Source organism: Mercenaria mercenaria, chromosome 14 (assembly GCF_021730395.1).
Source record: "Mercenaria mercenaria strain notata chromosome 14, MADL_Memer_1, whole genome shotgun sequence".
NCBI lineage: Eukaryota > Metazoa > Mollusca > Bivalvia > Venerida > Veneridae > Mercenaria > Mercenaria mercenaria.
Window position 1 is genome coordinate 2,538,679 of NC_069374.1, and position 144,179 is coordinate 2,682,857.

Sequence of the window (144,179 nt, forward strand, 5' to 3'; positions counted from 1 at the left end):
TTAAGTAGTCATGATTCAGACTATGATGATATTTCACAGGCGCCAAGACCTCAGCAGTTTTATTATGATCTTGACAATGGTCTACTAGGCCTTCCTAAAGAAGACTTTGTTAACAAATTACTCCGAATGTGCTCAAATGAATTTGAAAGAGTAAATGACTACCGCATAAGATTAGCAGAAAGAGCAAGAGAATATCTTGAGTGTCCTGAAACACGTTTGATTAACCGTCGAAACTCAGCCACAGGAACAAAAGTAGAGAAATGCGTTTAAGACTGTTACGTATTAACAATGTTTATAAACGGAACAAGAACCAAGGAAATATTTGACGTCTTCTCGACTGCCTATGTAACAATAGAAGACAGTTTCTGTACCCAGCAGACACCCGGTTGTGATACAATGAACGCGGAACCACTGATGAACGCGGATATATCCGCTATTCTCTTTAATATACAATCAGATATTCTCGAAATCAAAACACGACAAGTAAAGGACTCGGCAATTATAAATGAAATACACAATGAAACCAAAAAACTGTCAACTAACGTTCATATCATCCAAACGAAAGTTAACAGTGTCCTGAGCCGGTGTCCGGACGCAACTGCCAGAGGGGCAGTTGAAAGCCTACAAGCGAATGTTTCTGCACTGAGCTCATCCGTCAGCATTATGAGCAAAAAACTGAATGATGCTATCGTGTCAGTACAACTTGAAAACAAACAAATATCTACCAACACGAACGGAAATGACTTAAGTATTCTTCAAGATGTGCACACAAAACCGGATGCATCATCGACGTTGCCGCCGCAAATTTACAACAAAGCTGAACGTACCGGCGTAAAAGAAAAAGAAAAAACGCAAAATGTGTCAAATGAAACAAGCTCTAATCCACCTATGATTGTAACAAACGTTGAACAAACCGTGATTAATGCTGATGAAAGTGCCGGTGAGCATTCCGCAGGTCGATCTCTCCATAATGGGCCCAAACGTTTGATACCCGTCTCTGATAGACCAAACCGTAATAAAGGGCAGATAATTACAAACACAAATTCACAACAAATAAATGTAAATTTTTCAGAAAGAAACAATAGTGAGAGACCGGCATGTGAAAGGTTTACCGTCGTTAGAAGGAAAAGGATTGACTCATACTTTGTCGGAAACATAGTAGTGTAGGAAATGAACCAGCATATCATGCTTATTTTGGGGGCAACTGGTCTACGTCTGTAAACAGTAACTTTTATATACCAAAATGTTTGTCAGGGTCTGCAGAATACGAAACAAAATTTCATTTCAATCAAAATGGTCGGATAATCCTGAAATTCAAGATGGCGTCCAAGATGGCCGCCAAAATATGAGGAAAGTAGTCAAATATACGTGTTGTAACTGGTTATTTATTTGTCTAATTATTGTAAATAAATTTTTTTAAATGTGTGTATATCGAACATCACTTGACAATCGTATCTATACATATAAAAAATATTCAAGGTCAAGGTCAATTTCAAGGTCAAAGGTCACCTTTATGTCAAAAATACTATTAAAAGCGTGTAATATCTGCAGTTTAATACTCTTTTTCGATTTTTCACCTTATAAAAACTTTTGATTGCAAGAAAACAATTATATCAATATTAAACATCAGTAAGGTTGTCCACTGCTGGTAGGGGGATACATATATGGTAAATTCGAAGTGGTATCCACTAACCTGCGAGGTCACGAAAGTCAACATGTACGTTAATTAGATATGTTTACTTTACGTCACAGCCACAGACAACAGTTACTACAGTGCATTTACAAATTAAACTGAAATATGTCGAGGTTGTATACCTAGAATATTTCGAAATGCTGGTCTTAAAACATGCATTTAAGATTTTAATTATTAGCTAGTAGGTTACACGCCACTAAATTTGTATTAGGGGTACATGATGATAAATTTTACACGTGACTATTTTAGTTAGCAAATTGACATAAAAAAACTAAGAACTCGTCTTATTACCATTATTCTTTTCATGTTACTCACAAAATTGTGTACATATCATTTGTTACATACTTTAATGTATACATATTTAAAACATAAGACGTAAGGCTGAACATTAGCGACAGTATTTGGTGAAAACATACAGTATTGAAAAAAGTAATTGTAACTGACATGGAAACATTTAATGATTATATTTTTAAATAAACAATTTCAAAATTTACTTTCTGTAGTGGTGCGTGGCTTATAACATGTAATAATAGCCAGCAGAATAAAGTTAAAGGCATTATTTGCGTGTATTTTCGCTTGCACAGTTACTTCATTCCGCTGTAGAAGTCATACATTGAACACATGGATATAAAATGCAACTTCAGTTCAATTGTTTTGGAAGGTGGTTTATTAAAATAACATTCTCTATGTAACCGCGCAGAATTTAATTAGGAATGCATTGTCTCGCAACTATTTCATCTCTACCAACTGTCCAATGTAGTCCAATGAGTAATGATTTACCAAATCTAAAGTCATTACCGTTACATACCGAAACATTTGGCCTACTCTAACACCACATTTGAGGCAGCCGTGAACTTGATCATAAACTTACAAACTTACAAGTTCTTATGCCAAGTAAAAACAGTCCATCATACTTTGAATACATACGAATAGTGCGGTAATTAACTTGTGAATAATTATCGGCTGCATGTCTTAAATTCACAACATTTTACTTTACGTGGGGTTTGAAAATAACTGTATATATCACCAAAGCGCAGTATCATATTGACAATTTGGTTAGCCGAATCAAATCCTAAATATATTTGGTTTTCTAATTGTTAAAGCGCTTGGCCATTTTTGGAATGGATTCTTTACAGAAATCACCTTCCATCAGTACTGTACTGTCAGTACTTTGATTTTGTTATCTACCAATATATGACGGCGCTTACACGTCGTAATTAGATTAACAGCATTTTTTAAATAAGACAACTTGCACCCGCCATAATGTACATGTTTTAGGTGATATAAAATCAGTGATTCTCCACTAAACATCCGAATTTGTGAAAATCCTGCCCCACGTGTGTATAAATTTGCTAATACAACTTAAAAATATGTTGAGCCATTTATACATGTCTCACTATCGTACAGGAAGAAAAAATCGAATTAAATATGTGTTTGACACAATTGAGTTAACTACATCTTCATAATGATCTTCGTATGGACGATTTTGCCTTGTCTGCCACTCGGATGCACATATTTGTGTTAAAATAACATCACTTTACCCGTATGTATGACAAATAATTACTTAGTGTTCCTATTTACCTATTACTTTAAAAAATTAAGTGGAAATGAATTTTCCTGGATAAAATGCTTTTGCCTAAAATGCGACTGTTAATTGTTTGTCCCTTGAACATCAGACAGATTATAAGTTATCAGACTCAGAGGAAGCCAGAGAACCACATACATGAACATGATATACTTTAATATTATGTTTTAAAATTCATAAATTGTTATATTTTACCATGCAACAATCAATATTTTTACCATGCAATTGAAAAAGCAACGATATTTTCTCATAGGCGACATTATATGTATAGTATTCTAAATCAAAATAGATACTTACTACTTCTTCCAACCGAGTATCATTAATATTACGATACAAGTTTTTTAGAAAAATTCACGCACATTAAACAGTCACACGTTTTTTATATCACTAAATGTATTTGCTTTTTAAACGTAACGATAAAAGCGGATTATCAGATTTATCTTTGTCTTTTTCACAATGGATACGCTATATAGATAGATTCTTTATCAATTTTTATTGATCAAGCCTTTGTTGGACTTTTCCACGTGCCTTAATGAAGTTGTGTGATTACTGTTCTATCACAGTATGAGAGGCAGTTTTATGATTGTTTTACTAAAACTGCCAGATTAAACTGATATGAATTTGGATAACGTGGTTGGTGTATTTTTCTAAAGCTTCTTATACAATAATGAGACAAGAGCTTTCATTATTAGGGACAAATGCCTGTGGACCGGACACGAAACAAACCATGTTAACCTTTAACGTGTGTGTATGGCCTTGACATTGGAGCTAGGAGTCTGGTACTTCTGCATGGCATGGCGTCTCATTATGTTGAACACTTATGTAAAGTCATTTCTAAAATCTCTTTAAAGATAGCAGCGTTACAGCCCGAAAAGAATTCGGACAACGGACGTGCGGAGCAGACATTGCAATTTTAATATGTCCACCTTTGTGTGTGTGTGTGTGTGGGGGGGGGGGGGGGGGGGGGGGGGTAGAAAAATAAATATTGCATTTATACAGTAATAATATGTTCTCTTTATATGTCAATATTCAATTTTGCTTGACATGATTTGCAGTAACATTAAAGAACTGAACCGATGTCACTATTGGTAACGTATCTATTATTTATTGTAACGTATGTATTCCATATCAACTTATTAAGTAATGTGTTTTACTGCAGGATACGGCAAGATATTCTTTTATATCTCTGTCTAGATTATAAAACCGTAACAGTTAAGTTTTTTTTCTGATATCAGTTACATTTTTGAATCAGAAGCAGGGCCATATTAGGGGCTGTAATTGAAATATACATAACCATTCTTTGCGTCATGTATTGTTATTTATATACAGTAAAAAGTAAACCAAGTATAATTTCTAAATTTTCATGAAAAGATGGCAAACCATTAGAAAAATAAACAATTAAACATCAAATATCTTCAACAACAAATGGTTTATAGGAGAAGTCATGAATAGATGTTAAAGTTTGTGAAATTTTCATCATTTCCTTCGCTGATGGGGTCACCAAGCATGGCATGATGTAAAAGTAACAAAACCTTGCTGATGACTTTTGGGTTTCACTAAATAATATTATTTGTGATATAGCATCTTTGCATTTATTGGCATACCACAAAGGACCATGCACTTGAATTAATTGAAGCTAAGTTTACGTTTGTACAAAAATAGACAATAGATACGTTACCGCCACTTGAAACATTACAAATGACAGCATGTGTCCGTTTTTCAATCTAAAACTACTTTTAAATACTTGAATATTTTCAAAGTGTTAGCCAGTTAATTTGTTTTCATTGTTTATGTTTTTAATATTTCATACCTTTCTAAATCAACTTTATTGTTTGATTAAATACGTTACTATGTTATGACTTTTGATTACAAATGGTGATTTGAAGACTTTACGTTTTTGTAAGCCTAAATTATGTCAGCATCTGGACATGAAATGTCAGTTGTATGACTGAATGATGCCGCTGTGATTCGTACTTATCAAAACAACAAAAACGGCACTGATCAATTTGAAAGTAGAAACTTATGCCAACGTTAATAAACAGGTGATTTAACTTGATACCCCAGTCACACGGCGCGGATAGCTACGTCTAGCCACGGATAGAAACGTAGTAATCATAGTACTTGAGTCGTACCTTAAAGTAGTAATCAATCAGTACCAATCCGTAGGGCTAAGGTACGGATCGATACGGATTACTACGTTTTTATCCGTGGCTAGACGTAACTATCCGCGAGTATGTGTGACTGGGGTATAAAAAAAAATAAGTAACGTATCTATCTAAAAAGAAATTTTGAATTCAGGATGATTTAATATCAATCTAAATACCGACTTCATCTATAAAAGCAAAGAGACTCTAGTATTCATTCCCTGTTATAAAAGCATTAAACCGCAAAATAACGTTCTTCAAAGTTCAGAGTTAATTTTGTTAGTTTTCCAACATTTTAATTTTCAAATTTTGTGGAGAATCAATGAAATGTTGATTATCAGTCCGAAAATAGCTTATTGCATTTCGAAAAATTTAACCGGTATCTATTGACGAGTAAAAACATTTGATATGTGTATTACAATTCATGTACATAAAAACATCACATACTAAATTCTGTATTGTGTTGGTAAATTTGAACTAAACTTACTAACCTATTCTCACTTTTAATGTTTTGCAGCTTTACAACATTTCAACATTTCAGAAGTGTTCAACGATGCTTTATGTACATATCTTAAGGATAATGTGACAGCCACGTCATTCATTATATTCTCGTTTTGACAAAATTTTAATGCTAGAGTTAGGTTTTTGCTGGATATACATTGTATGACATAAATATATTATACAATGGATATGCAGAATGTTTTATTATCTAAATTTAACTATAAAACAAGTAAATAAGTAAATATTGCGTTACGTGACTGTCGCATTATCCTTAATGAACTGTAGCTGATTACATAAAATTATCATGAAACTGTGAACAAGTATATATTTACCAACACATTAAATATTAGAGTTTATTGTAGTACATGTCCAAACACACTTTATAAGGTACTGAAAGGTACCTAATTAGGTCTCTGATTATACATTGTTTTTTCGTTCTGACCTTGTATACCTAGTCTTCATCTGAGCTTAGGTCCTCAAATTTAACTAAAAGCATTCAAGGCATTTCTTTCTTAACAAACGCACTTTCCGATTAGCAGTTACTATAGAGCACATCATTTGCTGTAATACAAAATGAAAACATAAACTTTATAATAAATACTAAGATGGTGTTACTCAAGAGTTTCTCACTAAACAATTGGTATAAATGTGGTTATTTTTTGCTACAGACAAGTAGTCCACCATCTAGGATATCTCCATAGAAACTAAAATCTGTACATTACTAATACATTTTTTTTTTGTAAACAGCATACTTCAGTCTACATTTTAGTGTAAATTTTCTCCAATTTAGCATGGAAGCTTTCGCATAAAAAAGAAAATACCCTGATCACAGTCGCATATTTTCCCAAAAATTAAGTTTGACCTTGAATTTGACCTTGACCTTGGAATTATAACTAATATCTTTATACATCAAAATAAAGGGCATATAGTGACAATGTACAGAAAAGAAGATTGGTACTTCTATCTTTTAATCTATGAGAGATATCAATGAAAGATATATATTAATGCCGTGTCTCAAAACTGGCGGCCATCTTGGACGCCATCTTGGATTTCTGGAGACTCCGACCATTTTGGCCAAAATGAATTGCAGATTAATATACTACAGTTCTTGACGGATATGTTCGTATGTAAAAGTCACTGTTTACTGACGTAGACTGGTTGGGTCCAACTAACCGGTCTTCGTTTCCTACACTATAGACCGTGATGTTACTGAACAAGACATTTATGATTATCTTACTGATGCCAATGTTTATGTTAGTAGTATAACAATGTATTATGGCCGCTATGGGTCTTCAGCAAGAGTGAATATTCCGTACACAGAGGAACATAAAATTCAGTCTGAGCACTTCTGGTCAGATGGAATCACTGTCCGTAAATGGCTTAGTAGAGCTGAATGGCAAATACAGTACGGACGAAACAGACGTAATGGACGTAAATATCACGGACGAAATGACAGGATGGACAAAACTGGAATACAGGAACACATAATAGGAACAATGACGACAACAAAGACGTAGCTTACAATTACGAAGACGAGGAGTACGACTATGACAGAACTGATTCGAATAGACGGAGCCGACGGGACACCTTTAACGTAACTGAGGACTGGAATGATAATGTAGAGGAGTGGTCAAATGACCAATACCGCCGTTCTTAAAATCCATTTAACCATGAAAATACACATTCCTGTTATAGCCTCTATGTTGTTATTATCTGGACTAATAATGATTAATATTTTTTGTTGGAATGTACGCGGAATTATGTCATCTGCACATTCGCTGTCCGAGTATCTTGATACTTATACAGTCGACATTGCCTTATTAACTGAACACAAATTATTTCAACATTCTTCGAATTTCATGGATTCAATCCATCCCGAATATATTCCGCTGATGACCGTTGATACGTCAATAGATCAATATTCACTAGCGCGTTGTGGAAAAGGTGGTACAGCCATATTATATAAAGAAAAATTTCGTTATAACATATCGCTATTAGAAAGCATAAAAAACGAGCGAATAGTCGGTATTGAATTTAGACTAACAAATATCGTACCTATTAACATTTTTTGCGTATACATGTCAGCAGATAATAACCTAGAGGCTTATAAAGAAACCCTCACTGATTTACAAGCCATGTATTCCTTCTATAATACGAGAGGTACAGTCATCTTAGCTGGCGATTTCAACAGTCAACTCATAGAAATCGCATCAGACCCAAGTCAGTACAACAGAAAGTCAATAGTCTTTACTGACTTTGTAAATGAGAACGGCCTTAATGATGCACTCAAACACGAACATTCAACGGGGCCACACTATACCCACATTCCCAATAAAACATTAATTGACCATATTTTTGTTGAAAAGAATTTCATGAAAAGAATACGTCATGTTACGACCCTCGATGAAAGCATAATATTCACATCGGATCACCTACCCATACTCATGACATTTGAATCCCCATTGCCGCAGTGCAGAATCGTCCCGTCAAAACAATGTATAGCGTGGAATAAGTGTACACACGACCACTTAACAGCCTATAAATCTAGTTTATCCCAAACACTGTCTGGAATTCTATGCCAGGCTGGACACTATAAACCAGACGAAATAAACGAAAAAATATTGCAGTCAATATATGCTGCGCAAACACAATTACCCAAAAGTAAGTTTAATCCGCACACAAAGCCATACTGGTCAAAGGAGGTCAAAAATGCGCACACTGAAACCAGACGCCTTAGACGGCTGTGGATTTCAGAAGGGCGGCCTCGTGGTCACCAGCACCCATCATACCACAACTATAAAACTGCAAAAACAATATTTCGGCGAATTCAAAGACAGGAATCAGAAAAATACTTAAATGAAACCCTTGGTGAAATTGACGATGTGGCAGAAACTGATTACAAGTTATTTTGGAAATTGCTAAGAAAACGAGGAAATAAACCTAGCTACCCGTGCGCTGAGTTACATGTAGAGAACGAAATATTTACTGACGTAAATGTAGTAAATGGATTTAGAAAGCACTTCCGAAATATATTTAGACGTACAAGCACTGAAAACGATACGCATGTCAGTAATATAAGATATCTATTACAGATGCATGCAAAATATGAACCCGAAGAGTTGAGTCACATTCTGCTAAATCCTATTACAGAGGAAGAGGTTCAAAATCAAATAAATTCATTGAAATTACGAAAAAGTCCCGGAATAGACGAAATCCTGAATGAACATGTCGTACGCGGAGGACCTGATCTTTGTAAAGCAATAACCGTGCTTTTTAATTGCGTGTTAACTTGCGAAACAATACCAGACCAATGGAAAACAAGTATCATCATTCCATTGTATAAGGGTAAGGGTAAAAACAAAGAGGATGCGAACAGTTACAGGCCTATATCACTGCTAACATGTTTTAACAAACTATTTGAAAAGGTTGTCCTACGACGACTGAACGCATTCCTAAGAATAAAATCCCCTTCTTTTCCTTGTCCACAGCAGCAAGGCTTCCAAAAGGACCTTAGTTGCATTATGACATCTTTTAACTTGCAGGAGACAATATTATATCAAATAGAACGCCATTCTGATGTTTACACAGCCTTCCTAGATATTCAAGGGGCATTTGATGTAGTATGGCACACGGGGTTGTTTTTCAAACTAGGAGAGATAGGTGTTACAGGAAAAACCCTGCGCCTGTTAATTAATTCCTATGAAGACCTTAACTGTGTAATTAAACTTCAAGGAATGACGTCACTTCCAGTGCCCGTTGAATGCGGGGTACGTCAGGGAGGGGTCTTGTCAACGCTTTTATATTTGGTCTACGTGGACGAGTTACTTAATCTCCTCCATAATAGTCCAGCAGGTGCATGCGTTCTATCAACTAGATCCGGGAACCCATCTTTTGCAGACGACATTTCGCTTATTGCTGTCTCCCCTTCCAGTTTGCAAACGCTTGTGGACATGACTTACCAATATGCTAAGAAATGGTATTTCAGCATAAGTACCTCCAAATCATGTACAATGACATATACTAAGAAACGTACTCATGCGCCCATTTGCATATTCTATGGTGATGTGCGTTTAAATGAGGTAAAATATACTACCCATCTAGGAATTAGACAGGATGCAAATATGAAGGTCAATATCCGAATAGAAGAACGCTGTCTAAAAGCAAAAAACTCATTTTTCGCAATGGCTAGCCTCGGGCTACATCCACATGGATTAAACCCCATAACAGCAACCAGTTTGTACAAAAAGGTTATCGTACCAATTACCATGTATGGCACTGAGTTATGGAATGGCTTGACAATAGCCGATATCGATAGAATAAACCGACTACAACATTTTATTGTCAAAAAGATTCAAGGTTTTCACGTCTCAACACGCTCGGATATGTGTGAAGCAATGCTAGGACTAAATAGACTCTCGTCCGAAGTCGAAAAAAGAAAACTTGTTTTTACACAGAATATTAACCCTTCGGTGAGACTCTGTTACTAACAGTTTATTCGTACGCAAATACATTATGCATGTGGCAGACGAGATATCGATAATAAGCGGGTTCATCCCAGATATATGCAAATTGTTAAAAAAATATCAACTACAACACATCAGTAATACCTACTTCTCCGGACAAGACATACCGACTAAACTGACATGGAAATCAAACGTTAAGGATGCTATAAGTAGATCAGAATATATACTGTGGCAGGAACGTTTAAATGAAGATCCTGAGTTTGATTATTTCAAAATACTACAGACTGACATCAAACCCGCCATAGTTTATAAAGTGTATGAAAACAATTCGCACAGACTTAAAAGAGATATAATAGCTAACATATGGACAAGACCCGTAGACTTAACAGGAGACTTAAGTGTTAACTGTGATATGCCATTCGTCGATTATTTGTCTCTTGTTATAACAGAATGTTCTATTAGTGCTGTACGACGAGAAATCTTTTTCACTGAATTAGAAACAATTTTTACAAACAATTACATTACAAGTATAAAATTGCTTAATGAAAAAATGTTTACAGTAAAATTGTTGAGAGGCATGTCTGAAAACGAGATAGAGTATTCGCATTACGGAAATATCGATTTGTTGCGACTCTCATATGATTACATTATAGACTGTTTGCTTTTAATATCAGATAATTAGAATACTGAACGAGTGTAAAAAAAGACAGTAAAAATGACAAGGAAGAGCAGTAGAACACAGAACTAGCTTCTTGATATTTATTCTCAAATGATATAGTATTATACATTAAGGCATTTCTGTTGATATGTCATCATGATTGTATATATTACCTTTGTACTTTGATATGCATGTTTGTTTAAATTAAATATGTTTGTAATATTCCTCCGAGTGGAGGAAATAAAGAATCAGAATCAGAATCAGAATATATATATACAGGAGCATTTTTGTGTTTCACATGCCATGCCTTTTTGTTTCTATTACGTGTGTTAGAGACTAATCTGGCGGGGATTACTTTTATTTACACTGTCCCATGTCTTTTGAACATGGTGGGGATAAGAGTGAGGTTGGATGCGCACCATAAACCGGTTTAAGCTCCCCTGTGGTGTTTTTGCCACTGACCGTTCCAAGGTGGTGCTCCACTGTGTTCCTTTATTTGTTCGTTTTGTCCTCGTGTGTTTGCTTTGTATGCGTGTGCGTGTGTGTTTGTAGTGTGCACGTTTGCGTGCTGTGAGTTTCGTTTTGCGGAGGCTGTTCGATATATGTCCTTGTTTTTTGTTTTTTTTTTGCTTTTTGTTATTGTTTTTTTTTTTGTTATAAAGGTGCTCAGGCAATCTGATCACCCCGGCCTTTAGCTAAATACCCGATGTTTCACGATTGGGTACTTAGGGTCCGTATTTAACAACGTTAAACAGCGTATTGTGTAAGTCTTAAACTTAGTCTCTTTCATTGGTACGTTGAAACTTTGCATGAATGAACTGTCTGCATCTTCCGAGCTCAGCAACGTATTTTTATCACCAACAAAAGTAAATGCAGACTGAATAGTTTATACGTTGAGGTGAAACGTGCCTTGTCTGCAGGAGTGGAACTAAACAAATATGCAAACTACTAATTTTCGTTAACTTTTACTATCAGCAAACAATGGCACAATAAAAGCTAAATCCTTCCCTACATTCAAGATTACAGATAACATTGGCAGTGATAAACTACAATCAAGCATTGGATATAATAGTGCAAAATAACAGCAAAATCTGTGCAAGAATATATTCATACATTATTAGCCCAAGAATAAATAATTACTAACCTCTGTATCAAATTATACAGTTCTGGTATTCAACTTTGCTTCAGAACTCGAGAAAACAGAAATACACGACTCAAAACATTAGTTCCAAATGTAAAGATACATAACGTTAATGCAGTGGTTCCTTAATGAATTTCGGCAAACTACGTAACTGCCTGTGATTCCGGCATTCTCCGGCTTTTTACAGAAAATCATGTGCGCGTTCAGCTACATTTTCCTCCGAAGAATGCCGAATGCATCAGGAGACTACATAATCATACGGAAATTGCCCAGTGGCATTACGAGGCTATTACCTTTACAATTATGTTTTTTTTAAAATACATGTATACATGAATAATAAACATGACGCAGAAACAACATTCCTTAGACAACAACCGTGAAACAAACAGAAATGCACGTGTAATGCAGATATAAAAACAGTGCACGTCAGGTTATCACAGATAAGGCACAGTTTCTGACTGATGTATATACCACAGTACAATGTAACTGTTAACATTTTCATAAAATAACGCTTTTATCACATAAACAACCCAAGCAATTCTACAGTGACTAGCGGAGTATATCAGAAAAATCTGTCAATCAAATAAATAAATAAATAACAATAAATACTGATGCTCTTTGAACTATGAGGTAAAAAGTTCTCAGAGAAAAGTAACAGTTTTAGCATCCTATAATTAATCAAATTTGCAAGTATATGCAGATCTAGTAGGTTTTTCCATCTTAATATTTCTCGGAAAATAGATACCATCTAAAGAACGGATTCTGTAGACCAGCCTTACTAAACAGACTAACAGCAAGCAATTAAAGTACCATGCATGGTTCAGTATCAACCACAGTTGGGTTCAAGTTTTTATAAAAATGAGTAACATTGTATGTCTAACGAGCGTATTGCTTTATCATTGACTATCTCCCTTATTTCTCTAAAAGTCTTGCATGGACGTCTTTTAGTAACTTGACGATGATTCCGTCTCTAAAACAATTTTATTTGACAACTGACACTCTCCACGCTGGTTATACGCAAGAATTACAAATTCGTATTCAGTGCTGGGCGCCAGTCCAAACACTCGGTGTTCCTCGCGTCCGTACATAGACACGCACTTCCATACCCGATTCTGTGATGGTTGACGATACAACAGGAAGTGAGAAATCTTTTGCTCTGTAGCGACATCTACCGGACTCGATGAAAATATCTGAATGGACGACGTAAAACGCTTGCAAAGTCTCTCTGTAATTGCCGGAGCTGAAAATTCAATTGCATTCAATGATAAAATCATTTCTTAGCTTTTACATGTATTACAAAAACAATTATTCGAAATGTCGAAAAAGTTAAAATATGAATGGTAATATGACATGATATTCCCGTGTATTTACTCAAAATATTGGTTCCGACAATTCTGACAAAACAAGTTTTTACCTGGTATAACGTTTTCACCGTCGGCTAAGGTAGTGCATTGTACGACCTCCGAACTACCAGACTTCCCAGCGGTATTACTAGCGGTAAGACAGAAATAATAGGTTGCAGATCGGCAAAGGTTTTCTAGCAGAAGCACCAAGACACCAGAGGCATTGGCTGAGATCTTCGTTGATGAACTGTCTTCTACTGAATTCTTCACAATTACTGTCTCCTGTAAAATATTTCAGAAAAAAAAATCATTTACAATACTACTGTGAACTCTTCTGAATGCTAAGCAATGGATTGCCGATGCAATAAAACAGAATTCACCTTTCCTTTCTTCTTTCAATTTTTATACCTAACATAGAGAAGAAATACGTTACCTCTAATTCAACATTCTTTTGTTCCTCTGAGCAGAAATGGACTTCATACTGATCTACCACTTCGTGGACATTTGTTGGCGGGCATAATGCAAGAATCACCGCGTTCTCACTCCGTGAGCACCGCGTCACATCGACAATAGGCGTGGAGGGTGCTGAAACGAGATAGTCGTTTTTACTTATATACTACAATTTTTATCTGCTTTGTTAGAAATTTTTCACAGACGTCATTACAGTAACTAAACAGTTTTAGGTATATTGGAAAGAAAAACAGAAACATACGGTGTACGCTGCAGAGTTCTGGAAATGTTACACATTTGAGCCGCGCCATGAGAAAACCAACATAGTGGCTTTGCGACCAGCATGGATCCAGACCAGCCTGCGCATGTGCACAGTCTGGTCAGGATCCATGCTGTTCGCTTTAGAAGCCTATTACAATTAGAGAAACTGTTAGCGAACAGCATGGATCCTGACCAGACTGTGCACATGCACAGACTGCTCTGGATCCATGCTGGTCGCATAGCCACTATGTTGGTTTTCTTATGGCACGGCTCATTTGTGTTAAGTCAAAATCACTTTTTGTACGAATGAAAGGCTTTATGTGATGATAATGTAGAAACGTTCAACTCTATACCCATGTACACATTCTTGACTTAATGCGAGTTCAAAATTGTTAATTTTGAAAGAAAATGCAAAAGCCATTTAAGTATATTTCTAAATTCTATGCAGATGGGTATGGACCAATCGGTGTCATTTTACATTTGGTCGTTCACGCTTGTGAAGTACGACACTGGACTTACGACTCAGATAGTGAATTTCATTAAGGAGCACTTTTTCTCTTCGGCAGTCAACGACCTTGTAATTAAGACTATCTGTGTCCAATGGCAACATCTTACTTGCGCTTTCACAGTCTAATGTGGCCTTCTGAATACTGAAAATTAGAAATCAGGATGTGTAAATTCATTTAAAATCAGTAAAAATTATATATCTCGTAAAAAGAATACATAAAGTGATATGAAAAAATTAGTGTCTATAATTCCAGGTATTTTCTTTCAAAGGTTGATACTGTCGATTTGTGCGATGTTTTAGTAACATACTATTACCCTACAAGGGAACATACGCAATATGTTTTACAGATCATTTGGACACAGTTACGTAGCATCTACCCGATGTTTTAATTACGGGAGGTTACTCCTGAGGCTATTTAACTTTTTGTGTAATCATGCCCCTTCCTTTGTCAAGAGCTAAATTTAAAAAAATCAAGTCAGTAGCACGACAGCGTAGTAATAAGTAGAAGCCGTGTCTTCAGACAATTATTACTTACGAAGGTCATAAGGTAAGTAGAAGGTCATAAGGTAAGTAGTGTTAATAAGTGAATGTCGCTTCCGCGTCCATTGTATCAGATACATATTATGCACGCTAGGCACGTCTGTACGGTGCCCCTAAAGTGACATGTTACGCACTTTTTTTCCACTTAGGTAATGTGAGACTTTTTTTATTTCGTTTAAAACGAAATTAAACGAAAAGATTTCGTTTAAACGAAATAAAAACGAAAAGATTTCGTTTAAACGAAATAAAAAAAGTCTCACCTTACCTAAGTGGAAAAAAGTGCGTAACATGTCACTTTAGGGGCACCGTACGTCTGCCAGTCTGGCAGCGGCAGAAATTTTACCCCGGTCTTGAATGGTTAGTTGGTCAAAAATTACTTACCGTTCATTCAGAGTGCTCGCAATCTGAAAAGGAAGGAAACGTTATATAATGAATGGTTATTTCAGACATGTTAATGAATACAAAAAAAATGTAAATGAAGTTAAAAAAAAATCCACATCGCCGAATTTTAATCAAATTATGTGTATCCCCTGTTTTCAAATTATTTCTCTGAAGTTAAATTCAGAACGGCCGTAGCAGCCTTTAGAAATTGTGTCATTGTATAAGAATATTGAAAGTTATGCATTTACAGTGTCAGAGTAAAATAAGCATTCACTTACTTCTAAAAACGGCGCTTTCTCCGAGCTAATAACATCCTTAACATAACCTTGTAGACCCTGAGAGGCGCCGAGAACTTTCTCTAGTCTCTTTATACTGTCCTCAATACTGTTCGTGTGGATTCTCTCCTCATATTCCAGGTCTGCCAGAAAATAACTTCTTTTATTCTCTATTTCCGCTAGCAGCATATCACACTGTATATTGATCTCGTCCCGCCTCCGCGATAGCACGTGCTGAAAGTATACAGTACCTAAATCATTCCAGGTCTGAATCAAATATAACAGGATTATTATAATAGGACTATAATCTGCAATGTGTTCAGCTCTCGTGGAGTTTGCCAGGTGTGAATCCCACAAGGCACTTGTACCTAGTGTGATCCGGCCTGGCAAAATCTACGAGAGCCGAATGCAACGTAGCAGATCATGTACTGCTTTAGTGACCATTTTATTATACACATACAAAGTATCCATATTTCTAGTGTTATATCAACCGAAACTGTCTACCATTTTGACAGATAAAGACTGAAAACATGTTTGAAACAGTGCTCTTTTGGGCGCATTGCACGTCGAGACGCCATCATGACGTCATTTCTCATTTCAGCATTCACGTCACAACTAAGAGAAGCAGCCATGTTCTTGAATATTTTCCCGTATTGAATACAGAGTTTTGTATCCGTTAGTAAAATATACGCTGTATTTCAGACAGAAAATCCACAGGTACGAAATAAAATAAATCCATAGAAGACCTGATATCTTTATCAATGCAACTTTTACTTGTTTGTTTTAGACCTACTTTATTGTGAATTTGCTCATTCTTTTTAACCAATGTACAAATAATGCTTATTTTGACTCTGTTGTGTGATCAGCATGTAATTCGCAGAAGCAACAGTATACTGGTATACTAGTACAGAAGTTAATGTAAAGGTTCTAAAAAGTCACGGGTCAATGGGTTATTATTGTATATTTAAAAAAAAATCAATTTAAACATGTTCTTCCTAAATACTAAATATGGAAAACAACTAAAAATGTTATTAAGAAATAATTTGTCAGGCAGTCGAGATACTGTGCCACTATCTAAGTAAATGCTTGCCTACCTGGACGTCTTTGAGTCCATCCTTGAGGTCTTTCAGACTTGTAACTACCTTTGACTGGCTACTGGATAATTTTTCAGTATTATCTTCAATGGAATTCTGGAAAGGCAACAAAAGTATAAGTGCTAGTCCGGATAGAATATAAAACACCCGTAAACCATACTTCAGGCTTAAAACCATCAGTATCTGAAGGTTTTAGGGGACTTTTTAACCCTTACATTGCTAAATTTCTATAATGAACTTGTCCGTCTTTCAATTTGCACAACACCATTAACTGTTGAAAGGGGTGCTTACCAGAAATATACTAACTGAATGGCGAACAGTGCAGACCATGATCAGACTGCAACGGATGTATAGGCTGACCATGATCTACACTGGTCTCGAAGGCAGAACCAATCGTGTCCAGAATGGTAAGGGTTAAAGGTAGGGAAGTTATTGATTCATCTTCAACTTCTTTTTCAAATAACGTTTATTACCAGAAGGCATACTCTTTTAGATGGGCGTTATAAGCACAATAAGCACAGCACGGTGTATGGCTAGACAAAGAACTAAAAATACATCTTAAAAAAAACATTTTTATAGCTCTTTGGGCTAGACAAGCACAGATTTAGGCCCTAAATTCAACTGTCTATCTGTCTATAAGTACTGCAGCGCCCTGTTTTCGAGTATTACGTACAGGTGCACGTCTTCGTGAGAAATTTAAAAGAAGAAATGTGCATGAGGGTAAAAGTAATACTTATATATTCATCAAGTGTTTAAATCAAAGATGACAGTGTTTTTGAAAAGAAGAGTATTCAATTGAAAGAAATTTAGAACATCATTTTTTCACGTTAAGAACGTTTGGTCACACACTGTCTGAATTGTTCCAGTGTAGAGACCTGCACCACATCGGTCGAAAGAATGTTCCATAGAACTATAGAAGCTGGGAAGAAAGAGAACTTTTAATAGTTACAATGTGTAAGAATCTGCTTGTAAGACAAGGGGTGCATGTGTCTAAAAAAGCGGACAGGGTTATGACATAAGAGGGCATTGGCACTGCAAACAGTCCATTTACTATTTTGTAAAACATGAGTAGCCTGGTACCAGATGTTCCGTCTTCTGTCCTATGAGACAATACTACCGAAAACTGAGCTGGAATTGATGCAAAAAAATTTCAATTTCAATCTATCGTATTCAGTTTAACAAATCTCTTTTCCGTTTGATTGATATTGTCTTCCACTTAGGCCCTATGTATGTATTTAGAATATGTAAATGAATAAGTATAAACTAAAGTACCTTGAAGTCTCTATAGGCGTGTTCGATTGGTAGAACCGAGTGACTATTGTGTACCAATCTGTCATCTGAACCGGAACAAAATGGCTGCGTACATAATGTACAGTAGCAGTCTATTACGTCTCTGTATGAAGAACTAGATGAAGCACCAGCAGGTCTGCTTTTTGCAGATTTTGAAGATTCTTTATTGGATGAATGTTGTCTAGGCTCCGTGAACTCATGGTTAGTAAATGGATCTTTGTTTGGATGGTTTTGTCGCAAGCATGTTGCACAAAAATTACTGTCACATGTAGTGCAATACTTTTTCGCTCGTTTTCTCGTTGCAGCACTTTTACAATTTTGGCACTTAATTTCTGACTCAGTTTTAAAGGATTCCGTTAAAGACGATAGTGTTGTAACACTGCTATTTAATAAAGACAAGGATTTAGCTAAATTTTCATTCGTGTCAGAATGACTTGCCTGAGCACTAGTTGTTGTCTGCTTCAAAATAGTTTTCGTTGAAGACGAACTTGCGTCTTTTTTCTGTTCACTTTTATACCGTTCTATAATATTTTCTAGGGCTATAACTCTTGGTAGACTTGAAATGCCTCCACTAACATAACAATTATCCCGGCAAACCGGACAGCGTATAAAGTTGAAGTCAAACAGCTGTTCTGCGCATGGCGAACGACACAACACGTGTGAGCATGGAAGAATGATAGGATATGTGTAAAGTTCCAGACAAATGGGACACTGAAGATCGTTGTCGACATCAACATCCATTGTTACAGATGTATTCAGATTAGAACTTGATATTTTCCGATGTTTCTGTGATGGTCGAGTGTTTCCAGACGTATGTATTCTTTGATCCTGAAACAGATAACAGTACTATAATTGATTTCATATAATTTCATATTATTCAGTTGTGTACTGAAATGTAGGCCTAATTGTGAGTTTAAATTAACAAATATCTGTGTTTTGAACAAAAAGTGGGATCTATTGTAATTTAATTTTCGCAGATAGCCCACACCGTACTATATTCGAACGCGGAAGAATATGAATTATACATAACCGATTTTTTAAAATCATAATCTTCCCTTTAGAATACAAAATATATATACAAAAAACTAAGAGCGATCATACAGATATACACCAACAATATTAAAATGTGAAATAAATGTATATTTCTTACAGAATTATTTGATTATTTTCCAACGTAAACATTGTGACGTCATAACTTTCTGAATGACGTTGAGTAAAGAACATGATGATGCGCGGGTAAATAAGATAAAATTTGGCTAAAACAAAATAAAGTGGTAAGTAATTCATTAACGTTCAGTTTAGAACCAATAATGTTTATCATCTAAACTGTTAAATAAGTATTCATCGTTATATATGCGCGAGTTCTTTCGCGGAGTATTTTTGCATGCTGCAGACATTTGTCAAATCTTCCGAAATTAAAAAAACACTTTCTGTAGTTCATTATTGCAATAGAAAGACATTATGAAGTGATTCCGTACGTTTTGGGAACATGTTATCTCCAGAAATAACTTTTCAAACAATAAAATATGTAACAAAAAACACTCATGAAATCTGATAAAAAAAATAAAGAAATCTAGCTGTAGGCCTACTTTGTAACATGCACATCAAAACACCTATCTAAAAATATTGATTTACAATGTTTGGGCATCTAATTTCAATTGCTATCCGAATTAATTATTTTTAAATTATCACGTTTATCTGGAGGCATGTCCCTTTAAAGTCGCAGTTCAGCAATGAAACCTCTTCAAACATTTCTCATATACCGAGTGCTGCAAAAAGTTTACTCAAGACTTTAAGTCTATGTCAATATTATTTTTACTTTCGTCAATTATTTGTCACTTCATTAATTCGAGACGAGAACGAAAAAAATACAGCTCTATCATGGTCTTATTCCACAAAATAAATATTGACTTTCTAAACCATTTGATGTTTCACGCACAATCTGTTCAGTGTATTCAAATACACCAAATATGTCATGAAGAAAAGTAAACTGTGATTATCGACTGTAATTGTTTTCTTAATTGGTTGAACTTAAACAAATATGTCCAGAAGTATTTTCACCTTAGCGTGGAGTACGCCTTTATCATAATAATAGCTGCGCTGAAAATTTACGGAACAAACATTAGCTTCAAAATGAAAATTCTTGCAAAGTTTCTTTGAAATCGATGCATATTAGACAGTGCAAGAGAAAACTGAAAATTTAGATTTTCAGGCTTTAAACGTTGATGGATATGTGCCGCGGTGTGTTTCATAGAACCGTATCCTTAACTAGGTTTCATTTTCAATGCTAGACATGTCTTTGTCCACCAACATAACAGTTGTATTCAAACGTTGGATAGATTTTACAGACTTTCTGTGTAACATAAACTCCTTCTTGTAAAGAAATGAGCATGCATTTATTGTTAGTCAGATAAAAAAGAACAATTTTTAATTGATATTTTGCACAAATATTTCAAAATCATTGTACGTTGTTTAAGAAATATCTACATTTTTACAGCAGTATTAATTGCTGAGTGTAAAAACTTTAATGGTGTTCACCAACTAAATGGAGCAAAACTTATGGCACTGACCTCATTCCATAATAAAATCCTTAATACATATGGTGAGGACACGCAAGTTAAAGAAAAAAAATGCAAGTTAATAATCTGAAATATGTTGTTATGAAATCTGGTTATGGTATTATAGTTGTAGCTAAAGACGTGGGTACACTAATTTATTACCTTCTACAGTCACTTTAATTACTTTGTTGCATGATAAAATATATAATTTAAGTATATTTATTGATACTTAAATCCATTTCATACTTTGTTTTTATCTGATTTTAATAAATGTAATTCAAATGCAAACAATCTTCTAGACTGACAAAAATTTATATTGCATAATATATCTTTGGATTGCTTCATTTTCAAGATTTCTTTATCCATTCCCTTTTAATTTCTAATTTATATGCACCTATTTAACTCCTGTATCAGCGGTAATGTTTTACAAAATTCATTTTAATAGCATTGTTTATCCGTTATTTAATCGGAAGTTTTATAGAGACAAATCCGCAGAAGCACATTTGCGCATTAATATTGAACGATTTCACGTGCTATCACTTTGATGTGAGCCGCTCTGAGGACATTTCCACTTTAATTGTCTTTTTCAAATGTTACAATGATCAGAACAGAACATTCTCTATGAGAAACTCTGTATATCTTAAAATTAATTAAAGACATATTCACAGAAAATAGTTCCCATTAATTCAATTCCGCAGCAATCCCTTGTTCAGATCAGGTTGTGTTCGTCAATTAATCAACACATCAAAGAACAGCAACGTTTTCATTTTAATTTTGTTGCCCAGTTATCACACCTATATATAGAAATTTTCATTTGTTTCATAAAGAATGCACTTTCGTATTCCAGCAACGTTTTTAAGCAAATTTTATCACATCCAAACTTACCGTATTAATCAAGCCTGCATATTCTAATTAAAATTCACCAGAAGTGTCATGAATAAAGACATCACGTATCGTATATCAATGCCATATGCTTTTCACCGTGAACAGTCTCATTTTTATTTACTATAAATCTTTAAATAAAGAAATAGAAATTACAATCTCGCACGATTTCTATATATTTTATGCTAATCAGTTCAAGTATATTTACACTTGATCAAAATTTATCTTCAGTTCAATGGCGGGCTCCATGACTCTGTGCCGAATTTATTTATTTATTCACCGATTTATTCAAAACCCTTAAGATTAATAAAATGAACATAAAACCTTATCATGCTTATCTTAAGTGCAAGAAAAGAGTTTTACAACCACAGCGTAATAAATTCTAAACACCGGTCAGAACAGGTCCACATCAACGTACCTATACTCGAGTCAAGGTTCTGGGTTCTGTAATAAGAATAAAGTCCGACCAACTTTACTTTAAGACAGTTTCAAGCTGACAAATTTTATAAAAGTATGTTTAGTTTGCATATTCATTAAAGAAGACCATGATATCCCGATATCTCTCACCTAATTCTAATGGATACATAGGTTTCTTTGTAGAAGATCTCTACACAATGCTATATGCCAAAATTTAACATATAAGCTTTGAGGTTTTGGAGAAGAAGATTTTTTAAGTGTTTCCTAAAATATAAGTGTATGTTAACCAAGTGACCCCATTGGTTGGGTCAAGTTTGACCACACGGGCATCAATCGTACGAACTTGGCAGAAGACCACTAGACGATATTGTATACCAAATGTCTAAGCCCAAGGTCTTGAAGCTTCAGACAAGACGATTTTTAAAGCTTTTCTTATATAAGTCTATTTAAAACAACTGATCCCTGGGCGTGGCCAATTTTGATCCCAGGGGCATGATTTGGAAAAAAGATTGTGAGAGAACCGCTACACAATGCTACATACCAAATATCTAAGTTCTTGGCCTTGCAGATTTGGATTTGTTTTTAAATTTTATCTTTGGTTGTTATGGCAGCCAAAATTCTGCATGGAATGGAACTCTTTAAACAACTTTGGTAGAGCTATAAACCATGTACGTCTTGTGCATTTAATTGAAGATATGAATTCTATACAGCTGTTAGACTTTAGTGTCAATGTATATATGACAGATATAAGTATTAGAATTTTATATAGTATTTGTATGTCTCTCTGTGTCTACATAGTAAAGAGCCCACTTTAAAGTAAAATAGCTTTTGCTTGTTATATAGCATAATTTGGTAAAACTTTAAATTAAAAAGCCCCTCTCGTCCACAGGAAACGCGTATATTTACATCATTAATAACTTGTATATGGTAGATCCATTTGTTAAATAAACATCTGTTTTAAAAATTTACGTATATACTCCCTTTGTTTTTTGTCAAGCGAAGAAGATATAATAAAGGAAGAATTAGAATTGTAAAAAATATAAAGAACGCATGTAGGGTCGAATGTGTGATAGTGTTTATATACTAGTAAGCTATCGGAAGTAACCGGTTTGAAATCCGCCCAGGTCACGACAGAGACTCATCAAGTAAAGTTACTTTCAAAAGAATCAAGCTTTCTTCACAATCAAGTTACCATAAATTTATTATATTTAAAGATGTAGGCGGAAACTATATTACTACCACTGCATTTCAGTTTTAAAGCGGGAGTCGTGATTGAACATTAAAATGTTAAGTCATTGAACAGACTGTAATTCCACTGTACTTTCTACTTGAACCCATTAACGATGGCTTTTAAACCGAATGTTTAATGTGCATACGTTAATCTCCGCTGATAAGTGGTAATCCGGGCAAATCTCAAAAGTGGTTTAATGTTGATGAATGTAAATACTTAAAGACGCTTTAAATAAATGTACTTATATATACGCATGGTGCCTATACGAAGATGTGCCCAAGTTTATGCACCGTCTTTATTAGATTTCTCCACAAGTTTGTAAGGCTGTTAAACTGTTTGAAGACTTAACCTTTATCATGCTGGGCACGACTGATTCTGCATTTGCGACCAGTGTAGATCATGATCAGTCTGCACATCCGTGCAGTCTGATCAATATTTGCACAGTTCGCCATTCAGTCGGAATCTTTTTAGTAAGCACCCCTTTTAACAGTTAATGGTGATGTCCAAATTGAAAGATGGACAAGTTCACTATAGAACTTTAGCAGGGTAATGCTTAAGCATTTCTGCATATTTCAACGTCTACAAGGTATAAATTTGTATTTGTGATAAAGGAAAATAAATAAATCACCCAAACCTGTTACTATTCCCAAATACATTCATAAGCAAGTTTTATTCCAAAGATAACTGAAAAATGTACAGGCAGCAAATTCTATTTCCGCACATGCAAATTGCATTCTCTCCCGTCTCCCCAATTCAAAAATGTACAATGAAATTTTATATCTATCTAAATCAAATTTTAGTCGTTTTCCCTTTTTATTTGTAGATGTAAATTTCACTTTCACTGTCCGTAATCCGTTTTCTAAAACGTTTTATTCAAAGTTTGACAAGATTTTAAAGCTATCTCTATTCAAGACTACAGATGAGGGTATAATTTGCCTACTGTCAAGCTGTAGACATTTTAATGGAAAGCAATGGTTCTTATTTGAACAGTTATGATCAATTTGAGATTAATTATACGAAAATGTAAAAGACGTCAAGTGGTGACATCACCCCCATAACAGGTAAACTCAGGACAGTACTTTCTTCAGTTACATCTAATGATTTTCATACAAATTAAAAGATACAAAATTAGAATGAATGACAATACTTTTGTCACCAATAACCAGCTTTTAAGATTTTTTTTTATCAGCTGTCGAATTATTTTCGCTAATATTCATAACCAATGTGACAGTCACCTTAGTCTGGAAGAATTATAGTGAAAATATCAAGTAGACTAAATAATATATTCTAACATGACTCGATAAAGCTAGAATCACACTTTAAATCTCCAATGCAATTAATAAACCTCATTAGAACTGGAATAAAACCGTAATAGCTCGTATTTGGCTTGACCACAGTGATTGTCTTCCGGACTGTTACGATCTTTTAAGAACAGTTACGGGCTTATTACGGGCTTATTACGGTTTACTTGCGGATTTATTATCCGTGGCAAAATTTTGAGCATGTATCCCCCGGATGTCCTCGGTTTCTAAACGGATACCCCGGATGACTTAAAATGAGTTCTACGGATGTGTTACGGATGCTATCCAGAACTCATCAGCAAGCCCATCCGGGGCAGTGCTATTCTAGTTTAAAACTGTTATTTCTTCATAGCGTCAAACGTCCTAGCAGCGGGCTAGAAGGGTAACCCTCTATCTAGGATGTACATAATAGTCCTGATAACGTGTTAGAATTGAAATAATAGATCTCAGACAAATATTTACTCTTGAATAAAATCGTTGTTATTCGTTGAGATGCCTATTAGTATATCACTCGGGCTGCACCCTCGTGACATAACCCCTTCACATCTAACTTCAAACAATGATTTCATTCAAAGACAAATCACTGTTTGGGATATATAATATCTCAAGTAATGTATAATATGTTGTTGTTGTTGTTGTTGCTGCTGCTGCTACAGATTTCTTTTGTTAAGTTGAAACCTTTCCAAACCACTTAAGTTTGCCATTCGTGATGAAATACTCCAAGCAATGCTTTTATTCAACGACAAAAGTACTGTTTGTGATATTTTATGTCTTGACTATGATATCTAACATGCTATTACAAATAAATCGAATAAACTGGCATAGAAATTAATTATCCCTTTTTCCCTCTGAAAGTAATTATGGATTTTTATTTCTAATCATACTATCTTTAGATGTTTGTCATATCAAAAAGCGTTCACGATCTATTTTATCTATTAAAATATCTCTGCATTTAATATCTAAAGTACAAAATTGTCAAGATTAGATTATAGATTATTTTGATTACTCCAATAACACAAAGAATAGATAAAGACAGTGTTTAGTGTGACTTAAAATGATATTTTATACCAGATAAATCAATATCAGTGCGCTTTACTGCTTTTTGTTTAGGGAAATGATATACAGAAAACAAACTATAAGGTGAATATAAACTGTAAATCTTGCATTTAAAAATAATGAAAGAAAAATCTGTGCACTTCATTCAACTTCGAAGATTATTACCTACTGGCGCGCGCGCGCAGGCACACAAGAAGATTCAGAGATTCGAAAAGCCAAGTCTAAAGTTTAACATACAAAACTTTTATCTCCAGAAAGAGATGTCAACAACGTGGCAAAGATGACCGTTCTTCCCAAGCGCAACCAGGAGTAAAAAATCTGTCCAGTGGATAAAAGTGACCCAATTTAAAAATTATCACAACTCCCCAGCCGGGTGCATTTGCAACCACGGGTGTTCATCCATGAAGATTTGAAAATTTGGAATTTCTGGGCCATGTGAAAGAATAGACAAACGGGAGTAGAAGGGCACAACTATAATGCAACTATATCCAATTCTTTTTGAGGGGACAGTCACACGACACGTATTTACAAATAAGTAAACTTTAACTGCTGTTTGTAATAAATAATTCCGTTGATGACAATATCTCGTGATATCTGATACAGTAAATCAATCATATCGCTATAAAATCCATGTTCTAATTATCTTATTGTTCGTCATAAATGTGACGTGTGCCCCGTAATGTAAGATGAAGTAGGTGGAAATCATACATATTGTATCCATATAATTATTCGATTTTAATAATTTTTTCATGAAAGAGTAGTAAATACCACATTTTTCCATTTCTTTCAACTAGATCTATACCGAGTCATTGCGTATGCAGTATAATGGTTCATATGTGCCAGTCTTCATTCGTCATTTTGACTCTCGCCGATAGGCGTCTTGAAAAAATGGCACGATGAAAAGTTATTTCAAACGAATCTCCTGTATTTCGCTGTGGGCTTTCTTTTCGGACTTAGTATTCTTGTCCTTCCATCCACCCTCTAAAAGTTGTCGTGCGATACCAGGACAAGTACATCCTCACGCAGCGCGTTTTTAGTGTGTCGGACTGTGACACTTTCAAAAACTAAACGACTACGACGCTACGCCCCTTTCAGGACAAAAAAAAGAACATGAAAAACTATCAAAAGGCACGTGTGACAGAAGTATATCAAAACTGATATTCCCGTGCTTTTCAGTCTATTTTCATAAATGAATTACCTTTTCGCCACATTCTGATTTCATGTAATAAACAAGTGCCCTCCATGAAGTAAAAGGCTTATCGGGTAGACGTGCCATACTGTAAATCCAAATGTAACTTGATGCAAACTTCGTTTAAAAATCCAACTTCATTTTTTTGTATTAACAAGTGTCCTGTTATCCTTTACCGTCCATGACGTCACATAAAACTCTTAATTAAGCCATCAAAGTAACATCATAAAGGATTTATTTTCCAAGAAAACAGGAAATGATGGGCTCTAGAATCAATGTGGACGCAAGCCTCATTACCTGCTGCAATGATTTAAGATGCTAACCAAGTAAATTATGTAGTTAATAGCCGAGAGATCTTATTCTAATATTGATATTGCACGTGAAACATTAATTAACAAGACAATGGTTTTAGCGTGTTAGTGTGAACAGATGGGCAGATATCGACGGAGAAAAAGTAGGCAAAAATCTATATTCTGTAAGTTAAAGTTATTGCTGCACGTTATGAAAGGCAACAGAGAGAGAAAGAGATGCGGGGCGTAAAGGGATCAATTTTTGGACTTCGAATATATAGCTGAATTTTTTTTTATTGAGATGAAGAGTTCAAATCCCGTCGTCATGACAGCGACTTCCGGCTTCGCTTCTACGTGACAGAGGATTATAACGCGTTCTAAAGACTTCAATGAAACAATTCAAACAAAATCGATGAAATACAATATTATATCGTTTAATAAATCATGCTTTTTGACAATTTTATTCATAATATTACCAGTATCAGAAAATGAAAACGCCATTCTCCTGAGGGAGAAATCGATTTAATTAATACTTTATCAAAAGAGGAATATTTATTTTTTCTTTTAACAAAAATGTGTATATACATTTTACTTTATCTAAATATACCATCTTTATACCAACTTAGACAAAGAAATGTATTCTTTATCCATTTGATCTAAATCTGATAATTAGACAGACATCTATTCAAATTAAACGGCCTAATTACGATTCAATGTGTTCAGCATGAAATATGCAGACCTTGAGTCAGCTTTCAAGGTAAACAACAACAACAACACAAATAATAATAATGATAAACAATAATAATAATTATTATTATTTAAGTTATTTATGCTCAAATTAACTTCATTATATTTTGTCAACAATATCAGTGGAGAAATGTATGTAATAGTTTCGGTTCGAACTATACAACATGAAATGGCAGGAACAATGCAAACTTAATCAAATCGGAGTACAAACGACTAATTAGGGATCTGTTCGAAGCTAGACTATTCATGCAGGGGTTCGATTCCAGTACTTCTGCTCAACGAAAGTTAGAAAGTGTTTTGCATTACTCTAGAGCTTTGTTTAGAAAGTACCGCACCAAAAGTTGGAAAGTGTTTTGCATTACTCTAGAGCTTTGTTTAGAAAGTACCGCACCAGTGAATTATAAACAAGTTAAATTTACATCGGATTTGGTTAGCATTTGACATGAAAACAGTTACATTTAATAGTATTTATATCTCCCTTTAATATTTCTCGCTTACTGAGTGTTTGAAGTTGGTGTGTAGCTCATATGTCGTAATAAATTCTATGTACTCGGTAAAAGAAACTTAATATCTTTGAAACATAGATCTCTAAGCATTTCAATTGAGTGAGAACTTCATCTTATTAATAATAGAATGGTAAATTTATAAACAGTTGATAAGTTTTCCCACACTTTGAATATTTTAAAATCTGCTATGCAATGAAAATCAATGTTAATATTCCTACGACTGTCGCAGTCGATTTTCTCTTTCAATCTTGTTGATCAAATATTAATATGTATACAGGAATTAGAATACAGAGAGCGATATATTGAAATCTTTTATAGGTATATATTGATGAATAAACATTCTGAACGAAAATATTTCAATGCAAGACCTTTGAACTTAATAGACGAAAGCAACCTTTAGGCATCTGTGTTTGATATGAGAATAAGATAACGTTGATAATGTTTTCAAGTTTGATGGTAACGTAATTTTCCTGTCGGTGGTTTGGTTCTGTCAGATCATACACGAAGAATATTATTTCGTACATCTTAACGCAATTGTGATCAGCTTGAAAATCATAAGCAAGTTTATAGATGCAATTTATAATATATTATATATCGCACTAAGTCCGAACCTGCCCTCTTTACCCAGCGTCCCCTCAACCGGACCCTCCTAGCAACTGGCAAGAGCCTTGGAAAGAAGGGAATGTGCTTTTCAGAAGAGTAAGTTTATTTGACTTACTTCTGCATTTGTCGCCTCAGCGGAGAACTGTGTAACAGTATTTAGATACCGGAGCAAATATAATTTAATTCGAGTTATGGCCAATGATACCACCTTAATCCCTGCTGCAGACGTTGCCCCATTCGCATACTTTTTAACATGCCTCCCAAACAAGTAGATGCATCCTGCTTTTGAAGCCAGAAACACTCAGAAACCAAATAAAATATCACGAGCAATTACCTGGAAACCCATAGACCCGTGCATTCTGTCTCCGGATAGCCGCATGTCCGGCAGGTCATTCTTGCTCCAAAATGCTAGATGGCTCATTTTTCTGAAGGGAAAAGAAAACGTCATTATATTTCGAGAAACATGATAAAATCTGAGAATATTCCATAGCATGATTACGTTAGTATTTTATACATTTCGTTTTTATTTAACTAACCGGTTGTGCTTCCTGTCAACGACCTATGAAATAATTCTTTCTTTTGAATGTGTATAATTTAAACCTTGGTTGTCATAGTATATTTTTCATATAGATTTTATTCAAAGAAAACATGTATTAAATGCAGCAGCTGCTGCTGAAGATATGTTTGAACGTCGTGACGTAATTTTCCCGCTTTATCTCGCGTAAAGCTGGACCATTTTACTTTTTTTCTTATTATACAATATTAATGTTCAAGCCGTAAAGGTGTCGTAACGTATTCCCGGGAGATGCGTCCGTCGCGTGACTACCGTGAATAACGTTATTTGACAGGAGCAAAAAAGGAGACTGAAAAGAAATCTTACCTTGTGCAACAAACTTCATCCTAATTTATGGAGCGTTAATTAAAGTGTCCAATATCTGATATCTTATACAGATCTTTATATAGAAAATATTAACGAAACAATAAAATGATCATCTACATGTATCTATCCTTATTTTGTGTTAGTTCGCACTGAGACATTTTTAATCGGCTTATTTTCAACAAATATGAATACATGTAGACGACAAAAACCTATGATCATGGATTAGTTTTAATTCTTTCGGCATCTAATCCTATTTTAATACAAGTCTATAAAGATTGAGCTGACAGCATAGTTTAATACATTAGTAAAACTGTAAACATCAGAGTTATTTCTAAATAAAAAACACAAATATACCTTCTAAAGCAGAACTATTTCTGTAGACTTCAGTCTTAGCATATCCATTCATTCCTCCAAAGTGCCAATGTGGTTAATAATAAAACTAACTGACCGAAATATATATATTCTAAACATTAGCTTAATGCATATCCACTTTTAAACATGTAACAAATAGCTGTTAAAATTTTACCTTTACACAACAGTCTAATGAAACATGAAAAGTCATTATACATTCCAGTACTTGAAAATCACTCAATGATCAATTTCACTTTTTATCTCCAAACCTGTTTAGCGCCATTCAGCCCATTCAACCAATGTATCAAATCGTTTTGTACATATTTAGATTTGTTTAGAAGTTAAACTAAAACAAATGCTAACCTGTCAGATAATTCCGATGTTCATGCCCTGAGATTATAGATTATGAATACACACAATCGGCTACAACAATACCCAGGCGAAGATTGATTACTCTGATTAATCGGGTGAAAATAAAAGAAAAAAGCCTTTTCCAAAATATTGATTTAAATATACAATAATTTTGAAACGTTAAAATGGAATTTATGAATAAATGAACTACCCTTTATTTAGTACTCAAATAAATAGTGTATGAAAGAAACTGTGGTTTTTAAAAATATTTATTGATAATAAATTTTGTATTGTATTCATGCTCTTAATATAGGCATCTACCGAAAAGGCCACTGTGTTATATCAAAGAATTTGACAAATGCATTTGTATTATATTTAAAGTAAGACGCATCGAAGTTCGATAAATCATTCAAATAAATGGGGGAAAAAACCTTCACGTTAGCAAAGCAAACATTCTGAAGGGCCAGGATCTTTTATATAACATGGCGACATAAAATGTATATAGTCTGTAATCAATGTCTTATTTTGACACTCATCTCTACCAAAGTAGTGGTGGATGATAGTCGTCTAGGGGCCTGTTTCTAGTCATTCTTCGGCCGGTTGCTACTCGTCCCGGGACCTGCCCTAGTCGTCATGTGGTTTGTTTGTAATAAACCTAGCTACCTGTTTCTAATCGCCCGGCCCTGTTCCTAGTATTCCCTGGATCTTTTTAGCCGTACCGGGGCCTTTCTCTAGTCGTCCCGGGGCCTGTTTCTGGCCGTCCAAGGGACTGTTTCTAGTCGACCAGTGGCCTATTTCTATTCGTAATTGGGACTGTTTCTAGCGTTCAGAGGCCTATTTCTAGTCGTAATTGGGACTGTTTCTAGTCGTCCATGGGTCTATTTCTAGTCGTTCAGAGGCATATTTCTAGACAACTTAGGCCCAGTTAATAGACGTCCAGGGACATGTTTCACAAAAGTTCTTGAGTTTAATCCTATATAATGTACTAATTATGAACTTTTATGGTATTCGATCCACAAATAGATAAATTTCGATGCCTGGGGTCCCTATGTTGTTGTTTTTGTTGCTGTTGTTTTCTTTGGTATCATTTGAAAGAAACAGGAATAAGCAAATTAGATGACCATAATAATATGCACAAATCACTACAGTTATGTTTTTGACTGCGAAATGATAAATACTGTAATAACAAGATATTTGTTGAGAAGTACCTTTGAAAACAATAAAGTAAGAAGATATGAGATAAAAATGCTATAAAAAAATTTTACCCGAAATTCTGTTATGAGATAACATTAAACGGAGTCCATGTTCGCCCAAGTACAGGACAGCTCTTGTATATTCATTATGTACTGTTTGTTTGTATGCAATCTTATTTATAGTCTCTACATGTATAACCGATACAAGAGACTCCTCCAGAATTAGTGGGTGCATAGTGCAAGATACAGAAGACACTCCAATTATAAAAGCGTCCCTGGTTCTTTAGCGTGCCAGGTGTAAAGCACCTATACACGGGTTTCAAATCCCAATGGAGGAACGGGACTCGAACTCACGATCCTTGTTTTGTAGTCTGGCAGTGTAACCACTTGTGTCCACTCGACTTAATTTACACTCACCGCAGCAGTTTTTAAATGTTGTGATGCGGGCATGAAAAGATTCTTACGCAACCAAGCAAAATCATAGCAGACTGGAATAGATTTGGTTAGACTGTATTTTTTTTTTAATGTGCTAGTGCAAATATACCTGTTTCTGACTTCCAGCGTGGTACGTGGTCATTTTGTTAGAACTGAAGAATTACGCATTGGTTGTTGTTGTTCTGTAACGCATTTTCCTAAAAAAAATATTTTGTTATTACATGGCATGTCCATAATTTACATTTTGGTACAGAGTTGGGTTATACACCACAATTACTTTTACACTGTTTATTTGACCGAAAATAATCTTATTGCTCACTTTTTTTTATTCTATTGAGCACTGACAAAAGACAATGTACGTTATGATAATGAAGATTTATCCCCTTTTCTCATATTCTCGTGTGTGTGTGTGTGTGTGTGTGTGTTTTTGGTTTTTATTTTTTTTTTTTGCCTTCAAGTTTTCAAATGCTATTAGTCCTTTTATTGCACCATGGTAATTTAGATGTTTTAAATTGTACAAGTTGCTTGTGCTTAAATCCACGAGAATACGAGAACCTCTTGGTCCATTTCTGAGGTTGAGGATGGTATCAAATGCTGTAACAAAATAAGTACATGGGATAATTTCTGTAACATCTTAGGGCTCCATCTGAGAGCCAATTTAATTTTGCTGCAAAATTACAAAGAAATGGTTGATCTGTAATGAGAATAGGAGAAAACAGCATATGTCGTCTATACAAAGAGGGATTACCTCCAAGAGACACCGCTGAGATATATCGCTTAGTTACATCCCTTTCTATAGAATATAAAATGCACTAAGCGAGGTAACAAAAAAAAAAAAAAAAAAAGAATATGCCAAGATTCCTTCGAAGTTATCTCCCTATAACCTGCAATTTTACACAAAGGTCAGACGCATTGATGGAGACGTCCATAAGACGCTTTCCTACGGAGGTGAAGGTCCCGGATTCGATTCTTGGCTACTCCCACCGCGGTGTGTCCTTTGCCACGGCTGCCTCAGTTGACCAAGATGTAAATGGTTGCCAGCAATTTGCAGGAAGCGATGTCTAATTGTACAGAGTTTCTGTTTATTGTTTCTCAAATCGTAAATAAAATTTACTTTCACCTTCACCATTCGATAATAAAGAAATATCCGTTGGAATAATCTGTATAAAATATAATATAATTTGTAGAACAACAGCAGAACTATTCTTAAAATAATAATTATAATGACAAAAATGATAATAACACAGGGATAAAAACGCGCGCGCGTGTGTGTTCGGGTTTAACGTCTTTTTCAACATTTTTTCAGACATATAAACGACGGTGTCTACTTGTAGCAGTGAGCACAATGCCCAAATTTATAGTGTTGCCTCACTGGAATATCACGCCGTAGACACGTGGCATGATACCCCACCCAGTCACATTATACTGACACCGGGCTGACCAGTCCTAGCACCATCCTCTTAATGCTGAGCGCCAAGTGAGGAAGCTACTAGTACTATTTTTTACGTCTTTGGTATGACGCGGCCGGGGATCGAACCCACGACCTCCCGCATTCGAAGCGGGCGCTCTACCACTAGGCATTATAAGTGCAATGACAATGAGTGACTATCGAAGCCCTTTATCTGTTTTACTTCTGCACACTTTTCAGTTCTGAAACCACTTGACATTTAAAGTTCCATTGGACTTCAAATTTTGTGTTAGATAGAGAATAACAGGCTAGCTACTGTCTTTTGATATAAATGTTATCAGGTCGAGGCTGATATGAGCTGGAAGGGGTGAGGGAACCTGATGAATTGATATCAAAAGACGGTAGCCTGTTATTCTATTTATCATGAAACTCATACAAACTGCCTAGAAAAAAACGTATGTCTTCATCTCTTTTTTTCGTAAAAATGTCTTCTGAAGCAAAAAATTAAATTCATATTTTGCGGATTTGAAAATTCATCCGCCCCTGAAACATCTGAACGAAACAATACGGAAGACATATTGAATAGATCTACAACTCCGACAATGTTTTTGACGTTCTGATATTCTTAAGAAATCTTTTAAGTAACAGGAGAAAATTTGTCATTTCTTAAACGGGAGATTTGTGGACTTTTCACCTTTTTTAGTAGGTTGAATTACAGTGCATTACATGGTAAGATATGTCGGCGCGCGCGCTCTGCGTTGCAGGAGCGTAGCCAAAAAAATCGGGTGACTATGAGTGAGATATATTCCCTATTCACTCAAAATAAACAAATATCCTCTATATATCCGACAAAAAAGAAGCTACGTACTATTTCAACTTCATTTCACACTTCAGTGACACGCTCTGTAAGCCCCGCCTACTATTAGGTTCAGTGACCTCATTCGGAAATGAGGACGGCCTTTCACCCGGAAGTGATGCTGGTTTGTATATTGGTGCAAAACAAAGAAAAGATGCTGAGTGCCTTTGACATTTCTTGCGATTTTAAGTGCTAGAAAAATAAAGCAAGAGTCATAATGTATTTAGGTCGAGCAAAGAAAGCTATCGATCAGTTAGATCAAAAGGAATTTCAAGAAAAGGAAGCTAAACATGCAGAACGCGAATCGTCGAAAAGTGAGAGTATTGAGATGAGAGACGAATTTGCTCCGGAGGAGTTACCGGATGGTGCTTGTTTTCGGTTAAAAAGTGTGAATGTTGGCACAGAAGATGGGGCAACTGCAACACGGCAGGCAGAGGTATAATATTTATAAACACGTTTTATGAAAAATACTTTATTTATCTACCTGTTTATGTATCTGTTACTGTCACACATCTTTCAAGAGTTATGAACAAGAATGTGAACATGAACCATTCATGATTATAGGGTGTCCAAAGGAAAGTAATATGGAATAAGGCACTGCCTCAATCGGGTATCGTTACAGTCCATCAGCTTGCCCAGAAATATATGTTTGTATCAATTTAAAGGTAGATTTTTGAATAAAAAAAAACAATTCTGCCCATATTTGTACTGATGAGTGATGTGCAAGACGTTGCTGTTTGAAGTTATGTGGAAGCTTATCCTTCCAAAGAGTCCGAAGTCAGACGCTCTGTGCATTAGACAAGCTTACTGTCTCTGACTGACGCTCTGTGCATTAGACAAGCTTACTGTCGCTGTGTGGCTGCTTTTTAATTTCTGACTTGCAGTTTGACCGTCACAATATAAAACAAACTGTATATGTCTGATTAGTTCGACTACTCTGTGCATGTGCCAGAAGGACACATTTTTTTTTTCTACAGTATACCTCATTTGGTATATATCCCATGTTACCAGAGAGGGATGATTCCCTATTAAAATGCTACTGGGAACTTTTTTTAGAGAGATAGTTAAAGTATAAAATAAAAGCTGATACTTGTTAAGGTAAAATAAAGTATAAGTAAGAGAAAATTGAAAAAGATAAACTTTGCTGTCAGACCTGATATTTCTAGTTCAAGTGACGTCTGAGACAGCCAGCAATTCACATGTATATATATAGTTTTTCATACTGTACATAGATATTGCAGCATACATGCACTGTTCAAAGACACTTGGATATCAGCTTCATTCTGCTCCTCTGTCAACATGGACAATCAGTATCTTTAATACGTTTTATACAAACAGTGAACTGAGCAAAGATGTCAATTATGAAATAAGTTTTCTTAAAAAATTTAACACATTTTAAAAGGTTACAATTTATTATCAGTGTCTTAAAAGTGAATACAGAGCTCTTACATCAAATATGTGAACACTGATTCATGATCTAAGGAATATGGGAGTTAAAATGAGCAGGGACTCTTCCCATATCATTAGTGGTTGTTATAACAGATTCATTGTAAAAAACAGCAGGTACTATTTTCATTTATTAGTTTCAAATCCAGCAACTGAAAATTCATATTTGTAGCATATATGTCAAATTCTGAATCTATTGTACAACAAAAAGCCTTGAACACAACCTCAAAAGTTCAGTGGCAGAGTACCTGATTTAAGCATGTTCACTAAGGGAAGTCTGGGTATGATTCCATGAGTGGTATCATACCAATTTTGACATGAAATATTGAATTGTTGTCACTCTTGCTAGTCATTCATGAGGTAAAATAAGCCCAGATATTTATTGGGATACTCAGTTAGTGGCACAGGAGCTTTTTACCTCATGTTGTCATTTGATTTTATGCAACATTAAATATTAAGAGAGAAAAAAGTACAGTATGTAAATGTATATGGTCTAATTTTATATGACAGAGTATACTGTATATTTATTTAACTTACATAAATTCCAAAGATCATTCAGTCATTGCTAATTTACACTTTAAAAAAAAAGTGTGCAAGTATATTTCAAGTAGAGATTTGTTAATTGTTTTAAAGTCCAATATAAATTTTCACAAAACTTTCAAACTTAATTATCTAATTTATCAGCCATTTCAAAAAAAAAAAATGTAATTTAGAAATATTTTTAGGTAATTATCCAGGAGACTTTACTTATAATTATTATAATATGGGTATCTGTGTCACTGTAAGTGGTTATAGTCCCGCTGAAATTTTACATGTCCCAAACCAATTCATTTTAAATGGACCATTTAATATGCACAGCCACATTTATGATGTATGCTATTTTTTCAGGTCAGTGGTGAAAATACTTGAATCATTTAATTAATACATCTTATAGAACCAGTTTCTTATTTTAAGAGCTTTTATACGTTTTGGTTTAACATCACACCTACACAATTATTTAGGAAGACCAGATCTGCTCCTACCCACATTACTTCAGGTATGGGCAAGGCACTGAAATAGAACCATCAACCTTTTGTAAGCCAGCTGAATGGCTTCGTCACATGAAAGAATTCTATATCTTGAGTGAGGTTAAATAAAATATACAGCTGCAAAAAGCCATGTTAAGCCAGTATGCACTGGGCAGTCCTAGTTTTGCAGACTCTTGCTTTATGCAACAGAGCTAGAAACAAAGGTTTTAAGTGATATGTAGATTTTGTTATTGTATATGCCATACATATATATTTGATGTAAGATAGAGCTAACATGGCGAATAATATTTGGGGAAAATTGTCAAGATAATGCCATGCATTAATTCTTAAAGTACAAATTTGATTGTAATGTGCTGTAGTGTCAGAAGTACTGAGAAGTACTGAGCAAATAAAATGAAATTTGAAATTTTTTAAAACTTTTATTGTAAATTTTTTATTTTTGTTAGTCAAAAAAAAAAACTCTGAAGAAATGGGTAGCAGGTTTGTTAATTTCCATCTGTGCTCTTTGCATAAAGCTTCCATAAGATGCAGGAGAGATAAATAAACAAAGATCAGTTACAATAGTGATTGAATTTGAAAATATAACGAAAAGTGAAGCCAAGTTAGAAGACAGGAATTTTCTTTAAACTTTCTGAAATTGTTAACATCTTTATAATAAAGTGTAGGTTGTCAGATGTGAGCTTGAGGGTTAACTAAGTGTGAAACATTCATTTCCTTCAAATATTTTTTTGATTCATAACATGGTGAATAGGTCATCTGTGAAAACTAGTGGTAGTTTATACCTAAAGGTATTTGTAACAAAATGTTATCATATTTGTGTCTCAGTGATACAGCTAGACTAGCTACTAGTCTGATAATAAGTTTTTTTTATATACTAATGTATTTCCTTGTCAGATATCTTTCATTTATAGATAGCTCCCAGTTTATAGACTGCTCCCTTTTGAATATCTGGCTGTATTATCATTATTGGCGTAAACCACAACAGAATTGACTGACTTTACAGTCATGAAGACAATAGTGTTTTTGCTGAGGTAACTACTATGAATCAACATGATGTACATGTGCAAATTAACCTTTACCCTGCTAAATTTCTGGAAATTCAGTTTGGGCAGTACCAAATTTTGTCATTTGAAGGGGCTGAAAATTTACAGACTGAATAGCGAACAGTGCAGACTATGATCAGACTGCACAGAACATTTTGGACTGCACTGGTTGAAAATGCCAGAATCATGTGCCGCCAGCAGACTAAAGGTTAATGTAGTTATTTCTTTGTTTGCTTTAACCTTTAGCCTGCTGGCGGCGAGTTATTCTGCCATTGCGACCAGTGCAGCACTGTACGCTATTTAGTCAGTAAATTTTCAGTGAACACCCCTTCAAATAATAAATGGTACTGCACAAACTGAACGATGGACCAGTCCGTTTTAGGAAATTAGCTGGCTAAAGGTTAAGAAACCTACCTCCAGGTAATTGTCAGAATGTTAACATGACACAAGTTGATACATTTGCTGTATGTTTCATTTTGCAACTAGAATCCAACTTCTTCTTGTCCATTACGTCCCAGTGACTGTCCGAACTCTACTTTCTAAGTACCCTTGGGTATGTTACTGTTATTAATTGAGAATTATCTTTGCTTCACAAATGATTTTTTTTTAAGTAATGTATCACTCAAAACTCAATAATTGATCTTTGTTACACCTACTGATGACAGAAGTATTTCCTCAATTTTCTCTTGAGGCAAACCCTTGGAAACTTCAATAACATCCTTGACAGAAAATTGTCTGAAGATGTAAAAATTTAACTAAGTAATTAATTGTTTCCTTAATTGGTTTCTTACTTGAATTACTGATTATAATAGATGATGAAAATTACTGACTTCCAGTATTGTGGTTTGTAGGCAGATTTTTTTTTTTATTAATCATATCCTGTCAAATAACTGTCAGTTCATCTGTTTACAAATTATTTAGAACACTAATTAGGTTTTTTGTTTCAAATCCTGATTTGAGACGCACCATGAGAAAACCAACATGGTGCATTTACGACCAGCATGGATCCAGACCAGTCTGCGCTTCCGCAGGATCCATGCTGTTGGCTAACGTTTTCTCTTATTACAGTAGGCTTTGAAAGCGAACAGCATGGATCCTGACCAGACTGCACCGATGCGCAGGCTGGTCTGGATCCATGCTGGTCGCAAATGCACTATGTTGGTTTTCTCATGGTGCGGCTCATTTTCCCTGTTAAAAAGTGTGAATGTTTGTTTTGTCTGTATTGAGATGTTACTGTAATTTTGTTCATAGCCTTCAGCTAAATGACAGACATTGAAATTATTTAACAAAGTTTGTATGTGAATTTCGTGCCACAAGGTGTTGCTGACACGGTGTCATCCATTAATGTTACAACGTTTTTACAGAACATCATGTCATAGTAGATTATTATTATAAGTTAAAGAAGGCATATTAAATTAGACGGTATGCGGTGTTGTTCTCTTTATATTACTAGTCCACTTAAACACCAACTGCAGGAAATTTTATAGATTTAAGGGAAAGAAAGCCTGCATGCCCTGTTAGGTCATACAACAGGCAGAGCAAAAGACTGTTTAACAAGATGTTTCAGGTTTGATTCCCACGGCTTTAAGGCAGATGAGAACAATAATTATCTGGAGCCATTTTAACCCCGCCCTGATCCCCGCCCTGGTTGTTGTAGGGGTAAATGTTACATTTGTATTTGCAGACAACAGGTCAGTTAATATACTGGTACAGAGTGCAGCAAGCCCGTTAAAACTGAACTGAAATCTTGTCAAAATATGATGTTAACTTAAATCCATATCTGAGAGATGAAGGAACACAAAGAAATTATGAATATGAAAAAATTAAAACATAAATTTAACCTTTAGCCTCAACTCAGCTGGCGGTAAGTGATTCTGCCTTTATGACTAGTGCTGTCACCAACATCAGCCTATCAGTTTGCTATTCACTGACTGAGGATATCTTCAGTGAACACTCCTTTGAATAACAAGTGGTACCCACTGCCGGAATTGAATGTTTAAAAATTTAGTAGAGTAAATTTATGTTAAATACCGTTTCAGGTGCAAATTTTGTCTGTTATACTGTGAAATCATTGATATTCAATGGGGACTATCTCCTGGATTTTGCAATTGCATCAATACTCGAAATATTAATCCTGAGGAATAGACAAAACTTTTATTGGTTGTATCTTTAAAATTAAGATATAAATTGAATGTATGTCCTCATAAAGTAATTCTCCTTTAACAAAACCATTGAAATGTAATGCCTTTGAAATTAAAATTAATGGTTTTACAGTATTTTAAAAGTGTTTAAATTACAGTTTTTTATAATCATAAACAAAGATATTAAAAAAGATACAAGATTGTTAGATACATTTATGTGTGACTTAATATTCATTGATTAAACTATGACTTGTTTGGTTTCTGACTGAAGAAGGTTTAATTTTTTTTGTAGAACATCAGAAATACTATTTGTTATGTTAAGTGATACAGAACATTTTCTTTTCTTTGATGATATGGAATGAATTGACTATAAAAGCAACATATTTGATCTAATTATGAGAAATCCAATCTGTTGGCCTGAGGGGACCCTTAAGAGTGTTGGAAAAGTCAACAACATTGTAACAACAAAGGAAAAACTTGTGATCAACATCTAAGATTTGTAGATAAGTGTAATCTTATTATGGAAACCCTAAGGGGCTTCATTCTCTTGTCACTATACATTTACATATCACTTGGACTAATTTCAAATTAAATCCATCTGAAAATAATAAACTGTCCTTTTTATCTAGCCGGAATGTTTTTGCCAAAACAAAGCGTAAAGCTAGAAGTGCTTATTTTGATAAAGAAAAATGTAAATTATCTAATATGGGTCGACATTCGCCAAGAAAATTTTGGAGTTATATTAAAAAATTCAAAAGTAAAAGAAAGAATGTAAATACTGATGTCGACATTGAAGATTTTAAGAATCATTTTGCTAACATGTCTACATCTGCAGATAATCAGTTTGTTGCAGATACGTTCACTGAGTCTCGGGATGAAACACTATATATCGACCAGTTGGATCTGCCTTTTACAGTTGATGAAATTTGTAAAACTATTTCTTCTTTAAAGAAACACAAAAGCTGTGATTTAGATAACAATGTGGCAGATTTTTTTATTGATGCAAAGCAATTTATAAGTCCTTACTTATGTACAATTTTTAATAAAATATACGATACAGGTATATATCCGGAGGCATGGACTAAAGGTGCCATTGTTCCCATTTACAAAAAAGGAGATACGCATAATCCTGCTAATTATAGAGGAATTACTCTAGTTAATGTTATGTCGAAAATATTTTCATTACTGTTAAGAAATAGGGTAAATAAATGGTGTGAATCAGAAAATGTATTTAGCGACGCTCAGTTTGGTTTCCGGGATGGTTGTTCTACATCTGATGCCATCTTCTTACTACATTCTACTATTCAAAAAGTATTAGCTAATAAGTCTAAATTATGGTGTATATTTATTGACTACGAAAAAGCTTTTGATACTGTGATTAGAGACGCATTATGGGTGAAATTAGTAAGATCGGGAATTAGCTGTAAAATGATAACTATGATTAAAGCGGTTTATAGTAATGTTAAATCTTGTGTAAAAATAGGTGCAGATATGTCTATGTCACAATTTTTTGACGTAACTCTTGGTGTAAAACAGGGAGAACCGTTATCTCCCTTGTTATTTATCCTTTTCATCAATGATATTGTAAAACATATTAATTTTGACACATTAAATGAGAATGACCTCCGGCTACTTTCTATGTATGTAATCCTTTATGCTGACGATATTGTTCTATTTACTACTGATCCTTCTAGTTTACAAGAACAGTTAGATAATTTGTATCAATATTCTGTTAAATGGGGACTTAAAATAAATATCAGTAAGACTAAACTTTGTGTATTCGAGAAACGAAAGCAGGTAAACAATATTGATATATGTATAAACGGTGAAAAAATTGAACAAGTTGATAGCTTTACATATTTGGGAGTAAAATTTACATATACTGGTAACATGGCTAGTACCGTAACAGCATTGTCAGACCAAGCTTTAAAAGCGTATCATAATCTTTTGGCGTTGTTCGATAGAGTTCCTTTAGATATTAAAACAAAATTGTACCTATTTGACTGTATGGTTGTACCAATTATATTATACGGAGCAGAAGTTTGGGGGGCATACAATTATAAGGAAGTAGATAAATTACATATTAGATTCTGTAAGCAAATATTAGGAGTACGAAAACAAACACCAAACGAAGCAGTTTACGGTGAACTTGGCAGATTTCCATTGTCGGTTTTAGCTAAGGAAAGAGCAATTAAATTCTGGTTAAAAGTAAAAAAGAATGCTGGTACAACTATTAACACTATGTACACTGAACAATGTAACAACACGGATAGAAAAAGTTGGGGATATTGTATGAACTCTTTGTTAGAAAATTTAGGATATTCATACCTTTTAACTGATTTTGATGAAAATATTAATTACTTTAATAGTCTAAAAAGACGTCTACGAGATCAGTACATACAAAACTGGCATGTATCTGTAAGTAGTAAGCCAAAACTTGACTATTATGTGAAATACAAAACTGAATTTTGTTATGAAACTTATCTAGATGTTTTAAAAAATGATACATTACGTAAACAATTTACATGCTTTAGGTTAAGTTCTCATACACTTGAAATTGAATCTGGTAGATATAATAATATCAGTAGAGAAAATCGATTATGTAAATGTTGCAATCAAAATAATATCGAATCAGAGTATCATTTTCTCATGTGCTGTACATTGTATTCCAACTTGCGTCGTATGTATCTTGGGCCAGTGCCCTGGCCAAATATGCAAAAGTTTGTTAATTTAATGTCTACACATAAGAAAGGTCTTTTGTTGAGAGTTTCTAAATATCTGAAAGAAGCTTTTGTTAAGCGTTCTGATACCCTAAGAGATTTGACTGTTTCTTAATATGCATTTGTATATATTTTGAGTTGTCGCATTTATGATTTATGATTGTGTTATATATGTTATATATGTCTTGGCCATATTCACTTTGCTATTTGTTAGATGGCCAAAGGCAAATGTATTTGCCGATTTGCCAATAAACTGAAACTATATCATTTTATTGTTTGAGGTCAGTCCCTTCTGTCCTCCTGTAATTTGTTGCTAAATCACTTTTGCCCATCCTCAGTGTTAAGAGGATCATGTCATTAAGTTGGGACAGTTTCCTTTGTTTTCTTTACAAAATTGTCTCAATCTCTTGTAGATGCTTTGTCGATGGAATTTTTATGCAGAATTTTCAGATTTTGTCTGTTTGTTTCTGATATGTCCATATTTTTCAGACCTATTATTGTATGCTTATGTAGATAAGGTTTGATCTTGAGTGAAAGTTTTACTGATGGATACAGTGTTACAATAATAAACATCATAATTCAAATTTATTTCAAACTCTGTCTCAGAAAACTGTGTTGTGCCAAATAGAAGTATTATATTTATGCAATTTCTATTTGTAATTTAAGACTTTTTTTGCCATTGTGTCTTGTCCTCTGTAAAAGCGGACTACCATTTTATTTTTTGTTCTTTAAGCAATAGTTTTTTTGCAGCTTTTCAAGAGGAAGAGGAGTCAGTTTTATAATAGAAAGTTTGAACAAGAAGAAGAGATCTTAAAAGAAAAAAGTTGTCTAAAGTCATTCTGTAAAAAGTAGGTCTATTCCACTTAATGATTTTACAGATATTACTTTTGACAAAGGTTATTATTTTCATAAGAGATGTGTTATATTGACCACTTTCTCAATAAGCTAAGAGGCTTACTATCTGGACCTTGTCCCTGATGCCTATCTCTTATATACCTCATTATGGCAGATTACCAACCGATTGTCCACTAATTATGTTTGATTGACATCTGACTGCCTTGTTTGATTGCCAATTAACTTCTTTGTTTGTGGTAATTGATCAGATTGATTGTATTGAGGATTCTCACTTGTTTGGCAGGAGATTGCAACCACAGTGTCAAACATAAAGGACATTGATTGGTGAAGAACGCTTTGCTCGCTCAGCCAAAATTAACAAGAAGGCAAGAAAGTGAGTTCAGACCCTTAGAGTCTACCATGCATAATGATTTTCCAGAAATCACAATATTTCTCATGCTGCTTTAGTATATGTGGGGAAGTTGTCAGTTACTTGTGGATCCGGGAACAAATCAGTACAAGTGCTGATAGACATACATGAGGGGAAGTTGTCAGTTACTTGTGGATCCGGGAACAGATCAATACAAGTGCTGATAGACGTACATGAGGGGAAGTTGTCAGTTACTTATGGATCCGTGAACAAATCAGTACAAGTGCTAATAGACATACATGAGGGGAAGTTGTCAGTTACTTGTGGATTTGGGAACAAATCAGTACAAATGCTGATAGACGTACATGAGGGGAAGTTGTCAGTTACTTGTGGATCCCGGAACAAATCAATACAAGTGCTGATAGACGTACATGTGGGGAAGGTGTCAGTTACTTGTGGATCCTGGAACAAATCAATACAAGTGCTGATAGACATACATGAGGGGAAGTTTTCAGTTACTTGTGGATCCGGGAACAAATCAGTACACATGCTGATAGACGTACATGAGGGGAAGTTTTCAGTTTCTTGTGGATCCGGGAACAAATCAGTACAAGTGCTGATAGACGTACACGAGGGGAAGTTGTCAGTTACTTGTGGATCCGGGAACAAATCAGTATAAGTGCTGATAGACGTACATTATTATTATTATTATTATTATTATTATACCAGATTCATATAGCGCCCTTTTCATGATCAATTTCACGTTCAAAGGCGCTTTACATGTGGGGAAGTTGTCAGTTACTTGTGGATCCTGGAACAAATCAGTACAAGTGCTGATAGACGTACATGAGGGGAAGTTGTCAGTTACTTGTGGGTCCTGGAACAAATCAATACAAGTGCTGATAGACGTACATGTGGGGAAGTTGTCAGTTACTTGTGGATCCTGGAACAAATCAGTACAAGTGCTGATAGATGTTTATGTGGGGAAGTTTTCAGCAGGATTTGTATCCTGAGAAACAAGTTAGAACTGGTTCTGAAAGTTGTCAATTGCATGTCAATCTGGGAACAAGTCAGAACTAGTACTGAAAGATGTACATGTTAGAATGTTGGCAGTTGCTTGTGGATCCAGGATTAGTTCTGTACTAGTAGTAAAAGTTGTAGATGTGGGGAAGTTGTCAGTTGCTTGTGGATCTAGGAACAGATCTTTACTTGTACTGAAAGATGTAAATATGAGGAAGTTGTCAGTTGCTTGTGGATCTAGGAACAGATCTTTACTTGTACTGAAAGATGTAAATATGAGGAAGTTGTCAGTTGCTTGTGGATCTAGGAACAGATCTTTACTTGTACTGAAAGATGTAAATATGAGGAAGTTGTCAGTTGCTTGTGGATCTAGGAACAGATCTTTACTTGTACTGAAAGATATAAATATGGGGAAGTTGTCTGTTGATCCAAGATCTTCAGCTTCATTTTCATTGTCAGTGATTGGGATATACTCATGTATAGTATAATACAATGTCAGCAGAAGTTCGTAAATGAAAATGAAGACAATAGAGAAATATAAGTACTTAATTTAGTGTTTATGCTCACTGTTCTCACATAGCAGCATTCAGCTTTCAGTACCAATCAATTAGGCATTAAGTACTGTAGTCAAAGAGATGTGGGAATGAAGTGTTCTCACCTGTGGTGAGTCAACCCAGAGTTTCCCACCTGGCACACTTAAAGGTGTATACCTTAGAGATCAGTCAGTAGTTGGCCTTTGTTTCTGAATGTTTTAATGCATGGAGCTTTGGGCTTATTTGTTTTTACATTGATGTATGATCATAGGGAAGCAGATATGGTTATAAAAATGTTTTATTTATGACCCTTGGCACCGAATATTGTTTTAGGCATCAGTAAATAATGGCATATTAAATTTTTTTAAATTTTAGTGCTCTGAGACTGTTGGTCCATTTAGCACTGGATTGGGAGAGCAGAGATCTTTAACCCCCATTATGAGGTCACAATTTAGATCCCTGGTTATTTATTAAGGTTTAAGGTCTTTGTCTAGAACTTTTTCCAGAATTCAGGGGCACTTCTATGGGTGTACTTGATGGTTGCATAACTGATGTACTAAATCCATGTAACAAACTAACAAAAAACAGGGGTTTCATTAAGGGCTAGGGGCATTTGGATTTCCCCTACTGGAGTGGCCTGAAGTCCTAAATTTTCCTTTTGCAAGTAAAGTTCTAAATGGGAGGAACCCCCACTATCAGATACCCACACTCTCTGGGAGGAACACCCACTCTGATACCCACACTCTCTGGGAGGAACCCCCACTCCAATACCCACACTCTCTACTTTGCATCTTGCAGCTACCGCTTCAATATTTAATCATGTAACTCTGGCAAAATGGGAGCATGACAGCAACTATAAATTATTAAGTGTACACCTTTAAAGATGTTGTTACATGCTGTCTGAGAGAAATTGACACAAATTGCATACATTTATAAGTGTTCCTTCTGGTTTATAGTGTATAAACTGTCTGGAAGTATTATAGGAACATCTTTATCTACAACAGAATTGTTACATTGCCAAGCTGGCTTATCTGTCAATTGCTGAAGCAGATATATAATTAAACAATGAAATATGACATGGGAAAAAATAATGTTTTGTTGTTCAGATCATTCACCGCTTTGTTCTTTTTTTTTTTCTCTCTTTATTTTGACCAGTTGTTTTAACATCTTTAGTACAATGCATGAGTGTCATACATGTATTAGGTCTGATAGGCTATAGCCTTCTTATTTAACTCGGTACATAGAGGTCAGGAATTCCAGTCAGAAGGTCCGGGGATGGGGGCGGGGTAGGGAAAGGATGGAGTTGAATCTCAGACACAGTTTGAGGTCATTTGTTCTCTACGTCTGATTATTGATTAATTTTAGGAAGAAACTTCGTACTTACAGAAAAACAAACGTCTTGGAAATTACTTTAGAAATGAGATAACCTGTCATAACCTCTGTTATTTATGATAACTTTGAAAAATATACTGATCTACTGAAATTATTGTATAGGACCATTCTGAAAATCACCACCCTAAATAAAGAATTAAATTAAGTGCCATCATGTTTTATTGTAAACCAAGTACATTGCAGTCATGTTTTATCTTAAACCAAGTACACTGCAGTCATGTTCTATCTTAAATCAAGTGCACTGTCATCATGTTTTATCTTAAACCAAGTTCATTGCCATCATGTTTTATCTTAAACCAAGTACACTGCCATGTTTTATGTTAAACCATGTGGTTCTGGGACGATCTGTGTATGAAAAGAATTGGAACCACTGCCTTACCCTTGCATGATCGTCAGGGCTCCGGAAATTTTGATAACTCAATCGGTCCGAAACAAAAATCCTGACATCGGCGCTACCCCACCCACCGCATTCCCAATATTACATATTTTGTAAAACGTGATAGGGTAAAGAAATAAGCATGTCATGCATTAAAACTGAGTTACCAGTCACCGCGCGTTACCATACAATGAAGACAGTTATTCAGTGTTATGTGTGATCGTTACTTTGTTTAAATTTCGATGTTTTTCCGAGATAATACGAGGCATTGACACCGTGTGCGTAACTTGTCTAAAAGCCAACGCACATGATTTCGATACCGTATACACGGCAGATACTTTGTGATGTTTCCTCATGGCAGATACTTCGTGATGTTTCCTCATTCTTTGACGGAATTCTATAAAATACAATGTGTCAAAGTGAGTTACACGACACATTTTCTCTGCTAAACAGCCTCAGTATTTAAAGAATACTCTGCCGCGGACCGAATATGTACGTTATTTGAATGCTGAGATCGAATTTCCCGCATGTATAGTACCAAAACGTCATGCGGGTTGGCCACGGATATTTCATTTCACTTACGTTGTACTTCAGTAAGCAACTACATTTTATAAAGTTGTATGTTCTCTTCTGATGTTAACAAAATTTCATTTTGAAACGTTTTTTAAAAGACCGATTTGATAAACAGTGCCACTCCGGTTTTCTTTATCATTTGTGGTTGCCCGTCCATTTTTTTCTTTTTTGTACAGTCGGGTTGCAAAGACGATTTTCTGCATTTGTTTCAACTGGAGCCCCAACAAATGAATCATGTAAATTTTTCAAATCAAGTAATTATAAAAATTTTTATCGGTTTTCCGTGTGATGTCTCATTAAATCAAAGACCTATAATGTACAATTATTATTATAGCTCTTTGATTAAATGCAGCGACCATTTGTTTGTTACCGTGATCAAACATAGCCTTTTGAAATAAACCATCCGTCGGATTCTAAATAAAAGAAGTGGATCCCCGTCGAAATGATTTGGATCCAGTCAGAAACGTAAGGAAACCAGTCAAAAATGTTTAATACACCGCAGTCGGCTGTCTGCAAACATTAAAGGATGTGCCGCGCGAACACTGATAGCGTCACGTGCTAATTACGAACCGATTGACACGTTTATTGATTATCTGAAGGTGCGACCAACGATTTCCTACTTGACAGGTGATCGTGTATTGAGATATCAGACAGAAATTTATACTTTCCTCCATTTTTACGGGACCGATTTTTTCCGTTTTTTCACTTCACGAATCGGTCTGAAAAGTCAAAAATCGGTTCAAAACCGAGAAACCGGCAAATTTCCGAAGCCCTGATGATCGTACGAGGCGACTAATAGGGTCTTAACACTTGGTTTTGCTGTAACTCTGTGATTCCAGCAGGTGTGCAAATTTTGATTCCATACCTCATGTTTTTATTTTGATGTAAATGAGATGTGAAACCAAAATTTGTAGTCCTGTTTGGCGCCATATAACCTATACTGTGTTGGTGCACCGTAAAACCCAAATAAATAAATAAATGTTAAACCAAGTGCATTGTCATCATATTTTATCTTAAATAAAGGACAGTGCAGTCGTGCTTGATCTTAAACCAAGTACACTGCAGTCATGTTTATCATAAACCAAGTACACTGCAGTCATGTTTTATTTCAAACCAAGTACACTGCAGTCATGTTTTATTTTAAACCAAACACACTGCCATCATGTTTTATCTTAAACCAAGTTCATTGCCATCATGTTTTATCTTAAACCAAGTACACTGCCATCATGTTTTATCTTAAATCAAGTACACTGCAGTCATGTTCTATCTTAAACCAAGTACACTGCAGTCATGTTTTATCTTAAACAAAGTACACTGCAGTCATGTTTAATTTTAAACCAAACACACTGCCATCATGTTTTATTTTAAACCAAGTACACTGTCATCATGTTTTATCTTAAACCGAGTACACTGCAGTCATGTTCGATTTTAAACCAAGTACACTGTCATCATGCTTTATCTTAAACCGAGTACACTGCCATCATGTTTCTCTTAAACCAAGTACACTGTCATCATGTTTTATCTTAAATCAAGTACACTGTCATCTTGTTTTATCTGAAACCAAGTACATTGTCATCTTGTTTTATCTTAAACCGAGTACACTGTCATCATGTTTTATCTGAAACCAAGTACACTGTCATCTTGTTTTATCTGGAACCAAGTACACTGGCATCATGTTTTATCTGAAACCAGGTACACTGTCATCTTGTTTTATCTTAAACCAAGTACACTGCTATCTTGTGTTATCTGAAACCGAGTACACTGTCATCTTGTTTTATCTTAAACCAAGTACACTGTCATCTTGTTTTATCTTAAACTGAGTACACTGTCATCATGTTTTATCTGAAACCAAGTACACTGTCATCTTTTATCTTAAACCGAGTACACTGTCATCTTGTTTTATCTGAAACCGAGTACACTGTCATCATGTTTTATCTGAAACCAAGTACACTGTCATCATGTTTTATCTGAAACCAAGTACACTGTCATCTTGTTTTATCTTAAACCAAGTACACTGTCATCATGTTTTACCTTAAACCGAGTACACTGTCATCACGTTTTATCTTAAACCGAGTACACTGTCATCATGTTTTTACCTTAAACCGAGTACACTGTCATCACTTTTTATCTTAAACCAAGTACACTGTCATCATGTTTTATCTTAAGCCGAGTACACTGTCATCATGTTTTATCTTAAACTGAGTACACTGTCATCATGTTTTTATCTTAAACCGAGTACACTGTCATCATGTTTTTATCATAAACCGAGTACACTGTCATCATGTTTTATCTGAAACCGAGTACACTGTCATCTTGTTTTATCTTGAACCGAGTACACTGCCATCATGTTTCTCTTAAACCAAGTACACTGTCATCATGTTTTATCTTAAATCAAGTACACTGTCATCACGTTTTATCTGAAACCAAGTACAGTGACTGCCATATGTTTTTATCCTAAAATGGAGATGAATTTGTAGATTTTCTGCAAGAGTTAATTTCACGGATTGAGCCAACCACAAGCTGCATGGAAATTAGTCCCCCACAAATATGAACGATTAAACAGTATATTAAATGGTCTTGTTTTCCTTTGAAATGATAGGACAGTGAGTATTGTCATGTTTTATCTTAGATCAAATTCACTGTCTTTAATCAATTAAGTGTACTGTCACTCACAAATGTCTGAAATCAAGGAAACTTTCATCAAGTATTTTGCAACTGACAGGTGGCCCAGAACTTCAGGTGAAAGAGTTTGAAAGTATTGACTAGAACTTGAAAACAGGCTTATTGTAAATCACAGTAAAATCATTGGCAAATCATTAACCTTTTTACTCTACACATTGCTTCATTGTTGCAGAAAAATTGTACTTCCTGATAGTGGGTGTGTACAATAGAATATAGAGAAAAAAAACATACTAGAGTTCAGTTCATAACCAGCCTACTGTGTAGGCTTTATTTGACTTTGTTTTGTTTTATATTCATAGTCTATGACTATACCTTCTCATACAACACCAGTACTGTTTTTTCCCGTAATTTGAACTTTAGCCAAGCTTTCATTATGGCACAAGCTAAAACAAATTAGGATCAACTAAACTGACAACTTGGTGGACAGCAGTTACACCTTTAATTTTAACTTTTCAGTATTTTTTTTCCCATTTCACTGTATTCTCTTTTCTTTATTTCTTATTTCAGTTGATAGTGTCCCTTTTGTCATTTCAGTATATTGGGTCATTTTCTGTGAGTGGTGAGGACCAGACAGCAAGAACAGAATTTGTACAGAGACAGTTGGAAAGTATGCATGTAAGTAGAGAATAAGAACCATTGAAAGTGTTAGCAGTAAATGTATACAGTAAACCTCGCTTATAAGGAACAGCTTGGGACCTCTAAAATTTGTTCTTTATAACCGAGGTTCCTTATATCCGTATAGCGAACAAGTTCCTTGTAACCGAGGTTTGTATAACGAACACAATTTGTATGTCGAACACTATTTGACTGACGTTTGAAAAGGGCTACGTGTTCACACTCCGGTCCTACCATAAATCTGTATGTGAGAAAAATGCGAGTCTAGTACCGGTCCTTTTCTGGAGAGATGGTAAGGTAAACTGCATGCATGTATGTGACCGTAAAAGTGTTTAAACACGGCCTTTAAACCTAAACTAAGCCAAAATGTACGTCGGATAGAATGACCGTAGTTTTCGTTTATTTTTTTGTCAGTTATTTCGATCTTCTTTTTCAGAGAGCGCTACATTATGACTATAAGATATGTTGCACTTACGCCCCTTACCTTGCTCTACTGCATGTTATGTGAAAAGGCATCAACAGTAATATAAAATAAATGTTCAATTTTCTATTTTGCAGACACAAGATAACAGCGTCTTACATACGGATTAAAGTGCAAATTATACCTATAATATTGCTATTGTCTATTTTAGTACCTGCTTTAATTTTAACGATTGGAAATTAGGTAAACTGAACTGTTTGCCATTGTTAATCACGCGTAATTAGCACATTTATTAGGATATTTCCATCGTCACAAAACTAGACTAATAATGACCAATATTATAATCCCAAGTCTGCTATTGTGTAGTATTTGAGAAATGTTAATGACGATATTATATATTTTCTTTTCATTTTAGCCTTGAATTAACAAACTAAAGATCATAGACATGAAATCATTTGTTTTTATTCAAGTGCATGAAAACGCGGGAAAGTGCCGAGATTACTCATCAGCGATTCTCAAGTTTATTTCCGATTTTCAATATTTTTTATTCTTTATGTCCATTCGCTATAACCGAGGGGTTTTCCACTGAATTTCATACTTTGGGACCGGAAAAGTGTTCCTTATAACCGAGTGTTCCTTATAACCGAGTTCCCTATAACCGAGGATTTTTACATTGAATAAAGAAGGAATTAGATCGGGGAATTGAAAACTGTTCCTTATAACCGAGTGTTCCTTATATCCGAGTTCCTTATAAGTGAGGTTTACTGTACTGTTATTGCACAGGTCAGTTTGGCAGGTCCACGTGAATCAGTTGGTGTAAACTGTTATTGAAACTTTAATTTTGTAGCCAGTCAATGTGAACTCCCATGCAAATTTTCAGTGTAACCTGAGTCCATTTAAGTGGCCAATGTAATCAATCCACTTAAATTGTCACTGCAACCAGCATGATATAATGTGCAAAGTATCATGGCAACCATCCCATGTTAATTCCAATATAACCAGTCCATGTAAGATTTCAGTGTTAAAAGTCAATTAAAACTTGTCATTTCATTAAACCAGCCTATGAAAAATATGTCAGTCTATCCAGCCTGATTCCAATCTACCATTTCTAGTAAACTGACATTTTTACCATCTAAATAATTTACCTAAGAAGATTCTAATTAAGCTTACACATATTCCAGTCCTTAATCTATGTAAATAAGCTATTCTAGTCAGATTTTGAACATTAGATAATGCTGCTACCAGAAAAGCCAAACTCTGCATGTGCTCTTACTGTTTCATGTACCAGTAATTGGTGCAGCAGTTTTTGAGAAAAACAACAACTGAGAAATCGATGTAAAACGTTGCTCTGGTAATAGCTGGTGGTTTCATGATCTGCTTTGCTGATTGACTATCTGTCAAAAGTATGGTCATAGCTCATCCTGCCAGACATTATATTACCATATACATGCAACCCTGACATAATTCTACATGATAAAAAATCTGGTTTACATAATGCACCAGTAACAGGACATAAATTCTCCAGATGAAAAAACATGTTAGATCGAAGTAGTATGGTTGTTTAGGACATTGGAAGACAAAAATGCTTGAGGTGGAGCTGTTGTAATCATACCATCTGGCCAATGACATTTTTACCCAGAATAAGTATGGCCACAAGATTTCAGTTGAACTTTGGTTTGATATATGGAAAGATAACTGTAATAACAACAGAGTTATGGCCCTTGAATTAGTCATAATTGTCATATATTCCACATTGTTGGCATATTTCTTGAGTGATGTCCATCAAATCTAATCTAACATAAAATGTATAAACATTAATTTTGTAAGCCACAAGACACCAAGAGTTCGATAATTGGTATCAGAGTTTTTTTATGACCCCGAAGGGAGGCATATAGTTTTTGAACCGTCTGTCGGTCTGTCGGTCTGTCAGTCTGTCCGCAATTTTTGTGTCCGGTCGATATCTTTGTCATCGATGGATGGATTTTCAAATAACTTGGCATGAATGTGTACCACAGTAAGACGACGTGTCGCGCGCAAGACCCAGGTCCGTAGCTCAAAGGTCAAGGTCACACTTAGACATTAAAGGATAGTGCATTGATGGGCATGTCGGGTCCATATCTTTGTCATCGATAGATGGATTTTCAAATAACTTGGCATGAATGTGTACCACAGTAAGACAACGTGTCGCGCGCAAGACCCAGGTCCGTAGCTCAAAGGTCAAGGTCACACTTAGACGTTAAAGGTCATTTTTCATGATAGTGCATTGATGGGCATGTCCGGTCCATATCTTTGTCATTCGTGCATGGATTTTAGAATAACTATGCATGAATGTGTGACACAGTAAGACGACGTGTCGCGCGTAAGACCCAGCTCAAAGGTCAAAGGTCCTAAACTCGGCCATAACTATTCATTCAAAGTGCCATCGGGGGCATGTGTCATCCTATGGAGACAGCTCTTGTGTTACCCACAAATTGTTGAGAGGTCTTAGCCTCTTTGTATTGTGAAAATTGAGGGTGATTCTTTTCAGAATTGTGAGATTGGCATTGTTTCTCCTATAATTGTGAAATAAATAGTATGTTATTGACTTGCTTTGTGAAAAACTATTTTACACTTCAGATTCAAATATTATTTTTCATGGAAGTTTGGATCCATGAACAATCTTTTATGTTTTGATGCTATTTTTGAATTTTAAAGATTATTTTATCTTTGAAATAATGTTTTTATGCCCCGACTTTGGTGGGGGGGGGGCATATAGATTTGGCCTTGTCCGTCGGTCTGTCCGTCAGTAGACACAATCTTGTGTGCACCATCTCTCCTTATTCCCTTGACACAATTTAATGACACTTCACAAAAGTGATCAGTAACAACAGTAGTTGTGCATGGGGCATGTTAGGTTCTTTCAAAAAAAGATTGCAGAGTTATGGGACTTTGTTTTTTGTTACTAAACTATATACATAGACACAATCTTGTGTACACCATCTCTCCTCATCCCCTTGACACAATTTAATGAAACTTCACACAAGTGATCAGTAACAACAGTAGTTGTGCATGGGGCATGTTAGGTTCTTTCATATGAAAAATTTGCAGAGTTACGGGACTTTGTTTTTTGTTACGATACTATATATATATATATAGACACAATCTTGTGCACACCATCTCTCCTCAACCCCTAGACACAATTTAATGAAACTTCACATAAGTGATCAGTAACAACAGTAGTTGTGCATGGGGCATGTTAAGTTCTTTCAACAAGAAAAATTGCAGAGTTATGGGACTTTGTTTCTTGTTAACATACTATATGTACATACAGTCTGCATATGCAATCTTGTGCGCGCCTAATCTTCCGAACCCTTGTACACAATTTAATGAAACTTCACACAAGTGATCAGTACCAACCCTTGTTGTGCATGGGGCATGTTACGTTCTTTTAGATAAATATTTTGCATAGTTATGGGACTTTGGTTTTTGGTACTATACCGTATACATACAATCCACATAATTATGCAATCTTGTGTGTGTCAAATTGCAATGTACTTTGTCAGTGCATGCGTGGGGGAGGGGGGTGGGGGGGTTATATTCATTACCTTTAGTGATAGCTCTAGTTTCAGATGTGATGAGTACCTCAGTGGAACCACAGACCTTATATAAGCCAGCTTAATGGCTTTCTCACATGACAATCTGAGCAAGGCTCAAACCCAAAGGGATGAGGGACATGTGATTTTTAGTTTGTGATTTTAACCGCTTGAATTGAACAAATTTTAACAAGATAAAGTCTGTGATACAGTCTGTGATAGGCAGATAGAATAGATTCAGCAACAAGATTTTCTTGCGCAAGTTTCCTGTTAATTTACAAAGATATTTCATTAAAAGATTAAGGAGAACATGCTTTCCAAATATGGCAAGTCTGCATCATCTATCTCCAGAACACCGTCATAAAAGGAGTTGCATGATACGAAATATGGACTGGTCTGATAGAATCTTTGAGGGAATGAAAGTTTGTCTAAAATGGTTAATAAGTCTCATTGCTCTGATACAATGATAGCATTACTTTTGCCTAAATGGTACAGGGGTCTAGCTAGGTCCAATTTTTTGGGAGAAGTCACTTCTCCCTCAAGCAGATTTAGGGAGAAGTGGGGAGACTTTAGGGAGAAGTGGGAAGACTTTTCCTACCGCAATGATGTTGAGTGATTCGAAAGGTGGCTGTAATTTTCTTGTTTCTTGATAAAAAGTATTGATGTGACCATTCATTTTCTTAGTTAGATCATTTCCCATACAGTGGTTATTGTTTCGTTAAAAAATTCTGAAAAAAGATCGTTTTCAAAATTCAAGCCGATCCTGTAAATGTAACCCGCCAAATTTTGGTTATATCTTGTATGAAGTGTTTATTATTAACACCGAGTCATTCACCGAGGGATGTCAGAATCTCACTCGAATGAAACTGAAAGTAAACTGTAATCTAGAAATACATAATATTATTCAAATAAATTCATCGATGGAAGTCAATTTAAACATTGTTAATACATTACATGTCGTTCTTTTATCATAGATAACAAATAATTGTGTACCAAATTCCAATTAATCGCATGGTTAATCAGTAGTTTCTTAAAAAAAAAAACACTTTGCTTTTTGCACTCCAACATGTTGACAAAATTAAAAACAAAGTGTCAAAGACGTAAACGCAACGCTAGTTAGCTGAACACAATCAACGAGGTGTATCGGATAATTTGATTCGCTTTCACACTTCTCGGGAAAATCTCGCAAGTGCCTGAAGTAGGAGGAGCTTAAATTATGCTACCGGCTGTGTTTGTGTATTCGGCACTCGTTATGACAACGTGCAAATTGTCAACAGTCCGGGTAGCACTAATTAGCGAGTGCAGAATTCAAAGAAAATCGGGCGACTTGCATTTCGCTTTGAGGTTAGATTTGAGCGAAGTTTGAAGTTCTAGAGCGCCTATTTCGCTCAAGTTGCCCACTCGCGAGAGCCCTGTGGTAACCAAGGTTAAATGTATACTTGTGTTGTCTCTTTTATATTCTCATAAATATAGACAGAGCATTAACTGCCTGTTAATTAATTTTTTGTACATATTGTCTGGACACATAAACAACATCAAGTGCACATATAAACATTGTCCGGTGTAATGAAGTATTTCGACCCCCATAGAATAATGACCCCCCGGTCATTATTCTATAGAAAAAGTGACCCCACGGTCATAGTATTATGACTTCCAGATCATAGTACTATGACTCCCCCACGTGAAGTAAACTGAACCTCACGAAGAATATTGACTCCCATAAAAAAAACGAACCCCGGTCATTTGGTCAAATTTAGTCATAACTCATGTATCTAAGGCCTAATTGCTGCATCTTATGCCCCCACTCGGGGGAGGGGGGCATATAGATTTGCCCTTGTCCGTCCGTCCTTCCGTTTGACCATTAGCCCCAGATACCATCACTTGACACAGAAATCAGAGCATTCCGCAACGGAAAAAGGGATTCTATTTCTAGACGCTGTATCTTGATGTATACATTGTTTTCAGGAAAATAACAATTCACAATATGTTCACAAAACACACCAGGGTCAATAATCCCTGCAAACTTTGGTATGAAGTAATTTTTCAGAAGAAAACTGCACAAGAAACTGCTAGCATAGAACTTAGTATTAATAGAAGTTGCAATACTTAGCAGTGGCAGTAATGTACGGTAGCAACAACAATAGAAAGTAGTAGTAGTAGTAGTGGCAGTGGTAGTAGCAGTTGCAGTAGCAGCAGCAGCAGCAGCAGCAGCAGCAGCAGCAGCAGCAGAAGAATAAGTGACAGCAAAAGCAGCAGCAGGAGAAGAAGAGGTAGATGTACAAGACGTATTAGTGGAAGCAGGTATAGTAGTATCAGTAGTAGCAGTTGTAGTAGTAGTAGTAGTAGTAGTAGTAGAAGAAGAAGTACATGTAGTAATAGCAATAGAAGTAGCTACACCAGTAGTAGTAGTGCAATCAAAATGTTAACTATTGGCAATGGAGGGTATTAGAGTTGTAGATCTAGTAAAATTGTCCGTTAGGTTTGGTGGGGATCACTTTTTAATAGATATTATCGTCGAAAGTCTTTTTAGGAGCCGGTGTTTTACACGGAAAGAGTAACTTTTTTAAATAGAATAATGTCCGAGAATCGATATTGTATGAGAGTTCGAATGTAGTAATTTCGGCAGTGAGTATTTTACATGGAAGGAGTCACTTTTTCTATAGAATAATAACCGGGGTCGTTATTCTATGAGATTTGAAGGGAGTCATCTTTAGGGAGTCAGTATTTTACTTGGAGGGGTCAGTTTTTCTATAGAATAATGACCGGGGGGTCGTTATTCTATAGAGTTTTCAAAGGGAGTCAGTTTTTTATAAGGGGAGTCAATATTTTACAGGAGGGGAGTCTATTTTCTATAGAATAATGACCGGGGGGTCGTTATTCTATGGGGGTCGAAATATTTCATTACACCAGCATACAAACAAAGTATGAGCAGGGGCTTGGCCCAATATACATAAGGTCAAGATCACCAAGGTGTTATATACTTTGGTTATTTTTAAGGTTAAAGTTTTTCGGCAACCTTTGTTTTTCTGTCATAACTTTGTTACTATTGCTTATATCTTACTGTAGGTTCACATAAACATTGTCCAGCATACAAACAAAGTATGTGCAGGGGCTGGGTCCATTATACCAAGGTCAAGGTCACTAACGTGTTATACTTAAGTTATTTTTTTTTAGGTTAAAGTTTTTCGTCAACCTTTGTTATTCTGTCATTATTTTCATGTTAAATTTTTTCGAAAGCTTCTTTTATAGACATATCTGGTACTTTAAAAGATAATGATTTGAAATTAAAATTATTTCTTTATAATCATCTGCATGTGTAGTTACTACCCTAACTCTAATTGTATTTTTGACAGAATTATGCCCCTTTGATACTTAAAGTTTTTCAGGATATAACTTTAGTACAATATAAGATAAAGACTTGAAACTTAAAATGTGTCTTTATCATCATCATCTGCATGTGCAGTAACAATCACCGTGACTGATTTGTATTTTTGACCAAATTATGCCCCTTTCATACTCAATTTCTTTTGACAAACTTCGTTTTCTGGACATAACTTTGGCACTGTATAAGATAATGACTTGAAACTCAAAATATATCTTTACCATCATCATCTGCATATGTTGTAACAATCCAAATAACTTTAATTTGTGTTCTTGACAGAATTATGCCCCTTGGTGTATCTTCCTTTTAAAGTAGAGGTCTCTCATTCAGACATATATTCATTTTACTGTCAAAGCGCCGAATAGTGGAATGCGCTGTCTTACGGATAGCTCTTGTCAGCTTGATTATTCAATGAATAGGTGGAGCTGTAGACTGGCATCAGTCATTAGAGTCATTACCTGTAAAGCACTTGGCCATAAAATCCTCTCTGATACCACTTTCTCATAAAATTTACAATATCTCTAGCCTCTGTCTAGATAAGCCACAGTAAAAGGGAGCTACAGAAAATTTGATATATATTTAAAAAAATAAATAAATAAATAAAATGGGAAATGTTAAATCTGAACAGACTGTGTAAGTCTAGTGGAGCTGATGCACTTACCAATGTATTGGTGGCTTTTTCGGTATCCCTGTTTGGTTAACTTTTGTTTGTTAATTGACACTATCAGAGCTCTTTTATAGAGTTCATTATCCAGTTCATGCTTTAGTGTATGCGCCACGACATACATAGAGTGCAAAAATGAATCAATTTTAGAAGAAAACAAGAATCTGCTTCTAAGAAACTAGGATGGAAAGCCATAAAAGTGTATAATTGATGTCAAATTTATCTTCATTTATTTTACACATTATTTAATGGCAGGATAAAAGGAGTTTCATGCTAGCTTCTGAAAGTAATTAAGAAAATGGTTATTTTTGGCCTTCTAGCTAATCTGACAAATAGAAGATTCTGTTCTTCTCTATATAAGGAAATATTTGAATTCGGTTCAGTTATAATATTTCTTTCATGTGATTGACTGCCATCCAGCATGAACATAGGATGGCAGACCATAGCTTTGATCTGGGCTTCTATTCTACATTATTAAATTTGTGTAAATGGATGTGTCTGACTGTTTATGTCAGACAAGCAGTATAGTAATCCCTGGAGGTGCAAGTTCTTGGGCACAACCGCTAGGTCTATTTAGGCCTTTGATTACCAGTTCAGTCAGTTTTTATGTCTCCCCCCCTCCCCACCACTTGGGGAGATATATTGTTTTTGCCCTGTCCTTCCGTCCGTCACACTTCATTTCCAATCAATAAGTGGAGAACCATTTGAGCTAGAACCTTCAGACTTCATAGGGTGGCAGGGCTTATGGAGTAGATAACCCCTTTTGTTTTTGGAGTCACTCCATCAAAGGTCAAGGTCACAGGGGCTGGACATAGAAAACTCTTCCAAATTGATAACTTGAGAACCACTTGACCCAGAATGTTGAAACTTATGGACATGCAGTAAGTAGATGACTCGTACTGATTATGGGGTATGATTGGCCATGCCAAGTAGATGACCCCTATTGCAGCCAACCATCAGTGTCCCTTTGACTTTCGCTCCTGTCCTATTTTGACTTAAATTGCCTATACAACTATGCATTGGGGGAGACATGCGCTTTTCTACAAAAGCATCTTCTAGTTATAACATTGAAATATAGACCATATTGGCCCAAAACATTTTAGAATCACTTTAGACACATTCAGTACAGAATCAGAATTTTACGATCACTTTGAGTGCCACATGAAAATAGTTGAGCCACTTTTGTGAAACTATAGTAGATTGCTCAAGTGGCACCTTGAGATATTTTTAAGAAAATGATAAGCTCAATTTTACAGTAATATGTTCTACTGAGTGGATTTTTCACTACAAAGGGTATTAAGTTCTTTTTTGTTCTTATGTCATTAACTTCAACTCTTAATCCTTCCTAGTTGTTACCTTTGAGGTCCAATAACCCATTTTTCAAGTACAGCAAACTGTTTTCAAGGCACACGTTCTGCTTATAGGTACAACAACCTATTTTTCCAATTTCATCTATTACATGAACTTTAAAGGGGCCTCTGTGCACTGGGCATGACTGTGGACTTTGAATCATAATCAGTAACTTCATTACCATATTAGACATAGACCTCTGAGGCAGAAATTGAGCTAATATTTTTCATTTTGTATTATCATCATCATGTAAGCTCATCATGAGCAGCAGTAAATGTAATTTAAATGGATGTTTATAAGCTCTAGATGCATATGTATAAACAGTTGTTTATATGTTCTAGATGCATCTGTATAAACAGTTGTTTATATGTTCTAGATGCATCTGTATAAACAGTTGTTTATAAGCTCTAGAGGCATCTGTATAAACAGTTGTTTATAAGCTCTAGATGCATCTGTATAAACAGTTGTTTATATGCTCTAGATGCATCTGTATAAACAGTTGTTTATAAGCTCTAGAGGCATCTGACTTGCATAAACAGTTGTTTATAAGCTCTAGATGCAATTGTATAAACAGTTGTTTATATGCTCTAGAGGCATCTGTATAAACAGTTGTTTATATGCTCAGGATGCATCTGTATAAACAGTTGTTTATATGCTCTAGAGGCATCTGTATAAACAGTTGTTTATATGCTCTAGATGCATCTGTATAAACAGTTGTTTATATGCTCTAGATGCATCTGTATAAACAGTTGTTTATAAGCTCTAGAGGCATCTGACTTGCATAAACAGTTGTTTATACGCTCTAGAGGCATCTGCATAACAGTTGTTTATACGCTCTAGAGCAGGGCTTCGGAAATTTGCCGGTTTGTCGGTTTTGGACCGATTTTTGACTTTTCAGACCGATTTGTGAAGTGAAAAAATGAAAAAAATCGGTCCTGTAAAAATGCAGAAAAGTTATAAATTTCGGTCTGAAATCTCAATACACGATCACCTGCCAAGCAGGAAATTGTTGGTCGCACCCGCAGATAATCAATAAACGTGTCAAACGGTCTGATTGTCTTGATTGTCACTTTAATAATAGCAGGCTGTCTAGCGTCCCTAAAATTCCTACTTTTTCCTACTTTTTTTCAATTTGGCTAAAATTCCTATTTTTTTTAAAAAATCAAAGGAAATTCCTAAAAAGGCCCTATTTTTCACAAAAATTCCTAATTTTTTAACTTTTTTGCAATGATCAAAAAGAGAAAATATTTTAAATGTTGTTTAAAAGTTCTTCTAATTCAGAAAAAAACAGTTTAGCACAGTTCAAAGCAGTTTACCAGTGGTAAACGTCTTTTCTGTAAATAAAGCACTATTTGTGAGTTACTTTTATGTCAGTCACATAAAGGTAAGCACATAACATGGTCTTTAAAGTCCATATTTTAATTTGAAAATTTCTAGAATTACCCCTAAAATTTCCTTAAAATTGTACCAAATTCCTAAGTTTAGCCCTATTTTTTTGTACAAATTGCCCTAAAATTAGCCCTAATTTTTTGTCAGGGTATGCTAGACAGCCTGTAATAGGTCCGTAATTAGCACGTGACGCAATCAGTGCTCGTGTGGCACATCCTTTAATGTTTGCAGACAGCCTCGACTGCAATGTATTACGGATGGTTTATTTCAAAAGGCTATGTTTGATCTCGGGTAAAAAAACAAATGGTCACTGCATTTAATGAGACATTACACGGGAAACCGATATAAATAATTTTTATAATTAATTGATTTGTAAAAATTACATGATACATTTGTTGGGGCTCCAGTTGAAACAAGTGCAGAAAATTGTCTTTGCAACCCGACTGTACACAATAAAAAATAAATAAAAAAATATGATAAAGAAAACCGGAGTGCCGCTGTTTATCAAATCGGTCTTTTAAAAAACGTTTCAGAATGAAATTTTGTTTATATAAGAAGAGAACATATAACTTAATAAAATGTAGTTGCTTATTGAAGTACACCGCCAGTGAAATGATATATCCGTGGCCAACCCGCGTGACCTTCAGCGTTCACATAACGTACACATTCGGTCCGTGGTAGAGTATTCTTAAAAACCTGAGGATGTATAGTAGAGAATATGTGTCGTGTAATTCGCTTTGTATTTTATAAAATTCCGTCAAAAAATGCGTGAACATCACAAATTATCTGCCGTGTATACGGTACCGAGTCACGTGCGTTGGCTTTTAGACTAGTTAGGTACACGGTGTATGCCTCGGTAATTTTATCCTTGCAAGTATTTTCTCGTAAAAACATCAAAATTTAAACAAAGTAATGATCACACATAGCACTGAATAACTGTCTTCATTGTATGGTAACTCGCGTTGACCGGTAACTCAGTTTTAATGCATGACATGCTTACTTCTTTACTCTATCACGTTTTAAAAATATGGTATATTGGTAATGCGGTGGGTGGGGTAGCGCCTGTGTCAGGATTTGAGTTTCGGACCGTTTGAGTTCTCAAAATTTCTGGAGCCCTGCTCTAGAGGTATCTGTATAAACAGTTGTTTATAAGCTCTAGAGGCATCTGACTTGCATAAACAGTTGTTTATATGCTCTAGAGGCATCTGCATAAACAGTTGTTTATATGCTCTAGAGCCATCTGCATAAACAGTTGTTTATAAGCTCTAGAGTCATCTGCATTAACAGTTGTTTATAAGCTCTAGAGTCATCTGCATTAACAGTTGTTTATAAGCTCTAGAGGCATTTGTATCAGTTTTGATTATCATTATTGTCATCATTAAAATCATTATTAACATCTTTTTGGTGAAGATATATCTGTCCTCAACAGCAGTGATGGCTTTAATGATTTTCAGCAGCAGAAGTAGAAGCAGCAGCAGTGGAGTCAACCTTATTACCTTTCCATGCAGGGCCTGGAGGCAGCTGAGGTGTTAAGGTTGTTGATTTTGAACCAGATGGTTCTCATTGCTGTATGAGACCTCACTTGATGTGTAGAACTGTTTCCATGTGAGGAAGCCATCCACATGGCTTATGGTAGGTCAATGGTTCTGCCCAGCTGCTCTCCTGCCAGAAATAAAGCCCCGAGGGAAATAAAGCCTGGAGGGAAAGAAATAAAGCCTGGAGGGAAAGAAATAAAGCCGGGAGGAAAGAAATAAAGCTGGGAGGGAAAGAAATAAAGCCTGGAGGGAAAGAAATAAAGCCTGGAGGGAAAGAAATAAAGCCTGGAGGGAAAGAAATAAAGCCGGGAGGAAAGAAATAAAGCCTGGAGGGAAAGAAATAAAGCCGGGAGGGAAAGAAATAAAGCCTGGAGGGAAAGAAATAAAGCCTGGAGGGAAAGAAATAAAGCCGGGAGGAAAGAAATAAAGCCTGGAGGGAAAGAAATAAAGCCTGGAGGGAAAGAAATAAAGCCGGGAGGAAAGAAATAAAGCTGGGAGGGAAAAAAATAAAGCCGGGAGGGATATCAGGGTCTTCCCTCTAAAATCTGGAATTTTAGCCACCATAAGACTGCATATTATGTTGTATGTGTATAAGAAATAAATAACAAAAATGCCATAGTATTATTAACACATTTATTTGCGGAAATGCAATGATTAAAGAAGTTTTATATCAGTATTAACATGGTTTTGTATTTATTTTATACAGGCTGTGGAGAAAAGCAAGAAAGTGTTACTGGTGATGTCTCTGACTGGTGTAAAAGTATGCAGCAGTAATGGTGAAGTGAGTTTTTATGGTCTTATTTGAGAGAATAGCATCGATTTTGTTACTTAAGAACATTGCAGGATTGGCAAATATTGTCTATAAAACTGCATTTGTTTTAATTTAGGTCTGAACATTTGGCAACACAAGAAATGACGAAATATTATAAATGAATATATTTTATTGTGTCTGCTCAGCAATTGCACAGTAAAGTATAAGCAATAATGAAGAACAGGATATGTTTAAATGGCAAAAAGTTTCGCAGATTCTGATTTTATGTAACCTCTAAAGTGCAACAGCCCTGTTAAGACTGGACAGTTAAGCTCATAAGTTGCAGTGATTTGCCCATAGAGATAATTTCATTGATTGATCAATAGAGGTTATTTTGCTCATTGTTTGCAGTAATTTGCTCTGTAGAGGTTATCTTGCTCATTGTTTACAGTGATTTGCTCTGTAGAGGTTATCTTGCTCATTGTTTACAGTGATTTGCCCTGTAGAGGTTATCTTGCTCATTGTTTGCTGTTTTTTGCTGTGTAAAGGTTATAAATCTTGCTCATTGATTACAGTGATTTGCTCTGTAGAGGTTATCTTGCTCATTGTTTACAGTGATTTGCCCTGTAGAGGTTATCTTGCTCATTGTTTGCAGTAATTTGCTCTGTAAAGGTTATCTTGCTCATTGTTTACAGTGATTTGCCCTGTAAAGGTTATCTTGCTCATTGTTTACAGTGATTTGCCCTGTAGAGGTTATCTTGCTCATTGTTTACAGTGATTTGCCCTGTAGAGGTTATCTTGCTCATTGTTTACAGTGATTTGCCCTGTAGAGGTTATCTTGCTCATTGTTTACAGTGATTTGCCCTGTAGAGGTTATCTTGCTCATTGTTTACAGTGATTTGCCCTGTAAAGGTTATCTTGCTCATTGTTTACAGTGATTTGCCCTGTAGAGGTTATCTTGCTCATTGTTTACAGTGATTTGCCCTGTAGAGGTTATCTTGCTCATTGTTTACAGTGATTTGCTCTGTAAAGGTTATAAATCTTGCTCATTGTTTACAGTGATTTGCCCTGTAAAGGTTATCTTGCTCATTGTTTACAGTGATTTGCCCTGTAGAGGTTATCTTGCTCATTGTTTACAGTGATTTGCCCTGTAGAGGTTATCTTGCTCATTGTTTACAGTGATTTGCCCTGTAGAGGTTATCTTGCTCATTGTTTACAGTGATTTGCCCTGTAAAGGTTATCTTGCTCATTGTTTACAGTGATTTGCCCTGTAGAGGTTATCTTGCTCATTGTTTACAGTGATTTGCCCTGTAGAGGTTATCTTGCTCATTGTTTACAGTGATTTGCCCTGTAGAGGTTATCTTGCTCATTGTTTACAGTGATTTGCCCTGTAGAGGTTATCTTGCTCATTGTTTACAGTGATTTGCCCTGTAGAGGTTATCTTGCTCATTGTTTACAGTGATTTGCCCTGTAGAGGTTATCTTGCTCATTGTTTGCTGTTATTTGCTCTGCAGAGGTTATTTTGCTCATTGTTTACAGTGATTTGTTCTGTAGAGGTTATTTTGCTCGTTGTTTACAGTGATTTGCCCTGTAGAGGTTATCTTGCTGATTGTTATGCCCCCCTTCAAAGAAGGAGGGATATATTGTTTTGCAGATGTTGGTCGGTCGGAATGTAGACCAAGCCATTTCCGGATGATAACTCAAGAACGTTCAGCCTAGGATCATGAAAGTTGATAGGAAGGTTGGTCATCACCAGCTGATGACCCCTATTGATTCTGAGATCTGAATGTCAGTGGTCAAGGTCACATTGACCCTGAACAGTTAAACAGTTTCCAGATGATAACTCAAGAACGCTTGGGCCTAGGATCGTGAAAGTTGATAGGGAGGTTGGTCATGACCAGGAGATGACCGCTATTGATTTTGAAGTCAGTCTGTCAAATATCAAGGTCACAGTGACCTGGAACAGTTAAACAATTTCCGGATGATAACTCAAGATTGCTTGGGCCTAGGATCGTGAAAGTTGGTAGGGAGGTTGGTCATCACAAGCAGATGACCCCTATTGATTTTTAGATCAGTAGGTCAAAGGTCAAGGTCACAGTAACCAGGAACAGTATAATGGTTTTTGGGCAATAACTCAAGAATGCTTTGGCCTAGGATCAGGAAAATTGATAGGGAGATTGGTCATGACCAGCAGAATATCACTACTGATTTTGAGGTCATTAGGTCAAAATTCAAGGTCACATTGGCCAGGAACAGTTAAACAGTTTCTGGACAATAACTTGAGAACGCTTGGGCCAATGGTCATGAAAGATGATACAGAGGTTCATCATGACCAGCAGATGACCCCTATTGATTTTGAGGTCAGTAGGTCAAAGGTCATGGTTACAGTGACTGGGAACATTTAAACCATTTGGAGACAATTTCTTGAGTGCAGACAGTTTCTTGAGAACGCTTGGGCCTAGGATCATGAAACTTGATAGGGGGGTTGGTCATGACCAGTAGATGACCCCTATAGATTTTGAAGTCAGTAGGCCAAAGGTCAAGGCCTCATTGACCCGGAACAGTTAAACCCTTTTCGGACGATACCTTGAGAACGCGTGGGCCTAGGATCACGAAACTTAAAAGGGAGGTTGATTTTGAGGTCAGTAGGTCAGAAGCCAAGGTCACATTGAACAAGAACAGTAGAACTTTTGTTTAAAGTGAGCAAATAATTTCTGTTCCTTGTGCAGTAACTGAATGCCTCAAGGGGCGCTTTTCGTGTTCGACAAGCTCTTGTTTACAGTGATTTGCCCTGTAGAGGTTATTTTGCTCATTGTTTACAGTGATTTGTTCTGTAGAGGTCATCTTGCTGATTGTTTACACTGATTTGCACTGTAGAGGTTATCTTTTCCCCCTTCTCAAGTGGTTGTAAACATCTGCTACTTTTCTCGTAGCAAATAAAGTTCTAAATGGGAGGACCTCTAGACCCATGTACTATGTAACTTCCACATGCTTGTTTAATTATTAATAAAATCCCTGAAAGTAAAAAGGAAAGAATTCATCTAGTGTTTCTCAGCATGTTCAAAGAAAAGTGGAACTCTGCATTAAATTAGCATGTACAGCCAACTGCCAGTATGTTATAGAAAATCTGTTGACAAGTGCATTAATGTTCAGTAAGTTTAATATATATAATGTTATATTCTGTTTTGCAGTCGGTGTATATGGCACATGCGCTCAAGAGAATTTCCTATGCTGCCTGTGATCCGGAGCATCGTCAGTTTGCCTTTCTTGCACGAGAACCTAAAGGTCATATTAACATACAGTTTTGCCATGCCTTCATCACCAAAACTCCTGAAGAGGTAACTGTGGAAAAAAAGAAAGATAATAATTCTCTTGCCCTATGTCATTTGATTGAATTCAGTATTGTTCACCAAAGTGGCTAAATTGTGCAAGGGGGTGGGGGTAGGGAATCTAGTATTTTGTGGATCATAATGTTTTAAGACTAAGATTAAATAAATGAGTACTTTATCTATTTGTAGGGGTTTAATCTCTGCATACACAAGAAGAAATAATATAAAGGGAGTTAAGAATTAAAAGTATATGGACAAGTATACACAAGTTGTCTCCCTTTTGTAGTATATATAGACAAACAGATACATGTCTATATCTGTTTGTTAATCTGTCATACTTTTATATGACAATGAAATGGGACATTTGATTACTTGTGAGGGGCAGATGGGCATAATACATAAGCCAAACTTGCCAAGCTGTACCATTTTGATTGCCTGAAAGATTTTAAAGCTATGGCTATTGAATTACTAAAAATTATGAAATGACAGTGTCCACTGTTACTCAGTGTTCACCAATTCAGAATATTTAAGGGCATATTAATTTGGCCAAGATCAATAACCAGGTGGATTGTCGTTGTTGCTCTTGAGTTATGGCCCTTGAATAAGTCAAATTCGAGGAGATGGACAACTGACCTGCTCAACAAGTAGACAAGTCAGAAGTAATTTGCTTTGACATGCATTAATTGTGACAGTTTGCCACTCTTGTTATAACATACCAGTAATAATAAGAAATGAAAGTAGAAAATAAATTTATCAAATATTGCCATTCATGGCTTATCGCATATTGATCTCATATGCCATAAAGGCACTTTATAGCCTTTTATATTCCTGCCATTCAAATATTTTCCAATAATAAGCATGGTTCCAAATGGCTCTTCAAAGTGATCAATCGCAAATATTGATATTTACTGTTTATCTGCAACTTTTGACATGCGTGTCAACCTTTAGATGATAACCCTAGTTAAATATCTCTAACACATGTCCTTGTGGAATGTAAAATATTTATACTATCAGTAGCTTTTGACTTGTTATAACTTATCCTTAAAAAAATAGGATTTTTAAATTGCTTCATATATATGTTATATGAGGTTTTAATATGTGTCATAATTTTTAGAGTTTGAATGTTTTATTAACCATTTATCTGAGGATAAGTCAGTGCAAAAAGAGTGATTTAGAATTAAGAGGTGGGTGGTATCTGTTATGACTTTTATCTTGTTTTTATACATACTGTATTAGCTTGTTTGAGAAGGAAGGTTGAGGATTATGTTAAATATCAGAGTACAAAATCAGGGATCTCGGTGGCCGTGTGGTTAAGGTTACTGACTTCAAATTACTTACCCCTCATAGATGTGGTTTGAAACCCCGCTCGGGGCATAGAATTCTTCATGTGAGGAAGTCATTTACCTGGCTTACAGAAGGTCACTGGTTCTACCTGACACTCCACCTTGAAAACCTTTAAAAAATCACCATATGACCTACAGTGCAACCTCTGTAGAGCAACACCCTTTGGGAGATACAAATATTGACTGTTATGTAGTGGTTGTTGCTCTGGAGAGGTAAATTTGATAGTTTATTTTAGCTTAGGGAAATTTTGATGACATTGTTATAGAGAGGTTTTTGCATAAGAGAGGGCCGCTCTGTAGAGGTTGTACTGTACTTGTGTTTTTGCGACTCTATAAAGTTAAAATCATTTTTGTCATCTTTCATTAGTCAATTTTAGATTAAAACTGCTGCCATTTAGTTGTGAAGCTTACACCCCAGGGCTTGACTATAACTCTGTAGAACTCTCCCAACTTAACTATATTTTTACTTGCCTATATAAACCCAGTTTTTGGTTGTGATGATATGCTGAGATACTGCAGTAGTACATGATTTTTCAAAGTTTTGCTTGAGATCTTTCATGTATTTCTCTTGCCCTATGGGCAACTGACTATGATTTTTTGCCTGCCCACACTCCACTTTTGCCATGGCAGTCCATAAGGTTGAGTCCTGTACCTTATTCTCTTTACTGTCTTTTTTTTCATAGGAAGTAACATTTAAACTATTTAAAAATTTTACTTGCCAACATTAGCAGGAAAGTTTAACATAAGATGGCACTAGTAGAGAATATTTTGAGCATTCGGTTTATATAAAAATTTTCAAATTAAAAAAAAAAACAACAACAAAAAAAAAACGTTCATTTAAAAAAAAAGCGTTCTTGCATTGTAAATTGGAAACTTTTATGATCTGGAGAGATTCAGGCAATTTTGATGTAAAAATGCTGTATGATGTTTTAAAATGTGTTAAAGTCATTATCTTACTGGGGTGGGGTCATACTCTGATAAGTAGTGTGATTTTTGTTGAGTTTTATAGTGTGGAACATAACTTTAATCCAAGAACAGAAATATCAACTTGAGTAGTAAGGAGCAGAGGTATAACTTTAAAAGTGGAACAGAAATTGTGTAACTTAAATTATGGAATAGATATATAACTTGAATTGCATGTAACAGAAATATCAACTTGAATCATTGAACAGAAATGTAACTTGTATCATGGAACAGAAATATAACTTGTATCATTGAACAGAAATGTAACTTGTATCATGTTACAGAAATATATTTTTTATCATGGAACAGAAATATATACTTGTATCATTGAACAGAAACATTCAGTTGAATCATGGAACAGAAATATAACTTGTATGGTGGAACTTAAATGTTTACTTGAATTTTGGAACAGAAATATCAGCTTGAATCATATGGAACAGAAATATATCACAGGTATGGTGGAACAGAAATATAACTTAAATTTTGAGACAGAAATATAAGTTGAATTGTTGGAAAGAAATATAAACAGAAATATCAACATGAATATCATCATGACATGGAAAAGAAATAACAACTTGAATAGCTTGAAATAGAAATATCATCTTGAATCACATGGAACAGAAAAATATCAGTTTGAACTAAAAGAACAACTTGAATTGAATTCTTAACCCTTACCTGCTAAATTTCTGTAATGAACTTGTCCATCTTTCAATTTGTACAGTACCATTAACTGTTAAAAGGGGTGCATACAAAAAGATATTGACTGAATGGTGAACAGTGCAGGTCATGATCAGACTGCATGGATGTGCAGGCTGATCATGATCTGCACTGGTCGCAAAGGCAGAACCAATCGTGTCCAGCATTTTAAAGGTTAATGGATTGTGAGTACTTCATGTGATACAAAAATTTTGCTACTGTGCAGGGGTCTAGCTAGGTCCAATTTTTTGGGAGAAGTCACTTCTCCCTCAAGCTGATTTAAGGAGAAGTGGGGAGACTTTAAGGAGAAGTGGGAAGACTTTTCCTACCGCAATGATGTTCAGTGATTCGAAAGGTGGCTGTAACTTTCTTGTTTCTTGATAAAAATATTGATGTGACCATTCATTTTCTTAGTTAGATCATTTCCCATACAGTGGTTATTGTTTTGTTAAAAAATTCTGAAAAAAAATATCGTTTTCAAAATTTAAGCCGATCCTGTAAATGTAACCCACCGAATTTTGGTTAAATCTTGTATGAAGTGTTTATTATTAACACTGAGGAATGTCAGAATCTCACTCGAATGAAACTGAAAGTAAACTGTGTAATCTAGAAATACATATTCAAATAAATTCATCTATGGAAGTCAATTTAAACATAGTTAATACATTACATGTCGTTCTTTTATCATAGATAACAAATAATTGTGTACCAAATTCCAATTAATCGCATGGTTAATCAGCAGTTTCTTTTAAAAAAACTTTGCTTTTTGCACTCAAACATGTTGACAATTAAACACGAAGTGACAAAGACGTAACCGCGGCGCTAATTGGCTAAACACAATCGACTCTGGTGTATCGGACAATTTGATTCGCTTTCACACTTCTTGGGAAAATCTCGCAAGTACCTGAAGAAGGCGGAGCTTAAATTATGCTTTCGGCGTGTGTCTCTGTGTATTCAACACTCATTTAACACCGTGCGAATTGTCAACAGTCCGGGTGGCGGTAATTAGCGAATGCGGATATCAAAGAAAATCGGGCGACTTGCATTTCGCTTTGAGGTTAGTTTTGAGCGAAGTTTGAAGTTCCAAAGCGCCTATTTCGCTCAAGTCGCCCACTCGCGAGAGCCCTGCTGTGAGGTTGAACAAGAGGTGAGTCCATATAAATATCAAAGGAAGAAATTTTAAAAATTAGAATTGTTTGAAACCTTTTATTGTAGGATTGGGATCATTTCGCTCAGGAAACCGGTTTCATCCTAAGCTCGCATTTGAATAAAACTGTTGACCACTCCAGAAGATTTAACCCTTACCATGCTGGACACAGTTGGTTTTGCCTTTGCGACCAGTGTAGATCATGATCAGCCTGCACATCCAGTCTGATCATGATCTGTACTGTTCGCTATTCAGCCAGTATCTTTTTGGTTAGCACCCATTTTAACAGGTTAATGGTACTGTCCAAATTGGAAGATTGGACAGGTTAATTTTAGAAATTTAGCAGGGTAAGGTTTAATATTCAAATAAATGTACTGTGTTTTACATATTAGATAAAACAAAAATCTTCCGTTTTCTTCCTTCTTTGTAAATGAAATATTTGAACCTGTGGTTTCTTTAACATTTTTTTTTCATTTGCAAAATAAATATACTGGCTCAATTTGTTTATAATTGTGTTGCAAGCATTTTAAGTAGCATTTAACATAGAGTGTGTTTTATTATTCAGTATGTATAAAATTGTTCTCTAGGTCTGACCTATATGTCATGCCGCAAACATTACTCCGGTTTGCTTAAAGGATAAAACATTTTGTTGATGCTATCTACACTCATTTGAATGTATTTGGATGTATAAAACATTTAAGATGAAATACGAAGTTTTTAATGTGATGTAAACGGACAGGAACACATTGTTATGCAAGAGGTGGATACACATTAGTTGATTGTGCATGTTAACAGGGAATATTATACATTACTGGATTTGGAAAAAAGGAAGAATTTTTCTTATGATAATTTGATAATTTCTGATCAGATTGTTAGTAAAAACTCTCATTATAGAGTAGTATAAGGCATAAAAATTCTCCACAAAGGCTGTCTTAATTTATTTATTTGTCTTATAGTAATTTGATAATTTCTGTATAATTATATTGTTAGTATAAACTCACATAATATGTGAATGAAAGAATACTTCAGCACAAAATTTGCCTCATAGAGGCTGTCTTAATTTATTTATCAAAGAAAATTTTTAAATTTCATAAAAATGGCTGCTGTCTAGATATATAAGTTGATAAAATTATGACATGTATTTATGTGACACTTTTGTTATCTGAGTTATATGTAATGATCAAATTTACATGTCTAGGTTTATCCTCACCCTGGCTGAAAGGTAGCCATGTGTATAGGTGGGTGGTCTGGTATCCGTCATCCAACATCCATTGACATCATTTTTAATCTACAGCTAAATTCCTACTACATGTTTTATTTACATAGCCTTTTTACTGTGTCACTGTGACAGTATAGAATGGTACTATTAAAATGTTTTAATTACCGCATGACTAACACAGTAAAGACTGGTATTTTATATTTAACTGCATAAATACCACAGTAGAGAACTGCACATTTACTAAGTATTTTTCTATGTGACTAACACAGTAGAAAATGGTACTATATAGCTAAAACAATAGAGAATGGTACTATATAACTAACACAGTAGAGAATGGTACTATATAGCTAACACAGTAGATAATAGTACTTTACAGCTAACACAGTAGAGAATGGTACTATATAGCTAACACAGTAGAGAATGGTACTATACAACTAACACAGTAGAGAATAGTACTATATAGCTAACACAGTAGAAAATGGTACTGTATAGCTAACACAGGGGCCTCCGTGGCCGAGTGGTTAAGGTCGCTGACTTCAAATCACTTGTCCCTCATTGATGTGGGTTCGAGTCTCACTCAGGCGTTGAATTCTTCATGTGAGGAAGCCATCCAGCTGGCTTACGGAAGGTCGGTGGTTCTACCCAGGTGCCCGCTAGTGATGAAATAATGCACGGAGGGGCACCTGGGGTCTTCCTCCACCATTAAAGCTGGAAAGTCGCCATGTGACCTATCATGTGTCGGTGCGATGTTAAATCCAACAAAAAAAATTAAAAGATATATATATATATATAGCTAACACAGTAGAGAATGGTATTATATAGCTAACACAGTAGAGAATGGTACTATATAACTAACACAGTAGAGAATGGTACTAGCTATATAGCTAACACAGTAGAGAATGGTTCTATACAACTTACACAATAGAGAATGGTACAATATAGCTAACACTGTAGAGAATGGTACTATATAGCTAACACAGTAGAGAATGGTACTATATAGCTAACACAGTTGAGAATGGTACTGTACAACTAACACAGTAGAGAATGGTACTATATAGCTAACACAGTAGAGAATGGTACTATACAACTAACACAGTAGAGAATGGTACTATATAGCTAACATAGTAGAGAATGGTACTACACAACTAACACAGTAGAGAATGGTACTATACAGCTAACACAGTAGAGAATGGTACTATATAGCTAACACAGTAGAGAATGGTACTATACAACTAACACAGTAGAGAATGGTACTATACAACTAACACAGTAGAGAATGGTACTATATAACTAACACAATAGAGAATGGTACTATATAACTAACACAGTAGAGAATGGTACTATACAACTAACACAGTAGAGAATGGTACTATACAACTAACACAATAGAAAATGGTACTATATAACTAACACAATAGAGAATGGTACTATATAACTAACACAATAGAGAATGGTACTATATAACTAACACAATAGAGAATGGTACTATATAAATAACATAGTAGAGAATTTTAGAGACAGCATAAGTGTTTCAAATAAAAATATAACTTTGCAGAACTCACTAATTCACTTTTAATACTTCCTAATTGAAGTCTGTGGCTGAATGATTAAGTTAGCTGCATGCATGACTTTTAGTCAGTTGCACCTTGCCACTGGAATCAAAACCTCGCTGGTGATGTGGAATTATTTCATATGAAGCCTGCAGCTGGCTTACTAGACAAGCTTACTGTCGCTGAGTGGCTGCTTTTTAATTTCTGACTTTTGCAGCCACCGCGACATTACAGTTTGACCGTCACAATATAAAACAAACTGTATACGTAGGATTAGTTCGACTACTGGCTTACTGAAGGTCAGTGGTTCTACCCAGGTGTCCGCACATATCTGAAATACTGAATAGACAGTCACCTGGGGTCTTCCTCCATCATCAAAAGCTAGAAAGTTGCCACAAATATGACCTACAGTTGAGACTGTGTGGTATAAACCCTACAAAAATGTTGGTAACTGGCTTGATGTTCTATCCAAGGGTATTCCTATGCCTGAAAACAATACCAAAAAGATCTGACTCCACCATTCAGAATATTTTAGCAGCCATGATACCTTATATTTGTTTGTGTTGCTAAAATAGAACCCAACCCAAAGAAAATAAATAGATAATAAATTTTAAATTGATTGATGCATTCTACCATAATAAGACATCTGTTTTGTTGCAATTGAAAAATGTTGCCTTAAATGCAATAAGTAACATTCAGTAAGTTCAGGGATGGAACACTGGCTGAATTATTAAAGTTTGTTAGTCCCGTCAGGTGATGCATAATTGATTTGTAATTAAGAAAACTATGATTTGTTGCTTCAGAAACAATTTCTTTCCACCATCAGTCTGTAATTATAATCTGAATAATATATGAATAGTGTCCAGTCCTTACATAGAATGGATCACTTGTTTCAATCTTGACATTTTTTTCCTGAAGCTTATAATTTGTTAGAATAGTTTTTGATTAATAGGTATTGCCACATATATATGTTTCTGAAAAGGAAAATATAGATTGTACAAAAATTGCAACCGGTATGCCTGTTTGCATTTTGGAGATGTGCTCTTTAAGTTTCTGGCTTGGAAGTTAAAAGTGATGTGACTAAGTTATCTTCCATACAGATGCAAATAATAGTTCTGGTTAAGAGCACCAAGCATCGTTTCCTTTGATGCTAAATTTCTTTGATTACAGCACTGATATATTTAAAGCTTTGTTAAGATAAGAATATGTGTTTGAACATCCTTTGATGTAAGGAAAAGTCGAAGAATTTCTATATTGACATTTAAGCAGTGTGTCAAAAAGCGCAGATTTACAAAGATGGAATTCACATTTACATGAAATGTCACTTTACCATGCACAAGCTGAAAGTTTGAAGTGGAAATTGAAGGATTTTGTGAACCAGTGCTTATTAAAATATCATGATTCTGAAAAAGAGATTTATTTCAAATTTGGTGACATCTGCAAAAGAAATGCAGTTTTTCTATCCAGTGAGGCTAGTGTTAAAAAGCGAAGAACTTTGGTTAAATACAATGGTATTGCTGGTGCAGTGAAAGAAAATTTTTGTGGCTTGATAAAGGATGTTGGGAAAAGCTTTAAAGAACTTGTAGATATTGTTGCAGTTCAGTTTCAAGAGAAAATACAATCTTTGGTGACAAAAGTAACAAAAGGACAAGTGAATAACATGATTGAGCAATTGATACCACTGAAACTTACAGAGTGTGAGAAAATTATAATAAGCACAGTTAATTCAATACAAGAAAAGTTGGTTGTGTTCTCTAGGGGAGTTGACAAGGAACTTGCAAGAGTTTTACAAATGTTTCAAAAAGACAAAGAATATGTAGAAGAGTCAGTTGCATTGAAGATAGAAGATATGGACAAAGAGCTAAAGTTTTCAGTGAAGGATTTAAAGATGGATCTTCAACTAAAAATACAAGATTCAAAGAAAAATATCCTTTGCCAGTTGATGGATGCTTGAATATATTTAGGCTTGTCACAGCTGCAGGGTGTGTGAGACTTGGTTACACAAGGTAATAAAGAGATCAAGCTAGGAAGAAGGAATCTTGGAAGCTGCAGTGGTCACATTCTGTTGATCCTGGATGAGGGGAGACTTAGGCGAAGACATTTTGCCCTCCATCTGCGATTCAAGTCCGGAAGTTGTTAAAGAAAATTTGGGAGGGGGAGTGGCGGGGAGGGGGGTGGTGATGATTGTTATGAACTGGTAAGGAATCCAGAAACACTGGTGGTGCATTAGAAACATTGCAGAAGTAGATTTTCAATTCAGTTATATTAATATGGACTATTAAAGAAAATTGTTTTAGTGTAAAGGTTGCTGTCTTAATTAATATTTCTTTGTCATAAAATTGACCTTTTTGTAATACCTTTAGTACACTATTTTTTTAACAACAAAGTATTTGTTCACTAGTTGATATTATAAAAAAAAGCATTGGGAAATGAAATATTTTTTATTTTAGCCTTAAATATCTGTACCGAATAGCAAAACCTTAAGTTTTCACATTTATTTTCATAGTTTACTGTGATATGACTAAAAGTTCATAACCAGAGGCAGTCATAATATCGTGTAAATTTGAATATCATTTTTGGTATTTATTGAATATGCTTGTATCGTATTTATTCAGACAGGGTAAATATATGTATTTCGGGAGTGTTTTATTTTATTTGTTTGAGTAGCAAATCTTAAGGAATCTTAACGGATTTTGAAGGGATATTAGTTTAAAGGTGAGAATTCTTTTGATATATGACACTGTTGTGTGTAAACAAGGGTTTTCTGATTTATTTTAACTTCTCGAAAAATTTAATCAAATTTGCTGTGAAGGAATAGTTGTATGACTCTGTTTGTTTTCAGAGTTTCTTTGAGGTTATTTTGAGTGCTAATTGCATTCCAGAGTCTTAACTTTATCTAATATGTTTGTGTTACCATTAGCATAAATGAGACAAATGATATTTAAGTGACATGTATCATTCCTCAGTGAAGTTTCTTCATTGTATACAGGTTTTAGTAAATGGCAGTGTTTGAGGTTGTGTGTTTGAGCACTTGTTTGGAGGTAGGGGCAGGAGGTTAACTGAAATACTGTTGAAAAATGGCGTTAAACACAAAACAAAACAAACAAAAAATTGACAGTTAGTACTACAAATCATCTATGGTTATTTTTGTTGATTTTATTTATGTCTAAACTACCAATCCACGCAATTAAAGTCCTGACAGACAAAAAGTTTCTATTATGTTTCGATATGAAATTTGGCAGGCTTTATAATGTCCCCTAAAAATAGCTGTTTTTATCAAAACCACAAAATATAATTCTAATGACATTACATGATTTGACAGTTGATGGGTATAATCCTCATATTAGGTGGTATCTGTGGTATGATAATTGAGCCGCACCATGAGAAAACCAACATAGTGCATTTGCGACCAGCATGGATCTAGACCAGCCTGCACATTGGCACAGTTTGGTCAGGATCCCTGCTGCTTTCAAAGTCTATTGCAATTAGAGAAACTGTTAGTGAACAGCATGGATCCTGACCAGTCTGCACATCCGCGCAGGCTGGTCTGGATTCATGCTGGTTGCAAATGCACTATGTTGGTTTTCTCATGGTGCAACTCATATGTTTCCTGTAATTTGTAAATGTTGCCTAATTGCTCACAAAATTGATCAAAGAGATGAGATTTAGTTTTGTATAATCTTTAATTCTACCATTATTAATTGTGCAAGAGGCATCTTCAAAGAGACAGCCACAATGTGGGGTGAAAAGTGTACAAAGTAGAGATTACCTTTAATTGTAGAAATGATAGATTTCAGCTCAGATTAAACATGATTCATGATGGTTTAGTGAAAAAAGTAGAAATTGGAGATACCCAATTAATGATTTTAAATACAACCAAAGCTGTTTTGGCTGGCTCAATGGACTCAAATTAAAGTTATGGCACAAAAGAACTTTTGTATCACTCAGTTAGTGGGTCTTATCTATATTTAGCATCATGTCTGCAGTTAAATTTGTGAAAATGATTGTTAGATAATCATAATCTGTTATGTGAATATTGCATACCATGTTATAGTCAGGCTACCAACTAGATAATCTGATTGATTGATTCGGATTTTTTTCCCACTTTTACTAACTCAGCAAAATTCCCTCTCAGCTCAGATTATCTCTTTCAAGGAGAAAAGGGACATAATGGTATAAAATTGAAAAGCTTAAGGAGTTATCTCCCATGTATGAAGTTACACAAGTGCCCTAAAATAATGCTCTGCTGGGAAATAGGGTGGTCTCAATCTGTCCTACCTCTGTCCTTCAAATTTTGATGACCATAACTTGTCAGCTTCCTCAGCCTGTCTTATTTTTATAACCACAACTTGTCAGCTCCTTAAGTCTTTCAATTTTAATGACCATAACTTGTCAGCTACCCCAGTCCATCTGATTTTGATGACCTTAACTTAATAGCTACCTCAGTCTGTTAAATTTTATGACCATAACTTGTCAGCCACCTGTCTATTTAGCTTTGAAAAGGATGGTATTCCCTTGCACCCATTTAAAGATTTAGTAGTGGTGTTATTTGAAAGAAAAATGTTTAATTTGAATTGTTTAAAATGGTACCAAAGCTGACAGGAATAAAACCCATGACAAAATTACTTGAGAAACTAGATTATGATTTGCCTTGGCCTAACAATTACACAAACATGCAAGGACAAATGGACTATTTGCAATAGTGTTTTATATGTTTGATAAAATAGTAGCCTGACTGAACTAAATGTCTATGTATCTAGTTACCCTACCCACCACAGATATTTATGTGATTTAAATGACATTTTGATATTGTTCTGGCATAAAGCACACTGAAAATAACTGTTTAATTATTGTACAGTAATCTTCACCCTATACATAATTATTAATTTCATCAATGTCTTAGGATTTGTTTATTTATTTAGTTTTTTTGTTTTTTTTTTAGCTCACCTGTCACAAAGTGACAAGGTGAGCTTTTGTGATCGCGCGGTGTCCGTCGTCCGTCCGTCCGTCTGTGCGTCCGTAAACTTTTGCTTGTGACCACTCTAGAGGTCACATTTTTCATGGGATCTTTATGAAAGTTGGTCAGAATGTTCATCTTGATGATATCTAGGTCAAGTTCAAAACTGGGTCACGTGCCTTCAAAAACTAGGTCAGTAGGTCTAAAAATAGAAAAACCTTGTGACCTCTCTAGAGGCCATATATTTGACAAGATCTTCATGAAAATTGGTCAGAACGTTCACCTTGATGATATCTAGGTCAAGTTCGAAACTGGGTCACGTGCCATCAAAAACTAGGTCAGTAGGTCTAAAAATAGAAAAACCTTGTGACCTCTCTAGAGGCCATATATTTCACAAGATCTTCATGAAAATTGGTCAGAATATTCACCTTGATGATATCTAGGTCAAGTTCGAAACTGGGTCACGTGCCATCAAAAACTAGGTCAGTAGGTCTAAAAATAGAAAAACCTTGTGACCTCTCTAGAGGCTATATATTTCACAAGATCTTCATGAAAATTGGTCAGAACGTTCACCTTGATGATATCTAGGTCAAGTTCGAAACTGGGTCACGTGTTGTCAAAAACTAGGTCAGTAGGTCAAATAATAGAAAAACCTTGTGACCTCTCTAAAGGCCATATTTTACATGGGATCTGTATGAAAGTTGGTCTGAATGTTCATCTTGATGATATCTAGGTCAAGTTCAAAACTGGGTCATGTGCGGTCAAAAACTAGGTCAGTAGGTCTAAAAATAGAAAAACCCTGTGACATCACTAGAGGCCATATATTTCATGAGATCTTCATGAAAATTGGTCAGAATGTTCATCTTGATGATATCTAGGTCAAATTCAAAAGTGGGTCACGTGCCTACAAAAACTAGGTCAGTAGGTCAAATAATAGAAAAACCTTGTGACCTCTCTAGAGGCCATATTTTTCATGGGATCTGTATGAAAGTTGGTCTGAATGTTCATCTTGATGATATCTAGGTCAAGTTCAAAAGTGGGTCACGTGCCATCAAAAACTAGGTCAGTAGGTCAAATAATAGAAAAACCTTGTGACCTCTCTAAAGACCATATTTTTCATGGGATCTGTATGAAAATTGGTCTGAATGTTCATCTTGACGATATCTAGGTCAAGTTCGAAACAGGGTCATGTGCGGTCAAAAACTAGGTCAGTAGGTCTAAAAATAGAAAAACCTTGTGACCTCTCTAGAGGCCATACTTGTGAATGGATCTCCATAAAAATTGGTCAGAATGTTCACCTTGGTGATATCTAGGTCAAGTTTGAAACTGGGTCATGTGCCATCAAAAACTAGGTCAGTAGGTCAAATAATAAAAAAACCTTGTGACCTCTCTAGAGGCCATACTTTTCATGGGATCTGTATGAAAGTTGGTCTGAATGTTCATCTTGATGATATCTAGGTTAAATTTGAAACTGGGTCAACTGTGGTCAAAAACTAGGTCAGTAGGTCTAAAATTATTAAAATCTTTTGACCTCTCTAGAGGCCATATTTTTCAATGGCTCTTCATGAAAATTGATCTGAATGTTCACCTTGATGATATCTAGGTCATTTTCGAAACTGGGTCACGTGCGGTCAAAAACTAGGCCAGTAGGTATAAAAATAGAAAAACCTTGTGACCTCTCTAGAGGCCATATTTTTCATGAGATCTTCATGAAAATTAATGAGAATGTTCACCTTGATGATATCTAGGTCAAGTTCAAAAGAGGGTCACGTACCTTCGAAAATTAGGTCAATAGGTCAAATAATAGAAAAACCTTGTGACCTCTCTAGAGACCATATTTTTCAATGGATCTTCATGAAAATTGGTCAGAATTTTTATCTTGATAATATCTAGGTCAAGTTCAAAACCGGGTCACATGAGCTCAAAAACTAGGTCACTATGTCAAATAATAGAAAAAACGACGTCATACTCAAAACTGGGTCATGTGGGAAGAGGTGAGCGATTCAGGACCATCATGGTCCTCTTGTAATAAAAATGTTTTCGGGGAGGGATGTGGGCTGGGGGGTTTTCTGTTATTAAAAGCTGCAACAAAGTTTAAATTAATGAGATCTTTAGAAAAAAAGGAGATTTTTTTTTGTTAATTGAACTGGTTAAAACGATGGTAATAATTGGCTAAAATTCAAATGTAGTTATAAATGCTCTCCATTTCTGCACTGATTGTCTATCAGTCTACATTTAATTGGAATGACCTTGTTCCTTGTTAGACACAGGTTTAACTTTGTAATGAATTTTCACATACTTAATGGCCCTTTGAGTTTTAGCTCGACTTTTCAAAGAAAAAGTAGAGCTATTGCACCTGCCCCAACACCGGCATCGCCATCAGTGTTGCTGTTGCCATTGGTTAAAGTTTTTGATAAAGTCAAATATCTCTGTTACTATCTAAGCTTTTGACCAATGAAACTTTAATAAGTTATTTACTATCAAAGTCTACACCAGGAAAAACAACCCCCATAACTCTGATTTGAAGTTTGACTGAGTTATTCCTCTTTTAAACTTAGAATATTTTGGTTAAAGTTTTATAAAGTTCTTACTGGCAAAGCTCTAATTCAAAGCCAAGCACTGAGAAAGTTGAGCGTGCTGTCTTATGGACAGCTCTTGTTTTACATGAAATCTGCATGGCACTATTCATAATAATTCTCTGTTATTTAGTGAAAGTAAGTGGCCTTGGCAAGATTAAATTTCAAGTTATTGAATAAAGGGAGACAATCTTATTTGAAAGCTAGCCATATCCTGTAAGAGTTCTCTGCCATTACTTAAATCAAGGTTGAAAATGTAAAAGGTTGCAAATAATAATGAAAAGTGAAAATATGTGAAAAATTCTTGATAAAGCAAAAAAATGCTAGGTTTCGTCATGTTCATATATATCCTGTAGGAATGACATGTTATGTATCTAATATTAAATGTCTTTATGTGATTTAATGGGACAGCATGTCACACCATGCTCTTTCAAGTAATTAATTTTACTGTGAAATGTTGTACTAATTAAGTATGTTTACAATGCATGTACATCAGACTGTATAAGGATATATAATCGCTTGCTTAGAAATGTTTTGGACTTTAAATTTGTTGAATTACATGTAAGTTTAGCGCTGTTTATGAATTTTTGTAACACTGAGACAGAAAAATGAAAAATAACAATTGAAGAAAAAAGATGTATTGAGATGCTGACTATGTTAGAACATAGTCTATACATGGATGGTTTTACAAGAGTGAAAAGTGTAGAAGAAAACGTTAGTGAAGTACTTAAATATACAGTTTTCAAGACTCAGGCAAAATGAAAGTTTGGCAACCCAAAACGTACACTTATTTTGCTTTATTTTTTAGTATCATAGATCTAGACCAAGATTTTTTTGCAAAGGGTGTGATCATTATAATGAACAATAAGTACAAGATACTTGACCCTGTGTCAGCTTGTGTACTTTATATATAAGTAGTGCTATTGTTAGGCTGCCATACTGTCATTGAGTCAATGAGTGCCTACTTCCTGTACAACAGAGACAGATGTTATCTGGCGGTCAGTAAAAACCTCTTCACATTATTGTAGGTTTGAAACCTCAGTCGGGTTTTAGAGATCTTTCATTTGAGGAAGCCATCCAGCTAGCTTGCACCACCAAAAGCTGGAAAAAATCATCTATGACCTAAAACTGTGTCAGTGTGACTTTACAACCTACAACAACTAAATTTAGATGAATAATTTTAATACGTGATATACAAATTAAAGAAAATCTACTTATGAATACATTGTACACAAACTACATTGTGTTTTTTTGCAGTTTGTTTGTTTCAGAAATTGTGTTGGGAAAACCAGATTTAATAATTTCTAACTTTAAAAAAAAATTGCATTGAATTATATACAATTTATTATTTCTTACAGAAACCAGAGAGATGCTTTGGTTTCTTAATTCTCATGCAATAAGGAGTTAAATAAAATTAATTATATTCATAGTTAATTATAGGCATACAGACTAACACAGTTCACCGTACTAATGAAACATCATCTCTAATTGTAGGCTGAGGAGCTGAACACTATAATTGGGAATGCCTTCAAGATGGCATACGCTCAGCAAAAGACACGACAACCTACATTTAATGAACTGATTGAAAAACAGCTTGTCGAACAAAAGGCGAAATTTGCCGAATATCAGGAACAGGCTAATCGTGCGTTACAACAGAGACTTAATGAAATAGCCACGCCCACTGCGTTACAGAGAATGGAGCTGCGGAGACAGTCCAGCTCCGATGATTTGTTAGAATCTAACTGCAGTACCCCACCTGCTTCAGAGAAAGATGCAACAAAGAATAAAATATGGGTAGGTTTTGTGAAATTTAGTGTTTGAAACTAATTATTCTGTTTGTTTTAACTTGCCAAACTTTCATATGGGTAGTTGTCAGTGTAGATGCTGTAGGATGTTGATATTCTGTCTTGTGATCTCAAACAAAAGTTTCTGTTAGACAGTGATCACTACATGCAATATTTTAATGAGATGCATATGTAGAACTGACAGGAGAAAAGACTGGAAGATAAAAGGATATCATTTTTAAACAAACAAATAAATATTTTTATTTGATATCATCCAAATGGTAACAGTGCTTGTCCTAGTTGTTACTGTACGAAAATGTGAACGTTTTTGCCTTTATTATAAGAATTTCCAAGTGTACTTGATTTACAGAATATTGTCTGCCTCCCTGGAGAAATGGGGGGTACATTGTTTTGCACATGCGGTTTCTTTTGGTGAAGTGGTCAGACTTCATGGATAATTTTCTGTGGTCATGAAGTCTATGGTCAATAGAGGACTCCTTTTGTTTTTGAGGAAGTCAAAGGTCGAGGTCACAATGACCTTGAGACTGAATACAGTTTCCAGTCAAGTATTTGAGACTGATCAGGCTTACAGAGTTCTGCCAGACTTTAAGCATAATTGTCTAGGCTAGTACATGATTGCTATTGTTTTAGGGGTCATTAGGTCAGAGGTCAAAGTCACGAGTGACCTTGAGGCTAAAAATAGTTTAGGATATATAATTTGACAATGCTTTGCATCTATGGCAGCCTCATATTGCACATGGTTGTTATGACCGTGATTGTAAGCTCACCTGAGCACAAAGTGCTCAAGGTGAGCTTTTGTGATTGCCCTGTGTCCGTCACCGTCAACAGTTTGACTGTTAACACTCTAGAGGTCACAATTTTGGCCCAATCTTAATGAAACTTGGTCAGAATGTTACCCTCAATTAAATCTTGGACGAGTTTGATACTGGGTCATCTTGGGTCAAAAACTAGGTCACCAGGTCAAATCAAAAGAAGAGCTTCTAACACTTTAGAGGCCACATTTATGACTGTATTTTCATGAAACTTAGTCAGAATGTTAATCTTGATGATCTTTAGGTCAAGTTAAAATTTGGGTCATGTGGGGTCAAAAACTAGGTCACCGGGTCAAATCAAAGGAAAAGCTTGTTAACACTCTAGAGGCCACATTTATGACCTTATCTTAATGAAACTTTGTCAGAATGTTAATCTTGATGATCTTTAGGTAAAATTCAAATCTTAGTCAGGTGGGGTCAAAAACTAGGTCATCAGGTCAAGTCAGAGGAAAAGCTTGTTAACACACTAGAGGCCACATTTATGAACTTATACTTATATGAAAACTTATGTACTATCAGAATGTTAATCCTCTTTGATAGATCTTTAGTCAAGTAAATATGGTCAGGTGGGGTCAAAAACTAGGTCACCAGGTCAAATCAAAGGAAAAGCTTGTTAACACACTAGAGGCCACATTTATGATATATCTTAATGAAACTTAGTCAGAATGTTAATCTTGATGATCTTTAGGTCAAGTTCAAATCTGGGCCATGTGGGGTCAAAAACTAGGTCAACAGGTCAAATCAAAGGAAAAGTTAGTTAACACTCCATAAGCCCCTTTATGACCTTCAGAATGTTAATCTTGATGATCTTTAGGTCAAGTTGAAATATGGGTCAGGTGGGGTCAAAAACTAGGTCACCAGGTCAAATCAAAGGAAAAGCTTGTTAACACTCTAGAGGCCACAATTATTACTGTATCTTCATGAAACTTGGTCAGAATGTTAACATTGATGATCTTTAGGTCAGGTTCAAATCTGGGTCAGGTGGGGTCGGAAACTAGGTCATCAGGTCAAGTCAAAGGAAAAGCTAGTGAACACTAGAGACGACATTTATGACCATATCTTTATGAAACTTGGTCAGAATGTTAAACTTAATGATCTTAAAGTTAAGTTGAAATATGGGTCAGGTGGGTTCAAAAACTAGGTCACCAGTTCAAATCAAAAGTGAAGCTTGTTAACAATCTTGAAGCAACATTTATGACCGTATCTTCATGAAACTTGGTCAGAATGTTAATGTTGATGATCTTTAGATCAAGTTCGAAACAGGGTCAGGTGGGTTTAAAAACTAGGTCACAAGGTCAGATAAAAAAAAAGCTTGTTAACATTCTAGAGGCCACATTTATGAGTGTATCTTCATGAAACTTAGTCAGAATGTTAATCTTGGTGATCTTTAGGTCAGTAGGTCAGGTGAGTGATACAGGGCCTTCATGGCCTTCTTGTTTTTGATAATTGGATGAAAAGGTCAAGGTGATAGCAGACTTTAGACTAAAACTTACACACACCCTTACCTACTACAAGCCATCATGGAGGAGAGGCATTTTTGCTTTACGAGCAACCCGTTAATGTTATATTTGAACAATTCCCTAAAGCCCATGAAAACAATAATCAGTTTTTCTTTGGTAAATGAAATACTGGTACAGAACAGTTCAATTTTTGCTTCTTTTGTTTCCATTACTTTTGTTAACAATGTGAAAGAACTCAGGTATGTGATTTTTTTTCAGATAAAATTGCAGGAACTTTTGTGTTTATGGCCAAACGTAGCGACAAACGTAATTTTTTTCTTGTGAATCTGCCGCTTCGTATTTCCTTGTTTGTTTCACTGTACCCACAATGCAGTATTGTTATTCCTCACTGTTACTTAAATATTCAGCTATTCGTAAGGAGCAGTCACTAGATTTTTTTTTTTTGCACAAAATTCAGTGGTTTTATTTAAGGTGGATTGAAATGTTATTTGCTCAAAATCTTTAAAATTTTGTATTTTATTTATTATATCTAAAAAAAATATAAACCTATGTATTTTTTTGGAAAGGAAATTTAAAGGTTTATATACTTCCTTAATATAATAAAAAATGCACAAACATTTAATGACTTCAGTGCATAAAATTTCATAAAGCGTGAAACACAACCTTAAATTGGCTATGTTTGTGGGGACCATTAGGGTAGTGGAGTCGTAATTAAAATCGGAAAGTTGTAAACGTATTCTCCATAATATACAGTTGAAATTCGGTATCGCAAATTCCAAGGGATTAAGTATGTCACTTTAAGGTAACCAGAATTTAACTTAAAATGATATTTTGTACACATGTTTTATGACGGGACTTGAAAATGTTTTCCAGATAGCCAGAATTTCGAGATAAGCGAGTTTCAGATATCGATTTTCAACTGTTTACATGTAATTTCAGCATTCTCAGGATTTAATGGAAAATCATGTTTGTGCTGTATTTATATCTGAAGAAAGCTGATCTGTAGCATTCATGAAGGGATGTCTCTCAAATTTGTTTAAATGAACACCAAACTTGGTCAAAAGCAAGGTCAAAAGGTCAAAGTTCTCTTTTGATCTGCGAAATAGGCCCAAATATGGGCGTCTTAGGCCCATTTGGGCCTCTGCTTTTTATAGAACAAGGACAACATGTATTTCTTTGTATATCAAAACAGTCATGATGTATTAGTCACTTGCACTGATAGCTCTGGTTTATGTTGTGTTAGGTTGCCCACTGTGGTTTCTCTGTCTGTCTTTTTGTGTTGTTCATTCCCAGTGTTACCACTGTAATTGTGAAAACTTGTTTGTGTTGTTCTTTCCCTATTTGTCTCTGTGTGAACAGGTTGTTTGTATTATTCCTTCCCCCTTTTCCTCCGTCTGTATAAACAAATAGGTTTTCCCATCTTGCCTCCATCTGTATAAATGAACAGGTTGTTTGTATTATTCATTCCCATCTTGCCTCCGTCTGTATAAATGAACAGGTTGTTTGTATTATTCATTCCCATCTTGCCTCCATCTGTATAATTGAACAGGTTGTTTGTATTATTCATTCCCATCTTGCCTCCGTCTGTATAATTGAACAGGTTGTTTGTATTATTCATTCCCATCTTGCCTCCATCTGTATAAATGAACAGGTTGTTTGTATTATTCATTCCCCTCTTGCCTCCGTCTGTATAAATGAACAGGTTGTTTGTATTATTCATTCCCCTCTTGCCTCCGTCTGTATAAATGAACAGTTGTTTGTATTATTCATTTCCCTCTTGCCTCCGTCTGTATAAATGAACAGGTTGTTTGTATTATTCATTTCCCTCTTGCCTCCGTCTGTATAGATGAACAGGTTGTTTGTATTATTCATTTCCCTCTTGCCTCCGTCTGTATAAATGAACAGGCTCCGTCTGTATAATTGAACAGGTTGTTTGTATTATTCATTCCCATCTTGCCTCCATCTGTATAAATGAACAGGTTGTTTGTATTATTTATTCCCCTCTTGCCTCCGTCTGTATAAATAAACAGGTTGTTTGTATCATTCATTCCCCCTCTTGCCTCCGTCTGTATAAATGAACAGGTTGTTTGTATTATTCATTTCCCTCTTGCCTCCGTCTGTATAAATGAACAGGTTGTTTGTATTATTCATTCCCGTCTTGCCTCCATCTGTATAAATGAACAGGTTCCGTCTGTATAAATGAACAGGTTGTTTGTATTATTTATTCCCCTCTTGCCTCCGTCTGTATAAATGAACAGGTTGTTTGTATCATTCATTCCCCCTCTTGCCTCCGACTGTATAAATGAACAGGTTGTTTGTATTATTCATTCCCCTCTTGTATAAACGTGCCATTTCTCACAGGAGACACATAACTGCAATGACCATAGTTAGTGTTCTGTGGACACACTACTGTTTCATTACTGTGAGATGTATCCATGGAGACACACTTCTGAGAAAAAAAATAATGCTCACAGTGCCTTTATTTTTCTCAAATATATTGTGTCACAAATGTCTTGGCAAACTTACCAATACTAAATAAAAAACAAAACTTAGTGCTTTCAAAGAAAAGTGAGAATAATTATAAACAAAAATAAATTGGTCAATCAGAACTCTAGCATTCTTTAATAGAACAATCAGACAAGTTTCATTTTCATTTATTTTCCACTTATCTATAAGCATGAAAATTTGAAGGGCCTCCATATAATAATTATTATGTAGTTCTCTGAACTTGATTTTTAGAAAATTTTTGCTTATTTCAGTACTCACTGGGTAGATATCCAAGAAAGGTACATGACACCGCTTATCTTTTATCATTTTCTCTTTATTTTATATATATTTTTATGTAATAAATTATGCGTAAAACAAGAAATTTTGCAGTGAATAATCAGTTTTGTATTGTCATTTTGTAAAGAATATTTAGTATGATATGACAGTAATACCGTGTTTCTCCCAAATGAGTATGACATTGTTCAGAGTAGTACAAAGTCCATGCTGGTTTAAATTTCACATGTAAATGAATTTTGGTTTCTGTTTCAGCATTATTTAAATGAATACAAACATAAATCTGTTTCAAACACTTTGTACTTACCATTGAACTTTTGTCTTAATAATTAAGTAATTTGGATCACTGAAATTGATTTTTTTGAAAAGGTATTTAAGCGCTTGAAAATATATGGACGGACTCTATCTACTGATAGATTAATGTGCTTAAAATAAGTGTACTCATTAGGTGAAATATGGTTTACTTTTTAGCGCACCTGTAGGCACAATGTGTTGAAGGTGAGCTGTTGTGATTTCCCTCTGTCCCGACAGTCCGTCATCATTTGTTGTTAACAATTTTACTATGAACACTCTAGAAGTTACAGTTTTGGTTCATTATCATAACGAAACTTGGTCAGAATGTTAACCTGAATAAAGTTGTTGGCAAGTTTTATACTAGGTCATAATTATGATGTCAAAAGGCAGGTCACTAGTCTTCTAGAGACAACATTTTGTTCCTTACATTCAAAACTAGGCCAGGTGAGTGATACAGGACTTTCATAGTCCTCTTGTATTGAAATACTGTTTTGGCATGACCTTTACAGGGTGACCATAAATATAAAGTAGAAATTGTTAGAAGCAGGGTTTCAGAAATCCCATGTCCGGAGCCCGAGGGCTACCAGAAAATTCTGCCGGGCTACTAAATTTTTTCAGAGCGTGCCTGCCGGGCTACCTTTAAACTTCGTATCGAGTAGCCCGGAAATCAATAATTTAGTCTTCAAATATAATTTTGATAGTTGTCTATAATCCCCTTTTTTATCAAGAGATACACGCCCAAGGCTTTAATTATTATCACCTACTGTCATAATCGGCAAACAATTAATCGTTAAATCGTACCCGCAGGCAAATGTTTACAAAAACATGTGCACGAGTGATTTTAGACTGATCCAATAACACCAAAGCCGCTGATCGGTATTGTTTAAAACAATATGCAAACCAGTCTTAAAATTACGTCATTTTTGCCACCTGCCAAAGTCTACTTTCGGTTTCGCTGACCTCAATATTTATCGAGCGATCAGAAAGAACAGATGTTTGATTTTGAGGCAGTTTAGTGCCTACACTGATCGTTTATGCTTTTCGATTTAAATACTTGCTTAACATGCAAAAAAATCGACCATGATTTAGCAAAATATCAGAAAGTATACAGAATTTTGGACAAACATAAATTCGGATAAGTGAATACACAGTGCCAAGAATCTGATAGAGGTTATATAAGCGGTTCTAGTCCGTTTATTAAACCAGACAGATATTTGAAATCGGACAGAATTATTATGTCAACTTTAAAAAATTTTGAGATAAATTACAATTCATACAGCTCTAAGGAATTTGCAAGTTTATAGAAATTCACAGATTTGCGTTCTCTTTTTTATATTGCCATGTTGCAATAACTATCAGGAGTACTCCTGATAATATTTCTCAGTTTAAATACATGCACCGGTTTTATCTTTGAAAGGAGAAAAAGGAGTAATGATAATTGCTATTTAAGAGAACAAAATTTATAACAATGTGCATATAGCTAAAATTATGAAACCTCTAATAATTTAATCAGTCCATCCACTGTAGTATAGAAGCACATAGTAAATAAACTGAAATGGCCATTGCCAAATAAACTTAAATGTCCGGGCTACCAGTTTAAAATTTTGGTAGCCCAATGGGCTACCAATAAATTTGCAGATTTCTGAAACCCTGTTAGAAGTAATGCAAACATTACAAAAAGTGAAAGAGTTTGTAAAGAATTCTTGTCCATGTTGTTACAAGTCTTACAATGTCCAGTCCTCCACTGCTGTTAAGGAAACTTTGAACACAGTCTGTGGCATTTAGTGAGTTATGTCGCATGCTCCAATCATGAAATTAAGTAAAACAGATTTCTAACTATTGCAAGTCCATATCTATGTTTTTTCGATAACAAAGAAAGCATTTGATTATTTGGAACTCAGTTTTACTGCAATATATAAACAGGACCATTGCTACATGAAAAAAATCCTACATTGAAAAATTTCAGTAAACCTGCTTCAAATTATTATCTTGGTTGGTTTTATGGCCACTCTGTGCGTGTTTTCAGCTGAATGGCACCCAGGGCTTGGGTATTTCTATTTTATTGTGATATTTAATTTCCTTAGAAAACAGCTTTTATCCTTTATTTTTGATAGAAAATGATATTACTCTCTTCTTTGCAGTAACGGCAAGGGTTTTGTAGCCATTTTGCTATTTGCATTTTGTTTTGAATTTGTAGGAAGGGAGCTAACTCCTACAGGCTTAATTAATATCCAAACATTACTTTTGCTGTTACTTTGCAGTTTTATTTACATGCTGTACTTTAATAATTGTAATAAGGCTATTTCACATATATACTGAACTGAAAGGGAGTCCAGAGATGTGGTTTATTTGCCTCCACAGAGTGGTGGGGGCATAGATTTGGTCTTGTCTGTGCATGTGTCCGTCCTAAAAATTGTTTGTGATGCACCTAGCTCAAAAAGTATTTGATATAAATTGATGAAACCTTGCATGAGTCTTTATCATGATATGAACTTGTGCACCTTTTATTAATCATCTGGCTTTGCCCCTTATTTCCAAAGTTATGGCCCCTGAAATAGTGTAAAATGCACATTTTCACCTAATGATGTGCTTAGCTCAAAAAGTATTTGACGTAACTTTATGAAACCTTGCATGAGTCTTTATCATGATGTGACCTTGTACACTTGGCATTCTTCTTGAGATTTTAGCACTAATTACAGAGTTACAGCCCTTGAAATAGCCAAAATAGTAGATTGTTTTGTTTGTGAAGCTCATAATATATTATCTCAAAAAGTTTTGGTCTAGAATAATGAATCCTTTATTTAAAATGTTTGTTGAGGCTATAACCCCTTAAGACTGCAAACATTTGAATTATTGCCCCTAATTTGTGACAAATGTACAAGTGGGGGCACACCCTGTGTCCCACAGACACATTCTAGTTCTTTGTTGGGCTTGATGTAGATCCATTAAACCTCTTGGCAAAAAAAAGCTATGGAAAAACATGAACTTGGTCACTATTTCAGACCAAAACTCGGTCATCTAACTACGTACTACAAGTATGTAAATTCTTGCCTGTTTTGACTGTTTTGTTTTTCTTGTCGGTTTGGTTGCTGTTTTGGTTCAGTGTAATGTATGTGAGATAACCTTTTCACAGCAAGCCAGAAGGCATTCTGGCTGTGATTTGACTTGAGACATAAAATAGGCTTCCATTTCTGTAACTAGTGGAGAAGTTATCAATTGCAAGTGGAAAATTTGATGTTCATTACCAGTAGAAATTAAGGAACAAGATAAATGTTTGATAGCTGTTACACATCTGTTTTAAAGGGAATAAAAGTAAACTTTAAGAAAAAAAAAAGTGATGAATGAGTTATATCCATTTTAATATTTTTATGTATAAATGTCTCCAGCTGAGCACTGTAATATGACAGTTATCATAAACGATTGAAACTGCTGTGTCACATGCATACAGTTAGCTGTGAGTTTGATAGGTTATATAACATGTATGTAGTTACAAAATACGTTTTATATACTGGTACTGGTATAGACTAGTTCATCAAAGATTTCTTTTTGAAAAAGACATGTCTGTATATGTATGTTCTTATATAAAACACAAAAAAGATGTACATGTAATAAAAACTGCCTGATTTCTGGCCTTGTAAGTAATTTGTTATGTTTTTCCCTTTCTTTTTTCCAGGCAAAACATGCGATTGAAAAGGTTACTCATCGATCCCAGGCATTAGACGGTCCTGCGCGAAGTAATTCACCAACATTTTCATCCTCCCGTCCATCAAGTTCCAGTCAACAACAAGTTACTGGTAAATCTGATCCAAATTTTTCAGCTACGAAAAGGAATTCTACTCCAGTTCAGCTTTCTCCGTCAAAATCTTCAAACTTTAATTCAAATGTGAATTCGCCGAAGAGAAATTCCTCACCCTATTTGTCTACTCTACATAATTTCCAGGTAGTGACTATACGTGAATCTCTAGAAAATAATGTGAACAATTCTAACCGATTTAAAGGATCCCCAGTGACGGCTCTGAAGGATGAAATAGATAGAAGATTTCTGAGTAATGGCGGCGGCGGAACCCTAGATTCGGGTCTCGGCTGGGGGATTGGAGACGACATGGATAGTTTACAGAGATTGAAACTGGACCACCATTATGATAATGAAGATCAGGTTTGAATTTTTTTCCTCAATATTTTGCAGCTATTAGGCCACACCAAATTGATAAGTTGTTCATCGGATTTTTTTCTGAAAAAATTGAGGCGGCGAGCGAAAAAATAATTTAAATATTTGTTTAGGTTTTTGAGAAAATCAGGAGCGAGCGAAGAGCGAAGAAATATATTTATCTTCATTTGGCTCTCGGCTGACTAATAAAAACCTTAAAATAGAATGCATAGCCCTTTTAAATTAAAAAGTAACTCCCCAGGGATTGAGAAAATCTGACCTGCAGACGCCTAACAAAGCGAACTGGTGAAAAAAATGTATTAACAGTGTCATACAGTACACTGTAATCAAATAATGCATGCTTTTGAAAATGCTGTTAGAAAATATGTAATAAACAACAATGCATAACCTTACACCATACTTATCGCATACATATGTGACTTGAATAATGTAGCATTCTTAGCTGATTTTACAAAGTTTTTGATACATCAAATATTAAGTTTTGTATAATGACCAATAGCTCTGTACTTTCAAAGCTTCTGACTATCATGCCCCTTTTACTGGCAAAGCTCTAATTCAGAAAAGTCGAGAATGATATCTTCTTGTAGCCTACAGCATATTAAATTTGTTGAAACAAAGTCTCAATTAAAGTCTGAAATGGAGATTAACGTGCATTAGCATTAACATTAGTCAACTAAATGATTGGAAAATTTGAAAATCGAAACGGTTTTGAAAACAACTCATAATGTAAATTCCTTACCCCACCAACTTTCGTATGCAAATCATTTGCCAAATGCTGATCATTTGGACAGGAAAAACAGAAAACAGATAAGTGACATGCATCAATAAGTATTTACCCTTACCAAAATAATGTAGATTGATGTTATCAAATAAATTAGTAAGCTTTTCTTCATCCAGTTTTCAATGAAACAAATCGATTTTTTAGCATGTAATTTGGTAAACATTTGAAGAAAATGGCGTAATTGCATAAAGGGGAAACAACTTTAATGCAACTAAATATAAGTGTTGTGATTTATTATAGACGATGTGTGCGTAGTATGTATTTATTTTGATTAAAATCCATTTGAGAACAATCTAGGACTGGAATTATAAGCATTTATACACTTTTACGTCCGTAAAAAGTAGCGCACCAAAAAATTTTGGATTGATTTTTTTCAATGGGGTGAGAGCAAGCCAAAAACAAAAAAAAATATTTTTTTTTTGTGTTTCTGAAAATATACGAGCGGCAAATCCGATGAACAACTTTTTAATTTGGTGAGGCCTTATGTATTAATATTGATTTTGAAATATACATATTCGCTATGTATTTTGTATGGAAAGAAATGCGTTTAGTTTTGTATAAACAACATTGATGTATTAATATCAGTGATGGTGGTTCCATTATTTAGGTAGACTCCACATTTTGGCAAGCTCAATCTCAGTATCGGTGTGGAATATTAATAATGTGAGCCGTGCCATGAGAAAACCAACATAGTGGGTATGCGACCAGCATGGATTCAGACCAGCCTGCTCATCCGCGCAGTCTGGTCAGGATCCATGCTGTTCGCTAATGGTTTCTCTAATTGCAATAGACAATGAAAGTGAACAGCATGGATCCTGACCAGACTGCGCGGATGCGCAGGCTGGTCTGGATCCATGCTGGTCACAAAGCCACTATGTTGGTTTTCTCATGGCACGGCTCATGTGGCTTTAAGTATACTGTATATACTGCTTAATTCCAGTGCCAAGAATTTCTTATGACATTGTCTATTTCTGTGTTCCTGTATATTCCTAGAAGGTTTATTTTCTTGCTTTGTTGTTAATGGCAGAAATAGAATAATCTCACACTGAACCAAAAACAGCATAATGGATTCCTTTATTTATCTTGAGAATACATCATTCTCCGCAGTGACAACTTAGAAGAACAATAATATTGTTCTATAGAAAACAACATAGACAAATCTACTTATATCCTCATCTATTTATCAAAAGATATATATCTTTATAACATGTCATGTGTGCAGCCTAGTGAAAACGCAAATTGGATCTTTGTGTCTTGAAATTGCTATTGATTGTAGAAGTTGTTCACAGTATATATGACAGGAGTTGTTTTCCAGCACTAATGAGCTACATAGAAAATAATGTAGACACCATACTGATTGCAGACAGGTTCTAATCAAGCAACTAACATAATGGTCCGTTCCCCACCCGCTTTTAAAGAACACATATTTGATGACAGATTCTAATCTAGGTGATAAAAAGTAGTTCCCCTTTCCACTTTCAAAGACGACAGGTATTTTAGCTGTGGTTCTAATCCAGCAGTAAATGATAAAAGTTTAGCTATAGTTCTAATTAAGCTTTATGCAATAAAATAGGTCCCCTTCCACTTTCAAAGAAGGCATAATTTTTGCAGTAGTTCTAATCAAACAATAGGTGATATTAAAAAGAAAATTTTTTGGTTTACAGTAGTCAAACTATTGGTTGAATGCCTGTGGTCAGTAGCTGACCCTATTATGTTTGGGTATGATGGGTGAAAAGCTCAAGTCAAAGAAGTTAGTTAACACAGTACCGTTCGGTAATAACCAAAAAATTTCTGTTACAGTTGCAAGCTCCACCCACACCATCTAAAATGCAGAACCGTCCTTTACCGGCAATACCGGCATCCACAGATTTCAATGATCACAGAGCCAGTCCAAAACTTCGTAACTGGACCAGTCTAGATGATGATGTCATACCAAACCACACACGCTCCACGATGCAGTCACGTTTGCGAGACAGCCCTAAACGTAGACCTCAAAGGCCACAGAGCGAAGTCATTCTTGATTCAAAATTGTCTGTTTTCTCAGGGGGAAGCATTGATCAGCCCGGTGTTTATATCTACGGCTTTAAGTCACAAACTCAGAATGAGTTATCGAAAAATTGCAATGTGCATAATTCTAATCAATTATCAAGTGTAAATATTTCACCACAATTCAGCAATAGATCTATGCAAAATCAACACAGCAGGGACGCTAATACACAGCAGAGATACTCACCCAAGGTGAACAACTCTAATCATCAGTATTCTCCCAAGGGGAATAACTTTACTCAGACTGGTTATGATAATATGAACAGTTTACCAAATGGAAAAGCGTCACCACCGATACATTACCAGAATGGAAGTCCTTCCCACAATGCTGTAGATAGTGTGAATGAGACTTCCTCAAGTACAAAAAAGGAAAAAGGTAGTGGGTAAGTATTTAGGGTGTTATAACATGGGATTTCAATCTTGATTTAAACGAAAAATTATATTTAGTAAATTAAGTAACGTAGAAAGACACAAGATTTAAGTATTCATCTAGTTTATATTTGCCAATATATTGACTCTTTTTTCATTTTTCCTGGAATGCTTTCACTAGGGATACTTTGTAATTACCACCTATTAGAAACTTAAGGTTTTTGTCAAGAAAATTTATTATTTGCTGTCTTGATGCCAGTTGATCTAATGTATGTTTAAAGTTATCATAATTTAATATATAATAGTTTAACTTGTGTACCAGCAATATTGGTGCATCCTGTCTGGATGAGAAGGTAATGCTTTGGTTTACTATACTGGAAGAGGCTAATGTTATGGACAGATTTGTTTCTGCTGATTCTTTGGAACAGTCACCCTTTTTGTCAAAGTTGAATTTTTGCTGGCTAGCATAAGCTAAGGTGTTTGGATCTGTCATGCAATAGGTAATGTAATGCCCATAGGGGAACTGAGGCTCAGTCAAAACGTCTACGTCCCCGCAAGGGGTTCGACGGTTACGGAAGATAGTGGTGACCCATGCATTATATAATGACCATAGGGTAAACCGGGACTCAGCCATGGTGACCCTTGCATTACATAATGAGCATAGGGGAACTGGGGCTCAGTCTTAGTGGTGACCCATGCATTATATAATGACCATAGGGGAACCGGGACTCAGCCATGGTGACCCATGCATTACATTATGACCATAGGGGAACCGAGGCTCAGTCATAGTGGTGACCCTTGCATTACATTATGACCATAGGGGAACCGAGGCTCAGTCATAGTGGTGACCCATGCATTATATGATGACCATAGGGGAACCGAGGCTCAGTCATAGTGGTGACCCTTGCATTACATTATGACCATAGGGGAACCGAGGCTCAGTCATAGTGGTGACCCATGCATTATATAATGACCATAGGGGAACTGGGGCTCAGTCTTAGTGGTGACCCATGCATTATATAATGACCATAGGGGAACCGAGGCTCAGTCATAGTGGTGACCCATGCATTATATAATGACCATAGGGGAACCGAGGCTCAGTCATAGTGGTGACCCATGCATTATATAATGACCATAGGGGAACCGAGGCTCAGTCTTAGTGGTGACCCATGCATTATATAATGACCATAGGGGAACCGGGACTCGGCCATGGTGACCCTTGCATTACATAATGACCATAGGGGAACCGAGGCTCAGTCATATTGGTGACCCTTGCATTTCATTATGACCATAGGGGAACCGAGGCTCAGTCATAGTGGTGACCCATGCATTATATGATGACCATAGGGGAACCGAGGTTCAGTCATAGTGGTGACCCATGCATTATATAATGACCATAGGGGAACCGGGACTCAGCCATGGTGACCCTTGCATTACATTATGACCATAGGGGAACCGAGGCTCAGTCATAGTGGTGACCCATGCATTATATAATGACCATAGGGGATCTGGGGCTCAGTCTTAGTGGTGACCCATGCATTATATAATGACCATAATTCCAGTAGTGGAACCTGGGCCATGCCAGCAACTCTTTTATAAATAACACCCATAGGGGAACCAGAGTCCTGCTTTTGCTTGAAAAATAAGACTTAGCCATATAACTGTGTAACAAAAAGAACATTAACAAAACTGCTTAAAGATGCTAAAGAACGTAACATGTTTTTCTGTTAAAGAAAAATGAAAGGTTTTTTTTATCAAGAGTCCATAAGCTGATTTGCAGTTTTATTCCATTAAATCTATAAAATTATCTAGAATTTTGACAAAGCAGGAGTTCTAGAATGTTTTTGGAGAAAAAAAAACATAGGTGACATTCACATTGTTGCAGAATTAAAGATTAGGAAAAAAGAAGGCATGGCAATGTTTGTTAAATTAGCTTGTTCTATTTGTCAAACTGTTTGAGACCTTTATTTGCATTTGTTTGTGAGGGTTTATAGCAACACTGATGCATCTTCTTCTGTATCCGATTGCACATACACCACTCTTGCAGTCAACTTGCACTTAAAAGATGCTGAACACAGGTGTGACTTTTTGCCGTGTATCGACAGCATACACAAAGAGAACGAAAATAACTTGATACCTATCGATATCGTAATCAAAGTTTCACATTTATGGTGATAGCCATCTTTTTTGTCTAACATTACACCATTTCGCTTTTGCTCAAGACATTTTTAAATTGTTAATCATGGGTCTCAGCTGGTATTAGATTACAAGGAGATTTTTAAGGGCTTGTTTTTTTTTCTTAAAGTTTTAAGGTAGCAGAATACCTTATATAAGAGGTCTCAAAACTGAAATATTTGAGAGTTGGCGATGTTAATACCTGTATGTCACCGTCACCAAGTACATAGTAAATCTCTACACATGTCAGTACACACTTTCCTACACATAATAGGCATCAGCAAATTGTATGATAAATTGAAGTGAGTTGCTGTCAGTTCAGAATTTGTGAGAATTTAGTGTTTATTGGTTTATGTTATAATTTTGATGAAAATTTTCTTAAATGTTATACCGCAGCCTTAAAGCAAGTCTGCAATTTTCAGTGATGTATGTCATAGAAGCTCTGTATGACAAAATTAGTACTGTGTTTCGGAACAATTTATTACCTTGTCACACAGTTTTTCTCAATTTATACACAGTGAGACTGCAATAAAGACATTATAATTGCCTAGGAGATATTCACATGAGAAATACTTCATTATCTGCTTACTGTATTATTAGAGCAAGTTTCAGTTGATTTTTAGCTCCACTGTTCGAAGTATATGAAAAACCAACTTCAGAATCTGTGCCCACACCATGATTAATGTTTTGATGCACTTTCTTTGTATCTCTGTTATTACTTGATGGATTTGCTTCAAACTTCAAGTAGTTATTCCTCATCCACATCACATGACACAAAGATCATAACTCCGACACTTATATTTTATGACTTATGCCCATTTAGCAGGTTGAAGTTCATAGTGATAATTGTTGAGAATTAACACTCTTTGACAATTGGCATTTTTCGTTTTTCTTGAAATTTGAAAGTGTTTAGAGTAACTTTATTATTTTTTTTGTTGGACTCAACATCACACGGACAAAATGATATTAAGTCATATGGCACCTTACATCTTTTCATGGTAGAACTAGACCAGGTGCTCCTCCGAGCATTATTTCATCATGGGTGAGCAACTGCTAGAACCACCAACCCTCAGCAAGCCAGCTGGATGGCTTTCTCATAATGAAAGATTATTCTGCATCCAATGTGATGTTTTGTTTCAAACCCACAGCATTTCAAGGGTGCAGAGCGAAACTAGTCTTAAGTGTTTATAGAAATAGAAGCAGATAGACTAGTTTCGCTCTGAGCCCTCGATTGGAGTACCTATAGACCTGGAATAAAACTATCAACATGCTTAACTTTGAAGTGAAATGAACCACTGAAAGAGGCAAACAGCACAGCACCATACAGGAGTTACAGAGTGAGCCGTCACATTTATATTTCATTGAGAGAGTTTTAAAAAGCTGTTCATTGATTCTCACACATATTCAACCACAGAGCAGATTTGCCTGTTGTATTTACAAATAACAGTCTGGTATGAAGCTTAATTAAGTATTCAGACTCACTTCATAAGAGCCCACAACATGATTAAGAGCCAAATTTTTTACCTCCTACTTTTTTATTTAAATTTTGTTATTCGACGACAATTAATTGAGAAAGAATTGTTCCGAATTATTTAGGCTCCTGATGATTAGGAAATTTAATACGGAAGAGAATCGCTCCTAGCCGCCCCGAGGTTTGATTTGCTAATCCGATATGTGGAAATGTTAGCTTCCTTTTGAAAGGTCATATAAGGCTGTAACGAATGAATAAGTTGTGTACAAGGTCTCGGGTTGACACAAAATGATTTTTATTTCGTTAATTGGAAAATCCCATTCTTCTCCTCGGTATCTCATTTGACACATCTTCTGTCTGAATGATAGTTCTTTATACAGCAAATATTTTTTGAGATGTCATTTCTGTCTATGTGTTAAATTTGAAATTGAAAGTTTTAAGTTACATTTAAATGTCAGTTTGGTAATTATTTACAAGATAAAAATCTAAACCTCCCCATTAACCTATGATTTGAAAACATTTATAATATATTTTGGAATAGACCTTATCAAGCATCTTTATAAAGAGCAGTTTATTGCAAAAAGTATTTTTGTTTTCAATTTTTTGCGCACTTATTAGCATAAGTTTTTCTGTTTCATATTTTCATTAATGTAAATGATACAGTGGAAAAACAATGAAATAACAAAATAGTATAACTATTAATCATACATACCAATTTACATAATAAAAGAAAATCTGATTTCACTCCCCTTTTTTTTAAAGCAATTTAGTTAATTATTTATGTTTTTGTTTTCCTGAGTTACAAATTAATGGTGACTAATAACGTACAGATTTTAACTGATTAAAACTGAGCATTGTACGAGTTTATTGAAATTGCTTTTCTACTTTTTGTGTTTTTTTTTCACTATGATTGTGGTAATTTTGACTGTGGTAATCGAGGGGTTGTGAGGCACTGTGTTGTATGTACATAATATCTTGTTTCTGTTCCTGAACGTATAATGCTGGTAAGAACGGGATTTGAGCATTGTTAGCACAATTCTTTCTTCAGTAATAGTTCAATGTCATTAAAGCAGTCGGTATCAGTTGCATTAATTTGTTTGCAATATCAGAAATATCAAATTTGATGAAACTGACTGCAAGTAAAATGTTATGATCTCAGTTTGAGAACAGTGACAGAAATATTTAAGGAAGTTAGAAAAAAATGTACAGAGTTTAAATCAGGTTGTGTTGATAACAAGTTTTTCACATATTTCATTTTGTGCAGCACAATTTAAATGGTATTGTTGAAAGAGTCTTTAACAGACAAGTGTTCCTTTATATTGAGTAGCTGTCATTAGGTAGCATGTTGGCTCTCTGCAGCAGCTGTCAGTGTGCACAGAAAATAATTTGAAAAAAATCTCTTTTAAGTTAATTCAGCTCTCTTCAAATGAAGAAAAAAATGTATTTAGTACTGACAGCTTGCATGCATGTCTGCAGTGGCATGTGATGTTCTCATTATGTTGTCAGAAGTTTTTCCCCATCATCCTTTTTCTAAAGAGGGATCATGGTTTAAAAAAGGCACTACAGAGATAAATAACAATTGCAAGAGCCCCTCTGAATTTGGTAACATCATATCCTGTTATATGCATAAATTTGTTCCTTTTTGCTAATAAAATTTCGGAATGAGTAATTCTTTATTTGGAAGGGATAAATTTTATTTTTCCCAAAAATGCAAATTTGAAAAGTGTATATAAATAAGTGTCAAAAGTCATGATATGAATGTATGACCAGTAGAAGTGTAATTATATTAACATAAACAAATGATTTCAGACTGACTGAATGAGTGCGAGAGTTGTAATTAGTAATTATAATAATTATATGCGTAGACAACAAAAGTGTGTGAAATTACTTAAATTTTCACTGTTCTGACAATGCATTTCGTTGCCTCAGCTCTGAACTGTTGTATATTGTTACAGTATTTATTACCAGTTAAAGCAGTTTGATAATACATCCATGTCATGTTACGATAAAAGTGTCGTCAAAACTGCTTGTAAAGATAAGCGTGAAGGCATGTTGATGGTACCTGAGTCATCCGTTGTTTAGTTGATAATTTGGTCATTTGTTTCTCTGTGTTATCTGGTCTGATGAAATTTGTTCAAACTTTAAGGTAGGTATCTTTTTGATGAATGTTTAGATCTTCTAAAGTCCAGTTTTTAAGTCAATTGAATGTTGTCATGAAGCAAGAATTCCAAGCAGGTGTTTCAGAGGGTTCCGAAGGTTTTTCGGATAAGGTTTTAAGTTTTTAAAATGGTTTGAAATTGGAATTATGTGAAATTCTTTAATATAATAATTAATATGGGCAAAAACAGGTAATATACCTTAATTTTATTTCTAGTATTTTAGTTTACAGTTTCAAAATAAGTTTTCAGTGGTGAAAATGGTACCGTTTCATCATTACTAAATATTTAAGAAATAATATATCTCATCCAGTGATTTGTCGTTGAATAAATCATTGTTTGGAGTTCAGATGTGAAGGAATTATATCACGAGGGCGTAGCCCGAGTGATATAATTATAAGCATCTTTATGACAAACAATGATTTATTCAAGAGCAAATCACTAAATGAGATATATTATTTCGATTCTAACACGTTACCAAGGATGTTAAAGTACATTCTTGACGGCATTTATTAAATATTTGCCCGTTTTCAATTGGTTTCTTTTCCAGCGCGCCGCTAAATGCCGTTTAATGCTATGACATAATATTGTGAGGTCAGAACAGTGAATTGTCGTATAATAATTCACTGTTTACAGTCTTACTTGTTTAATAGGAAAATGTATCGGATCGTGTTAGAATACAAAGTCATGTTGTTGTTTTTTTCAGCCAATAATTATAATATTACTATTAGAGTGAAAATATATCTGGTATTTTTTTTTACTAACAGTGGCTATGCAATATCATATATATTTTTTTATGTTTCCTGGTATAAAACTACAGAATGGGTAGTGTAATTAGTTAAAATTTTAAAGAAAATGAAATATGAAGAAAAGTTATTTGTTTTGTGTGTAAGATCAAAGTATCTTTTACTTTTGTACACCCATAAAAATACTATATCAAGTGTTCATTAATTCTATAAAACAAACAGATACTGAGATAGTCTGCTATTGCCCAATAACAAAACACAGTTTAAGAATGAGAGGATTCCATTTTATACATAAAAAAAAATCCGTGAAAGGAATTTCTTTAAAGCATAGTTGAATTTCTGTTTTTAGTATAATAATTTTATTTAATATGACTCCATTCAAGGTATGCTTTGTAGACTAACCTTCCTTCTTAACCATTTTCTTTAAGTAGCAAGTTATCAAAAAATAGTTAAATATTTTGACAATGATCAAAACATAAAGGATAAAAGAGTATGATTTATGATTGTGTTAAATGAGTTTTTTTAAAACTGAGATATTTATGAAATGTTGAGCAATACAATGTGTCTTTATGTATAGCCGGTTTCTGAGGTTTCTTTATAAGCCACTGCTAGACTGTGTTTTTAATGTTATCAGATCAACTGGTTAGATAAATATTTGATTTATCAAGTTGAATATCAAAGGCAACTAGAAGATATCTTTTATTTGATCAAAAGCCAACTATCACATATTTATCTGTTATCTAATTGATCATGTGCAAATATATTGATAGTTTTAATATAATACAAACCAGGCTTTGTGAGTTTAGGCCTGTTTTAAATGTGATTTTAAAATAGTGGCAGTCAGTATTGATGAAATATTGGTACTGTCAAGGTTGTTGCAACTTGCAACTGCTGCTGAAATCATGCAAGCAATGTGCTTTGTTCTAGATATAGCAGCCTGTAACTACAGTTATTTATTTATTTGGGTTTTACGGCACACTAACACAGTAAAGGAGATATGGCGCCAAACAGGACTACAAATTTTGGTTCCTCATCTCATTTACATTGAAATAAAAACAAGAGGTATGAAATCAAAAAGAGTTACCACAAAACCAAGTGTTAAGACCCTATTAGTCGCCTGTTACGATCATGCAAGGGTAAGGCAGTGGTTCTAATTCTTTTCATACACAGATCGTCCCAAAACCACTACAGACATGGCAAGAAATTGGTCTGATCAGTATGTGTTGCTTCTTATATGTCAGATGTTACTGTATATAAGACATAGCAGTCTCAAATTTAATTTGCACATTGCTTCATGTTCAGCTGTTTTTTTGTCACTTACCAGTAATCTGTACAGCCAAGGTCAAGACTGCTTTCATGTTTAAATTATCTGTTACGTCATAATTGCTTCATGTTTAGCTGCAGACTCAAAGAAATTTGTTCTGTCAAGATCGTTCAGCTGTTGTTATTCAAGAAATCTGTTCTGTCCAGATTGCTTCCTGATTTGTTGGAAGGACACCAGTAATCTGCAGTCAGTATTGTAATGATTCATGTAATCTTTCCTATCAAGTTTGTTGTGTTCAGCTGTAGGCATTAAATCATAATTATGTTTTGTCAAGGTTGCTTCATGTTCAGCTGTAGGCATTCAAATTTATATGTTCTGTCAAGATTGATTCGTGTTTAGTTGTATACATTTAAATCATAATTATGCTTTGTTATGGTTGCTTCAGGTTCAGCTGTAGGCATTCAAATTATATGTTCTGTCAAAGTGGCTTTATGTACAGCTGTAGGCATTCAAATTATATGTTCTGTCAAGGTTGCTTCATTGTTCAGCTGTAGGTATTCAAATTATATGTTCTGTCAAGGTTGTTTCATTGTTCAGCTGTATAGACATTCAAATTATATGTTCTGTCAAGGTGGCTTCATTGTTTAGCTGTAGGCATTCAAATTGTATGTTCTTATATGTTCTGTCAAGGTGGCTTCATTGTTCAGCTGTAGGCATTCAAATTGTATGTTCTTTTATGTTCTGTCAAGGTGGCTTCATTGTTCAGCTGTAGGCATTCAAATTGTATGTTCTTATATGTTCTGTCAAGGTGGCTTCATTGTTCAGCTGTAGCATTCAATTTATTTCTTTATGTTCTGTCAAGGTGGCTTCATTGTTCAGCTGTAGGCATTCAAATATGTTATGTTGAGTCATGTTCACTTAGATTATATGTTTATCTGTCAAGGTGGCTTCATTGTTCAGCTGTAGGCATTCAATTATATGTTCTTTTATGTTCTGTCAAGGTGGCTTCATTGTTCAGCTGTAGCATTTAAATGTATATGTTCTTATATGTTCTGTCAAGGTGGCTTCATTGTTCAGCTGTAGGCATCAATTATATGTTCATTTTCTGTTCTCAAGTGCTTCATTGTTATGTAGCATTCAAATAAGTCTTTAGTTTCTGCTGAAGGTTAATTTTTAATGTTCGCCGTCTTAGAGTATACTGTTAAGTTCTGTTCTGGTTTAGAGGTTGCTTAAAATCAGCTGTCTAGCCATGTGTGCCTTTTTCAAGGTTTCTACACTTTCTGCCACAGAGAGTACTCAAGGTTATTTGATGGTATTGGGAAGACTACTGAGAGATTCTGCTTTCACTGGGATGCAAATCTGCAACCTTTATGATAAGGCCCATGCCCGGTATCCAACTCAGCTGTATAAATGAGCCGCGTCATGAGAAACCCAACATAGTGGCTTTGCGACCAGCATGGATCCAGACCAGCCTGCGCATCCGCGCAGTCTGGTCAGGATCCATGCTGTTCGCTTTCAAAGCCTATTACAATTAGAGAAACCATTAGTGAACAGCATGGATCCTGACCAGACTGCAGGCTGGTCTGGATCCATGCTGGTCACAAAGCCACTATGTTGGTTTTCTCATGGCACGGCTCAGAGGCTGTAAGACTCAGTGATAATATTACACTAATGAAGATTAAGTAAACAATCACACAACAAAATTGATGAATGAAGTAAAAATTAATGAACTGCACAATAGCATACATAATTAGTCTGACCACCTATTTGACTGAAGACAGCTGACAAGAGAGACATTCCTGACTGTATAATGAGGACTTAATGAGTCACTACCACACTGGTATGTAACACAAATAATTCTTTAATATTAAGATACCATCAAACCAGTATAAAGATCTTAAATAGTGTATTGTGTATTGTCTGAGACAAAATCTGAAGAAATCACACAAAAAAAATCAAAATCTGTTGGTTAAACACCATTTGACCTAAGTAATTTCAAACAGTCCGAAGCAAAAAGTCTTAAATCTGCTTAAAAGCTTCTGCCAGTTACCTTCTTTAAGGTCTTTCAATATGCTATTATCTACTTCAATGCCTTAAAATCTATCTATTAAGTATAGCTTATTTGTGTTTAAATTATATAAGAAATATATTTAAATTTTGTAATTTTCTTTGTTCAGTGTTGAAACAAGGGATGAAAGTTTAGAAGTATGGGGCCTTTAGGAATGATGGATTAAAATTCCATAGTGTAGACAGTGCCTACATCTATTTGAAGCCTATTTTGAGCTACCAGACAGTCAGATTGTAGATTAGTCTACAAGAACAGAAATTTTTTGCTTACTGAGTGTGATCAGTGAAAGCTCAATACCTAAAGCTCTAAACACAGAATTATTTGCTGCCGTTATTTTCCTGATCAAGAGGAATGTTCTGCTGTCTTTAAATTGATTCTTCACCATTATTTTAAGTGGAGAAGTTTTGTCAGTTTCTTTAACTATCAGCCATAATCTATATCTGAAATATTTTAGAAATGCTTTTTAACTTTTTAGGTAGCCTGATATTTTAATGTTTTGTGCAAATAGAAAAGTTAAACAAAATTGAGCCGTGCCATGAGAAAACCAACATAGTGGGTTTGCGACCAGCATGGATCCAGACCAGCCTGCGCATCCGCGCAGTCTGGCCAGGATCCATGCTGTTCGCTGACGGTTTCTCTAATTACAATAGGCTTTGAAAGCGAACAGCATGGATCCTGACCAGACTGCGTGGATGTGCAGGCTGGTCTGGATCCATGCTGGTCACAAACCCACTATGTTGGTTTTCTCATGGCATGGCTCAAATAAATCTTTGATTAATTCCTTGTGGCCTGTAGGCTCATAACATTGTCCATACTGTTTTAATGACAAATCTGTTACATTGGTGCAATGACAAAGGAAAATAGATGCATTCATTATGATCATCTGTTGAATCCTCTTTGAGAACATACGTTTCACCTGGGATTCAAACTGCCGACCTTTTACATATTATACTTGAAAGTATTGTCCTCTACCTATTCATAGCTTACCTATCAAAAGACGTCTTATATATACTTATATTATAGTCACCATCAGTAATCAGTATGGGCGACTCCTCCAGAGCTTCACAGGTTCCTTAATATGCCAGCTAGTGTAAGTTTTTATGTGCCTTCTCGGAATTCCCCCTAGGTGTTAAACGTCAACAGTTTTTTTTATCTCACCATTTATTTCTTGTTACAACAAATGTATTTTTATATCACATATAATTAATAATTTGTATTTTTATGTTTTACCTGTGAGAGGTCTGTAAAACCTCTCTTTTATCATGATGCCCCCAAGACCTTTTCATTAAAAAGTAGCTTTGAAGGAATTTATCACTTTCTTATCTTACTTTGTACATTTTTATCTACAAGTGTTTTCAATTTAATTTTATGTTACCTGTCAATTTAATGACCTTTTATCAATTTTATATGGACTTTGTTTGATTTTACTGCACAAAAGTTGTGAAAATTTAGGTTAAAAGTAGAAAAAAAAAACACCCCAAAAATACTTCAGGAAATAGTAAGTTTAAGAATGAAGTTGATTTCTATGAAAAGGTGAGTCAAAATTTTTGTTTTAATTATTTGCATTTCTTTTCATAATGAAAATTTTGTCTTTTTGTTTAACATGTGTCACTTCATAAAATATTATTTTGATGTTCATTTTCTATTTTGTGAGTGGTGAATTAAAAAAGAGTCACACCAGAATGAGGTGATGTTTTAATGTCACTTGGTATTATATTATGTAAAATAGATCCAAGATCAATGAACAACCTTTTCAGTTTAAAATCTTTATGAAAGGGTTGTAAAATATGATAAAAGCAGCTATCATAAATTAAGATGTTTTTTTGAAGTTTTTTTTTTTTTTTTTTTTTCAAAAAAATAATCATGAAAAAATTTCCCGGAAATTTGAAATTAGGATTTATAACTCATTGAAGTTACTAAAAGATTCATGCATTTTGACGAAGTTGCAAAACTTCTTCTCTGGCAGAAAGAAAAAAAATTGACACATTCTTCAAATACTTTAAATATTCTTTTAAGTGAATTTTTCTCAAAAAAAATCCCCAATGGTTTAATTTTTCGTTGGACATGACACCATTAACCTTGTCATGTTTGACCATTGATGGTGGCGCTTTTATCTTGGTGCGTGACAAATTAGCTCCCCAACCCCTGACATGATCCAATTATAAAATCTGAATATGTGTCACATACTCTACAAGGAGCGGTCAATACTGGTCAGCCTTCAGAAATGACCACTACAGGGATAATGTGACATATCAATTAAATCTATATAACCACTTTAAAAAAGCCCCTTCTTGTGTTTTGAAAAGGATTTTTCCACAAAATTCCCAATATATTTAACTTGAGATTAGTATATTTTTATATGGTAATGATCGAGTTGGGGGTCTGTCGTCCCTTCAGCTTTTTAACCAGTCTCTTAACATACTTTACCCAATTATTAGACTACTTTTGTGGTTTAGTGGTCTCTTTAATGGGAACAGGTTGATTCAATTTTGACATGAAAATAGGAGTTTAGTTTTTATAGTTGCAATTATTTCAGTATAAAAGTTGGTATTTTTTTTTATGGATGTTGAAATTTCTCCAACATTTTACATAGCTGATTTAAATAATTCTGATAAGAAGCTGGTGCAATGGATGATAAGCATTTTGTTTAGGAAACTTTGCATTTGAGTTGCATGCAGGTAAAAGTTGGACAGGTGTGTGAAATTTAATAATCGAAATATGTAAACGAAATGAAGTTTAGGACAGAAAAAGCTATGACAAACTGACTTGTTTAAGTGACTCAAATTTAGTTACATATTCATGTCAGCAATTAATCTTTTTTAATTGCCTCATTATAAATGAAAGACATAGATTGGAAATATATCATCCATCAGTTTGAAAATAACTTTAGTCGCTGTGAAGACGTCACTTTTTGTTTCTTTTTGATTGGAAATAATATTAACGAAGCTCTATTGCAGTGTTGTTTACCGCGATGGTTAGATAGTTATAGTGTAATACACACCTGGACTATGTATTGATCGCAATTTTCAATAAAATACATTTTACGGGCAGACGTCACTGACACAGGTACACGTAATTTGTTCGATACCAGTGTGACACGGGGAGTGGGCTGCATCATTTGACGGATTGGAAAAATAAATTTCGTCCCCTTTTATATTTTATGAGATATTGATCAAGGAACTATTTTATGTGCTGCGGATTTTAATAAAATAGCTAGAGCATCCTGTGATAGTGTTTTTGTACAGAAGACAGACCTGTGTGCGCATTCAAGTTTCGGGACAAAAATAGATATTTAATGATGCTAATGCAGTTGTCAGACTGTCATGGATTATTGAATTGCATCTTTTAAGCTGAAAATAAGATAAAGTGCAATTTTTGATGAATTGCTGTTGAGGTTGAAGTAAACAATGACTTACAATTATTCTTTTCCGAACTGGGAGAATTTATTAGGAATTATTGAACAAAGCAAGATTTGCGAGATCTGTTTGTACAAGGCAATTTGTTTTTGTCATTGATATGTCTAATTCTTTCTTGATTCATCAGTGACCCCTTGAAATACAGCAGCACCAGGAAAGTCTGTATTTTGAGTGTTTGTTCAGTACGGAATTCAAACTTGTGTGAGTTACATCAGTGTGTTATTGTTTTGGATGAGTTCCTGTAACAGATTTCATTAAATAATTGAAATCATTTTACATTGAATGATAGAAAAAAAAATTATACAAACTGAAAATTTGTTGTTACATGGACATGGTTTGATACAGTTGGAAAAAGACAACATTTTTGTCATATTTTCAGTATAGATTTTTGAAGAAAATGTGAAAGCGTTTGAAAAGGTCACAGCAGTTTTAACACATTTGTTCTATCAGTAATAAAGAGCTCAGCGGGAATTTCAGAAAAGTTGTCATACAGCAAACAATAGGAGTTATGATAGTGCTAGATAAAATCCATGTTGTCTTTGACAGTAATTACATAACCTAATCTCTTAACAAAATTGGATTAGCGGTGTTGACACTTGTTACAATAGAAAGTGAGAAACTATCATTAGGGATAGGGAAGGAGGAATATAACTATGTTATAAATAGGTGTTTTTGTCTAAAATCAACAATTTCATGTGAAAAAAAAGTTGTCTCTACATAATTGAATTGGTATTACATTACATTTGAAGGAAATAGGAATTTTATATCTGGATTTCGAAAATAGAGAGGACGTACCGATGTGAAAACAACAGAAATTTTTTTTTTTTCTATATTATGAATACTGGTTTAACATGAAAACTGGAATAATGCCGAAAAATTATTATTATGATATGAGTATATTTAAACAGTGGATAGACAGAAAAATGCGACGTAAAAGAGTTGGACAGTTTGTTAGGTAAGATCATTCTGAATATCCATTTATTTGTTAGCTGGCTTTATGATAATTCCACCAAATTGGAATCAAAACTGAGCCAGTGCCATTTTTTTACCCTTTTCAGAATCAGCTATTGCTTCCACTTGACATTGCTAAATTTTAATCTGAATATCTGGCCCGGCGAAAATGCATAAATGGGGTATGGCTGGCCAACTTGTGGGAAAATATTACCTTTTTTTTCACCATAACAAACCGAATTTGGTATACTGGTATCAGTATAATGTTCATAAAAATTACATTTTGTAGGAATATAACATCAGTATATTATCAGTTTATTTTTGGAAAGCCAGTATATTTTAGGATAACATACAAAGATAAAACCTCCTGATTTTGACTATAAAATTATCTTTCTTTAAAATTGAAGTTTGGTTCATAATGTTATGAACTTTAGAACATGAGTTTTTGTTTTAAAACTTAGTAAACTATGATCTTAAAGATGTCAATTCAAGAAAAAAAGTCGGAATTAAACCAGATTCACCTCCCGGCAATAAACATTTCAATGCGATATTGACCAACATGCCATGGAGGAATAGGTATTAATGGTTGATAATTAAAAACAGGAATATTTATAATTAATTGAGGCAGTTAATCCACGGTACCCCGTTACAAAAATTAGTAAACACAACTAATTTTTATGTGTTTTTATAACATAATCTGTCAGTAAGTTTCAAGACCTTCTTAAGAAATATAGCAATAATTTAATTCTGATATGGAAACAATTTCCACCTTTCATTTTTGTTGTGCGGTATGGAGGTCAGTGCCATTAAATCAACAGTTGTCATATTTAAATTTTGCTTCTGTAACTGCACAATATACTTGTGATAAAAATAGGACTTTAGAAAAAAAACTCTTCATGTTTTAACCCTTATCATGCAAAATTTCTTTAATGAACTAGTCCTTCTTTCGATTTGGACAGTATCATTAGCTGTTAAAAGAGGAGCTGAATAGGGAACAGTGCAGATCTTGATCAGACTGCACAGATGTGCAGGCTGATCAAGATCTACACTGGTCACAAAGGGGCATGCGAATCAATCTCAAAGGCAGAATCAATCGTGTCCAGCATGATCAGGGTTAAAAAAAGTTACGCATACTGAGAATAGATCTTGTGGGAACGTCAGTTTTCCCATACCCTGTATACCTCTATATGTAAGAATGAGTCAGAGAAGAAAATGAAATACCGTGTCTACCCGAATGAAATTGCAAGTGAATGGCGGGTCTCTATTACATATTCTGTTTGGCTAATGGACCTTGAAATGAAGGTATTTTTTCATTATTGATTTTAATCTTTGATAGAATTGCCTGCTGATCAAAATACCTTACATATTTTCGAAGCGGGAGCGCCAGAATTGAAACTAATCCTAATGTTATATATTTTTAAGGATAAAGTTGTAATCAACAGAAAAGGGATGAGTAAATAAATTATATGGGAAGTCTTCCGATGAAAATATGTTATAAATATGCAAATTAGAAATAAATTAAATTACTGCGTATTTGTTACCTATAATGTGTGATCCTCTTGATTTGAATTTCAAATTCAATGAATAGTGATTATAAATATATAAAAAGAATTTATCACTGCAATGTCATACCCCAAGCCATGATTATGTGGGTGTCAGAACATTTGTTTTAATACATAAAATGTAAAGTATCTTTTTCTTGGAAGTCAGTATTGATTACTGGCTTGAAATCTGTATTTAAATTTTTTAATGTTTTTGTTTTACACAATGACTAGCAAGCAATGAAGTACATAAACATTTGTAACGTTTTCCCATACACTGGTAACTATAAATGGCTTTTCCCATTAAATTTTGTAGTTTCTTTGTCAGGAAAGAAGAAATGTGACTACCTTTAAGTATGAAATAGTAGTGCTATATTGATTAAACAATAAATCACCATCAGTTATGTTGATTGTGAGTGCAGATAAACACAGTGACACAATATCACACCAAGCCTGGTGATAAATTACCATTAAAGTGTCAGTTTGCATGGTAACAGATACATTATAAGGATATTATTGTGATAATTTAATGCTACTGCTTTAATTTGATATATCCATTTTTATCACTATATCTCTTACTGTGGCTTTCATTTCTTGTACAGCCTAACCTCTGGTTAATTACAATCCTTGTTAATGACATGTACCTCTGATTAACAACCTCTCTTGTTAATGACATGTACCTCTGATTAACAACCTCTCTTGTTAATGACATGTACCACTGGTTAATGACCCTCTTGTTAATAATATGTACCTCTGGTTAATGACATCCCTTGTTAATGATATGTACCTCTGGTTAATGACCCCCCACCTCCCTTGTTAATGACATGTACCTGTGGTTAATGACACCCCTTGCTAATGACATGTACCTCTGGTTAATGACATATACCTCTGGTGTTGCTGATGCCCCTTGTTAATGAAATGTACCTCTGGTTAATGACCCCCCTTGTTTATGACATGTACCTCTAGTTAATGACACCATTGTAATGACATGTACAGCTGGTTAATGACACCCCTTGGTAATGACATCATGTACCTCTAGTTGATGATGCCCCTTGTTAATGACATGTACCTCTGGTTAATGCCCCTTGTTAATGAAATGTACCTCTGGTTAATGACCCCCCTTGTTAATGACATGTACCTCTAGTTAATGACACCATTGTAATGACATGTACAGCTGGTTAATGACACCCCTTGTTAATGACATGTACCTCTGGTTAATGATGCCCCTTGTTAATGACATGTACCTCTGCTCCTTGTTAATGACATGTACCTCTGGTTAATGACACCCCTTGTTAATGACATGTACCTCTGGTTAATGACACCCCTTGTTAATGACATGTACCTCTGTTAAAGAAACCTCTTGTTAATGAAATGCACATTTGATAAAGACATAACTTGACAATGACACTTTTGGTTAATAACACTCCTATTAATGATATGTTTCGCTTGTTAATGACAAATATATTGTACCTTTGGTTAATGACACCTCTATTAATGATGCCTACAGTATATTACAGTCTGAGGGGCCTCTATGGCTGCATGAGTGTGGCTATAACAACCTGAGGCGCCACTGTGGCTGAGTGTGGCTATAACAACCTGAGGGGCCTCTGTGGCTGAGTGTGGCTGTAACAACCTGAGGTGCCTCTGTGACTGAGTGTGGCTATAACAACCTGAGGTGCCTCTGTGGCTGAATGTGACTCTAAACCAAACAAATAACCACCTACATAAGAATGACCTCTACTTTTTAATTATGATTACATTGAAAGAAAATTATGATAGTCATATCAAGGTGTTTTTCAGAAGATTATTAGTTGAAAATGGTTATGTTTTCTAGACATTGCAAAGACTTTTCTTTGACTGTAGAGGCAGTGATATTGAAATCTTTCACAGGAGGAAAGTGAGATATTCTGTTGATTCTGATTAAGTTTACTGAATAGGTTTCACTGCCTACTGAAAGGTTTCTCTGACAGAGCCTGGAGATGTTCAAGTGTTATCAAGTTGCAACTGTAATGCAATATAGCAGAAGAAATTGTCTAAAAATTGGCAGTTAATTTGATAACATTTGGTTTTAGAAGATACTTAGGTGTCCCATAGCAGACTATGAGAGACCTCTGCAGCTATATAGTAGAAATAAATTGCCCATAAAAGCATAATTTACTTGATAGCAGCTGGTATTGGCTGGCAGTCTCCTAGATTCTCAGGTGTCCTAAAGCAGAAGGCATAAAATCAGTGATGCAATGTTGTAGAAATAATTGTGCAAGAAAGCTCTGTAAATTAGGCAGCAGCTGTATGAGTGGAGACTAATTGATTTTAAATTACCTTATATGGGAGACAAATGATGTATTAAAAATAGAATATTACCCTCCAAGAACCAGAATTATTATCTTGTCTTGCTGTGTGTTGATAATGCTGCTTAATTTTATAAGTGAATTGTAGTTTCTCTCTATGCCATTGCAGCAGCAGTTCAAAGACTTCTTTATGGATATACAAGAACTGAAACGTACCAACACAATAGAAACAAATTCTCTAGGTCTAACCTGGAATAATTGCAAACACTGTTGCCAAATTGGAGTGTTCACACTACCACTATCTTTAATTAACTTTGGCAATACTCTAGATCTAAGTCCCTTCAAGGCAGTAACACCTTAAGTCTGGTCCGTTGCCTCATCATGCAGTAAACTATAATGTCTGTTTGCAATAAAAAAGATCCCACAAGCCTTTGACAAAAGCCATCTTGCCTCAAATTCTCCTAATCCAATAAAAAACCAGTCAGCTAAATAAAACATCTCACTGTCTGGACATTACAATTTGGAAAGCTTCTTTTTATTGATATAAACTTTTCTCCGTATTTGTATTAATTCAATAACCCCTGACTGGAGTGTTTGCCGTCCATTGAGTAAAGGGGAATGTGAATTTCATGGCCATTTCATCACTTACTTGACCTTTTAAATTTCAAATTCCACACATTTTTCGGTAGCGGTAACACGGTTTGAATTTCTTCATGAGTTTACAATGTTTTGGTTTTGTGTGTTAATTGACCTGTTATACAAGTTGTTTATTTAACATTAAGATTAAAATGAAATTAAGATTTTTGTTTTAACATTTTTGTAAATTGGCCTAAATCAGCTTAAAATCTTGCATTAGGCCAGAATTTTTTTTTTTTAAATTTCTGTGATGAAATGCACAAGCATTGATGACTTGATCATAAGTACTGACTCCAATAGCCCTTCTCCTGTTTCCTATATTTTGGAATGCCTGTCATGTATTTCTAGAAGAATTAACATTTTCTTATTGAATACATGCCTTCTTCCTGATAAAAATGAGCCCATAACCCTTCTTCCTCAAAGAAATCTTTAACCAATGTCTTGATATATCTTTTTATATACCGGTAGGTTCATGAAGTAGAATTTCTAAAATTTCTTCTTAAGTATAGATGGTGCTGCATCGCTCAAATAGAGGTTATTTTAGGCACTAGACTAACTGATATTAAGGAATTTTCTTAATATACTTTACCATATGATAATTGTCTGGCTCTGCTTACTCATTTGTTAAAGTATTTGTATATTCCAGATATATAATGAAATATTTTCAATTTTTTTCGTATCAAACAAAAACCTATTGCTTTCCAGATTGTTTGTTGATAAATACTTGATTACAAATATTACAATATATTAGTGTTTATTCTGGAACATATTCAAGATTTTACACCAGCTATAAAATAAAATTACAATGGCACCTTATTAATTTGTTCCTGAAATTCCCTTTCCAATTTCCTTTCTTTTTCAAAAATAGCACTTTGGGTCTATTAATTTAGTATATATGACTAAAAAAACACACACTATGCTTGATGGTAATATAGGAACACTGACCATTCTGTATATGGAGAGCACACTTTATTTTGAACAGGATTTTAAGTAATGTTTTTTTTAAGGTGTGTTGGCAATTCTAAGCAGTGCTAAAGAACAGTTTATGAATAACATAATAGTGCTCTTTTATACATGACATTGTGGAATTTGATGAAAAAGGTGTCAGAACAAGTTAAATAATCCAAATGCGGTTCACTCATTTAATATATGTGCTATCGATGCTGTTCAGACTTTGCTGTAGTTTAATAGAAGCAAAGAGGTATAAAAATAAATAGATCGGCAACTTGAAAGGCATATAGAGCAAATGTTGCCAACATCCCGTGATAACTGAATAAGATCTCGTTACCGGAAGGAACGCTTTCTCCGCGCGCCATTTTGTAATCGAAAGCAATAATTATTCATTGGTAAATTAATTATTGCCGTATGACCACGCTTCTTTTGATGACAAGAAACGTGTACGTTGTGTCTTAAGACTATAACACATTAAACTTATGTTGTTGTAACTGCTAACATGTATTTTAATTGTAGTTTTAAAGGTACAAATTGTAACGCCATGCTCGCCGATGTTTGTTTTTACTAAGATAACGCCAATTCACGCTCTGACATGAGATCACGCGAGATTACAGCCAGTTGCCATTCTGTGTATTTTATACTTCTTTGATAGAAGTTATTACATGCAAAAATTGCAATGTTTGCATTTATAGATCTTAGTTTGTTATCTCTCTTCAGGTTGGAGTCACTGATGGGGTTAGATAGAAGCCATATTGAGGATGAGACGCTGAGACATTCGTGTTGGTACCAAGCTGGAATACCAAGGTATGAGCCTTTGAGCTCTTTCTTTTCTTGGATTTGATTTTAAGTTGTTTCTTTTAGACTATTTTTAGTGACAATTCTGACAAGTTATTGTAACCAAGGCAACATGCTTAACAACAGTTTTCTTGGCTTTCTACCCCTTGAGACAGCGGCAGTCAAAATATGCCTCTAGTGGGATTTTAACCAAGTCTAATACTGTTCCCTTGCCCCACAATACCATTGTTGAGATGGAGGTTTTGGTATCGAGAGAATTTTTTCTGCACACAAGGGAAATGCTTTTATTTGAGTATAGAGAATTTTTAAAGCCAAACATAGAAACTAGATGTCCAGTTTTGTACCAAATGAATTGATAATAACTTATAATGAAATACAGTTGAGTTTATATATAATTTTGACTGAACCACATAATTAGTTTTTACTGTATCAAAAGGCAGAGGAGTATTGCGAAAGGTGCTAAGCTACATCAGCAATTTCATCAATTTCATCGAACTGCTTAATGTTCAGCTTGTTACTTCAATTACCTTTTGAGTGCCCACTTTGAGGGGAGAGGTTATGGGTTCAAGCCCTGGCTGCATCATAGCTCCCTTGCTTAGTGCACTACATTAATAGGGTAACCAACTGCTCTTCTGTCATACCCTCATTGCCATGGATACCATCATGAATGAGGTGTCAAGAGTTGTAGAACTTGTTTCACAGTAGACTTAAAATAAATTATGGAACATTAAAAAAAAGATTTGTTAGTTCTTGTGTATATGTTACAAGCTTGTAAAATGATATGAAAACTTTATGTTTTCAGGGATGTGGCATTAGAAATATTACAACAAGAAGACATTGGGTCTTTCATAGTTAGAGACAGTTCTACTCATCCAGGATGCTACGCCCTGTCTGTCCGTGTGCCAAAGTTCGAAAATCCAACCGGAATCTCACATTATCTGATACTTAAAACAGCACGCGGAGTGAAATTAAAGGTAAATTTTTTGGTTGCTAACAGTCCTTTTAAAATATGAATGTTAAATGACCAGAAGAAAGTATAATACAATTTTTATGGTTCTTCTGGAGTGTATTTTGATACCTCACTGCGTAGGCATAAATTTTATCCAGTTTGGCCATTTTCTTATTGTGGTACTTCTCCAAAGCACAGTTTTTTTCCACAAAAGTTCATTTTTTTCAGCAGTTTGCGATATACATAGGTTGAATTTTACAATCATATATAACATATTGGTCTTAAGACTGATAATTTATTATATTCATTTCAGGGCCTTTAAGATTTTATTTATTTATTCCAGGGCCTAGATAAGGAATGGTCAAGTCTACTTTCTCTAGTCACACATCATACGGTAATGCCAGAAATGTTGCCATGCACGCTACGTCTGCCACGTGATACAAACAATCCAGCATTCAAGGCGACTGATAAAGACGAAAAAGAAGAAGATCCAGATTATCAGAGACTAGCAGATTTTTCTTCAATGATGGAGGCTTTAAAACAGTGAAATAGATCATGGTCACTAAAGGCCTGCATCTGAAAGCTTTAAAAGAGTGAAATTATGATCTAAGTCAATGAAAGCTTGAAAAACAAGTGAAAAAAAGCTGTGAAATATTGATCTAGGTTACTGAAGGCTTGAGCAGTTAAATTGTAATTTAAGTCAATGAAGACTAAAAATGGTGATGTTTCCAGTAGTAGTGAATTCAGGGCGGGTGATCACGTGACTTTTGTTTATGATCACATTGTGTCCACCGTAATGGCTGCCCCCATGTACTTGAAGGTTTTTTGTATTTTTCTGCAATTTGTCATCATATTTGATTTTATTTTACCTATCATGTTCCAGTCAACAACTTTCCGGTTCCAACGATGTATCATGTTGCTATGTGAGTGTTGCCGTTTTTCCATTTACCCTGCAGAGATTTTCGAAGCGGTGATTTTTCTCTTGAAAAAGTGTGGTCACATTGAGTCCCAAATTCCATAAAACACATTTTATGCATTTTAACAGGTTCTTTATTGGTGGAAATCGACTGAAAATGCACCTCAATCATGTATTTTGCTTCACATGCGACTTCTGAATGTTTATGCGTGTTTTCTACAACGTTCCAGGGATTCATGTCTGAATGGTTACATTACGTCATGGTCACATTGTGTCCAATAAATTTAGTAAATTGTGTATATAGCAATTAATTCCAATCTTCTATATGATAATGAGTCTTTTTAACTGCTTTAGTGTTGCAATTCAATAAAGGTATTATAAAAGTACTAAATAGGTAGTCCAGCAGGCAGTATATATACTTTCGGGCTTGTCACATAATGGCTAAAAGAAAAAATAATCATTTTTTCCGAGATAAAGTGTCATTTTCATTTTTTCTGTAAGCTAGTTCCTGTTTTTACATCATTTTGGACCTTTAATTGACATTTTGTACCATTTTCGAGAAGACTTTTTGTATTTATAGAAAAGTAAATGAACCTTTTTACACTTCTCGTAAGAGTTAAAATTGCCTAATTTTGTGTCGTTCAACAATCTTGCCTTAATTTATTCTGCATTGTATTTAGAATCTTTTGGCATCACTTTCAAACTGTTTTCATGCAAGTCTACCAAAATTCATCATCATTGGCACACAATTTTCATTGTCTGTGTATTCAAATATATATTGTCGCCAAAGCATTAATCAGATACGTTACCATCATCTGATCCATTAATATGAAATGAAACAAATTTGAAAATCTTATCTTTATTAATAATGTGTGCCCATTACATACAACATTTATAATACTATTTTAAATTTTGATAATCGGTATGTTACATAACAAAATCCACGTACATTGTTGAATGATTTATGCATGATTTCACAATCAGCAATCAACTTTTTTATTTTCCCTTACAGAACAGAAGAATTGCTGATAAGCATTTCACTAACATGAAATATTTTATCTTTACTTATATGGAATTGAAAAGGAAGAACAATTCAGGTGGTGAAACCAGATACTAACTAGTACGTGATGAACAGATACGTTATTCAGAATGTCACATTATTCTGCGTTTTAGAAATACATAAGTGATGGAATTAATATCATATAATCACTGTAGGGATGTAATGAATGTTTAAGAAACAATTGTACAACTCAAACAAATTGTCACTATCCGAGTCTGACCTTTGTGAGACCTCTGTAAAAGATAGTGTAATCATAGCTGCCGATCAGCCTATACCAACTGAGAGATCTTAGACATCATGTATGGCTGTAAATACACAAATTGACACCATTTATAATGTTCTTAAAAAATCAGATACGTTAACTTTGGATTTTATATAGAAATCTGTAATAAAAAAATTGTATAAAATCGTTGAGGCAATTAATTCTTTTATCAAGCAGTCATGGATGGTTTCATTTTTCATTATTAACATTTTTATGCAGTAAGTATATCTGTTTTAAATAGTGTCAGATACGTTACTAAATACCTCATGTATCAATGCGTGCATTCGTAGTGCATAAATATCACGTCTTGAACTGTGATATTGATAATACTTTATAACGATGTTTAAGCTGCTACTTGTGATTAAGATCTAGAATTTACGTTACTACATTAAATGCCAGGCTGTCAAAGTTATTTGACCTGTTGTAGGCTTCAATTCCTTTAATCTGAGAGCTTAGTTAACATAAGCTTAGCTTGTAGAAATGAAAACGTAAGACATGCATACACGGTTTTGTCAAAGAGATCTGAATATGTCAAAATGTTTATTTCATTTATAGTGGATACTCAAAACAATGTCCTATATTAAAAAGAGCTTAATAGTAACGTATCTGGTTTTGGAATTCTCAGTATCATTAAATAAATACTCTTTAAAATGTATTTTCAACTAGCATAGTGCGCCCATGTAGATTTTTACCTCATACAGGCTTTCTATTTTCAATACTACACATATAAAATTTAATTTTTCACCAAAGTGAAGGACTATAAAAGTGATGTGTGTTGTAAGATTTTGACCAATAATACATTTACTAGTATATGTATCAAATTCTAAAATTGCATGTACAACTAAGAGTTGTTGTTTTCGTATACACTCCGCATTTCTGGCATTTATTGCGTCTATTCAGTGAATATCTGATGTTAATTCCACCACTTTTGTATCCCTAAAGCACAGAACACATTCCGAATTTAAAATATCGTTAAAGTATCAGTTCCTCACGTATCTCGTTTCAATATCTAAATTCTACTTCCTCTTATATTTCTTCATGTAGGTGAAATGTTTATCAGCAATTCTTATTTTCTGTAAGGGAAAATAACAAAGTCAATTGCTGATTGTGAAATCATGCATCAATCATTCAATAATGTATGTGGATTTTGTTATTGATTTCTAGTAACATACTGTTTATCAAAATTTCATATTATAAATGTTGTATGTAATGGGTGCACATTATTAATAAAGATAAGGTTTTTCACATTTTTTTTTCACTTCATAGTAATTTAACAGATGAAGGTAACGTATTGGCGACAATACTAGTATATATTTGAATGCACAGACAATTAAAAAATTGTGCCAATGATGATGAATTTTGGTAGATTTGCATGAAAACAGTTTGAAAAGGATGCCAAAAGATTCTAAATACAATGCAGAATAAATTTAGTCAAGACTGCTGAGCGACACAAAATTGGGCAATGTTAACTCTTAGAGGAATAAGTGTAAAAAAGGTTCATTTACTTTTCCATAAATACAAAAAGTCTTCTCTGGTACAAAATGTTAATTAAAGGTCCAAAATGATGTAAAAACAGGAACTAGCTTACAGAAAAAAAAATCACATTTTATCTAAAAAAACAAGATTATTTTTTCTTTAGCCATCATGTGACACCTGTTTAGTACTTTTATGTATACCTTTATTGAATTGCAACACTAAAACACTTAAAAAGACTCATTATCATATAGAAGATTGGAATTAATTGCTATGTACACCATTTACTAAATTTATTGGACACAATGTGACCATGACGTAATGTAACCATTCAGACATGAATGCCTGGAACGTTGTAGAAAACACTCGTAAACATTCAGAAGTCGCATGTGAAGCAAAATACATGATTGAGGTGCATTTTCAGTCGATTTCTACCAACAACGAACCTGTAAAGATGCATAAAATGTGTTTTATGGAATTTGGGACTCAATGTGACCACACTTTTTCAAGAGAAAAATCACCGCTTCGAAAATCTCTGCAGGGTAAATGGAAAAACGGCAACACTCACATAGCAAAATAATACATCATTGGAACCGGAAAGTTGTTGGCTGGAACATGATCGGCGAAATATGTTCAAATATGATGACAAATTGCAGAAAAATACAAAAAACCTTCTCGTACATGGGGGCAGCCATTAAAGTGGACACAATGTGATCATAAACAAAAATCACGTGATCACCCTCCCTGGAATTATTTATTTCAAGTCATTAAAAGGCTTACATTTTCAAGCGTTAAAATACCTGGGAATGGAAATGCCCAAAGACCTCGAAAGTTGAAACAGTGAAAAAAAATCTTGGCCACTAATGAAGCTGTAATACTTTGAAGAAAAAAAAGAGACTTTCAGTATGAAATTATTATAAACATCATGCTGTGGAAATTCTGCAAAACGAAGCAAAAAAGAAGAAGACCAATTTTACTAAAGTGTTACTGTTGGAAATGCTGCATTCAACAGAAGCATATAGACCAATTTTACGCAAGTGTTCAATGTAAAAACATATACAGAAGCAGTATAATTCTGATGTTTGCTACTGGAGTCTTGAAATTCTAAAATAAATGTCAAGTTAAAATGATGTAACTTAACCTAGATTTATCGAGAAAATTCAAACACCACAAAAACCTTTCAAAAGACAATAAAACAAAATCTACGTTACTTAACGCATGCATAGATTTTCCCGATAGCAGAAATCTGACACAACTTGCAAATATTTCATGAAGATGGGAGACAGAGTCAGATTTGGAGACGGACATGAAATATTTAAGGTTTAGATAATTGGATTAGGTGTTTACATTTCTGTTGTAAGGTTGTTAAACTGTTGTGAACAAACTAGTACTGTCAAGGAAAAGACAGACATATAAATAAAGTCTTGGTCCAGACACCATAAATGAAGATTCATTCTGTTGAAGTGTGAACCTATTTTCTTAAATTTCTTTATTTGATACAGGTGCCTCCTTTGCAAATTGATATTGCTGTCAAACTAGATGGAGTCTTAAAACTTGTAAGAGGTTTAAGACTGGTGTCCAAAAAATGTCACAAATTGACTTTACATGTACAAATAGTTAACTCTAAAAATGGAAGAAAATTGGCAATGTATTTTTCAGAAGCAAATGGAGGCCCAGAGAAAAACTTTTCAGAGTTGTTCCCGAGTTAGATAAAGGAATTGTAAGATTATAAACTCTGGACTGAATACTCGGACGATTTCTTCAATTTTAAGGATTTACTCCAACAAATTTTTTAAGTAATCACTTGTACCATTTATCATAAACATTTATAACATTTGATATTTCATCGTAACATTTTTGATGTTTCATCATAACGTTTGATGTTTCATCATGAAATTTGATGTTTCATCGTAACATTTGATGTTTCATCATAACATTTGATGTTTCATCACAACATTTGATGTTTCCTGAGCTTTAAGCTGATTTATTTGAAATGAGAACTTAGATATATTTGTATATGTAATAGCTGTAAAATGTTTGTAGTTGCAATTTTTCTATGTCTTTCATGTGTACAATATTACCGGGACGATGTAAGCCTGGGACTGTTTGGCCTTACAGTAAAACACAGTGAAGGAGAATCTTAGAAGCCTTTTGATCAAGGTTATAGTTGGTTTCTAAATTTACAAGTGCTCTTTGAATTCTACAGTTTTCTTGAATTCTGATATTCTTGAAGAGAGATGTGCCATGGGAATTTTTCAGGAAATTAATGCGACTGTCAACACCTGAAGACTGGGCCGGGAATTTGATTGTGATAAAATTGCTTTTTCTTGAACAAAAGGCACGTGATAGATGCATCAGGGACACATTTTGCTTGAAATTGTGATGTTGAAAAAAAACTACACAAAAACTGTGGTCTGCATGTATAGCCAGAAACTAAAGTATAGTCCGTTTCACAGGCTTGCATGAATGTTACGGCCTGTTTCAACAGTTGTGACGTGTGATGTTAAGGAAATATGTTGTATTTTACAGATATATGTGCTACTTGAATTGTTGAAGGACTATGATAAGATTAGATATTGTTATTTAAAATCTGAAGATGGTTTGCTTTTGTTGTATTAATACACTGCATGAGTGTACAAAATGAAGAAGTTGGTTAAAGATAGACAACTCTTTGATTTGAGATCACTTTGCTTAAGAGTTATCTGATTTTGTTACTGTGATACATAGGGTAAAAACACATGGCCATGATGTTCTCCATTTAAGATACCTACATTTTTAGCAATTTTTGGATTTTGAAAAGTGACTATTCAGATATTCCAAAAAGCAGGCATATCTCCTAATCCAAATACAGAGAAGAAAAACAAACTGCCACATCAAGCAGAAATAAGGAAATTCTGAGACAAATTTGGCTTTTTTTTTCATGTATCGAGAAAATTTTAATTTGCTTCTTGAAAAATTAAGTTTTTTTTGTAGGTTCTTGATCCTCAGTGGAGAACATCAGCATGCATTGTTGTTGGTGTATAAGATCTCTCTAATGCCATGCATGCTCGTGCCAACAAAAACAATGCTTAAAAAATATAATTATTGAATAATATTCAGTTTTAGCTGAATTTGTGAATTTGATTTTGTTCTGTACATTGCATTTTAAGTATTTAAAGCTTTGTAAGTACATCCATATCAAAGATAACAGTTTGAGGAATGAGTTATCATTGCTATTATGTAATAACTTTCATGAGCTGCTGTGTAGCATGGCTGTGGAAGTACGGCCATGAGCTGTTGTGTAGCATGGCTGTGGAAGTACGGCCATGAGCTGTTGTGTAGCATGGCTGTGGAAGTACGGCCATGAGCTGTTGTGTAGCATGGCTGTGGAAGTACGGCCATGAGCTGTTGTGTAGCATGGCTGTGGAAGTACGGCCATGAGCTGTTGTGTAGCATGGCTGTGGAAGTACGGCCATGAGCTGTAGTGTAGTATGTGAGGCTACACTTTAAATATCTAGTCATTTTTCGCTTACTGATAGCCTGTGTTGTATTTCATTTCATGTTTTATTTATTTGGGAGAAGTAAAGATGGAGGGGTAGGTTAACTTTAAAAAGCAATAGGGGCAAATTTATTTGTTGGCAATAGAAAGAAGTGAAGTAAAAGGCATTTATGGGGGTAGGGTTGGTAACAGGGGTGTAGGGGAATAAAGTTGTAGGCAGAAAGGTGGAGACAACTCTAAAGCAATTTTGAGGGTGTGGGGAGAGGAGAGAAATTAAGTAGAATAAAACATGGAGGGGGATAAGTTGTTACATTTTAAAAAAGCAAAATGAAGCAGGGTATCAGTACTGTTGTTGAAATGCTGTTTGTTGGAAATATGTTAGTAATGCAGTATGTGAAAAAAAAACTGCTCTTCTTCTTCACACAAACACTTTATGAATTCCATTTTACCATTCATCTTGTTGTATGCTTTAGTGTTGATGGCAAATGAATGCTCATCTTTTAGGGCCAGACATATGTATATTACTAATTTTTCAGTTTAAGTTGCTATTTTTTCCATGTTTAAAGAGGAATGTGATCCACCTTCGATTTGGCCAAATAAATTTTACTGCCTTAGTAAAGGATTTAATGTTTGGTGCATGGGCTAGACAAGTCTAGTTTTGAAAATTCTATATTTAAGAGACTGGTGTGGAGAAGGGATTATGTACAAAAAAGTTCCGCAGGTATGAGATCTATAATCAAACATGGACAGGGAAACTAGTAATGCATATTGTTGGCCTTTAATTTTATTGACAGAAAATGTGTATGGTATATTTGTTTTGTTTGATAGAAGTGCCAATTAAGTTTTAATTGAGAAAAAAAATGGTGTGTACTGTGCTGTAAATTTCGAAATCCGCATTTGAAATATTGCATGGACAGTGATACGCATTTCATCACTTTAGATGAGAACCATACAATAAAGTTTTTCAAAATTTTAGTTTTTATAAAATGGGCAAGAAAGTCTTTTATCTGTTTTGTAAGTTGTAATTTAAAGTTAAAACAATGCAAGTACTCTGATTGACAGCTTTTTTCAGCATTGTTCAATATTTTTGATTTTTTTCTTTTTAGAATATTGAAATGAAGCTCTAAAGTTTATAAAACTGAGTTTGGATACCAGTCTCAAAGTGCAGCCGTGCTAGTGGTCAGTTAAAAGAATGTGCTCAGAATCAGCCAATCAGAGGCCAGAGTTTTGTGACTGGTTCCTGGTATCGGTTTTATAACCTTGTACACAGTCTTTGAGGCCTAAGAAATAATCTGTAATTACTCATTGCATGGTTGTTCAAGTATATTAATCTATGTTATGTATCATAAGTTATGTTTTTATGTAGCTTAGTTCATAGAACTAAATGTTACAATATTTTTTTACCCTGTGTTCTTGCCTTAGTTGATTTAAACAGTATATTGTAAATTTGCATCTTACGATACATTACAAAACCAAACAGTAAACATTATAGTTTATATTTTGTTATACAGTTTTAGAAACGATTTTACCTTTCTACAAACTTCATTTACCCAATACCTTTAAAAATCATTTTATCTTAGTTTTAGAGAGATACATCTCCGCATTTTTAAGTTCAACACAGAATGGTGGTTTATAGATGTTTCATTTGTTTATGCTATGCATAGAATATATCACAGCAGATTATTCTTGGTTGTTATAAACATGTTGTTATGGAGATTTCAGCAGTTAATGATTTTCTTTTCTACTTTTGGTTTAGAGGGTATCTTACTTTTAAGTTTAGATCTTTTCTATGGGTTTTATACAATTAAACAATATTGTGTTTCAATAAAATTAGAAACATATTTTTAAAACACAATCATTTGAAATAGAAAGACTAAAAGACTACTTGAAATTTTTGCTTATTTATTCATGTTTGAACAAAAATGACTCCTAACTTTACTTGTAAACCAAAGAGGATATTTTAGTTAAACATTAAAATCAAAGAAAAAATGAAAACCTGAAACCAATTGACATATGTAAATCTACCAAATATTTCAAAGTTTTGTAGAATACAAGAAAAAATGTAAGTTAAAATAGTTCGTGTTTTGTCCTTAATAACTTATAAAGACTTGAAAATTTGTTCAACTGTCCTATATATGTTGACTAGCCTGTATTATTTTGGTTGTTATTGTTACAAATCTAGATTTTAGTTGTTTGTATGGTTCTTGCCCTTGAAAATTCAGTAAAATTCATCAAAGCAATTACATGATTGTTTGTTATTACTTCACATATGTTATGTCAATAGACATTATACTTGAGTGCATATCCAAGCAGTAAAAGCATTGAGGACATATATTGAAGTACTTACTTAAGAAACATTAAACATCATGTGCCTTTAATCAAAATAGATCCCCACCATTACAGTGGTGTCCAGTAAATATCACTCTGTCTCCCAGTCCTTATAACTAGCATGGTTTTGATGACAAAATATTATTGCATGTTTTTATGCCACCACACATTCGTGTGGAACATAGAACACGAGCTACAAAGCTCTTGCGTGACAAACTAGGTATCCAGTAACAGATACCTGTGCTTATTTTACCTCCTGGTACTACCCTTTAAATGCTGAGTGCCTAGCAAGGGAGCTACCAGTACCATTTTTCACGTCTTTGGTATGATGCGGCTAGGGATCGAACTCCAGACTTCCTGCTCTCAACATTTTCTCACTTAACTTGTTCAAAATGTGTATCAACTCTGAATGAATCAGCAATGGTGCGAATACTGTATCCAGGCACGTGTCCAGGTGGGGGGCCAGGGGGCCCGGGCCCCCCAGCTGGCTGGCTAGTTACGATTTTTATTACTATGGGCCCCTCAATTAACAAATTTATACACCAGCGCAACTGGCTTGATTTGACAGCAAAACACAGGCTAAAGAGCCATAAAACGGTGTCCAGTAGTGGAAATTAGCCCCAGGCATGTTGTTGTTGTTGTTGTTTAGTAAATTCCTCCGTTGACTTTTCGGAGCACCCAAGATCTAGCTGTATCTTGGTAGTATGCAGATCGATCCTTCCTGAATCGCGAATTAAATAATCCACTTTAAATCACACACAGATTGTAACTAGATATTTACACCCTAACACTTCCGGGGGGGATATACAAGGGGGATTATCTTTACTTAATGATTAAAAAGTACTTAAGTATTGCATTATGGGTCACTGTCCGAAAGTCCCCTGCACCTTGCCAAGTGGAGCCTTAACAGCAATTCTCTTGATAGCAACTCTACCTTGTCTATACTCTCAGCTGTCAGCTGGAGTTGAAGTCCAGTACTGGGATGTGTACAGTCAAGCATAAGATGGGTAAACCTGTGTCTGTCCTTCAAAGCACATGATATATCAGATTGTATGTCATTTTTTAGACGGACTTTTATTTTTTGACGGATGACCTCTAACGCTGGACATACAGCAATGAAGTGATCCCTGGTCTCAGGTTCTGTATTACACAATTTACAGGTTGGATTCACATTGTACTGGTTGAATGCAGCTCTATTTGCTTGTAAGGTGTATGTACCTGTCATGAGTCTTGCCTTAAGTTCCGCCCTCTTGACATCTTGTAAGTTAGGTCTAACTGAAGTATATACATGATGTGGTTTACCAGCCTGCAGCGAGGATGGATTAATGTACTTGAGGCTAGGTTTTTCCGCAAAGTCTGACCTCCATTGCTCTTCTATTGAAAGCCTAACAGCTTCCTTAAGTAGGTTCTTCCAATCTGATTCATCAGGTGTCTTGTCAAACAATTCATATGCTGTTGGTAATTTATAGAGGAGAAGCAGTCTTCTAATATGTGAAAATATACTTTTGTGGTGAAGTTCTTTAACGGCTAACTGTCTTTCAGCCACTTCATATTCAACTGAACTTGGTGCTTGCAGAATACTGTAGAATAAATTCAGAGTATTTTTGTGTATCTGGGTAGAGACAGGAGACACTCCTAACAAAGCAAGGGCAGCACAGTTTGGGGTTCGATCTGGAAGATGCTGAATTTGTTTCAGTGTCTTGGTTTGGAAGGCGTCTACCTTTTTCACATCTGTTTTGGTGTAGTAAAGAGTCTCGAGACCATACAGCAGCCTCGGTACTATATATACCAAATGTGAGCTTTTACATCCTGTTTAAGGCCGTTTACCCCATGAAAATCTGCTCCAAGTAAGGCATATGCTGTTTTCCTCCCTTTGTCAATTTTACTCTTTATATCCACCTGGCCAGTAGACTGTCTAATGATGCCCAGATGTTCAGTTGAGTCTTCTATAGGAATCTCCTCTCCCTCTAAGAGGAAAGCAGTAGCTATTTCATGAATTTTTCGTCTGTTGCTACGGTAGACCACACAGCTGCTTTTTGTTGGGTTTATGTCATAGCGATACTGGTGACTAAAGTCCTCTACGGTCTTTAACATGAGCCTCATTTCTGCTGGGGCATGTGACATAAGGGCAATGTCGTCAGCACATGTGGTATGTGGTATGCAGATGTTCCCTATTCTGGCTCCGGAAAACTTTCCCTCCAGGTCTAGTAATAGTGGATTGTTGTAGCGTTTGTAATGTTCTGTGGACAACACTCCCCCCTGCCTAACACCTTGCTGTATAGAGATGGGCTTCGATACCTCTCCATTCCACTTTACTTTTGATGTCATGTTATCATAGAGGTCTTCAATCAACTTCCACTCGGGGATAGGTATACCATCAAGAAGGAGATTCTGCAAAAGAAGCGTGTGGTCCACCACATCAAAAGCCTTCCTTGTATCCAGTGTTACTAGAATATGCTGCTTCTGGTTTGCTTTAGCTTCAAGCTGGGTCTCTGAGACTAACAAGGCAGATCTTAACGAGGACGTACCTTCAGTAAACCCACTTTGGAGCCTGGATTGTGTGTTTCTGTAGACTGGCTTGTGACGTTCATTTAAGATTTTTTCTAGTATCTTCAGAACCACTGATGTAACTGTAATGCCTCTATAATTCCCTGGGATCTGTGCATCTCCCTTCTTGTGCACTGGTGTAATAAGGCCTGTTTTCAGTATCTCTGGTACTGACTTATTCTTTAACAATCTATTAATAAGATTAGTTAAGTACGGTAGGATGATCGTCCCAGCCAATTTAAAATGTTCGGCCATCAGACCCATTGCATCGGGAGCTTTATTGTTATTGAGCTGTCTCACGGCATTAGCTACTTCCTGATAGTCAGTAGGTTGGATGTCTTCAACATCAGCTGCCAGCATATCTATGGTAGCAAGGTTGTTTTTTGTCTCTTCCAGGAACAGATCATCATACTTGCCATCAGCTTTGGTTGTTTGCTAAGGATTGGAAATATCCGGCCCATCCTTCTGTGATATCTTCATTTGTAGTTAGTCGCTGTTCACCAACAATAATACAATTTGTACTTGATGTGGCTGATTTTCTTTGCCTCTGTATTAACCTATAGAACATGGTATCTGTACTGTTTGTGGTCATAATCTCAGTTACTTCATTATTCCTTTTTTCAGCAGCTGCCTTTCTCTGAGCCTTCCGTAGGTTACGTTTGGCTGTTTTCATGTCTGACCGCAGATGATGATCTGGATCTGAGGGAGACCCTGCAACTTTCCAGTTCCACCAGATTTTTTTGCTAATCTTTACTGCTTCCATTATTTCCATACTCTTTGGTTGGGGTTTTATAGGTTTACGTAGTACCTGCTGATTGGGCTGATATCTTGGTATACTGCAGGATGCTGCCTTATCAAGGGAGTTTTTCAGGTTAGTAATGGCTGGACCAACATCATCTGTATCTAGAGGGTTATCTTCCAGTGCTGTTCTTAAGACATACTTATACATATCAATATTACACTTCCTCCAATTTGGCTTGGACTGGTGCACAACTTTTTCTGTGTATGTACTAGTAGGTACGTTTATTACAGTTGAGACTGCCGTATGGTCAGAGACATTCTTATAATGGACATTCTGGACTTCTGTATGTGATGAAATATTTACAGCTATCTCGTTCTTTAGGATATAGTCTAGCTCTGCTGAAGTTTCTCCACTGGCATGGAAGAAAGTAGGTATCCCCTGTTGTTGACAGATGAGTTGGTGTTTGTGTACAAAGTCCTTCAGTAGCTTATCTCTGTCGTTGGGTGGTTGTCTGGAGAGCGAACCATTGAAGTCACCGCAAAGGAATGTAGCACGACCACTGGAGTATTTATACAATATTTGTCACATGTCACAGGTAAAAGTTTATCTGTGCATGCTTCATTGATCGCTTGATCGGTACTTGATTGGGTAGCGGAGAAACTATTATGTTTTTTACTCTTTGGAAGTGTTATAAAATGATCATTACATTGTTGGTTTTGTTAAGTAAATCATAAAATGAATCTGAAAATTGAAACATTATGATGGTTGTATTTTGTTTTTACATTAAGGCACATTCCCCAAATTTATTAAATTGATAGATATTTATCCTATCTTTTTATTTTACAACAATTATGAATTTGAAACTACTGTATCAATTTTACTCTTTTGGGTCCAATAACCTTACTTAAAAACTCTCATAGTTTTAAAAGTAGTTTCTCAGTAAATTACAAAACGCATCTAAAACTCGTTACTTATGAGGGGTTTTATACATAAAAATATCATTTAATATGTGCTGTGATGTTATAGTTTGTACAGTCAAAGAAGTATAAAATACACATCTATTTATTTTTTATAAATCTTTGGTACAGTTAAGAGTTCATTGTCATTTGAAATCTGTGATGTAAATAGTAATTGTCATAATACTTCGTTTGTTTTGTTGGAAATCTAAAAACATTTGGCCATTTTGCAAATAGGATACCCTTAATAATTAGACTAGCCACTAGACTGATAATTACGATATTTCTATGATTTTCTTTTCTTTTTTATGTTCATAGAGACAAAAGCCAGTATATTCTAGAGATTTTCTAAGAGGACTGATGTTAAAATTGTAATATTGGACATAGTATATAGACTGGCTCAGTTCACTACATGAAATCATAAAAATGTGAAAAAGAATCATCATAGTCTAGGAGCTAGTCTACTTAATAATCATCTTAAAACTTCAACATTTTTTTCAACTGGGTATCATACAGAAAAATAAGTCCATACACTGTGACTGTACAATCATACATACATTGAAAAGGCTTGATGAAATGATTAAAAAGTAGACTTTTCCTTAAATATATAATACATTCATGCATCCTTAAAGGTGTTTCAGGTAGCAGGAAAATGCATCTATTCATGTGCCATATTAAAAAAATTTCACAATCAGGAGGGGATACCCCTCCCGAACCCCCCCCCCCCCCCCCCCCCCCCCCCCCAGCAAACAAATCCTGCACACGGGCCTGGTGTCGTAATCATGGGTTGTATGAATCAACACAGTGCTGTTTTAAGATCACTACTAGAACACAATTCAACATGTGTTCAAAGAGATGTATAAATATTTTTCATTTCTTATAATTGCCAATCTAATTGATCAGCTACTCAAATAAACTTATCAAGACCAGTGTTACGTCGTTGTTAATTGTCATATGTCTTTCAAATACCATAGTCTAGATTTGTTAATTCAGTAACACGACTGTTTATCACGCAGTTCGAGCACCATCTGTGCTCCGCTTCAAACGAATTGTGAACTTCCGGTGAACGATTTGCGCACGGAAAATAGACAAATTTACGGTAAGCGGTTTCTTTTTCTTTGTAGTATTCTGTTTTTGGACAGAATATCAAAATCGGGCTGCTTAGTCCAACCTGCATATAAACAAAAAATATTCTGGAAAATATCTTAACCAGTGCAAGGAAAAGTGAGGTATGATGAAAATTATACAGGCATTTTGTATCAAAACATCGCCTAACTGAACCACAATGCTGTGTGTAAATGTTCCTATCTTGCTTACCTATCAATTTCAAAGGAAAACACAACAAACAAAACATCATATATGATATAATCGTACTTCTTGTAATATTTAGTTTACTTAAAGAGCGAAGACATTGCTAAAATGTACCCGGTACCCGAATTGTGGCACCGGAGATAGAATTGAGCAAATAATAACAAGTTTGTGTGTATTACTAATTGGTATTTGACTTTGCCTTCTGTTGTAACAATTGCATTTAATTCCTCTAAGTAGTAGCTACCATCAGTACCTCGTCAGAACAGGCGAAAATTCAGAGTCCAAGAAAGAGAAATACTGGAGGGTTGTCCTGTGTAAAGCCTTTACCAAAGAGCTGTTGGACAAGTACAGAACAGAGATGTCATTATAATTGCATAATTTGATACCTACAAGACTTTGAGATCTCACTTATGACGACATTTTTAAAATTATATTGACAAGCATGCTCATGATATGTGTGAATCTCCGAAAGAATTCCTGTGTGCAGACTGACGATAAAAAAAGTTCGACCGGACTAGTTATGCCAATGAGAGACTATCAAAATCTAGATGTATGCCCGTGTATCAGACGCTTGTTATTTTACCCTTTTTTAAGTCCTGTGACATGTCTCTTGTAGCATGATACTTCTAAGAATAATAATTGCCTTATTCCTTAGCAGTATTACACATTGGGATATGAACATTAGCATGAGCTCATTGACCAATGTCGGGGCGTCAGTCAGCAGCACAGGGGAGTCTCGAATTCATGCTGCCATCAGTTTGCTACATATACAAGTATTAATTTATGGATGACCTTGTTTTAATAACTTTTCCTTTTAATCTTTTATGAATATATAGCCGAAGGCTCCGTAAATCTGGGCAGATTCCTTTGAATTCCAGTACCGTTAGTTTGCCCACATTTACGGTTGTATTTCTATAGTATCTGCCCACTTTTACGGATTGAATCTCAAGATCAAACATATATCTGCCCACTTAGACAGTATAGAAAGTCTATATATGTCTTTGTAAAGCGCTTTTAAACGCACACATTTTGTATGAAAAAAGTGATGTATAAATGTGGTATAATAATAATAATAATAGTAATAATAAGAAGAAGAAGAAGAAGTGTATGAATATGATTTAGAATTATTTCTCATGAATTATGTTTGAATTAAAACAAATAAAATGACTAGATTTGTGATGCCCCTGGCCGTTTTTTACTTAACTGGAGTTCTTGAATGAAGGTTTGATGGGCCAGGCTTATTTGTTTTTGAGTTTGCTTTTTTCATTGTCTGAAAAAATAAATACGGACGAACTAAAATTTGATTGTTATAAAAACGTTTTACATTTTATATTTCAAACTATTATTTCAATGCGCAGAATTTTAGTGAAAATATAGAAAAGATAAATACGCTATTTTTGTAAAATTTATATTTGCATATAGTGATTCCTTTGTTAGCATGAATTGTACAGACTGCAGATGCCATACCACGACGAAGTTCCTTTTCACAATTTCCTCGAGGTTATTAGGTGAATCCCATGAATCAGTTACCTTACTATATCATCTTTGTCTCAGTGACTCTCCAGGGTCTTTCGCGATCGGAGTTGTTTATTCTAATTTATTTCACCAAACAGTTTTAGAATAATGGGACATGATATCACTTATCAATGAATTTAACCAATCTAGCACATCGTGTGATCAGTACAATATATGTGTGTGTGTGTGTTAAGGGGGGGTGAAAAAATTGGGACGAGGACGAATGTCGGGATACTAAGGCACACTAAACTAAGTGAAAAAAGTTGTCTTGGGATTTGGGATTAGGTAGGGGTTGGGAAGGTCAGTAATGTTCGTTGTTATACTCCACATCGCCACCTACCTATATTCAAATTCTGTTCAAGTCAACGCTTTGGATAGTGTTAAAGTTACGCTCCTGATACAAAATATGACGGAAAGACAGTTTATGAAACCCTTTACCTACTGAATCGGTTCAAGCTTTCTGTACATCGTCTCATTGCCAATATCTTGAACGTTTTTTTAAGTAATGTTCCGGACAAAAAATATGACGGACAGGAAGACAGACAGGTGCACGCACCACCGCGTAGTACGTGCAGGCTTTAGTCAAATTAATTGGACGGGCTGTTTATTTATTTATTTATTTGGGTTTTACGGCGCACCGACACTGTATAGGTTATATGGCGCCAAACAGGACTACAAATTTTGGTTTCACATCTCATTTACATCGAAATAAAAACATGAGGTGTGGAATCAAAATTTGCACACCTGCTGGAATCACAGGGTTACTGCTAAACCAAGTGACTCAAGACCCTGTTAGTCGCCTCTTACGATCATACAAGGGTAAGGCAGTGGTTCCAATTTTGTTCATACATAGATCCTCCCAGAACCACATGGAGCAATTGGACGGTCTGATTGTTTTAGAGGCCTATATTTTATGACTGTCAATCTGCGAGTGGAGAATTAATTTGACGCTATCCGAGGAAATTGGACTAGTGCGGGCTTGTGAAAAGCGGAAAAGAAAAACGAAAATGATAAAAAGGGAGATTAATTAATGTTTTGTAGTTTATAGATTATACTAATATAAAGGGAGGAAAATGATTTTTCGTGAAATAAATCCTAGCTATCGTTAATCGGATATACAGTGAAACGTTTAATGAACAGAAACAATATGTTAAAAGGCGAATGTCCTACTTAGTTGTGGAACTATGAATACGACCATGAGAATTAATGTTATAACAGCAACAATGTCCTAACCTGACCAATATGTCATTTTTTTCAAATTCAAGAAAATACCGCATGCACTATAGTAACATATATACCGACTTAATAGCACAAAATAATATACAAGCACTGCAATCGTTAAATATTATTATATGTTGATATAATCACTATTCCTTACAAGGTTTGGTATGTGTTCAATATTTTTGTTTAAATACATATGGCCATTACTATTTATTTCTATGAGAGGTATGTTGCACATACTAATCCACAGACACGGACCAGACATACTACACATTATTTAACACACTCTAATGCTTAATATACTACTATGTCATCTCTGGATTCTCATCAAATAAGTTCTGGGACAGTTTTGTATCGCTTATATACATTTTCACCCTGTCATTGTCACCATGTAATGAAAATATCTCATCCGGCAAAACTGTTTCTTTACCTGTTTCATTATCTATCATGACACAGTCAACACAATTATACTTCGGTAGTTGGTTTTTAAACGATATAGCCTGGAATAAAAGTTCTTTGTATGCAGAAGGTGAGAGTTTCACTTCTGTCATACATACTTCTTCTAAATCAACCATATCAGCTGATAACTCCAACGATGTCGTTCCAAAATTAATGCTAGTAAGCATGAGTAACTTCAGTTTATGCAGTGAGCCTATAGTATCAAACATTCTATCCAAATTGTTGGGACATGTTATTTCGTCAAATTCAATTTCTTGTAAGTTATTTGCCTGTGGAAGGCTTGCTAGTAACTCTGAAAAGACATCTGTCGATTGGAAATCTCCTATGTAGCATTTTTCTAAGCATGTAGTGTCGTACATGATTCTTGACAGAGGAAGAAATCCTAAACCGAGAATGTTGATCTTCTTATTTTGGGAGATATCTAGATCAAAGCCACAGCAATCATTGCCATGGTCGTTGCATTTCACCATAGCTAAAAATAGTTGACGTAGGCTTTTTAACTCTGTAATAAATGACACAAGAACTTCGAGATGTGCATGAGGTAAAGTGAAGCAAGTGAGATCGAGCGCCTCCAGCTGAGACATACTTGTTAATGTATGAATACTTTCTACTGTAAGTGGAACCATCTTATCATGCCATATTCCTTCTATCAAAGTGCAACTTCCCAGTGACAGACACTTTAAAGTTTCATTCGATCGTGCTAAAATATGATCAACGTCTTGTCCGTTGATATCACCAAACAAATCGAGTTGTTCAAGGTAATGTACCTGGTGTAGATCAAAAATGCGAAAAACTTCTCTCAAATTCCCATCTTCTCCTTCATTATCAAGAACTAACGATTTAAGACGGCCTTCACTTATCTTAGCAATTTTTGTTAAGGCATCTTCGTACTTCTCATCTGAGCAGTTTTCGTCCACTATCAAATCTTGTAGGTGAGGTCTAACTGATTTATTATTAATGATACATTCTACATACATGTCTTGGATTTCTTGCAAAACAGAATATGAATCAGATTCGGAATATCTGAGTATTTTGCATCGGAAGTCTCGCGTGAGATCACTACTGCCTACAATGTCAGGTATTTTCCTGAAAAGCTCATTGCAAGATTCAGGACAAAGGTTACATAAAAAAATAAACACGCCTGACATTTCAAGGATTACGTCGATAGAACTGCATACATTTAAAACGTCAGTGACGCAAGATGAGATTGGTAGAGTCTGCAAATAAAATGCTGCGAAGAACTCTTGGAAGGTCTGATGAATAAATGAGAAAGTTATTTGTCTGCTTGAAAGACTGTTCACAGCTTTGTTTTTTGTCAAGAGGCCTACTTCTAAGCAACATTCAAGCTGATCTTGTGATAATATCTCATCAGCAACAGCTGAACCAAATACGAATGCTGAATCTTTTCTATACTTGAATAATGTTGTATACGCTAATTTTCCGACCGCTGAAAGTAGCATGTAATATTTCTTGCAGTAGTCATGTGTTTGCATACTTTCTGGTATCTCAGGGAGCTTGTTTGGACAACACTGTTGCGCAGTAAGCAGACAAGACCTTTTTCCTCTTTGTAGCTTCTCTTCACATTGAGAAAGCATAAAATCAGTAATGCTGCAATAAATATCACATCTGGAATTGCCGACAAGTTTTCCATCATGCAAGAGGCAGACAAGTTGTACGAGTACCACAGGTGTTGAGGCGACTTCTTCGAGATGTTTACTCGTGATTTGTTCGTAGACACTCTCATCTGATACACTCTCCTCTATATCAGTAAGTAGCATCGCTGTCACGTTATGAATTAATGTCTCAACTAAATCCTCATTTAGTGGTAACATTTCGAGGTGCTTTTTGTCCTTACCTTTACTTATCTTAGCTTCGTGTATTTTCCACGGTCTTGAAGTTGAAAGAACAGTGCAATTTTGCCGTGCCTTTCTATGCGGTATTGGCGTTATATTTGTACAGCAGGTATCCTTAGGATGAGACCATTCATCTAGACCTTCTAATATCACTAGACTTCTTTCTTGGTGAAGTAAATCTTTCAGGAATGTGTGTGTATATTTATGCGAGCGTGATAACTGGTTTAAAACCTGACTAAAGATCATATCGTCTATGTCACACTCATTTCCATGAACAAATCTCAGCGGGATTAGGAAGACAAAGTCAAAAAGTTTCATCAATTTAATCTCTTCCTCTGATACTTTCTTCTCGTCTATGCTTCTGCTGCATGTTGCGTGACACCATAGAAGACACAGCCGTTTTGAAAATGTAGTTTTGCCCTGTCCCGCTTCTGCTGTAATGAAGATATTGCGGCACATTTTCTCACCATACATAAATATTTCCGAGAAGGACGTAACTAGGTTTTTCGGTGCACTCCTTTGTCGTAGTTCAGTGGTACTTTCTAATATCATCAATTCTGGCGGAACAAAAAACTCCAGAAGATCGACCTCATTTTCTGGTATCATAGGTGTCAGTGGTATATTGCTGTATTCGTCTTCATAATATGTAATCAAGTCTTCACGGAGATCTGTAAAACATATATAATAAAATCTGTAAATAGATCCCTTGGAAGCAAGGAATACAACCAAGAAGAATAATAGCAGACTCGGTTTGATATTTAAATCTAGGTAACGAATTTACTTTACTATACTGTTTTAAGATTTGTTTCAAATAAAAGATATACCTATATGATAACTTATCCAATGATATGCTTTAGGAGATCTGTAAAACATATAAAGCTTTATGTCATATTTGAATCGAAGTAACGGGTAAACTTTACCATACTGTTTTAAGGTATGTTTCAAATATAAAGAAAACATGCCCAATTGATACGTTATTCAAATATATGCTATCAGAGCATTACAAAAGTCGCTAAACTGTTACAGTGAAAATATCTATAACGTTGCATAAAAACAAGCTATAAATGTATTTATGTCAATAAGACATCTAAATCTTACTTTGTTTTAGTGCTTGATAGTCTGCATCCGTTAAAACACTGACTGCGTTGCTAGATTTCTCCGGTATCTCTTTGATACACGACTCGGATACTTTTTTTATGTCAGCTACTGCGTAACGTTTTGCAGTTTTAATATCATCTATAGCAGATGCCTTACAGTCTTCTATACTAGCCAGTGCCGCTTCCTTTGCTGCGAAGATGTCGTCTAAATGTTTACTAGTTTTATCTTGACAACGACCCATATAATCTAGTATTTGTTGTAAAACCTCAGCTGATTTGCTGTCCAACTCTTGTAGAGAGCGTGCTGTTCTTTCCTTTATCACTTCTTGAAGAATCTTTGTTACGTCATTCGTAGTAATTGCGAGTTCTTCATTCTTTAACTACAATAACAAAACGGTTCAGTTTGTACAGAAGAGTTCAAGCCATTTATTGTATACTTTATTGTTTTACTTTATTGTTTTATTTTCAGCGCAGTTTTAGAGAAATTTATGAAAATCATAGATGACCGATTATAAATGTCTATGAGTGTATACACATAAATATACTGACAACGTTAAGATTTAAATCTCTACGATTTCGTTTATTCCTACCTTGTTTAAGTTTTGACTTGCTTCCTTTGTTTTCGAACAATAATTAGGAGAACGACAGCTTTCTAGAAACTTGCACAACTTGTCTATGGAATCGTGTAGAGTTTTGTCACTTATACAATAATCTGGGGTGTGTCTTATTTTTCTTCCGACATCTCTTGCCTAAAAAGTTAACATTTTATTTAAACAAGAGGGACATGATGACCCTGGATCGTTCACCTGAGTAATATAACCTACATGTTTCAAATGTCAAACTTATGCTTAAATACTAAGAAAGTAGGCCAGTAGGTCAATTCATGGTCACTGAAAGTCAATTTTAAGACTGGTAAGCAAAACTGTGTATGTCATCCAAATTCTAAGCCTGTATCTTAAAAGTGACCCCCGGAGCGGGGCTCTTTTCATCCCAGGGGCGTAATTTGAACAGTGTTGTTAGAGAACCACCAGGCAATGATACATACCAAACATCAAAGGCCTAGGCCTTGAACTTCAGACAAGAATATTTTTAAAGGTTTTTTCAACATAAGTCTTTTACCTCATGGGCATAATTTGAACAATTTTCATAGAGGGCAATTAAATGATGCCACAAGTCAAATATCAAGGGTCTACGCCTTACATTTTTAGACAAGATTAAAAATAAAAACTCCTTTCGGCTGCCATGGCAACATGAGTTCTTAGTGGAATTTTATTCTTTGAATAATTATTAAGGGGACCACCCAATGACCATTCCTGTGCAGTCTGGAGTTAATCTGTCCAGTGGATTTGAAGAAGATATTTTAGAAATTGTTTACGGACTGACGACGGACATCAAGCGGTCACAAAAGCTCGCCATAAGCTTCCAGAAAAATACGAGATTACAAATGGATGCGAAACGTGTGTAGTTATAATATACAAACGCACCAAAAAAGTGAAAATATAATGATAAAAAAAATATTATATAGATCGATGCTGTTAAAGAGTAGGATATTGCACAATGATTATGATACGACTATTTAAAAAGTGTTAGCATTACCTCTTCAATACAGGACCTCACACCAAAAAGAGCACTGAAAATTTTATGGTTGTGGATCATGCTTAAAAGTCCATTCAGATCTGTTTCCGCTATCGAGGCAGTTGTAGAGTAACCTTCTGGTGGCAAATAACATTTTGCCAAAGTCCATGGATCTGTTCACCAACTTTCCACTTTAGTAATTTTCCAAGAAGGTGAGTTGAATTTGTGATTTATTTCTATCTTCTTCCGCATTTGTTCGCAAAATAGATTCGGACAAGGCCTGTGTTTCTTTTCCGGTGTGTTGTGAAACTGGCAATCCCCCTTTTTAACAATGCAAACATTTCTCGTTGGGCACTGGAAGATGTTTTCAATTGAACATTCTGAGCACGGTTTACTTTTCTGTTGAGTAATCTGCTCTGCTGAGAGTATTTCGTTCAGTGTGTCCCGATGAAAATTATTCATCTCATTGGAAACGATGTCGACCACACCTTCTCTTGTTATGTTTAGAGCAAGGTTTCCTCGTATCCAGTTGTGAAAGTTCTTGTCAATAAGCTTTGGAATATATTCAGCCATAATGTGCGATCAAAGTCTGAAATTGCCTCCTTTCCAACAAATAGGTGTCACTATAATATTATAATAGGTGAGATAAGTATTCTACATACATGTATTTTCTTTCTTCGTTTATTACGAGTTCAGTTCAATACTTTGCATATTCCATTTCAATCTCTTTACTCTTGTACCAACTTCGTAAAAATGAAACAAGTACACTCATTTTCTCGATAATATAACAGACAAATTAGCTAGTCTATTTACCGGAATTACTAATAATTACAAATGTATAGTCGTTTGCGTCTCTTCGAAATCAGATTTAAACACCGTATAAGATTTTAAACCATAGTTTATTATTAAAACATCAATGGATTTTGTTCTCGCCAGATAAGCAGTTTGTTATCAGTAGTTTTATGTATATGTGACCAATGCCCTTACCGACATCAAATATTTAAGTAAAGTGTAGAATGTGTGGACAATTTATAATCTTTTTTTTTTCGATTTGTCTGTCTTGTCTCTATCATATCAGAAATTAACTAATGCTAACTTTAATTTAATCAAAGGTAGTTCTGCACGTTTGCATCAAACATTTTTCTACAATGTAGACTTTGATTAGACCCTGACTTTTCAAAACTTTAGAATATAATTATTAAGAAATTTGGCAAATGAAAAAGATAGGGAAGTGTGCTTGATTTTTTTTTGCCAGATTGATTTGTAAGAGAGGTCATTGCCAGAATATGACTGTTTTGTGTTGTTCTGTTGCGGTATTTTGAGTTTTGAGTATAGTTTGTAATGCTTATGTATTGTCCTAATATAATTTGGATTAATGGGCTGAACCAAGGGAGACAAGTTCACGACTTCCTTCTTTTGTTGGAACGTGCAGAGAACTCGGGCGATATTGCCCCTCTTTAATAGATAAAGTTTTGATAAAGAAGGTATTTTTTTGCTATTTAAATTCTAGTCTGAAAGAGGTGCCGCTTTAAGTTGACCCAGTGTGCTTTTCTACATCTCTTAATAATCCTTTGGATTTAAGGGGTATGCATTTTCTATATCATTTACTGGAGGCTTGACTTAAGAAAGTGGATTTGTCAAAAATCGATCCAATATATTCACATTTCTGGTAGGGTTATTGTAGGTTGATTCAGTTCTTTGATCTTGCATTACGACACTGTAGGGCTCAGATGACCAATTTACACAAGTAGAATGAATTTTATGAAGTTCAAGTGTGGGTCGGGGGACGTATGTCATATTGTGACGACCCATCACAATCTAATGACCCATTTTCGCCCCCGCCCAAAGAACTTCACGAAAATCATTTCGATAGTACAGGTATAATACAATAATATTACAAGATGACAGGTAGGCAATATAAAGACCCAGGGCCACTATAACCTAATGACCCAGATTTTACTCCTCATTATGAATTCCATGAAATACATGTATAATTCAGCAATACTGAAAGATGACAGGTGGACGATTCAGGCCCTTTCTGAATTAGTGTTTTCATAACTTAACCTGTTAGCGCTTTACATTACAGTTGTTGTTGTTGTTTCTTTTCATTACCTTTAAAGTTTAAATCACAGTGCAAAATACACTTTCTTACAAACTTTGGTAAACAGGGTGTGGTATAAACTTGACTAAATATTAAACTGCAGTGGATTGTGGTTTGGGTAGGTTGCGTTCTTGGCACGGAACATTTCCTTATGGATATTGATAACCTTGTTTTTAACGCGAAAAACAGCAGCCTCTCTGTCAACATGACTTGTAAAGTTTGATCATAGTGGAATAAAGTATAATCAAGTTACTAACCAAAATCTTATTCCCCAGTCCAAACAAATTCATCTATAATGATGCGTATATAGCTTTAGGTATTTTACAGACTTTAGTCTCAACATCTTTTTTCAAAATCATTAAAGGCATTTTATATGTGAATTAGCTTCATCTATGAGAAACTATTTCAAAACCGAGAGGTACTGTAAGCCCATGCATGACTGAATCTTTTTGTTTATGATCGATATACACGTGTCTTAAGGATGTAAGAATTTTTTTTTTAACGTTAAGAATTTTTTCATACTCTGTGAGCTTGAAGAACATTAATTAGTTTCAAAGACAAGCAAGAGAAGAAAAAAAACACAGGCCACCGAACTCGTTTTAATTTTATAGGGCATTTTCTTCACCTACTTTTTAAGCATTTCTGATGTTTTGTAAAAAAAGGTGGTACTTTATAAATCGTACAATAATGTTATATGGATTTCAGGTCTTACAGATTATTATGAATACAAGGTGATGTCAGTATTATATAAGCATAAATGTCACTGACAAATCTCTTTCATTTTAACATGTTGACACAATTACTCTACCCATTTTATTTTCAATGGAAAAAGCGTATTTAGATAATATTATACGAAAAATTCTGACGTTAAGATTTTCAAAATATTTTGCAGCTTTGACACAAAAATGCTTTGAAATGGAAAGAAAAAGAGTTGGGGTCACTGTGCATCTAAGAGATTTATTTAGAAAACTGTTAAAACTGGTGAATTTTGATATATTTTATTCTTTTTGTTTCGATTTATATTATCTAGATAATATAAATTGCTATGATCTTGCTATGATCTTGAAAACTTTCATTTCAATTATAGCTCATCTTATATGTATCAGTCAGGAAACTATGATATCAAAACCAAACCTGATCTACTGATAGATATTTGATATT

General features: G+C 35.0%; 3 protein-coding genes across 12 annotated transcripts in view; 1 reads left to right on the forward strand and 2 right to left on the reverse strand.

The window, feature by feature from the left end:
* Positions 1-11,993: 11,993 nt before the first annotated feature.
* LOC123526150 (E3 ubiquitin-protein ligase Midline-1-like) lies at positions 11,994-30,750 on the reverse strand. Of its 9 annotated transcripts, none has more exons than XM_045305170.2 (10): positions 30,702-30,750; positions 29,442-29,532; positions 18,310-19,155; positions 17,038-17,133; positions 15,947-16,177; positions 15,669-15,691; positions 14,759-14,889; positions 13,962-14,113; positions 13,600-13,810; positions 11,994-13,425 (listed from the first exon to the last, which is right to left on the reverse strand). In XM_045305170.2, the coding sequence occupies exons 2-10, from the start codon at positions 29,526-29,528 to the stop codon at positions 13,130-13,132; spliced, it is 2,073 nt and encodes a 690-aa protein (XP_045161105.1). In that variant the 5' UTR covers positions 29,529-29,532; positions 30,702-30,750; the 3' UTR covers positions 11,994-13,129. The 9 variants fall into 9 exon arrangements, with proteins under 9 accessions (XP_045161105.1, XP_045161104.1, XP_045161106.1 ...); XM_045305169.2 differs by lacking the exon at positions 30,702-30,750 and adding an exon at positions 30,342-30,664; XM_045305171.2 differs by lacking the exon at positions 30,702-30,750 and adding an exon at positions 30,514-30,655.
* A 3,936-nt stretch (positions 30,751-34,686) lies between these two features.
* Positions 34,687-118,889, forward strand: LOC123526152 (tensin-1-like). Of its 2 annotated transcripts, XM_045305179.2 has the most exons (11): positions 34,687-35,017; positions 51,274-51,354; positions 64,374-64,448; positions 67,610-67,756; positions 83,693-83,992; positions 89,035-89,061; positions 93,024-93,506; positions 96,100-96,728; positions 117,098-117,184; positions 117,978-118,149; positions 118,468-118,889. In XM_045305179.2, exons 1-11 carry the CDS (start codon positions 34,799-34,801, stop codon positions 118,669-118,671), a joined length of 2,424 nt encoding a protein of 807 aa, XP_045161114.2. In that variant the 5' UTR covers positions 34,687-34,798; the 3' UTR covers positions 118,672-118,889. The 2 variants fall into 2 exon arrangements, with proteins under 2 accessions (XP_045161114.2, XP_045161115.2); XM_045305180.2 differs by lacking the exon at positions 89,035-89,061 and having other exon boundaries at positions 118,468-118,888.
* A 15,587-nt stretch (positions 118,890-134,476) lies between these two features.
* The window catches only part of LOC123526153 (uncharacterized), a 10,282-nt gene continuing 579 nt past the window's right edge, over positions 134,477-144,179 (reverse strand). The window contains exons 2-5 of the mRNA XM_053522824.1: positions 140,939-141,540; positions 139,933-140,091; positions 139,344-139,722; positions 134,477-138,913 (exon numbers count right to left, since the gene is read on the reverse strand). Of these exons, the coding sequence (XP_053378799.1) occupies positions 136,239-138,913; positions 139,344-139,722; positions 139,933-140,091; positions 140,939-140,998 (3,273 nt within the window). The 5' untranslated portion in view covers positions 140,999-141,540 and the 3' untranslated portion in view covers positions 134,477-136,238. The remainder of the gene's footprint in view (positions 138,914-139,343; positions 139,723-139,932; positions 140,092-140,938; positions 141,541-144,179) is intronic.

What these genes read in the sequence shown, in the direction of transcription:
- LOC123526150 (XM_045305170.2), bottom strand. Translation starts at nt 29,528, where the DNA reads ATGAGCCATCTAGCATTTTGGAGCAAGAATGACCTGCCGGACATGCGG. An exon ending in TGAAATTCACTATCTGAGTC is followed by an intron (nt 14,114 to 14,758) that starts GTAAGTCCAGTG and finishes ATCTCGTTTCAG; the next exon opens with CACCCTCCACGCCTATTGTC. An exon ending in CGGTGAAAACGTTATACCAG is followed by an intron (nt 13,426 to 13,599) that starts GTAAAAACTTGT and finishes TTGAATTTTCAG; the next exon opens with CTCCGGCAATTACAGAGAGA.
- LOC123526152 (XM_045305179.2), top strand. Translation starts at nt 34,799, where the DNA reads ATGTATTTAGGTCGAGCAAAGAAAGCTATCGATCAGTTAGATCAAAAG. An exon ending in TCACCAAAACTCCTGAAGAG is followed by an intron (nt 67,757 to 83,692) that starts GTAACTGTGGAA and finishes CTCTAATTGTAG; the next exon opens with GCTGAGGAGCTGAACACTAT. An exon ending in CAACAAAGAATAAAATATGG is followed by an intron (nt 83,993 to 89,034) that starts GTAGGTTTTGTG and finishes TGCTTATTTCAG; the next exon opens with TACTCACTGGGTAGATATCC.